General features: G+C 38.9%; 7 protein-coding genes, 2 long non-coding RNA genes, 1 other non-coding gene and 3 pseudogenes across 27 annotated transcripts in view; 4 read left to right on the top strand and 9 right to left on the bottom strand.

The window, feature by feature from the left end:
• Positions 1–19,312: 19,312 nt before the first annotated feature.
• On the bottom strand, positions 19,313–22,992 carry LOC111347599 (dCTP deaminase-like; annotated as a pseudogene).
• Positions 22,993–25,540: 2,548 nt separating this feature from the next.
• Positions 25,541–27,278, bottom strand: LOC148735187 (uncharacterized). The gene is made up of 2 exons (XM_088752885.1): positions 26,536–27,278; positions 25,541–26,204 (listed from the first exon to the last, which is right to left on the bottom strand). The coding sequence occupies exons 1-2, from the start codon at positions 27,276–27,278 to the stop codon at positions 25,541–25,543; spliced, it is 1,407 nt and encodes a 468-aa protein (XP_088609011.1).
• Positions 27,279–28,231: 953 nt separating this feature from the next.
• LOC148735186 (uncharacterized) lies at positions 28,232–29,073 on the bottom strand (annotated as a pseudogene).
• A 2,130-nt stretch (positions 29,074–31,203) lies between these two features.
• Positions 31,204–36,805, bottom strand: LOC148735185 (uncharacterized). Of its 4 annotated transcripts, none has more exons than XM_088753945.1 (3): positions 36,594–36,805; positions 35,700–35,899; positions 31,204–32,912 (listed from the first exon to the last, which is right to left on the bottom strand). In XM_088753945.1, exons 1-3 carry the CDS (start codon positions 36,732–36,734, stop codon positions 32,750–32,752), a joined length of 504 nt encoding a protein of 167 aa, XP_088610071.1. In that variant the 5' UTR covers positions 36,735–36,805; the 3' UTR covers positions 31,204–32,749. The 4 variants fall into 4 exon arrangements, 1 of the variants encoding a protein (XP_088610071.1); XR_015998911.1 differs by lacking the exons at positions 35,700–35,899; positions 36,594–36,805 and adding exons at positions 34,229–34,297; positions 35,054–35,304 and having other exon boundaries at positions 32,733–32,912; XR_015998912.1 differs by lacking the exons at positions 35,700–35,899; positions 36,594–36,805 and adding exons at positions 34,229–34,293; positions 35,054–35,304 and having other exon boundaries at positions 32,733–32,912.
• A 4,210-nt stretch (positions 36,806–41,015) lies between these two features.
• Positions 41,016–43,166, bottom strand: LOC148735184 (uncharacterized; annotated as a pseudogene). The gene is made up of 3 exons (XR_015999154.1): positions 42,632–43,166; positions 42,132–42,423; positions 41,016–41,564 (listed from the first exon to the last, which is right to left on the bottom strand). The product of XR_015999154.1 is annotated as an uncharacterized LOC148735184 (transcript).
• Positions 43,167–44,410: 1,244 nt separating this feature from the next.
• Positions 44,411–44,483, top strand: Trnat-agu (transfer RNA threonine (anticodon AGU)). Its single transcript has one exon. It is a non-coding gene; the product is annotated as a tRNA-Thr (tRNA).
• A 3,979-nt stretch (positions 44,484–48,462) lies between these two features.
• Positions 48,463–56,368, top strand: LOC148735182 (uncharacterized). 7 transcript variants are annotated; one of them, XM_088753939.1, is made up of 21 exons: positions 48,463–48,701; positions 48,789–48,919; positions 49,464–49,496; positions 49,789–49,821; positions 50,078–50,161; positions 50,664–50,744; positions 50,869–50,910; positions 51,136–51,201; positions 51,367–51,414; positions 51,500–51,603; positions 52,837–52,919; positions 53,125–53,204; positions 53,627–53,734; positions 54,009–54,090; positions 54,196–54,256; positions 54,756–54,800; positions 54,953–54,982; positions 55,267–55,320; positions 55,793–55,828; positions 55,977–56,033; positions 56,151–56,368. In XM_088753939.1, the coding sequence occupies exons 1-21, from the start codon at positions 48,478–48,480 to the stop codon at positions 56,163–56,165; spliced, it is 1,497 nt and encodes a 498-aa protein (XP_088610065.1). In that variant the 5' UTR covers positions 48,463–48,477; the 3' UTR covers positions 56,166–56,368. The 7 variants fall into 7 exon arrangements, with proteins under 7 accessions (XP_088610065.1, XP_088610064.1, XP_088610067.1 ...); XM_088753938.1 differs by having other exon boundaries at positions 50,664–50,750; XM_088753941.1 differs by lacking the exon at positions 51,136–51,201.
• A 5,694-nt stretch (positions 56,369–62,062) lies between these two features.
• Positions 62,063–88,788, bottom strand: LOC111332976 (xaa-Pro aminopeptidase 1-like). Its single transcript, XM_088753775.1, has 26 exons — positions 88,665–88,788; positions 88,484–88,545; positions 86,183–86,299; positions 86,019–86,082; positions 85,286–85,390; positions 84,706–84,746; positions 78,495–78,546; positions 78,067–78,089; positions 77,654–77,777; positions 77,432–77,527; positions 76,628–76,709; positions 76,074–76,209; positions 74,259–74,306; positions 74,026–74,115; positions 67,948–67,998; positions 67,303–67,364; positions 66,897–66,974; positions 66,163–66,234; positions 65,475–65,535; positions 64,926–64,995; positions 64,707–64,811; positions 64,541–64,615; positions 64,231–64,307; positions 63,704–63,751; positions 63,215–63,265; positions 62,063–62,558 (listed from the first exon to the last, which is right to left on the bottom strand). Exons 1-26 carry the CDS (start codon positions 88,696–88,698, stop codon positions 62,340–62,342), a joined length of 2,043 nt encoding a protein of 680 aa, XP_088609901.1. The 5' UTR covers positions 88,699–88,788; the 3' UTR covers positions 62,063–62,339.
• Positions 88,789–94,520: 5,732 nt separating this feature from the next.
• LOC111332963 (secretion-regulating guanine nucleotide exchange factor-like) lies at positions 94,521–107,870 on the bottom strand. 8 transcript variants are annotated; one of them, XM_088752896.1, is made up of 18 exons: positions 107,505–107,870; positions 107,081–107,170; positions 106,069–106,153; positions 105,173–105,255; positions 104,531–104,579; positions 103,963–104,038; positions 103,449–103,474; positions 101,784–102,831; positions 101,563–101,704; positions 101,078–101,227; positions 100,335–100,426; positions 99,208–99,271; positions 97,863–97,952; positions 97,684–97,752; positions 97,096–97,272; positions 96,441–96,565; positions 96,064–96,100; positions 94,521–95,416 (listed from the first exon to the last, which is right to left on the bottom strand). In XM_088752896.1, the coding sequence occupies exons 8-18, from the start codon at positions 101,838–101,840 to the stop codon at positions 95,250–95,252; spliced, it is 1,170 nt and encodes a 389-aa protein (XP_088609022.1). In that variant the 5' UTR covers positions 101,841–102,831; positions 103,449–103,474; positions 103,963–104,038; positions 104,531–104,579; positions 105,173–105,255; positions 106,069–106,153; positions 107,081–107,170; positions 107,505–107,870; the 3' UTR covers positions 94,521–95,249. The 8 variants fall into 8 exon arrangements, with proteins under 8 accessions (XP_088609022.1, XP_088609027.1, XP_088609028.1 ...); XM_088752901.1 differs by having other exon boundaries at positions 96,441–96,562; XM_088752902.1 differs by having other exon boundaries at positions 97,684–97,740.
• A 150-nt stretch (positions 107,871–108,020) lies between these two features.
• Positions 108,021–109,887, bottom strand: LOC111332962 (dCTP deaminase). The gene is given in 2 exon segments (XM_022938453.2): positions 108,021–109,399; positions 109,401–109,887. Coding segments are annotated over 2 exon segments (1,332 nt in total). The 5' UTR covers positions 109,797–109,887; the 3' UTR covers positions 108,021–108,463.
• Positions 109,888–112,277: 2,390 nt separating this feature from the next.
• Positions 112,278–118,634, bottom strand: LOC148735181 (uncharacterized). Its single transcript, XR_015998603.1, has 4 exons — positions 117,861–118,634; positions 117,209–117,569; positions 116,766–116,872; positions 112,278–112,442 (listed from the first exon to the last, which is right to left on the bottom strand). It is a non-coding gene; the product is annotated as an uncharacterized LOC148735181 (long non-coding RNA).
• Positions 114,386–131,306, top strand: LOC111332998 (uncharacterized). The gene is made up of 29 exons (XM_088752895.1): positions 114,386–114,696; positions 116,616–117,002; positions 117,406–117,585; positions 119,000–119,095; positions 119,461–119,555; positions 119,644–119,872; positions 120,178–120,549; positions 120,665–120,753; positions 121,345–121,530; positions 122,017–122,097; positions 122,444–122,546; positions 122,809–122,943; positions 123,235–123,319; positions 123,839–123,947; positions 124,240–124,292; positions 124,500–124,611; positions 125,121–125,224; positions 126,021–126,123; positions 126,450–126,603; positions 126,928–126,994; positions 127,113–127,179; positions 127,669–127,757; positions 128,303–128,429; positions 128,988–129,029; positions 129,141–129,221; positions 129,745–129,805; positions 130,140–130,195; positions 130,593–130,712; positions 131,018–131,306. Exons 1-29 carry the CDS (start codon positions 114,546–114,548, stop codon positions 131,063–131,065), a joined length of 3,582 nt encoding a protein of 1,193 aa, XP_088609021.1. The 5' UTR covers positions 114,386–114,545; the 3' UTR covers positions 131,066–131,306.
• A 5,851-nt stretch (positions 131,307–137,157) lies between these two features.
• Positions 137,158–138,474, top strand: part of LOC148735180 (uncharacterized) — a 3,424-nt gene continuing 2,107 nt past the window's right edge. Inside the window, exon 1 of the long non-coding RNA XR_015998770.1 lies at positions 137,158–137,570. This is a non-coding gene — a long non-coding RNA (uncharacterized LOC148735180). The remainder of the gene's footprint in view (positions 137,571–138,474) is intronic.

Raw genomic sequence — 138,474 nt, 5'->3', positions numbered from 1 at the left:
GGAAGATGACGTCACAACCATGATCGGAAAATGCTAATCATTCGGGTTTACTTCACCCTATGTTATCTAATGCCGACAAAGCAAACATGCCATTAGGGAAAGGGATGAAAAACATCTGCGCATGCGGTAGAGACTCACGGTAAGAAACGCGGGCTCACACGCGCGCTTATTCAAACTCAATAAATTTTGCGGGAAATGAACAGTTGTTACAAAAGTTTAAAAAATAAGGAAGCCGTTAAAAAGATAAGGTTTTAATTCTCATTTTTGAAAAGAAGATAAGAATTTAAAAAAATTGAGAGTGTGTACAAATTGTACAAAAATTGTTCTCGCGCCCCAAAACGGTCTTTTGTGCAAAGTTTCAATATGGTTGCGAACTGGCTCAATTTGCGGCAACGTTTACAGTGTCGTGTTGGCTTTTTCTGATCACTTTTTCGTCCGTTCATGCAAAACGTTGGTTCGTCGGTAAAACAAGGAGTAATAAGAAGCTTTTTACGGCACTTCTAAGCCCCTGCCACTTGATTTAGCGAGAGCTGTGACCTTGCCTGAAGAAACTCCAGGTTGTTTACATCATCATCGTCGAACGATCGAAATTCGAAAAGCAAGATAGTCGCTGCTCATTGCCGTTTTCCGACCGACATTCCAATTAATTAAACTTAATTCCCGTAAGCCTTTTCGAAATTTTGGACATTAAGGGAAGAAAGAAAGCGAGATATTTATCAGGGAGCACGTGGTGTAACGCCTGTGAAATAACATTGTTTTAACAAAGTGCCGAAGGAGACTGAGGTATGGCGATAACAGATGGATTTCGTTATGAACTATGTTGACTCAGAATCATGGATTTGGTTTTGTTTTGATTTACATCTAGGAAAGTGGCTCTTTAGGATTGGAAAAATTACGAAAAAAAAGCCATTTATTTTTTAAGTTAAGTTAAATATCTGTCATTGCAAAACGAATTAGTGTTAATTTTACATAAGTAAACGTCCACTATTTTAATTAAGCTAATATTGGAGAGAGGGAATTTTTCTCTCGTCAATATCTTGCAATAGTTCCATTATTTGCTGTGTTGTCAAAATAGCCTAGTTAAGTTTTCATAACATTAAATTATTTTGGAATTTACTTTTGTGTCTGTTATTACCATTCAAATTCAAGACAGACACCAGTAAACCAATTGTAAATCAAAACCAGTTGAGACCAACCCATCCTTGACTCCCACCCCTCATCATATCAATCAAAATATTCAGTTCAAATTTTTTTTTTTAACTCAAAAAAACTTTTTTTGGCTCCCTATACCTAACATCTTCTATTCCTTTTGTCGGGAATCGGTTTTCGCCGACAAAGAAACTCACAATTTCTTGATTTTAACAGTTTTAATAGCCCAGCACAGCCTAGCTGTCACAATTCTTTTTTTTTTTTACTCTCTCCCTCTCTACTCTCACACACTCCCACAACTCGTCTCATATATCAAAGGACTCAAGGTTCAAACAGGCGAATTTGACGTCTAGCTGTCATCACCGGAAAACAGAAACTTGCGTAACGCAACTCGCAGTCACGACACTTTTACCACCTACTTTTAATACTAACCAACATGTTATTCATCTCCTTCATTCCTTTACCTCTGATTATGACTATCTCATCTTATTTCATTCTAATCTTCCTTATTATTATTATAAATTTTTGTACTGCCTTGAAGTGGCTGCCTTGCAAATTGAATATAAAAATAATGAATAAACAAATTTCTCAAAGAAATCTTTAAAAAAACAAACAAACAAACAACCAACCAAAAAGGGCTTTCCAATTTTATAGAGACTTAAGATTCCTTTATGGAGTCCTTTACAATGAAAATCTTTCATTTTCCTTTTTTTCTTCTCTCGTGTATCTTTTTGTCTTTTTATGTTGTATTTCTTCATTTTCATTTTATTTCCGGTGTAATTATATTAAGTTAAGAAAAATTCGACCCACTCTCTGCAGGTCAAAGGAATACCTTGTAGATATATAAGAAAATAAAATAAAAGTGTGGAAGTGTGGACCTTCAATGCTAGTACCCAATTGAACTACTGATAGTTTTTATTTCAATGCTGCCCTATGACTGACATAACTGCCTGGCAGTTTGTAGGTCTCTCAGTGCAAATTCTCTATTGAACAACTAACATTTTATTTTCATCATTTCACACTTTCAACAGTTGCCACCCTCGCACTTCCTTTCCCCTTATTAACCCACTATTTTTGTGGAGATTTGGGAACCCTTTCATTTGGGATTCCATACTTTTACACAATCAATCAATCAGTCAAGTTTATTGTCTATACGCGAGGCATGGTTACCCAGATTGCCCAAGCCAGAGGCTCATGTATGAAACGTAAGACAGCAACCCACCCATCCCACCCCAGGGGAGGAAATCCACCACAGAGTAATCTTGTGCATGGGAAATTAACGTCTCCTACCCCTAATACTGCAGGAGATGGGGCCTATGGTTTATCCGTCGTTATCCGAGAAGACCAGAATGTCTATCCATTTCTTGATATTATAGAAAGGTGGCAACTTCTCCTCAGTTATTTTTAAGACGATGAGTTTTGGTCTGGCTGGGGCTCGAACCCTTACCTCCCGCACAACACAATCGGCGCTCTAACCATTTAATGCCACAAAGGTTGCTAGATAAATCTATTGCATTTTTTTGAAAAAAGTTCTTCTTTCTTAAAAAAGAAAAAAAAAACAGTCAATATCCAACCACATCAACATGGCAATGTCACTTTCTGGTTCTTTCTGAGCACTATTTTACAGTCAACAGTTCTTGGCAGAACAGGTAGCAACTCATGTACACTTGTTGCCCTTTTGTTTAGCAAATTGTGTTATTCATCCAATGTGGATATTTCTGTAATAAGAAGTCCACTGAGTCAGGCGTGGGTGTACCAGATAATAATTGTACAAGGAATCTTACTGGGCGACAGGATCTATGATTCAATCACACAAAACTCCTCAACCCTTTGGTGTGCTACAACCTCTGCAAGGCCCTAGAGCACTGAACAGTATCATCGACCATGTATTGGTCATGAACTCCCTGTCAGCATTAATCCTGAAGCAATTCCAGCTTCTGTTTTCATTTGAGTTCCAACACCATTGTATTTATTCCAACTTTCCCAGGAATTTTTCTTTTTGATAGCACATCCACGAGAACAATGGGTTTCATGTGGCTATTGCTGAGTGGCAGCATTCATAGGAGCTCCTCTCATACCATATGGAAATAACTAATTTCCAATACACTCTTAAGACTGTAACGAATGTTAAGTTCCAGTGAGAGCGATGTGCATGGGGTAACGCGATATTTTGCAGCGTTTTTGACTTGTTCAGGTAACACCGAGTAGGATGGGTGTGCTTTCGCTTCGCCTTGATAAAAATATAAGTTCCATTTTCTTCGAGATTCACATTTATTTACCTTCTATCAATTTGAATCTTAGCTTATTATCTAAAATGGAGGTAAGTTATACTCAAAGAAATTAAGCTTGCAATGTGTTTCCTTACCGAGTACTGAAAGTTGGCTCTTGAGCAAGCAAATAAACATTTCCCAAAAATAATACGTTCAACATGTCGACGAGTTCAGTTTACAGAAGTTATTTCCAAATAGTGTCCTTACAGTCCAATCTGGTGGGCCATAGGGGACATGACACTTTTTTTTATCGCGCGATAAATGATAGATTATCGCGCGATAAATGAAAATTATCGCGCGATAAATGGAAATTATCGCGCGATAAATGAAAGATTATCGCGCGATAAATGAAGATTATCGCGCGGTAAATTTTATTATTATCCCGCGATAATTTTATTATCGCGCGATAATATTTATTATTAGTATATACTAAAACAGTGGATAGCGTTGAAGGCGCGCTCTGATTGGCTAGTCAAACTCCAAATATCCTTTGCTATTTACCTCCGAGCAACTCGGGAAAAAATGGCGTGCCAGTTTGCACTGATCCATGACAAGCGAATAAATCACTCAAATAAAGACGAAGCAGTCCCTGAAAACACAGAGAAAGCGACTAAATTTAGTTTGGCCGTGTTTAAAGGTAATGGTAACCGGGAGTTTATCAATAAAAATCAATGAAAAAGATTTTGTTTACAAATGCAAATTAATCTTGCGTAACCTCACTTGTTCACTTGAAAATCAAAGTTGAATGGTATTTTTTACAGAATGGTTTCAAATACAGAAAGAGTTTGCAACACCATTTGAAGAAATGTCCCCACCAGAGCTAAACAAATGTCTTCGGAAATTTTATCTGTCAGCGAAAAAACGTGACGGCAGTTTTTACAACAAAAAATCACTTACCGCGATCCGAGCCGCGTTGGATCGTTACTTGCGGGAAAATGTTGGAATCGTTGCTAGAATGTATGAATTGAAATAAATTTTTGGTGGTGTATATTATCTCAATGTTTTAGTATATACTAAAACAACTTTTCACCTCAGTGTCGGTGGTTAGCGGTGGATATTTACCTCGCCGCTTCGCGGCTCGGTAAATATCCACCACTAACCACCTCCACTTCGGTGAATAGTTGTTAATTATCGCGCGATAATTTATCATTTATCGCGCGATAAATGGAAATTCTCGCGCGATTATTTTTATTATCGCGCGATAATATTTATTATTATCGCGCGATAATTTATCATTTATCACGTGATAAATGGAAACTTGTCACGTAATCGGATATCATGATAAATGGAAACTTGTCACGTAATCGGCTGTCATGCATGCTGTTTCCGTGGACGACAAAAATTTTTCTTTAACGAGCTAAAGATTCGACGACGGCAAACATCTGGGACGGTAAGCGGAAGTGAAGTTACCGCCAGAATTACTTCCGTTTGCCGTCGTTGTGAGGTTTCCCGCCGTAGCGGCCTTGTCTGTGACGTGAAGAAAGCCATTTTGCCGTCGCGGCTAAAACGTGAGTAAACCTTAGCAAAATAACGCCATTTTAATTTACTTTGGGCGAAAATTGTTGGCAATTTTAACAGTTTATTGTTATAAGAGGATGTCTGTGAAATGGCTGAGCAAAAATAAACGATTTGTTCATGGAAATTTTAAATAATTCGTTTGCCTTTCCCATAAATAGTTCGTCACTAAAACTAGCTCGATGTCAATCAAGCAACCCAGTAAGTTTTACAATCTCACCATTTCTCTTTATTTTGATGGAAAATTCGTAGACTAGTTCGGACATAAATTGATGGTCATGATATTATTCCATGAGTCTTTTCTGGAGTCTAACCGACCACCGTGAACTATGGTTCATCTGAGAAAATTTTCAAAGTCAACAGTTTCGGTAATGTTTTTCAGCCATAAAAAACGTCCTTGATTAAGCGTGAAAAGTTTGATTCAGGAAATTGGTTTAACATTTATCATCATGATAAGATTATACCTGTATTATGCTGCTTTGCATACATGTCTATGCTGTGATTCAGACTTTTCCTGTGTTTAAAAAGGTCACTTACGAGTACCAACGAGGGTACGCTAATCTTCTCAACAAAAGAGAAGGGCATTCAATTCCATCGCACAGAGCCCCTTGTTCACATGTATACGACTCAAGCAGCCCCATTACGTCTGCGAGAATAGGTATGTCCCTTTTTCGGTAACGAATTTCTGCCAAGCACTCACTTCCGTCGAGTCCTTCTTAGTCAAAATGTTTGAATTCTGGTAGGGATAATCGAGATTAATTGAAATGCTGGCATCATTCAACAGTAAAAATTCATCTTCTGAATGTCACCATCAGGGAAAATTTCGATCAACATTCCACGAACCTTTCTATAGGTAGCCATTGCTTTTCCTAACCTTCGAAGAGGAAAGCGAGTCAAGCCACCGTCGCGCGCTTTATCTTAAGGCTATTTTTCGTGCCATTGCAACGGCGATCTCTCTCCAAGCCCCCTCGACCAAGTCTGCCGTCCCAGATGTCTGCCGTCGTCGAATCTTCAGCTCATTAATGACTGCCACAGTTGAGGAGCTATGTTTTGAGGTCGATAGTTCGTTTTATTCATGTAAAAAGATCATTTAGCAGTACGTTGCAATACTACGACACATAGCTCTTTGAATCAGTATAGTAAACCTTGATTTTGCGAAGTCCGAGCCCGTGGAAATTTTGTATTATTTATATTTTGTGATAACTTTTTGATGATTGCATGACTTACACTGTCACGGTTGTGTTACACTAAAACCTTGAAATAAACTTTCATCAGTTTTCTCATCTTTCAGTCTATACTATATGCCCTCTAAATTTCTTTGTCATTGCTCAAATATTTTGGAAGTTACGGAGGTGAAGGGGGCGGAATTCGTTTCACTCCGCGGTCTGAAAAGCTCTGCACACGAGTAGTTACACAATGCTCATAGGCTTTTAAGGTATCCTCTATTTCGCACAGAACTGTAAACACAGTAACTTTGACACATATGTCACCAGAACTGTCGGTCCTCTTTTGCCAGAAAGGCCTCGCACACAAAGAGAGGGTGGCATTGGGACACATGAGGCTAGGTTTTCGGGTGTAATTCATTCCCCTTCAATAAAACATCATACAAGAACTGAGCCAACTGTTGTCGATGAGATAAACGAGATCCACGAAAAGGTTACGGGCTTCTAGAGCAGTTGAAGGCACTTGCAACTGTTGCTCTTACATAATTATATCAATCAGTTCTCTGCATTCCTCCAAACAATTTGTGGGACTTGTTCAGTCGTAGCATTCACCATCAATCACATCAATGTCATCAAGGTCAACTTCTGTCCGGTAAAAGGCGTTGCATTTGTCCATGCAGGAACAGTATTGGTTATCGCCAAATGCACCAGCGATTAAGAATTGACTACAGTCTTGTTGTCCAGAAGGAGACCGTACGAGTCATAATTAAAGAATTGGATCCTGTTGGCGTACAGTCACGATCATAATGTGTTTTTTGTTCGGAGGAATGCAGAGAATTGATTCATATAATATTTGATGGAATATTTGAGCAATGACAATGAAATGTAGAGGGCATATAGTATAGACTGAAAGATGAGAAAACTGATGAAAGTTTATTTCAAGATTTTAGTGTAACACAACCGTGACAGTGTAAGTCATGTAACCATCAAAAAGTTATCACAAAATATAAATAAATAATACAAAATTTCCACGGGCTCGGACTTCGCAAAATCAAGGTTTACTATACTGATTCAAAGAGCTATGTGTCGTAGTATTGCAACGTACTGCTAAATGATCTTTTTACATGAATAAAACGAACTATCGACCTCAAAACATAGCTCCTCAACTGTGGCAGTCATTGTCGTCCACGGAAACAATATGCATTACAGCCGATTACGTGACCTGACAAGTTTCCATTTATCACGTGATAAATGATAAATTATCGCGCGATAATAAATATTATCGCCCGATAATAATAATATTATCGCGCGATAATAATAAAAATTATCGCGCGATAATTTCGCCATAATTTCCATTCATCGCGCCATAATCTCCATTTATCGCGCGATAATTTTTCATTTATCGCGCGATAAAAAAAATGTGTCATGTCCCCTATGGGCCACCGTAAATCTGAAAGGCAAAATATGTCCACGAATACACAGTTTAAATTGCGCCGACATTTCGTTGATCAGATGATCGAACAACTCGCCGACGACAACATCTTGATGCTCACGCCACGCATGCGCAGACAGTTTTCATCCCTGTCGCCATTAGGGACAGCGCGTCTCCCAACCCCAGAATGCATCAGGAACCAACGACTATTGAGATCGAAACGTATTGTGGATCAAAATATAACAAACAGCAGGAACCTGCTGGTCTCTAACATTGGTACGCCTGGTTAATTTTAGCCTTGGAAATGAGATGGCGACCATTAGCGCACATTTTCGAACATTTTCCCGAAATATTCCTGAAAGGAAAAATGAACTAGCTATCTCGAACATCTCAGTCACAGTAAGTTTTGCTCATGGGATCAGTTGTACACCATGGTATTTATTATATTGCAAATTCATTGACCTATTTGTTACTAGTAAACGAACCTTACACTGTAGCTAGTGAATTGTCTTTATGTAGAAATTATTTTCTTTAATTTGTTTAACAATAATCGTAATGGCTTATAGTATACAGTATTTAATGCAGTAATACAAAATTTGTGAAGGTGTAGTCTTATCGTCCAGGTGAGTGTAGTTCTGAGAAGGACTGTTGTCGGTGGTAGTGACTGACGTTTCGACAACCTGTACGGAAGCCCACAAACCCATCACACTACAACAACAAACATATGAAACATATGTGTGAACTGCGGTTATGAGACGTATATGAGAACGATCCTTCGCAGTAAAGCACTATTTGAGCAATAGTGAAAATCAGACCTGAAAAAAAATTTCAGGCCTGTACGGGACTCGAACCACTGACCTCTGCGATACTAGTGCAGCGCTCTACCAATTGAGCTAACAAGCCAACTGGGAGCAGGCCATCAAATTAATTCGATATAAACCCGTAGATGATAAATCAAACAACAACAAACATATGAAACATATGTGTGAACTGCGGTTATGAGACGTATATGAGAACGATCCTTCGCAGTAAAGCACTATTTGAGCAATAGTGAAAATCAGACCTGAAAAAAATTTCAGGCCTGTACGGGACTCGAACCACTGACCTCTGCGATACAAGTGCAGCGCTCTACCAATTGAGCTAACAAGCTATATAAATAGTGCTTTACTGCGAAGGATCGTTCTCATATACGTCTCATAACCGCAGTTCACACATATGTTTCATATGTTTGTTGTTGTTTGATTTATCATCTACGGGTTTATATCGAATTAATTTGATGGCCTGCTCCCAGTTGGCTTGTTAGCTCAATTGGTAGAGCGCTGCACTAGTATCGCAGAGGTCAGTGGTTCGAGTCCCGTACAGGCCTCAAATTTTTTTCAGGTCTGATTTTCACTATTGCTCAAATAGTGCTTTACTGCGAAGGATCGTTCTCATATACGTCTCATAACCGCAGTTCACACATATGTTTGTTGTTGTTTGATTTATCATCTACGGGTTTATATCGAATTAATTTGATGGCCTGCTCCCAGTTGGCTTGTTAGCTCAATTGGTGGAGCGCTGCACTAGTATCGCAGAGGTCAGTGGTTCAAGTCCCGTACAGGCCTCAAATTTTTTTCAGGTCTGATTTTCACTATTGCTCAAATAGTGCTTTACTGCGAAGGATCGTTCTCATATACGTCTCATAACCGCAGTTCACACATATGTTTGTTGTTGTTTGATTTATCATCTACGGGTTTATATCGAATTAATTTGATGGCCTGCTCCCAGTTGGCTTGTTAGCTCAATTGGTGGAGCGCTGCACTAGTATCGCAGAGGTCAGTGGTTCAAGTCCCGTACAGGCCTCAAATTTTTTTCAGGTCTGATTTTCACTATTGCTCAAATAGTGCTTTACTGCGAAGGATCGTTCTCATATACGCCATCACACTACGTCAGTTTCTAACCAACGTTAAAGACACAGACGAACCGAGGAACAGACAGGGAACGATTTATGAGATCAATTGTTCCGACTGCCAAGCCTCCTACATCGGTGAGACTGGCAGAAACCTCACAACAAGACTGACTGAACACAGACAAGCGACGAGGAAAGGTGATGTCAGCAATCACATTACTGAACACCATCGACTTACCAACCACAACATTGACTGGGACTCTGCTCAATGTCTAACCTACAGCACTGACTATTTTCAACGACTGACTCTAGAAAGCTGGTTTACTAACTTAGAACAGACTCCCCTAAACAGATGTCAACAACTACCCGCTCCATACAAACGACTCATTCACGACATAAACATCACAAACGACCAAAAAAGAACGACCTAACTTTAGCGACAGATTGAAACAGACCAATCACGACCGACTTACGTCACTTGAGTCTTACAGCCAATAACATCGCGGCAAAACCAACCGATCATTTCACACGAACTGGAATAAGAACATTCTACTGACAACAATCATTCACTTGACTCTGATGATGACTTCCGCACAGGTTGTCGAACGTCAGTCACTACCACCGACAACAGTCCTTCTCAGGACTACACTCACCCGGACAATCAGACTACACCTTCACATGTCATCCCCGGGTTCAAGCCATTCACTGCAATACAAAATTTAGAACCGTAATCCTGTTATAATGCCACACACATAACAACATTGAGAGTTTGAAAATTTATATAATATATAAATGTGAGGGTAGAGTCTACCTTGGCAAAAAGTGCTCAATGCTGTGGTAGCAGAGCTAAGCACACAAAAGTTAAAGAATCAAAGAGGACACATCGATTCTCTGTTACTCTGAGTTCTGTTCAGTGAAGAACATACCTCCTTATGTACAGTAGTTAATTAATTTGCGGGTGTGATGATCAAATGTACATGTGTTAATATTCTATAGGGCTATTGCTGGCAGCTTGTGAAATTTGTGAAGTTTGATAAGTAAAATTTATTCTCGTATCAGCATTTGGAAATGAGTTCTGATCTTTTGTTTTAATAGAGACGGCTTCTTAGCTCTGATTAGATAAAGTTTTTCTGTAAGGCACAAGTGGCACTGCTTGCTTTTGCTGCTGTAGGCCAGGGCAGTTGCTAAAATACTCCAGTTAATTGTAAAATTGGTGTTGTCTTTGAGTTTCCAGAGATACTTTGATAGTTCCATGCTGTTTGAATAGTTTCTGTTCTTAAAAGAAAGTTTTTGTTGCATGTAGCATCGTTTAAAAGTTCGTTCTGTAAGTCCAATGTAATTCTTTCCGGTTGTGTCTTTCTGTTGTTCCATAATGTCTTTTTGTTGTTATGTTGGCGTTGTAGACGATGTTTGAAGTGAGGCAGTTGTTTTTCAGGGGGCAGTCATTTTTTCCCTGCATTTGCAGTTGTTTTCTGTGGAGGGTGTCTTGCTTGTCTCGAGGATATTTTGGTTGTGTTTCTTAATTGTGGTTTTCAGGTTGTCAGTGCAGCTATAGCTAACTTTTATGCTGACAACCTGCAAACCATAATTAAGAAACACAACACAAAAATCCTTGAGACAAGCAAGACATATTAAAAATTAAGGTAGTTCGCACTTTGCCCTTCAGTACATTCAGTCAAGCTGATAAAATCCTTTAGAAATGAGCTCTAATGAATCAAATATTTATGCAAAGCATGATGCCCAGTATTGTGATGGCTCAGAGAAGTTAAAGGTGTTAAAGAAAACACTATTTTCACCCCATTCCAATAATAATTTCATATCCTTATCCTTGCTCTGTTTTACACAGCATCAAAAAACATGAATAAAGGCTGATAGCTTCGAAAGAAACTGTTTGGGGCTGCGTCGGTGGGAGTAACGGAATAACTTGGATATATCAACAAAGTTGAAATGGTAAATTGGCCACCGTAATGATTACAAAAGCTGACGTTTCGAGCGTTAGCCCTTCGTCGGAGCGAATAGAGGAATTGTGGGTTGTGTGTGCTTTTAAAGGCAGAAAATGGAGCTACGTTATTGGTGGGAGCATGGCAACGAGAAAAACATGAATAAATTAGTGGAATGAAAAGCGTTCGTTGATCCCTGTGGGATTTAGACTGCCGGTTTGAAAGATGAGCTTTTGTTCAAGATTTTTACGGCTTTCCGTGCCACCTAAGTGCAAGGAAAGACCGCAGATTGCCATATGTTGCTTAGAATGATTAGGTAAATTAAAATGTCTAGCGACTGGTTTCGATGTGTCCTAGTCATTCCTGTCCACGTCTCGAAGCAATTCAGCGCTATTATATTGAAGATAAAGCTCTTCTGTCGAAGGTAATCTTAACTTTGCGTCGAAGTACAGAAAAAATCTCGAGTTTTATTGACTTCGCTTTGCCATTTGTGAGCTTATTGTGTTTATACGAATCGGCATTGACGTACTTTCATCTTCAATTACATTTCAGTTCAGACAATGGATCCCAAGTGTTCATTTTGCCTCGTGATTTTTCAGCGTGTTTAGGCAGATAGACTACTCTCAATGCGAGAAGCTTTTCCTGGGACTGTTGTCTGTTGGGAACTTGACAACTGACTTGCCATGACACAAAAACCCACGAATTGCTCTGAGACGCCTGTATAGACGGTCTAGACGGACATTAAAATCAAACGAATAGATCTGAATTAACCATTAAAAGGAGGGAATTATCTTTTAAATTTGATAGTGTTTATATTGAGAAGTAATGCACGAGTCAACCCGAAGGTTAAACATCTCTCCCGGTCATTTGACCTTTGAATATCCCCCCTGGCCTCCCGAGGTAAAAAATCCGTTCAAATGTCTCATCATAGGTCCGCTGAAAATACAACACATTTTTATTGTTTTTAAGGGAAATGCACCATAAAATATTAAAATGATAGATTTTGTCTCGTAAAAGTGCTACGACTCATACGTATCAAATTTCTCTAGGGACAAGAAAGTCGTCTAATGACCGGGGTATGTCTGAAAGGGGTATAAAACTTGGCTGGTTACCAAACACCATCGTTTGTTTATGGGAGGCATGGTGGGTCGGAATTTAGGTAGTTTGGTCGCTGGGCGAGGTTCATTAGCTGTCGTCGGGAGCTCATTACCTCATGGGTTCCTGCATCGGTTTTATTATTGCTTATTTCACTGATTTACAACTAAGATTTTGAATCATCAAAATAGATAACATGAGTCTACCATATATTTTCCAATGCACTCCCATACCATGGGTCGAGCTGGCACACTCACCAGAGTGACCTTCAGCCCAATATAACATAAGATGAGACAGCTCGGGGAAATCCTGTGTTTTTAATTGCTGCGGAAGCCACCAAGCTTCGTAGCGCACGTATTTCGCAAAGTAATCCCCCCACCTAAAGAAAGAGAAGAAAAGTAAAGAAATTAAAAGAAAGCTTGCAGTGGGGAAATCCAGTCTTGCGCGGAGAGCCGCGTTTTAGGAAGACGAAGAACGAAGCAAATTATGGTAAATCCTCATGAAACTGAAGTGATGCTGTGTGTATTTAACTTTAAAGGACATTGTTAGAAGTGGACATTTCGAAAGCACGTCTAAGTTCGAAGCTGCTTCCATAGAATACCCCCACGTCATTCAGGCAAGCAGAACGACGTACTTATCAAAGCCGCCAAAGACATCAGCAGATATTTTATCCTTGACAAGAATGTTTTCAGAATCCACCTGCAAGGAGATGAAGAAACTTTGCCAAATAGGAAACTACGCTGCTGTGGATTGCGAATTAGGATCATTCTCCTTAGAATCGATCAAGGTCCTTTTAAAAATACATTGCTTCCGCGACGCAAAGAATGTCGTTCTGAAAGCGCAACAGTGGCTACAGAAAGAAATGAAACTCCCGGACCCGACTTGCTCATATTCAAAGGAAAATCTCGCTTCTTATGCCGATAAGATTTTCAATATCCTGACCACAATAGCACCCTCTCTAGGAACCAATTCATCCTTGCTTCTGATCTGGCCACGATAGCAGGAACTGGCTGGCTCAGCCTCTGTGTATTGACTGGTATCACAGAAATCCTTAATCGCGATAGCGAAGACACAGCAGCACTAATATTAAATAACGTGGTTTTGGTCGAAGAGGATGACCTTTCTGAGTACGTGAATAGTACCATCAGATGTGGAGTGAAGTATGTCATTCTGTTCGCAAATGTCGGGAAGACAAAGAAAGACGAGGTTTTTATTGGTAAGCCAGGACAACAAGGCAGTCACTGGACATTACTTTACATTAACTTAACGGTTAACGAATGGTATTATATAGATACCTTTTGTTGGGGGATGCCTACAAATTTAAAAACCACTGTTTCCTCGTTTGTTACAGCCATCTATCAACAAGGGGATATGGCACCCAAGCCCGTCAGCGGCATCGTGCAAGCTCACATTCAAAGTCTGGGCTTAAGTTATTCATGCTCAAAAGCGAGTCTAAAAAACATCCCACCTCAAACCTGTGCTAATGTCTGTGGAGTTGCTGTAGCCGTACTAGGAGGAATTGCTTCCGCTGCTCCTGAACTGTGGAGAAACGTATTCCTCACCCGGAATACCGATTGTCCCACCAGCTTGAAGTGGTTGCTGAGGCCCCCTGTTTACTCCGACTTCCTAAGATGCTCTATCATTTGTTGGCTTTTAACCGACTCCATTGACGTTTCTACTCTTGGAATAAGGAATGAGCAGGCGAAACCCCTACAGCAAGGTCGCCATTGCTCTTTCCGTCCTAGATTCCTGGGTGAGGTAATCATTCCCGACGATGAGCGTGAAAAGGAAAACAAGGATGATACAGATCTAAAACTAAACTCAAAGCCATATCCCCATGATGACCACAGCGGAATAGAGAAGCATGTTGACGGCTGGATTATTGTCCAGTATAGATGTGGCAGAAGAAAAAAGGAAGATAGGTAATCAGAGGAGACAAGAAGACTGCAAAAAAACCCCGTCCTTGACGAAAATAACGGAGTGCCACTGTCAGAGAAAAGCAAACATCTTGAAGATAAGCCCAGCACTATGAAAAGCTGTGACTATGACGGGAAAAACGTCCAACACTGTAGGAAAGTGAAGGGAGATATCCATAGAAAGCAAGGATGTCGAAACAATAATACAAAAAAAAAAAAAACGATGAAGACATCAGTGGCAGTTGCAACAATCATGGCTTCCTCAGAAGAAAGATTGGTAGAACATCGGATGAAGATGTATGTGGTTCAAAGCAAGGAAGCGTTCGAGATGAAATAGCAGGTGATGAAGATAAGAATCAGAATCATTGTGGAGATAGGAAGCTGAAACAAGAAGATAAGAGTACCGCCTTTAAAGAGACTGATAGAGTGTCCAAGCATTTGCACAACGTGCCGATGCAGGGAGTGAGAAATTCAACCGCGGATAATAAGAGAGAAACAGATGAAGCGGGTATGGAAGGAGGAAAGATTGACCAGAAATTTTTGTAAAACGGTGAGGAAAGTGGAACTAAAGAGGATGCAGTGAGTAACTCGGCAGATAGAGGAGTCGTCTATTCACTAAATCTGGAAAACCAAAGCCAGTTACAAGAAACCGATGATGAGATGGCGGAGACTGAAAGCACCGTCGGCGATGGAATATTCCAAAATGACAAGGAAGACTGCTCTTCTTTATCTGGGAATCATGGTAGTCTGGGAGATGTTCCCATTCAAGTAAGAGGAGAGGAGGATGAGACAAGTGTTAATCACATTTCTCTCAATGATAATCATGCTGGTCTTATTGACGGTTCGGAGAGCCCTCGTTTTGGTGTTATGCAAGAGGAAGCGAAAAAGGGAAAAGATGTTGGAAACGATGGTAAGAGAAACGTTGAGATGGAAAGTGATGTGTTCTTTGTTGGACAAAAGTTCCATACCCTTGAAGAACTTGAAACGGCCACAAAAATGTATGAAGATAGTCACTTCTGTGAGTTGTGGAAGAGAGACGTGAGGACACTGGCCGCTGCTGCAAGTCGTGTTCCAAAGAGGGTTTCCAATGCAAATCCCGATCTCACGTATTATTTATTACACTTAAGCTGCAAATTCGGATGAAGGAGTGTGGAAGCAAAAGTGAAAAGGAAGCGAAAGACAAAGTCATTTCGCTAAGGCTGCCCTTTTAAAATACACATTAGCCTGTCCGGAAATGGAAAATATCTGCAGGTGAATCGCATTTCGACAACACACAACCATGCTCTCCAAAAAAATTATGAGCGTCTTCCACGCCAACGAGCTGCACGTAATAAGGAGGTTACAAAGGAAATGGAGGATGCAATCAAGCTTCGAGCTAATTCTAAACTTCTTAAACAAAAGATGGAGACTGCTACTGGAAAAAAGGTGACATTGAAGGACATCTCAAATGTAAAGCAAAATTCAAAGAAAACTGTTCAGACAAATGATATCGAAGATGTCTAAGGTTATTTGAAAAAGCAACCCGGTTGTTGCACAGATGTTGTGGTTGACGAGGATAATAATTTCAAAGGTCTATTCTATCAAGACGCTCACATGCGAAACATTTATTCCCATTTCCCAGAAATTCTTCTAGTAGCTACAACGTACAAGCTGTTAGATCTTCGAATGCCTGTTTATTTGCTTATATGCATTGACGGTAACGGACTTAGTGAGGTTGTAGCAATGTTCATTGTATCGGAAGAGACAAGGGAGGTGATAAAGGCAACTGTCGAATTATTCAAAAAGCATAATCCTTCTTGGGATAAAACAAAAGTTGTCATGTCAGACAAAGATTTCACAGAACGAGACGTGTTTAAAGCCTGCTTTCGCGCTGCAAGTTTAAATATTTGCCTTAACCACACTATGAGATCTTTCAGGCGAGAAATGACATGTGAGAAGATGGGCATTACATCCGCAGAGAGGCTGAGGGTACTGGAACTTTTGTCCTCATTGGCATATTTTAAGAGTGTAGGTGAATACGAAAAACATCTTGATATACTTAACACACGAATATCAGAAGTGTCATTGATTATGTCATGGAGAATTGGCATCCTGTAAGAGAACAATGGGTAGCTTGCCTAAAGGACAAGCATATGAATTTAGGTGAAACCACCAAAAACAGACTAGAATCCACCTTCAGCAAGTTCAAGAGCGTTTGTTCGAGATACGCAAGTTTGCTGCAGTTTTGCACAGAATTCATGTCAGTGCTGCACTACTTAAGAGAAGAGAGAAACCACCATTACGTGATGACAATCTCAAGAAGGCAAACTGACTTTGAACATCTCTGCAAAGATCTTCAGGAATATTAAAAAACACACACGCCTTATGCATTCAAGTTCGTTCGCAGCCAGTATGAGTCTGTACCTAAAGTCGGCGTTTTGTCACAAAAGAGTAGCGGTGAGTTCGTTCAGTGTGGGTCAAAAAAGAGGAATAAGGAAACAGTTGTTGTTTCGTCCATTCACTGCGACTGTCCCTTCTTTACTCGTATGTCCTTTCCCTGCAAACACATTTTTAAAGTTCGTGAGCTTGTCATTCTTCCAGCTTTCGATGAATCCTTAGTGCATAAGCGTTGGAAAATGGATTTCTATTTTACCACAAACCGTCTGAGCCCGGCACTTCCTATTCTCCTTGACCATAAACCAGAACATCATGTTGAGTATGTCCCAGTCCACGAGGAAGAAAGATGCACTCTTACACAATCACAAAAATTCAAGAAAGGTTTAAAAATAGCACAAGTTCTCGCCTCACTTGTCAGCGAGGGTGGTATGTCTACATTTAAAAGACGGTATGAAGTCTTGGACTCTTTGGTAAAGAACTGGAAACATGACCATGAAGTCAATGTCCAGAAGGTGGGTAGAGAGACAGCCACGAGGAAAGATACGACAGCAGAGGAGCCTCTAGAACTGGTAAAGGAGAACAAGCAGACTGGAAACGCCAATGAAGGAGAACTCTAACCAGAAGATAAAACGCCGAGTGAAGTAATCGAAAACAAGGAGCAGACATGTGAACTTCAAAATGAGATTAAGAAGCAGGTATTAAAGGAGAACTCCGTAAAAGCAAATGATGATGAGAGGAACGACATAAAGTCGCCTGATTTGTCCAAAATAAGAATGCCACGTAAGATTCTCAAAAGAGGCCGACCGAAGGGAGCGGAAGTGACAGTAATTGGCCTCCCGTGGAAACAAAAGAAAGCAGAAAGTCAAAATAAACTTCTTCCATTCAAGAAGCTAAGTCCAATCGAAAAAGACCGAATGATCCGGTACTCTCTTTCAGAGTCACATGCTGTGGTGAAGCCATTGCGGGTCAACGACTGCTGAACAAAGAAGACATTTTGCCGGTTGGCAACATATCGGATACTATCAGGGATGAGGAAATGGTGGACATCCACCGCGTTGAAAAATGTTTTGAAAAAGAAGCATGGTTGTTAGTTCTCGAAACAAGTAAAGAGAAGAACTGCAGAGACTTTGTTTGTTCTGTGTGCTCAAAGATGATAAAAGACGAATATGAAGGCAGCATTGCTTGTGACAGGTGTCTTATTTGGTCGCATTTCAAATGCACCTCACTAAAAAAGCGCCCAAAGAACAGAAACTGGTTCTGCACATCGTGCAGAATGAAATATGCATGATTATTTACAAATAAGTAATGAAGCAGGAGAGTCGACCACTAGAAATAGGCCTGATTTAATTATATGTATGCATGGTTTCAACCTTATCTTAGCGCAAGGTCATGACCGAGGCATATAATCTGTATGGTTTGGAGTTCACAGTTCCGCAAGGTACATTGCAAGAAAGGGAAGTAGTTTGGAGAAAAATACTATTTGAGATAGCGATACATTTTCTCGTCCCATTTCCTCTTTACGTCAAAAGTTTCATCGTTTATACCACTGCTGTAATAGTGTAATGTTCCTTCAAAACAACTTTCACTTTCCTAATTCGTAATGAAATGGTTTAAATTTTACCCTTACTTCGATTGGTCAGCACAGATCATTATAATCACATTTTATTCTGTTGGAGTTAGAAACACGAATATAGAGTTTCCCTACATATCTTAAGGAATGAATCGAATTTATATTATAGCTTGAACAATACTTTCTAAACTCAGAATATCACTGGAAACCTAGCCTCCAAATACAGCCGTCTCAGTAATTCACTCCGGCTTTCGCAAAATCATTGTTCAACATTCCATTCCGATGTTCACTACTGTTCAATGTTTATTGTCGTTTAATGTTGTTAACTTGACGAAAATTCAGCAAAGACTTAGATAGGGGGCTGTAATCGTTGGTGCACTCATCCAGCAGCCATCCCAGAGGGGACGGGTGACTCCGAGGAACCATTGGACATTTGTACAACGACATTTACAAATCCACTCCCACGAACATCATTGCTTCACACAAAAAAAAAAGAAAAAAAATATCGGACTGCCGGCCATTTAGTGTTTTTAAAAAATTGACCGGCAGTCGACCTGAAAAAAATTTTAAGTGTCACAAAATATGTTTTCGTACTCTGTGCTCGGCATAAACCAAGCGCTGGACTTGAGATCTCTAAATTATTTCAGGATCCCTTGACATTTCCTAATCGACCTACGATGGTTTGGATTAGCTTGGATTCTTTGATTTGATGATTTTTTAAAAAATATCGGACTGCAGGCCATTTAGTGTTTTAAACATCTTGACCGGCAGTCGACCTGGAAAATATTCTAAGTGTCACAAAGCATGGTTTCGTAATTCTGAGCCAGCATAAACCAAGCGCTGGACTTGAGAGCTCTAAATCATTTCAGGATCGCTTGACATTTCCTAATCGACATTGGTTTGGATTAGCTTGGATTTTTTGATTTGATGATTTTTTAAAACAAATATCGGACTGCCGGTCATTTAGTGTTATTAACACCTTGACCGGTTACCGGCCATATAGCCACAGCGTTAAAAAAAAACCATCAAATCAAGTTAAATCGGTAAAATGACGACACCAGGAGCAATCAACACACGTATGGAATAAGGTAAGCCATTTTTATTTAATATTTTCACTTTTAAGTATCTCCATGGATATCTTGTAGAAAATCCCATACAAATCCTTATAAATCGATATGCAAATTGTGTTCCTTGTGTGGTTCTTAAAGTGAGCTTGGGCCGCCTGTGTTCACATTTATCATCTTCAAAAGCAAACACTACACTTGTTTTGAACTCAACACATTATCTTAATCAATATCGTAAAGAGATAGCAGTTATTCAAAGTGAAGCTAATTAAATTACAGGTACACAATTTACATTTATCATCTTCAAAAGCAAACACTACACTTGTTTTGAACTCAACACATTATCTTATTCAACATCGTAAAGAGATCGTAGTTATTCAAAGTGAAGCTAATTGAATTACAGGTACAGTTCGCGTGTCTCAATTGTCTTATCGAAACTTGAGTTAGAGATTTTCGGTTATGGAATCCTAATGGACCAGCGTTAGTTCATTTCCTAGATTTCTCCTCCGTAACCTGAAGATTATCGGCAATCCAAGCTAGAAGCTTACTCATTGCAGTTATAATCAGGTGTAAATTGCGAAACAAAACTAGGGTCTGTAGAAGTGAAAAATAGGGCCTCTGCGGGAGTTGAAATCGCAATTTTAATAACTATCGGCAACGGCAGAGCTGCCTTCATTTAACCATGTGCATCAAACAGACGATGGGTGGCCGCAGTGGGGTATGAGTTGAAATCAAACCTGTCATGCCAAGTCAAATTTCCAGACTGAAATGGGCTTGAAGATTCAAGGTAAGACATACGATTTATTTTTGGAGGCATGCTTACTCAAGGCTATACGACTCTGATCCTTTAAACTTTTGAAATCGTGGGACGGGATACTGGGTAAAGGCCAAGGAATTTCCACTATAAAATTTGATGGGAAGACTACAAACATTCTAATTCGACGCATCTCAATCACAAAACAATTTTTCTCGGCAGGGTGAAGAGCCACAAAGTTCCAATGGGGAAGTTCATCAGATGCTTTAAATATTAACGGAAGCTTTATTGAATGAAAGCTTCTATGTTTTCTAAAAATGCCTCCTCTATTCGGTAAATATGTTGCAAATCTATTGCAGTAGTAAGCAGTGGTGTTCACAAATTATAAAATACCTCAAAACCAAAATAACAAATTAAACGACAAATGCATACAGCATCTAAATAAAAGCTTCCTCATTTATTCTGAGGCGCAGATCTACGACATTTTTTGAAAACTACGAACCTAGTATGAAAATTTCATATCGATTGCATAGGAGATGTTAGAAAAGGAGAGAGGAAAAAAAGGTAAAGAACAGATTGCACTACTATGAAAACATTCTGAAATGTTTTCGCGCAAAAATTATGTAAAACCTCGTGTTTTACTTTCATGCTATACCAAATGAAATATAGATATTCATTTGATTTACAAAGTTTGACATATTCAAAGAAGAAAACTTCAAACCCTCGCGTGTAGTTAATAAGAAATATTTCTGTCGCAGCTTATCCTTTGAATGGATACGACGCGTAAAAGCATAATTTAAGCTGCATTTCTTCTGCGAGGCAAATATCAAAAACTTTCCTGTAAGGGAAGTCGATCTTGCCTGAGTACGAGCCAAAAAAATAATGCTTAGTTGAATCTTTCTTATATTAGACAAAAAAAAAACATTTTTTATATCATTACTGAGTAAGACGGAAGATAATAATCTTACGTACGTCAATCTCAACAGATCTGTTACAAAGGTTCACAAAACCGTATCAACTTAACTCGATTTCATTTTCTTCCTTAGTTCTGGATAAGGCCCCAAACGCTTTCATTCTGTGGCTTTGAGTTCCATTTGGTAGCATTTTACTTCCTTTTTTTTAATGTATTCTTTAATTAGATTGTAGGAAAGATATCCTCCCTGACTCTTCTCTATCATTTCACCTACTACAATGGTCTTAACTCCCGTGAGCTTGATCATTGGTGCACATTCATCGCATGGAGGCTTGGTCACAAACAGGGTTCCGTTTGTCAAATCTTTGGCGTTCCTTACAAGCAGAGCGTTCTGCTCGGCGTGGATCACATAAGGGAACTTTTTTTGGTGCGCACTGTCGTCATCGGAAGCTCTTGGAAACTCACCATACAATGCCTTGGATGGAAAGCCATTCCATCCAAGAGACACTATCTCTGGAACTAGGCCTTTTACGATGACAGCTCCAACGCCTTTCTTGGGGTCATCTGTCTGTGTAGCAAGCATTTTGGCAAAAATTATCAAGTGGCGAGCTGTATCGAAGTCATTGTAAAAAACAGCGTCAGCAGTGTCACCACGAGCCACTCGAGAATTGGCGTCAAGCGTAACCTTCCGGAAAGAAACACCTTTGTCCACAGGGGCTTTGACAACGGCGATCCATTCCGTTAAGGATTTAAAATCCTTCTTAACCTGAATTTCCATCTCACCCTGGAAGCAAGGCCAATGAAGAACTTTTTGGGCTCTTACCGACCATTCGTCACTCCACCATTTTTTGAAGAGCTCATCTCGATCCTTGCTGATTTCATCTGACGTGATCTCTTTTGGTAGTTCCCTCTTCACTCTATCTAGGACCCTTTGGTCGACATAAGGGACGAAGACAGATTGACCAACGGAACTGGTTTTGAAGAGGTTGTCCACTGTTTCTAATTCTTCTTCGTTGTCCGATTCTGGCTGTGTCGGTAGATAGAACAAGCGCGAAACTCTAGACTGTACAAGAAGTTTAGCGCAAAGGGAACAAGGTTTTCGAGACACAAACACTTTACAGCCCTCAAGCTTCCCACAGTGGTTGATCATGACACGGGCGACACCATGAACACCATCGCGACTACAGTCGGCAGTCAGGACACGATCGGTTGGTAATACGAACACTACACCGACTTTGTTAACGTGTTTGGCATTGTCTCGCTGTTCCATGACCGGAAAACTTTCCATCCAAAGCGCTAATACCATGTACAAATTCTCTTTCTTCATTCGGGTCTCGCGCTGATTACTCTCTGTTCCTTTGGTCTCATCCTGAGGTAATGAATGCTGTCCACTCGCTGCGGGTGAACCAGTTGATGGTGTAGGTTCATTTCCTTGTCCTGATTTCTCCTCCATGGTCTGAAGATCGTCGACGATCAAATTTAGAATTTACCCACTTTTGCAGTTATAGCTAAATGTGAAGTGCTGCTAAACAATGCCGATATATATAGAGATTGCAAGTGTTTTCATATCATTAAAATTACATGAGTTTAAGATGGGATTGTCTCTACCAGCATTCTATAACATTTCGACTGCGATAGCTCAAAATAACTCATTTGTTCTCGTGGAAAACCTGCAATCGATTTTCTAGTTTGTTTACTGGGTATACGTCTACAATTGAGCTTTACTGTCATTCAAATTTCTGCTCTTACTATGCAAATAATACTTGTTTTCCGTTTGAAGTAAAATTGTTTACTTTCCTCGATAAGCCACAAACCGAGACAAGTTTCTTGGAAATATAAAGAAATTTCTCCCTCATAAATAATCCGCTAATTTGGTCACGTACACCGTTCCTCAGTACCAATTCGGTGAGGAATCCTTTTCTTTTCAGCGAAGTTAAGTCACTATACATAGTGATTTGACCGCTTTTGCAGTTATAGTCAAGTGTGAAGTCTACAATTGAGCTTTACGGTCATTCAAATTTCTGCTCTGAATATGCAAATAAGACTTGTTTTCAGTTTGAAGTAAAACTGTTTACTTTCCTTGATAAGCTACAAACCGTGACAAGTTTCTAGGAAATATAAAGAAAATTGTCCCTCATTAATAATCCGCTGATTAGGGCCACGTACACCGTTCCTCAACACCGATTTGTTGGGGAAAATCCCTTTTTTTCAACGCAGTAAAGTTACTATATATAGTGATTTCACCACAAATAATCCAGACTTAGGGTAAACGCTCGAAAATGCGCGAGCGTTCTCTAAATGGTGAAATAGCCACTGAAAGTGATGAGAATTGGCGATTGTATCGTAAATGATGTGGTTCAGTGAAAGTGCTGACAGCTGGTTAGATTGTGTATTACCGCAGGTGGCCCAAGCGTATCTGCGTTTCAGATACATCACTCAATTGGTTGGTCACAGATTTCGCAAATTTCTAATTTTCGAGCTACTAGAGGTATGAACAAGCCTTGGCTTCACTTTTCTTTTTCTCTCTTTACCACTGTCATAACCGCGAACTTTTATTATTCCGTTTTTAATGGAAAACAAGACAAACTTTGCAATCCTTTCTTAACAAAAGTGAGTTTGCATTTTTCTAGAAATGCAAACTCACTTTTTCTAAAAATGCAAACTCACTTTTTCTAAAATTATGTTTATTTTTATGGCAACATTTATACTTCTCCATTTTCTTCATAATAAAACTGTTAATGTTTACAATCCTGGATCCAACAATGATTTCATTATCCTTTTCATATTTCATCATTTTCAGGAAAATTCTCGGTCATTTCATTTATTAGGAATCAAACTCAATGAGAAACAAATCGCGGCACTCAGAGTTACCCATTTAAATATTCCGCGGAAAAAAGTAAGACCTACCGAGCGGACTCGTGGTCGACTTTGCTGATGCGGTGTCAACTTCAACATCTTCCCTTAGGTCTTTAAGCCCTTTTGCCAGTAAATTAATCTGGTCGTTTGTAAGTTCTTTATTTGAAGGGTTTTTTATGTGCGTTTTGTTCGCCTCTATTTTGATAGTTGAACGTGTTTGGCGTCTGACTTTTCTGCGCCCCCTGCGTTTGTTAGTTGCTAGCCGCTTGGCGTTTGAAATTCGTTTCTTGCCCCTTTGTTTGTATTTGGAGTCAGAAAATACACGTGTGTACTTTTCAAATTCTTTTTTCTCCATTGTCAGAAAATACACGTGTGTACTTTTCAAATTCTTTTTTCTCCATTGTTCCTAAACTTTTCATCATACAGCCGAACTGAGCGATTTGTTCCTGGAGATTAACAGCTATTGTTTTGACTGTCTCGATCGTTACATTGTCTTCATTGCTTTCATCATCATCATCATAGTTTATTTAAAAAAGGAAGCTGAGGGATAGGCAAGTTATTACGTCCTGATGTGGACCTGCACCAATTAAACTATCAATTAATAAAAACCTAGTTAGTGAATAAACCGAAAATGGGTATGTAAATAATGACAATTAGAAGAAATAAATATTAATAGCAATACGGAGTAAATGTTAAAAGCATTTAAAGTCAACAGATTCGTTGGAAACGCTGCGGGAAACTTTAGCAAAACTGACAGATTTCAGAATTCTCTTATTTTCCCTGAGTTTTCTCTTGAAAGAAGTTAAGTTTGAACAGTTCTTGATGTCTTCAGGAAGGAGATTCCAGGATAGTGCAGCTCTGTGCTTAAACGAAGATCTTCCCATTTTTGTTCTTGGTCTATGAACCTTAACTTTTAAGGATTTTCTTAAGTCATAAGGAGTCTCGGATTTCACTATTAAGTCATTTAGAGGCTCGATGCTATTTCCATGATAGATATTGTACGTAATAACTAAAAGTCTCCTGATGTAAAATAAAACAATAGAGTTCCAGAGTGGAGCGTTCATGATGTCATCACTGTAGATGCTATGGGGTAGGTTATAAATAATTCTAGTAGCTCTTAAATGAATTCGACCAATATCATCCGTCAAGGCTGAAGAACAAGACCCCCAGAATACAATGCCATACAAAACGCTGGGGATAATAGTTTTATACTAAATGTTTTCTAAGGTTGGCATCGGTAAAAACTTTATCCGATTCAGTACTGCGACTTTGTTGCTAAATGACTTACAAACGTTCTTTATGTGCTCCTGCCATGATAGCTTGCTGTCAGTTGTCACCCCAAGACATTTAGATGATGATTTGTACTCAATAAAAATATTACCAAAGGCCAAACGTGGCAGGGGGCCAATAAAGTTCTGGCTAGAGATTATCAGGGGTTCACATTTCGATTCGTTGGCGATTAATCTGTTAGATTGCCACCAGGTGTACAGCTGGTCTAGTACAGACTGGAGTGTTAAGATGATATCGTCGATGTTGTTCCCAATTGTAAAAATAGTGGTATCATCGGCAAACATAAATAATTCACCACTAGTTATTGATGCTGGAAAATCGTTTACAAATATTGAAAATAATTCGGGCCCTAGTATTGAGCCTTGAGGAACTCCATGTGTGATGGTTTTGGGCTCGGACTGATATCCTGATATTTGGACAAATTGCTTACGTGCACACATGTAGTCGGTAGCCACGAAAGTAAATCGCCAAATATCCCAATGGCCTTTAGCTTCTCTAGAAGGATGGTATGGTTCACTGTGTCGAATGCTTTTCGAAAGTCAATAGAAAGCACGCCCACTTTCAGGCCCTTGTCTAGCGCATTTTTCCAGGTTTCTGTTAGGTGAAGTAAGAGGCTTTCAGTTGAATAATTTTTCCGAAAACCCCACTGTCTATGAGATAACAAGCCTTGTGTGTTCAAATGGTTGTTCAAGGTATAACTGACAACATCTTCTAAGATTTTCCCAGGGATACTGAGGAGGGAGATAGGTCTGTAGTTGTTCACTTCTGTTGGTAAGCCTTTCCTAAATATGGGTTTAACACGTGATAATTTCCAGCTTGAAGGGAAAGATGCATCACATATACTCTTCCTGAAGATTGGTAAAAGAGTGTGGATAACGGGGTCACCAATCATGGAGAGGACCCTGGGGGATACTTGGTCTGGACCAGTAGCCTTCTTGGGGCTAGCAGCTTTAATCAGTTTGTTTTTTACCAGTTCCCAGCTCATGTCAGTTTTGTCCCTGGTAGGAGTGACTCTAGTGATAAAGGTGTTTATAGACGACAAGATCAAAGGGTCAAGTTGCTTAGTGAGGTCTTTGCCGACATTCGCAAAAAAGTCATTTAATACTCTGTCTTCTCTAAGTCATGGGTTATTATCTCCTCGTTGTAATCACAGATTGGACCGATGTTTTTAACTTCATGTTTCCTCAAGACTTGGTCGGTCAATTTCCAAAATTCATTAGAATCAGTAGCTTCATTGAATAATTTTTGCCAATAATCAGCTTCAGCACTTCTTAGTAGCTTCTTAACCTCATATCGCTTCTGTTTGTAGAGACTCCATATTTTGGGGTCGCCTGATGACTTTACCTTTTAAGGAGCTTGTATCTTTTGTTCATTTCTTTCCTGATGGAGGTGTTGATCCAAGGAAGAGCCTTATCTCTTATTTTAGCATCTCGTGGGGGTGGGTGGTGATTTAGGATTTCATTGTATAGACAGTGCCAAGCGTCTACACTGTCATCGATGTCGTCGAATAAACTAGTTGTATGCCAAGGAGCCTGGTCGAAGTCACTTCTAAGTTGTCTTGTGTCTAGCGAGTTATAATTCCTGGTTGGGATAACTTTGGGTTTTGCATTACCTCTTGCAACTTTAAAGACTGCGAATATTAGATGGTGGTCAGAGATACCCAGGTCGATGGAGCCAGAGGTTTGGATTTTTGAGGGCTGACTAGTGAACACGAGGTCAATAAGTGACTTGGAGTTGGCACTAATACGGGTTGGGCTGTTGATAATGTTTTTTAGTCCACAGCTACATAGAATCCATCGTAGGCGTTTTCCATATTCGGATTCCCTATTGTTAGGTTTGTGCAACATATAAGAGTTGAAGTCGCCAACAAGGATTACATTTTTTCTTTTCAGCCAGATATTAGTAATCAGGTCTCTGAAAGAGTGGAAAAAGGAGGAGTCATCAGGTGGTCTGTAGACACAGCCAACAAGGAATGATTGGGATCTCATGGTGATGTTCAGCCATGATGCTTCTAAATTTGGTCTTTCCCAAGAAACAGAAGGGACTCCTTTTAAGCTTTTCTGCCAGTCTTTCAGCTTTTTAGGCATGCAAGCGATGGAATATCAGTTTTCCTCCCTCCGCAAAAACCAACATTCCAAATTCCTATTCGATCTGGAAACAGTGGACAAGAAGAGCCACCCAGTGGAATGTCCATTGCCAAATTATTTATTTATTAGTATTTACTTTTCGTAGTGACTGCGTCATGTTTACTCTTGACTGAGCCGGAAGTTGATATATTCAAGACATTGCAAACGACATTTATGAGTGTTTTTTTTTCCAATTGACGTTTCAAAATCAATTGTTAAAGCTCTACAGAGCTCTTTTAGTTTTGGTTTTGTTGAACCGGAGACTTCTTTGTAGGTTTTTGGATATTTCTGGCAAGGCTTACTTTTCGAAGCACAAGACGCCATTTCTTTTTATCCCGGTTATACCCAAGGCGCGAGGCATTATCGGTATGCGCAAGAAGAGAATTGACCAGTTTCGGCAAGAGTTCTGCCATCAAAACATTTTCTTACCTGCTTTCAAGAAGTAAACTTTTCATTTTTGTTTCTTAAACAACCAACCACTTCCAGTGGAAACAGTAGAGATACACGGCAACTTTGAAACGCTAGTGGCGGCCATGTTTAGTTACAACTCGCCCCCGGATCTGATCGCGCGCGCCATCGCTTATTTCTCTAGCGCGTACGAGTAATTTGCTTCCGTGTATCTTGGAATCCATTCTCCTCGCGGTCAAAAAAACCCTTTCGAGCTATGTTAGGTATTCCCTTTAGACCCCCAAATCAACGATACTCAGGAAAATTACTGAGTACCGTTAATTTCTAAATTAAGTAAACAATTCACTAAAGACATAAAACTGTAAAAACGAACGATAAGATCCGACGTTTCGGAGTAGCCATGACTCCATTATCAAGGAAAATATAAAAGATCATACACATTACAACATATAAAGCGTTTTTGGTGCGAAAAAATAACACAAGAGGGTGCGAAGATCATAATAATATTATAGAAATACTTTCGCACGAATGGAGTCTGATTGCACGTTGAGATTTGGCTTTGACGCTCTTATATAAAAAGCATTTCGTACACTAAAAAGTCCAATTTGTTTCTGCATTTCTTAAGCGCTTCGAAACGCTTTAGCAGGCCCTGGAGCATTTTCCTGTGCATGTTCTGATAGTGTTTGGCAATGGCGGAGGATTGCTGTTTATGTCCTTTTACACGATTATGTAAATGTCCCCCTGTGTAACCTACATAACCCGCATCACGCAGGTCACATTGAGAACCGCACTGCTCATTTACAATTGGTGGCTTTGGTTCCTTCACATTTAATTCTTGTTCGATTTGTCGGCTCACAAACACAGGCTGGATGGTGTGTGTACTTTTAGGCTTAGATCCTTATAAGTCGTTTCCTCACAATATCTGTTGAGATTTGGTCTTTAAATGGTAAACCTTCTCGGACCGTGTCGTTTGTCTCTTGAGATGGTGATAAAGGCTGCTGTTGGTCGCAAATTTTGGAGTCAACGAAGCTTTTGATGCGGGTCACATTCGTCGGAAAAATGTGTCCAAGATGAAGGTAAACGATGTGCTCGATCAAGCATAGTTCTTAGTAAACCCTTTTTGTAGCGATTGTCGACATGACGTTTGAAATCAGTATTCTCACGGTTGAAGTATCCCAAACATCTTGTTAATTCTACCATCAAACGTAACAATGATTTGCGAGTCAACAGTGAAGAGTTCCAAAATTCCAAGTTTGCGAACAGTACAGGTGTAAGCATAAACTATAAGGGTAAAACAGTCTTCAAACATTAAATAAAAGTTTGGGACCCTCAAAGCAAGAGATATTGACCATGGCAAAGTGGGAAAACATTCAAGGTTCAGAAAACCCACCGTTTTTATATAGGAAATATATTTACATATTTCTGAAAAGCGTGGGAACGGTCAAATTTCCCGGTCAGAGTTTGCAAATAGTTCAGCTCTACAGTTTAATTTCCAGGCACCAGTCACTTGATTGTAAGAACCCCTGATTGTAAGAACCCCTTACTGTAAGACCCCTGATTGTAAGAACCCCTGTTTGTAAGAACCCCTGATTGTAAGAACCCCTGATTGTAAGAACCCCTTACTGTAAGACCCCTGATTGTAAGACCCCTGATTGTAAGAACCCCTGATTGTAAGAACCCCTGATTGTAAGAACCCCTGACTGTAAGACCCCTGATTGTAAGAACCCCTGACTGTAAGACCCCTGTTTCTAAGAACCCCTGATTGTAAGAACCCCTGATTTTAAGAACCCCTGATTGTAAGAACCCCTGATTGTAAGACCCCTGATTGTAAGAACCCCTGATTGTAAGAACCCCTTACTGTAAGACCCCTGATTGTAAGAACCCCTGTTTGTAAGAACCCCTGATTGTAAGAACCCCTGATTGTAAGACCCCTGATTGTAAGAACCCCCGATTGTAAGAACCCCTGATTGTAAGAACCCCTGATTGTAAGAACCCCTGATTGTAAGAACCCCTGACTGTAAGACCCCTGATTGTAAGAACCCCTGACTGTAAGACCCCTGATTGTAAGAACCCCCGATTGTAAGAACCCCTGATTGTAAGACCCCTGATTGTAAGAATCCCTGATTGTAAGATTTCCCGACTGTAAGAACCCCTGATTGTAAGACCCCTGTTTGTAAGAACCCCTGATTGTAAGAACCCCTGACTGTAAAAACCCCTGACTGTAAGAACCCCTGATTGTAAGAACCCCTGATTGTAAGACCCCTCATTGTAAGAACCCCTGACTGTAAGAACCCCTGATTGTAAGAACCCCTGACTGTAAGAACCCCTGACTGTAAGACCCCTGTTTGTAAGAACCCCTGATTGTAAGAACCCCTGATTTTAAGAACCCCTGATTGTAAGAACCCCTGATTGTAAGAACCCCTGATTGTAAGAACCCCTTACTGTAAGACCCCTGATTGTAAGAACCCCTGTTTGTAAGAACCCCTGATTGTAAGAACCCCTGATTGTGAGAACCCCTTACTGTAAGACCCCTGATTGTAAGACCCCTGATTGTAAGAACCCCTGATTGTAAGAACCCCTGATTGTAAGAACCCCTGACTGTAAGACCCCTGATTGTAAGAACCCCTGACTGTAAGACCCCTGTTTGTAAGAACCCCTGATTGTAAGAACCCCTGATTTTAAGAACCCCTGATTGTAAGAACCCCTGATTGTAAGAACCCCTGATTGTAAGACCCCTGATTGTAAGAACCCCTGATTGTAAGAACCCCTTGCTGTAAGACCCCTGATTGTAAGAACCCCTATTTGTAAGAACCCCTGATTGTAAGAGCCCCTGATTGTAAGAACCCCTTACTGTAAGACCCCTGATTGTAAGAGCCCGATTGTAAGAACCCCTGATTGTAAGAACCCCTGACTGTAAGACCCCTGATTGTAAGAACCCCTGATTGTAAGAACCCCTGATTGTAAGAACCCCTGATTGTAAGACCCCTGACTGTAAGACCTCTGATTGTAAGAACCCCTGACTGTAAGACCCCTGATTGTAAGAACCCCTGATTATAAGACCCGTAAATGTAAGGCAATCCCTGAGTGGAAGGTTTTGATCTGGTTGTAAAGTATGAATTTGAAGCTCCAACATAAATCAGAAATTTACAACTCTTATATGATCTGTATTAAGACCCTTGAAGATGTGAATCAAACATAAAACCCTGAAAGTATGGTACACATTTTAGGACCAATGGGTTGAATACAATCACTTTTCATGTATTTGTTGAGAGGTCAAGGTTTAGGGTTAACAATAGTTTAAAATTTATCTGAAAATGTTGCATATTCGAATCCATTGTTTGTAATATTGAAAAGCACAGAAACCCATTTGGGATCATAACTATTGTCAGTAGCAAACCTGCTCATTCCCACAGTCTATCAGGCAAAAGGCAAAGAGATTGGAATAAACCTAGTAAGTAATTAAAAGGGTCATTGCAAATAAGTTTCCAAAGTTTATTTGAAATTTATTAAAAAATTACAGATATTGAATACACTTTGCCTGGTGCTAAACCTGGACCTTATTCACTTTGATTATATTTGTATTGACAGCATTAAAATACATGCAAATAGACAAACTATTAATAATATATCTCATCACGTTTTTTGAAGAAAGGAAGGGAAATGAAGTTTAACTTGGATAAAACCCTCATCCACCACTTGCATTACAACTAAGTTTGTTTGAAAAATTTATCCATGCAATATAAACAAAAAGAGTTTGATGTTTTCTACAGATTAATATTGAGATGATGACACTCAATATAGGCACTGAGTGCCTACTTCCTAACAACCTATGAGCCACTCATTCTTTAAGACACTCAACAAAATCCTTACATCTGAAATTCCTGTCATTAAAAATAAGCAAGAGGTAAATAGTTAATGCTTTAAAAAAAATGTGTGAATTACAATATGGGTATTGAATAAATATTTCATTAAAAAGAAGTACAAGGGATAATCAAAATCAAAAATTGACAACTTCTTTAGCATATTTTCCACTATAATAAAATTTCCACTCTTTGAAATTATAGGGGTACCATGAGAGACCTTTATGATGGATTAAAAATTTGCTTCTATTCTTCGTAGTATATATGTATTTATTGATTCTGGAGAATTAAGTTCCTAGTTTTTACATCAATTATGGATAAAAAGCTCTCTCTGTCTATGTGATGTATAGACTTTATCAACAAGTATTTCTGAGTTTAGCACATTTGCAGTTATTTACAATACACATAACTTCCACTCCTCTCCAACCAGATTTAATTACATGTATTTGGATGATTTAAAATTTGGTAAAATCAAATAAGGCTGAGGAGTTAACCAAACACTAAATTTGGCCTGTGCTATACTATGGATGTAACATTAACGAGTATAAATTAAAATGAAACAAAGGTAGCTTTAAATTCAATCATGTCAGGGAGGTATGAATTAGCTTAGTGTATTGCCAATTAATCCAGCCAAATTATCATGCTCATGTTCTGGAGACAAATCTTAGTTATTAAATTTGATGCAAAAATTTTGTTAGACTTTTGACATCATCTCAAATTTTGTTTTCAATTTTTTTAAGATTTCATAGAGGGATGCAGTCTCATTATAGAATTGCATAATTCAATAAAAACTTGCATTTTGATGGTTCATAAAGCGAGGGATTTAGCGTGGAATTGTGAGTGGAAAATGAGGCTCAGTGATACTGTTTTGCATCTTTTGTTTTGCACTCAGGACAAAAAAAGTATATCATTGCTGTTTTCTTTACTTCTTATTAACTTTTATTCATCCATATGATTCAAGGAAAAGCCATACTTGACTCACCAATTCCACATCAAATTGCATGCCAAAAACTAATATTGCACAAATTGCAAATTCCCTCATCAGGTAATTAATTTTCCTATAGTAGCACTTTCTAAAGTTGAGGAGTGAAGAAATTCAATTCAATTAAAATAGTATTACAAGCTTCAATTGAAATAGTGTTACAACTTTAGGATGAAATTTCTTTAATCCTCAACAATTTCGGGTACTAGCATCTCTAATTTCATTGTTGCATGTGTTGTGTTTTGAGGCATTTTATTGGCAAGCCTCACCATCTTGCCTTCTGACAGTTTCACCACAGGCACTATGTAAATTCTTGCCTTGTCACCAGCTTTCCTCAAGGTACAACTGTTGATAAACGAGATAAATGCCGTTACATGACAATGAAATAAGTGTATGAAATGTTCCTAATGACATAGTCTGTCAATTAACTGCCTTGAATACAGGGTATTTAAGTGATTACATTCATTCCTAACAAGCCACCTTTTGAATAAACCAGGGCACAAATCCACACCCATCCCTTAGCACAAAAGTGCTCTTTACTTATTTCTCCCAATAGTCCATTTTACAGTTGTGTGCTTGGTTGCCAAGCCTTTGAACAGGAGTGAGGCTAAGGGTGACCTTGTTATGATACAAACCTTGCTGCCTTTCAAATGTAAATCACTTTGTTATCATGCTAAGTAGATACAGGTCTCTATCATGACAAGGTCACCTTCAGCCTCACTCCAAATCAAAGGCTTGGCAACCAAGTACACAACTGTAAAATGGCCTATTCTGAGGATATTTTCGGGCAAATCAGTGCTCCTCGCCTCAATTTATGTCTACAGTTTTATTTCTTGCACATACCTTAACCACTATCTAATACTGTGAAGTTTAATTCATGGTGGGGCTCCCACGTGCACGAAGCGCGTATGGGGCAGACCCCCATACCCATGGAATAATTATGGTTAACCTCTTTTCGTTTGTTTTTCACGTGCCTGACCGAGCATACGTACGTACATGCGTACGTGCCTTCAACTTCCACAGGTAGGGTAGGGGAGACTATCAAAATGAAGGGAGGGGTGTCTCAGGCAAGTTCTGGCATTTGCACTTCTTTTATGTTATCATTAATATTATGAACTTGGGAGCTCCGCTTTTAGGCTTGGCTAAAGCTATATATTACGAATAAATGGATCGGGAGTAAGAGAATGTGTATTCTCAAGTCTAATTTTTCTCTGCTTACCAGGCAATTATCTAACAACATGTTACCCTTTTTGAGAGACAAAAATGAAATGTATGTGTAAATATGGCACTAAGGTCAGTCAGGGGCCCTCTCCCTCCCCTAAGTCTCCTAATGTATCTGATGTTCTTCAACTATATCAAGGTTCTCAAGTCATTGATAATAAACTCATAAAGGCTGAAAGTTTCTAAAGAAACTGTTTGGGGCTGCGTCGGTGGGGGTAACGAAGTAATTTGAATATATCAACAAAGTTGAAATGGTAAATTGGCCACCATTACTATTATAAAAGCCGACGTTTTGAGCATTAGCCCTTTGTCGAAGTGAATAGAGGAATTGTGGGTTGTGTGTGCTTTTGAAGGCAGAAAAAGGAGCTACATGATTGGTGGGAACATGGCAACGAGAAAAACACGAATAAATCAGTGGAATGAAAAGCGTTCGTTGATACCTGTGGGATTTAGACTGCCGGTTTGAAAGATGAGCTTTTGTTCAAGAGTTTTCTGGCTTTCCGGGCTACCTAGGTGTAAGGAAAGACCGCAGATTGCCATGTGTTGCTTAGAATGATTAGGTAAAAGCAACGTAATCGTAACGGTGGCCAATTTATCATTTCAACTTTGTTGATATATTCAGATAATAAACTCAACCTGTTTTAATTAAATAACTGCAGTTCCTGAAGTTTAAATTTTGGATGTGTCAATTTTTTTCATTCGATTAATCACATTTGATGCTGGTTATACCAGAATTAACGTAAAATCTTCTAGGGATAAGAGCAAGACATTAAAGTCCCTTTTTTGCTGCTTGCAAACAAACAAGGTTTGGAGCCCATTTCTCTTGGTGTACGAAGATCGTTCTGAGAAAGTGTGTGGACAAAACGTGGCCTACCCTGTGGCCTACCCTACGGCCTACCGGTGGTCAGATCTTTAAAAGGATAGCATTGCTGGAAACCTTTCAACGTTTTCCTGAGTACTGTCTTACCAACGAATTTCTTCTGTTGTTTTGGGGGGCCACATTCCTATCAAAATTTCTTAACCTTCTGATAGAATAACGAAATCGAGGAACAGAAGCCGGTTAAACGCAACTTTTGGGCAAACATCATCATATCAGCTCTCCTTTCAAATTAGTGCAATACTGGCCCTTTCTTTGGAAAAAGCAAGTAAAGTTTGCGAAATGTTTACGACGGCGATGCGTGCGTGTCCCGGGGTGCTCGTTGCAAATTCAATACTCTACAGCACTTAAAAAATTGGCCTGGCACGTTATGTTAGCTTTTTCTTACCCGGATATGCTCTCCGATATAACGCCGTTCCTGATTACATTTTTACACTAGCACTCCACTATATGTCACCAACTGACCGCCATTTTCCATATCCTCTGCGACGCAATTTTCCCTTTCGTAAACGACCGTTGCCATTTTGAAACGGTCGTTTCCATTCATTATAAAATGGCAACGACTGTTTCGGCAAATGACAACGACCGTTTCAAAATGGCAAAATTGACCTTTTCAAATGGCAACAGCCGTTTAGGAAAGGAAATACGTCTGTGCGACCACGCAATATATTAGCCCCACCTCTCCCCTCCCCCTCAACCTACCGGTATAGTTGAGTGCTGTGATATTTACAGTGTTTCGTTCCCTCGGACGTTGAAAATCGTGTTAGCGACCTCTTAATATACCCTTTTGTACGCCAGCGTATTCGTTCGACTCTTACTGATTTTATTTTTATGTTCTTAAAAATCTGCCTACCGGTAGGCCATACGTTAGGCCATAGGGTGGTCCACAGGGTAGGCCATGGCCTAGGCCACGTTTTATCCACACCCTCTGACTGAAGTTTATTTGCTTTCAGTAATGAAACTAGGATACATAGGGTCTACTCTGCAGCAGCAACTGACTCTGATATGTTCATTGTCAAGATTTAGAAACTTACCTCACAGATACGCACGCTGAATCAGCACCTTGGGAGTACTGAAGATAAGTGCAGTCATTGGTGTCGACCAGGATACACCACTGTCTCTCCCACTTTTCAAATATTGGAGAGCGCATTACTGCATTCTGCTTTGCTGCGGGTAATGTCCAGGTGAATATAGTAACCATTCCATTTGGTGTTGGTTTTATGTTTTGTGGTACCTGAAAAAAGAAAATAATATACATACTTTTGAGATAAAACATATGGAAAACATGTCATGTAAAGTAATGTGCCTAGCGAGTTTCGTAAGGATTTTCGTATGTTCCCAGGCGCTCCCTATTTTTAGGAGCTCCGTAGACTTAAAGGCGAGGAAAATCTAGAGCGATGAGCAAAATGTACCACATGTTACACCAGGGAATTATTCTATCATTATTTCAAACCAGTACTTTGGCTATTAGTTGTCGTAATAAAACCCTAAGCCTTTTTGCAGTATTGCATCGATCGCCTAGGGCGTGGGCGAAAGACGAAAACGACGCGCACAAAACCACGATATTATGGTCAACAAAATGGCCAACGAAATGGCTCGTTGCTTACAAAAGCGAATTTTAAAGAAACGGGGGCAAAAATTGATCCTTAAGAATAGCTATTTTATTTCTTAGCTCGTGGGGGAGGAAGATTGCGTGACGAGCCCAAAGAACGTCTGCGTAGAAGGCTATTGCAACGCGAGCTTTGTTAAAAGTGACTGAAACTGTTTAATTATATATGATACATTTAAAGGAAACAAATTTCTATTGCATTAAAAAACTCCAACCCAAATTATGGCTTTTTTGAGTTAAGAGCAAAAAGAAAAAAGAAAAAAACGCTAACAGCCGATACCCACCCCTCCTTTATTTGCACATTTTATCATCCACTTACCTTAGCGAGGACGTTCCAGAGAAGTTTCTGGCGTTCCTTGGTCATTAAGGACAAATGTTTTCTTTGGTTTCCCTCCATGTGTTCCTCCTTGTTTTTCCTTCGTATTGCCTTTTCGCAACCTTTCATAGCGCAGATACACATTCTTTCTCCACAATCAATCGAATGAGATGGTATTAAACTCCTTTTGAAATAAAAAGAAACCTTGTCAAAAATGACATGCAGTATTAATCATCTCACATCCTTATGCCGTGTTTTGCTTCTTACTGGTACAGCTTGTAACACCAGGCTGTTTGAGAGCTGAATGATTAATACGTTACATAACCTCTAAGCAATCAGGCTACTCGGAAACATCGGATGATATGATTCCATCGTAAGCGCATTTAAGGATAATTTTTAACAGGATAGGTTACTCTTTGGATCATCATAATTGAAAGTATACTTAAAGTGCACCTAAACCCAAAATTTTTTTTTCGCCTAACGAAATAAGCTTATTTTTTGGAGTATTTCTGTGCAAAAATTTTTTAATTTGCTCAAATCTTTAATTTTCTATGCCCAGTCAAAATACGGAAAATCGGCCGCCATCTTGCCCCACGACCGAGTTTAAAGAAGAATGGCTCTAGCGGGTAATGTGACGTCAAATCGAGAACACGAAAGTCTGCATCTCACACATTTTCACTTGTTTGGGAAGATTGTCGTCGATATTGTCCGAAATATGCCGACTAGGTATGTTGTATGAAGAATGTATGAAGCGAGATACCCTCTTGCAAATTTCGCACGTTGCTGCATCCTTCTACAACACACTTAGTGGGCATATTTTCGGACAATTATCGACTACAACCTTCCCAAACAAGTGAAAATGTGTGAAATGCAGACTTTCGTGTTCTCGATTTGACGTCACATTACCCACTAGAGCCATTCCTCTTTAAACTCGGTCGTGGGGCAAGATGGCGGCCGATTTTCCGTATTTTGACTGGGCATAGAAAATTAAAGATTTGAGCAAATAAAAAAATTTTTGCGCAGAAATACTCAAAAAAATAAGCTTACTTCGTTAAGCGAAAAAAATTTTTTGGGTGTAGGTGCACTTTAAGCATGGTGAAGGGAATTATATGAAATTAGGCAAAACAATAACGATATCATGATTACATAAAGAAATCAGCTAAGATACTCTCTTTATATGTTTGCTCTTGAGGTACGTAAAGGAATCATAGAAATCAAAAGATACCCATAATTAGAATCTGCCCTTCTGATGCCACAAGGTGATAAAAAAAAAGTTGGTATCACGTTGCAAGTTTTGCGAAAAGACAAGGCTTAACTCACGTATCTTCCAAAAGTCCTATCTGAAATTACCTCGTGATATTTTGTCCACATTTAAGTGGGTAAGGCACCTCTGTAACACTACAAGTTAGATCTCCGTGTTTCTTTTTATCTTTTCTTTTGAAGCTGATGCCACATTTGCAGAGGACTTCCACCATTGGACACGTCGCTTTGTGAGCGTCTATTTGTTTCCTTTTCATGCTTTCTTGGCATTCTTGACAATTTAATTCTAACTCCGGACACCGTTCTAGGTGATCTTTGGCCCGGTTTAGCGCAATATTCTCTCCGCAGCACTTGCACTGCCTATCGACCATCCCAAGCATGGTATTCGCGAGGCGGTTTGAGCAGAACGCCGTCACAGGCTGACGGCACATCTCGCATGTGCTGGATTGCCCTTGACTTGTTTTCTTAAACATATCCACGCAGAAACCACAAAAGGAATGGCCACACGGTGTTGCTAGTTCTGCGTCTAGAATGGGATTCTTGCTGTAAAAGAGAAGGCGAAGTAAGGTCAGGAAAATAGCTCCAGGCTGGCATGTTATTCCGAAAATGGCGTGAAGTGTATTATCCATTCAAGTCACAAGTTAAATATTTATAGCAAATGGTAATAACTTCAACTTACCAAACATTACACAGGTATTCAGCTGGGACAGAATCGCTGAATGCGATGTAGTCAAAAACCGAACGAGAGTGACTCATGTTTGGTCAGTTTAAAATGGCTTGTCGTTTCTCTTCGCTCGGAGGCTCTCTCTCTTTCTCTCTCTCTAACTTTTGTTAGGAGTGTGAAGGAATAAACCGCCTACGTGGTGGAATATCAAAATTCACAGGAAACAACTTCCCTTCAACAACCAATAGGAAAGTAAACCACAGTGACTCTTGACAAGCACTCGCGCACTTTGCTAACAGGTATATTAAAGTTGTATTTCCACACCTTATTCAGTGACAAAAAGTGTTCATGGGACAAAGATTATTTTAAGAGATACTTCCTGGTACTGCACTTATAAATGGGAAGATTGCATTTTGTTTAGATAAACGTTTTCCACAGGCTGAGATCTCCAATGTCTGCATATTTTCACCATTTAAGTTGTTTTAAAAAATCATGTCCAAAAAGTGATTCAAGAATACGTAGAGCACGTCTGCAGATTTCGAATTATACCTTGCTTAGTTTTGGAATGACATTAATTCTTGAGTTATTGTCGATTTCATTACGGCAATACTACTTTTCAAGTTTGACAAGTGCTTCGCTTCGTTGTATAAAGTTCTGTTTCTACTGAAATCAAAATTGCTTATCTAAAGTTGTGATAACCGCCGACAGTATTTGCGGTTATGTGTGGCTGGATTAACAGGAAGGGGGGTATTGTTTAAATAAGTTGTGACAACCAATATTATTGTCAGAAAATAATGAAAGGATAAAATTAACTATTAACTAAGGAAGTGCGAACCTTTATTGTTTGGATGAGCAAACCTATCGAAATCAGTTTCGCTTTGAATAAACGATTCCTTTCTCTAGAACCTTTACAGTGTATAAAAGTAGAAATTATTATGGCCACCATTACCTATCGACGAAAAGGACTTTTCATTTTATTTGATGGGCATAGTTGTTCGCATCTTGTTGATACTGAAATCAAAATTATGTAAAAACCGCCAACAGTATTTCCTTTGTGTAGGTGGAGTCACAGAAAATAGGCTATTGTTTAAATAAGTTGTGAAAACCTATCTATTATCACAAAAGAAATGAATGGATGAAATAAACCATTAATTAAGCAAGTGCGAGCCTTTCAGAGTTTCATTGAGCTAACCCATCCGTTTTGCTTTCAACGAATGATTCCTTACTTTGTGTCACATTGGCAATAATCATCACCTTCTGCCTATGTCAGTTTATTAAGTCGCGAGACTCACTTTATTTCAACTATTTATTTAGAGGCGATGTGCGAGAAAAAAAAAAGCGAAAAATTAAGCCGAAAGTGTCGGTACGGAAATTGTTCACAATTCCAAGATTGCTTAGGGACCGGTCATTATTTATCGCCTGGGGGGGGTCGGAGTATTTAAGGGGGGATCACATGGTTTTTTGAAGACCTTTAGGGGGGATCAGCCGTAATTGACAAGCATAATGGGGGGGATCAGACCAAAAAAAAAGGAATTTTAGGTCGCGCCAGGACCCCGGGTGATTGCATTTGTAAATACTTTGGTAGGATTTGCCGCTGGGACTCCCCCAACCATATATTCAAGACCACGTTCAGTTGTATTTTGTATTATATAAACTCTATTCTAGCCCAGACACAAAACCCAAACCCTTTTACAGACCCTCCATTTTGTAAAAAAGAATCACTATCGTAGTCTAACATACACGTTTTTATTCAGGCACGATCTAAATTAGAAAGGTAATCAAGATTTTGACATCAGAACAAGAGCAGCTCAGGAGCGAAGAAGGCAAGAGGCCGAACGAACGTACAAGGACTTTCAATGGGATAACCTCATCGAGGGTGGCAAAGTTCAAAAGTTGCGGGTAAGAGAACTAGACCTGTATCTCAACAAGGATGGTTTGACGACTGTGGGTCGGAAACTTGACAAAGTGAAGGCCATTCGATGTCACTATTACCGACAGAATAAAGAGACTGTGATAACAGAAGAACTGTCGAGTGATGAAGATGACGTGGAATTCGAGGATGAAGAATCCGAAAGTGGAGAGGCAGAGAGCGACGATGACTATGTTTTCGTGGATTTGGATGAACAGCCTGAGATTGGCACTTCCTCGACAATTCAGTTCGTATCTGACGAGCAAATATTTACCGTTGTGGTTCAAGGTCCATGAGACGTAAGTACCACTATTAAAATATCACTTGCATATTCAAAAAGTTATTTGGCGGTGGCTGGGAGAAAAGGGGGGGGGGGATCATGAAACTTTCCACTACCGATAAGGGGGGATCTCTAAAAAACCAGATACTCTACGGGGGGATCAGGTAAATGCTTCGATGTGACAACAAAAATACTCCGACCCCCCCCAGGCGATAAATAATGACCGGTCCCTTAGCCTCGCTGAGTAAAAGGTATAAAGGAAATTGCCCCTTGCTGTGTTGCAAGTTTAGGAAAAGCGATGCTGTTTCCGCCTTGTTTTGGCCTTATCAAAGCCCGAACACTTCGTTTTGGGGTGAATAAAACAAACACTTTTCAAGAGGCATACTGGAGTTTTCATGGAGTTGCTAATATTTATAAGGGATAGTACGTTGGTACTATTGCCAGAACATTTTCGTAAACGGCTTCCAGCCCGCGCCAATTTCGTCACATGTGTTCGTCAAGGAAATCCTGGATGTCCCCTTGGCGGATTCCTTTCTCCCTCTTTACGTGGTACTTGACGCGCGCCCACGCCGACTCTGCCTCTTGCGTATGTACGCCAGTAACGGGATCAACGAAGTTGTTCTGATGGACAACTATTCTGTGCATGGTCACGTTAGGAACGTACTGATGAAGGTTCCTGTACGCAGCCCAGTCGTCAGTGTGCACATCTGACCCAGGCAGGAGGACCCTTTGAAGAATATTGGACAATGTTCGGCGGTCTCCTCTCCTTACAACTTGAAAGTAGCCGCGACAAGGACTGTGTTCCGTAGAGATCACGCCAAACACCCACACTTCATCGCTGGCCCTGCGACCTCTTTGATACTATAACGATTAAATTTTTAAAACGGAGATTTACATTGGCATTCATGCTTGTCTAAAGAACGATTAACTTTGACTTGATGCGTGCGAAATCAAGCACCCTCCTGGCATATAAACCCTCCTTCTTACCAGATTTAATGGCGGGTGTTAGGCGTTCTTGTATCATGGGCACGGTAGCCAGAAAAACGGACAATTCTTCAACCTGGCTGTGCTCGCGAGCACATGTATGACTTGCAGCAAGAAAAAATGCTTGCGGATCAAACCCTATTAATATTTCGTGGTAAAATAATTTTTCCGTACGGAGAGTTGGATGTGTCTGATACTTGGCGGAAAATCTATAGACTACTCTGATTTTGGGATGTTGTAAGCTAGTAAAGGCGGGCGTATTACAAGGGGGCAATCTTAAAAGGGGGCGTAACCTCTGTCAAACCATAAGCAAATAAATAAATGAGACTTGGCGAGCCCGGAAATTGATAGATTTCCTTTAAAAGTTGTCAAGAAGTTGCTACAAAACTAAGTTTTCAAACAGAAGCCTCCGTTTGAAATGAAAATTACAGTGCACTTACTCACCTTCGATTTGTGCTTGAATTGACTTTCGTCACACTTGACCCCGTACACACGCCCGCCAAATGGGGTGACTGGTCTATCTTCTATATCTCTCTTACAAATGAAGCGGAGCGTGGCAAACACACGTCCAACGGTGTTTTTTGTCAATCCAACCATGGAAGAAACTCTAGAGCGCAACTCGCGCTGACTCCACAGATAGATCACAATTAGGAGTTTTTTCAGAGGAATCCGGGGAAACTCGGCGAAAAAACTGCCTTCTCTCAGAGACTTTTTGCCTCTACAGCCTTTGCATCTCCTTATAAAGAACAATATTTAATAATTATAGACAAGGATCGATTGTTAGTCATTTTGCTTAAATTTGGAAAAGGGAAAGCAGTGGTCTAACTCGTTAGGAATTCCGATTTATGGTGATCACTTATTTCAATGTTAAACTACCTAGTAGTATGTCGGTGATAGAAAGTAGATATTTAAAAAAGTTTAGTATTGGTACTGTCTATTCTTACCACACATATCCATCTACGTGGTCTGGATTTCTCTCTACTAATTCCATTCCTCTATTGCATGGCACGCATCTCAGAGGACTCGCTATCAAGTTGTGCCGCTGTAGCCAGGTTATTACATTGAGGACTGGACCATCAGTAAGCCTGTTAATGTCCATGAGATTCATCTTGATGCTGTTCGGATGCTTGATTTGCTGTATTTTACTACTTATTTTGTGACTGCTAAGAAACCGCTACTGCTGCGAAAACGAGAGGCGGAGCTGCGGCCCTTTGTTCTGTCTTTCTTTGAAATAAAATTTTCGCACTTTGTTTGTGGCCTTTTCACAATAACCATAGAAATTCTCATGCCCTCATTGGTCGAGAGTCATTTTCAATCTTTGCCACGAAGACTAAACCATTTCTCTCGTGAAACAAATGCACATTTCTGAAATATGGACAATGACGAGTGTCCGAGTTCCAAGATTGGCATACTCGGAGAAATTTTTTAAGAGGAACTTGTCGAAGTGAAAGAAGTACGTGGCGAAAGAAAATCTTCAGAAAAAAAGTGCTGGTTCTTGGTTCGCAAGGAGGAAAGAAGGCGACCTTGTGAAAATACTTAGAGATGCCGAAGTGAAGGGCACAAAAATAAAAATGAAGTGGGTGATAACAAAATTCAGGGTAAAAGATTCTATCAATTCACTACTTAACACGAGGTAGTGAGTCTCATCGCCTCTTTGGTTACACTGTCAACAACACACACGTGAAAAAAGCAACGATCGAACATGTCACGTGCGGGTGATTTTCGGAAAACCTTGGCGCATGAACTGTACCTAAGAGATAATAATCTATTTCTACATAGATTGTGCTCAAAATATAGGTTTAGAGCACATATCAAGCGCGAAAACGTCAAAGTTCACGGAAAACTTAAATTTATGCGAATTTCTTGAATATTTATCAACTACTAATAATAATAACAACAATGGTGATAATAATAAACTTTATCTATATAGCGTCTATATCACTAATTGCTCTAGGCGCGTAAAAGTATCACAAAATGTATTTAAAAACACTGAAAAATCTAACAGCTACATTATATAAACATGGAAATTAAACAGAAATATATTTACAAATCAAAAAAGCTTGGCGAATTAAATATGTCTTTTTTGGAAGAATTCAAGGAATCGGCATTTCTTAAAGATGCGGGTATGCTGTTCCACAATTTAGGTCCTTGAGTAACTTATTCGAACAAGAACGCAAAGAGTAGGAGCTGGTAAAAAAGCTGAGAAAATTGGATATATTTCTTGGTGAATCTCCAAGCGCCTCTAAGGATATCAGTTTTTGTAACTTTAGGAGTTACCAGATAGAATGAAATATATGAAGTTCATATATTTTGAACTGCGGTATTAGTTACGTATGATGCACGATCTTCGCAGTAGATAGCGCTATTTAAGCAATAGCGAAAATCAGACCTGAAAAAAGTCAGGCCTGTATGGGACTCAAACCACTGACCTCTGCGATAATAGTGCATCGCTCTACCAATTGAGCCAACTGGGAGCAGGCCGTTAAGTTGATTCGTAATAAACCCGTGAAAGTGATAAATCAGATAGAATGAAATATATGAAGTTCATATATTTTGAACTGCGGTATTAGACACGTGTGATGCACGATCCTCGCAGTAGATAGCGCTATTTAAGCGATAGCGAAAATCAGACCTGAAAAAATCAGGCCTGTACGGGACTCGAACCACTGACCTCTGCGATACTAGTGCTTATTACGAATCAACTTAACGGCCTGCTCCCAGTTGGCTTGTTAGCTCAATTGGTAGAGCGCTGCACTAGTATCGCAGAGGTCACTGGTTCGAGTCCCGTACAGGCCGGATTTTTTTCAGGTCTGATTTTCGCTATTGCTTAAATAGCGCTATCTACTGCGAGGATCGTGCATCATACGTATTTAGGAGTTACCCTAGCTAAATAAAAGTATTTACTACCACTAGATTACTACAGTTAAGAAAATCCTCCCCTCCCAAAGCAAAGAACCATCTCCACAACTCAAAGTCGACGGTCAAGTTATAACTGAAAAGAGCTCAATCGCAAATTATTTCAACAATACATTCGTAAATACAGCTGTCAACCTTTGCAAATCGTTTGTAAATGCTGCATCGAAACTCTCGTGAAGTATATCTTTAACAGAAGCTACGAACGCTACTTTTCTGTTTACTGACAGTTCTGAAACTGCTGTTCAGTCGGAAGGCCGACGACTTCAATCAGGCAAAGCAGTGGGCTTAGATAACATTCCACAAAGACTTCTAAAGGACGCTTCTGCAATAGTCACAAAACCTATTAACAGTAATAATTAATAAAGGCTGATAGTTTCGAAAGAAACTGTTTGGGGCTGCGTCGGTGGGAGTAACGAAATAATTTGGATATATCAACAAAGTTGAAATGGTAAATTGGCCACCGTAACGATTACAAAAGCTGACGTTTCAAGCAATAATTAATGCTTCACTGTCTCAGAGCAAAGTTCCTGACGACTAGCTTTTGTGGACTTGCGTAAGGCATTCAACACAATAGATCATTCCTTTTTTTCAGGAAACTGCGCTATTTTGGAATCAAAAGCAAAGAACTGAACCGATTTGAAAACTATGACTGGCCACACCCAAGTTTTAGCAATGCCGGACTTCTGGATAATTTTCAAAGAAGGGCATCCAAAATTGTTTCAAAATCTAACGATAGTGGTCAAGCTTTAATGGATCTTAAATGGCCTTTCAGTAAATGTTATTACAGTCGAGAAGAGACGAACATACTTTTAAAGTGGTTAATAAATGTATTTTTGATAATTGTCCTCTAAACCCAACCCTAACCCTAATAATACCAGAACAAGACAGGGAAATTTGCTTCATTTGCCTCGCGCTAGAGCTAAAACAGCCGAGAAATCTTTTTTTTATCATGGATATGTTGTTTATAATAGTCACGTTAATTAGAATTTTCTGTAATATTATATTGAATAAGACTTTTTTATTATTTTATATTTATTTTTGGATCCTATTCACCAGGGCTCCTATTGATAGCAGAGCTTTAAGTTCTGATGGGACTACCCTGATGTTGGGATTTCTATTTATTTTTATTTTTATCCAGCAAAATGGGAGTTATATGTTCATCCTTCTTTGTAAATGTTACAATGCGCGCTGCCCTATTCTGCACTAGCTGTAGGCGGTTTAAGAGAACTTTAGGTAATCCATATAAAATAGCAGTACAGACTGTAGTCCAAGTTAGTGGTCACAAAAGGATGAATAATTGCTTAAGCAGATTCACGATCCAAATATGTACTGATCTTACTGATATCAGTGAGATGGAAATGACATTTTTCGAAAATCTTTTTAATGTGGTCTTCCATATCAGCACTGAGATCGAGTATCACTCCAAGATTACGAACAGAAGAGGAGAATTGAATAGTTTCACCCCCAACATACAAGAACAAATTCCAATTTCGCCCATGTCAGTGCGAACCGAGCTCTGTCTAAGTTCCAAGCTATTCTTGACTGTTGTTAAAAGTTATTGTGATTAACGAAAACTAAAGTTTTATTTTAACGTTGATATAAAAGTATCAAACATTTATGTGGCGAATTTTGATATTTAGGTAGCCGGACAATTTTTTAGAAAGTTTTCGGCATTTCAATGAGGGACTTTCCAGCAACTTTACTAACCCAATCGAGACAGGCTTAGTTTGTCCTCCTACCATTTACCAAGTGTAATTACAAGATGCTACATCTTTTCGTTTATTACAAAGTGCGATGGTCTGTTCTTTCCACCTAATTGCACACTCCCCCTGTTGGGGCATGGCATTGATAGGTATATCAACAGTAGCTGTATATTTCATGAATAAAAATTGTGCTGCAAGATAAAAATTTACAGCAATGATGAACATGGCTGAAAACTGCAAACCATATCCGTTATCAGCAAATGAAACAATTTTATGATTGTCATAGTGCCAGAAATGTTTTTTTTGACATTATCAATTTTGTTAATTGAGAAACTAAACGTTTTCACATCTACCTGTGGTGCATCACTTTATTTGACGTAATATAAAACGATTGTAAAGAATTACTTTCCGAAAACATAGCTATATTAGAACTATTGCTGCAATGACCACAGTGTAAATGTAAATACATTTTGTAAATACATTTTGTATATGTAAACACATTACCCTTTTCTTTGAGGAAAAAAAAAATCCTGCAGAGAAATCAGGAGGGAAAAAATATCCCGCAGAGCATTTAGAATGGAAAAATATCCTGCCGAGCAGATTGCTAGAAAAATTTTTTTCATGACCAGAAATCACCCCCCCCCCCCCCCCCTTCCCCTCTCCTCAAAAGTTAAATGGTCGGCCGCTTACTTCAATTCAAAAGCCTGGAACGAAAGCCATTTGTAGCACACGAAAGTCGTTTCTGTTTGCATTATTTTGATTATCACCTAGCAGTTTTTGCGTTTCCATCGCCGAAATTGCCCAAGAATTACGAAAATAGTTCTAATTATTTTTTTATTTCATGCGCGAGATCAATGCAGGCAATCCCAACCGGGCAAGATCGGCCCATCTTGCCTGCTCCGGTAGCCAATCAGAACACAAGGTTCACTGCATCTTGCCCACTGGCGCTGCAAGCGATGTAGTAAAGTCTGTTACTACAAAGTGCAACAGCTTTTTCATTACAGAGTGTGACAAGTGTAATTATAAAGTGCGACAAGTGTTATTACAAAGTGCGACAGACATAGCAAAGTGTGACAATTGTTGCAAAATTGCGACAAAACAGCCCTTCAAACACCTTTTTCACGATCCTATGAAGCTGAATAATTTGACATTTGGCCATACCATCCAAGAATCAATTGTGTTCTAAAATGTTGAAAACTGAACAGACACGAATTAAAGAGCCAGGTGAACAAGGAATGCACCAAAATAGAGGGAGGACCGTATATTCCATCCGATGATGGAAAAAAAAAATGTCGATACGTGAAGGATCGGGCCTGGTTAGCTCAATTGGGAGAGCGCCGGACTGCTGTGCGGGAGGTCGAGAGTTCAATACCGGCCGGACCAACACTAAGGGTCTTAAAATTAACTGAGAAGAATATGCTTCCTTTCTCAACATCAGAAATGGTTAGATATTCTAGTCTTCTCGGATAGGGACGAATAAATGGAGGTCCCGTCTCCTGCAGGGTTAGGGGTAGGAGACGTTAATTTCCCACGCACGAGATTACTGTGTGATGGATGTCCTCCCCTGGGGTGGGATGGGTGGGAAAAGGTGAGGTCGTTACATGGACTAAAGCGGCTGCCAGAGGCGCCTGATAATGCTGCCGTCCGATCTCAACCTTAGTAAAAAAATTATTGTAAGCGCATTGAGATTCTTAAATGCGTATTAAGAACGTTCATTATTATTATTATTATTATTATTATAAAAATTCTCATCGGAAACAACTGACGGTGTATCATAATTCATTAAAATATGAAGACTATCAATCGTATGTTCTCGTTTGAAAGTGGCAACTTTTATATGATGTGCATCCTTAAAAGGAGCTTGTTTCTTGACCCCTCCTTGATCAAATTAGCATTCAATAATGTGGATCACAATAATTATTATGAAAACTGATTACAGTTTAATTTTATTAAACGGCCCATTTAAAGGTGATTGTTCACAATGGAACGTCTACATGTGATCCCAATGGATCCAGATAGCCGTCAAAGTGAGAAAAATATTCATTAGCAATTATGAGATGTAAGTTTTCAAATGTCATGTCATTTACCGGCGAGTACATTTAAAGCGCTTCGACTCTCTTACATCTTTAATTTATTTCGACCGTTTTTGTTGAAAAAGTACTCAAGCAGCAATGTCGACGGACAGGACAAGACGATCAAGAAGTATGAAACGTTCTTTCATATTGCTACGCTACTGCGATCAGCTGAAGGTACCGCGTCCCAACATCCAGCGGGTGTTGGAAAGTAGTGGAAGAGTCACCCAGCTGGAATTTCCGAACAACTCCAGTACAGCTAATCTGCAAGAGATCGTATTGAATGGTTTCAGGCAGCATCTAAATAGTAGGGAGGCGTCGAGGTAAAGCTGACAAATAGTTAATAGGAAGTAACAGATTTCTGGCCTATAAATATGTATTATGTAGCGGTTAACCGTTTTTTTTTTTAGATTGCTCTTTTATCGAACTGTCAGTGGTTCTAACCTGTTGACCCTGGCTGGCACATGGGATTATGTGTGCGGGGATACAATGAAGGCAATGTTCAAAAGCCGCTGTAGAGTGTTCATGCGATTAGATCGAGGTAAGATAACTCTTAACGAAAAGGGCAAGTCAACTTCGTAGTTAGAAAAGGCCCTAGGGAAAGAAAACATTTGCATAACGACAAGACATGTCCAAGTCGCAACAGCAGTCCCGATAAACTTTTAACGGGGATTACTGGAAAATTCGAACCAAGTCTTCCGACATAACTTTTAAAAGTATGCTGAAGTTTGGAGATAGAGCACGTTGCGGTACTTCATGCTTCACGCGAGCGACGATGCGCAAGTGGCGGGGTCTGGCCCGAGTTGAATCGAGTCTTGACTCGCTAGTGCACGGTACAAGTGCTGAAGAGATCTTCTGCTTACAACGTAGGAGATGCATTTTTACAGTGTATTCGGAAAAGTTCGTTTGTTCACGGGACTGAAGAACAACAATGTCTAGTAGAATTATGGTTACGAATATCTGTCTCATTCAAGGAGTACTCGTGTTAATCTGCACCATATTTAACTATGTCTGCACTCGGCTCAACTACATCAGATCGTTTCTTTGAAATGTAATGAATAACGTCGTCTTTCTCTCTTTTTCAGATAGCACGAATCAAGATCAGGATGGCGAAGCAGGTGATTATTAATTAATGAAAAGATCAATATCATATTTAAGCATTAAAGGTTTTTCGAAGAAGATCGAGCACCCGCCATATACCGGTAATTGTAGAACTTTCCTTGCCTCCTTGCCAAGGACGTGATTGAAATTCATTCCTAGCTTAATTGATTGTGATGTTCTGATAGTAATTGCAGTTTCCATGAAAAGATGATCTTAAGTGATTCATGATGTGCTGAACCTGCACTCGGCTAAACTACATGATTCAGTTTCTTTTAAATTAACTTAATAACGTCGTTCTCTCTTTTTCAGATAACACGAATCAAGATCGAGATGGTGCAGCAGGTGATTATTAACGAAAAGTTCATATCATATTTATGCATTAAAGGTTTTTCTTAGACGATCGAGCACCCGCCAATTATCGGTAATTGGAGAACATTCCTTACCGATTGAAATTCGTTCTTAGCTTAATTGACTGTGATGTTATCATTAGTAATTGCAGTTTCTGTGAAAAGATGATGTTAAGTAACCTAGAATACTTTGCAAGAGAATCACTTTATTTCAACCCGATCGTTCTTTTCTTTAATGCTTGATACAACAGGGCAATCAACATCAGGAACTGGAAATGTTGGAATTGGGGTAGCGAGAGCCCCCAACGAGGTGGTTGTGGTAGACCCTCCAGAAGGTACATGATATTATGTGTTATGATTAATAACTTCTAGGATAGTCAGAAATGAAACTTGATTTGGTACCAATAAATGGGGCTGTAACGCGAACATGTCAACTGGTGTTTAGATGAGAGTATACAAACACGTAAAAACTTGTGTTAACATTTAATTTAGGTGGACCCTAAAATAGCCATCCATATATTATTTGATTTCAAATAATTTTTATGGCCACTGCCTCCTATGGAGGTGAGGCCATAATGTTGACTTGGTTGAGTGAGTGAGCGAGCGAGTGAGTGTGACTGTAGAATTCGAAAGGATAGATGGATAGAGGGATGGTGAGGTTCTTGAGGTAGTCACTATAATTTTCCATTTCTCTTTGATATTATTATCATTATTTTAATCATTAATTTATTATTATGAATATGACTATTTGTTACCATCTATTGGGTACTCAAAAAGATGTGGGATGTAATAGTAGTAGCCATATCCAGTCTTAACTGCCTATTTTTTTTACTTCAGATGAAAACACAAGTGATGAGGAACTTGGTAGACCTATCTTTACTTCATCACCAATAGTACATCAAGTACCCATTGTAGCAGGTACATGTAGGTATACTTTCCACACTTTTTCTGTCTGGAGAACTAAAGTGTAGGGTAGCATTGCTCTTGCAGCTTTAATGAACTTGTTTTCCTTTTTTTCTCTTTTTCTTTTCCTTTCAATTAGGTGACCAGAAAAGAGCAGAGATGTTTGTTGAAAGCCTATATGGTAAAGATGAAGGAAGTTCAATATGTAATTATTTCTGGAGTTGAGTTACAAACGGGATGGGCATAATTATATTGCACAAAGAGATATTAAGAATGAAATACCCACTTGAAAAGACTATGAGAGTTGTAATAACTTGAAAGACAAAACTTATAGCTGAAACTAGTCAATTCATGCTGTTTATAGTCTTTGTAATCATTCATCCTAAAGTTGTTCTAAATTTCCTAGAGTCAGTAGTCACATGCTGTCCTATGGCAATGGATGGCCACATTTTGGCTGCACAGGCAGTAGAAGGTAATAGTGTAATCCAATAATTATATACAAATTTTAAAGGTCAAATATTGGCTTGTCAATCCTAGTTCAAATTATATTTTGATAGGTTTTGAACATGAATATTGTAAAATAATGTAATAAAAGAAAGGGAGAATAAGTTAAAAAAAGACATGTAATGTTTTTCAGTGGGAACAGTGGAAGAGGAGGTGGATCAACTGGTTGGTGCAGAAGCGAGTAAGTAAAGACTTGGAATGAATCATCTTAATCTGGTCCTGCAAAGAAGTTATGTGCTCAATTGATTCTACATTCTTACTGTTAGACCCAAGATGTGGACCAGCCTATGATTTACAGCTTCTAAGAAAACTAATGGTAGCACATGATGTGCCCCCAGTGCTACCATTCCTGTGCATAAATGCACAAGAAGTAAGTGTGTGAAGGTTTGTAGGGATGATTTTAGATAAGAGTTGCATACAAAGTCTCTTCAGGTTATGATGGACAAGTCACAGTTGGCCTAGTCATAAGCATGTGAAACTTCAGATTGTGTTGCAGTCAGGTTCATGACCTTGCTATATGTCAGGGGGTTTTGTGTTTGAATGAAATACATTCTTTCTCAAAGTGCCTATTTCCAGCCTGCACCATTAATGACAACCAGAAAACTTGCAGGGAAACCTAATCAAATGCTGGGGATTAACCTCTTAGGAGCCAACAGCTATACATGACCTTGTTTCTTGAGCTAACCGCCTCCCAGTTAGCTCAATTGGTTAGAGCGCTGGACTGTTGTGCGGGAGGTCGAGGTCGATGGTTCGAGCCCCGGCCGGACCAACACTCAAGGTCTTAAAATAACTGAGGAGAATGCGCTACCTTTCTTTAATAAGAAATGGATAGACATTCTAGTATTCTCGGATAAGGACGAATAAACTGTAGGTCCCGTCTCCTGCATCTATTAATTAGATAATTTGGTTAGGCAGGGGACGTTAAAGAACCCACTCACGAGATTACTGTGATGTGGTCTGGCCTGTTTACTGGGAATTGGAGGGAGGGGGCATCTTCAAATAAGTTTCCTTCGATTGTTTGTAAAACTGCTGATGCAGTCTGGCCAAAGTCCCCCGAACATTGTTGTGATGCACATTTGATCATATCGACATGCTAATTTGCGCAATATAAATATTAAATTATTAAATAAATAAATATTAAACTATTATTTCTTCATGGGACTCACATTTCATTAATTCTAAGTTCTAATGTTGCAATTTAGAATCAAGTGTAGTATTACAACTGACTGAGGTCTATCTTGGGTTCATAGTGTTTTCACATAATTGTATAAAATGTACATGTAACTTTGTGTTCATGTTTAGTTTTTTTAGCGCTTTGCGTCCAATTGTAGTGTTAGAATTGTGACATAAAACACGTCACTTAATGTTTTGACATTTCTAATCAATTCTTCCCATTCCCTAAATTATACAGTTGAGTCATCACTAGTTGAAGGTTACATACATCAAAATACACTGAAATGAAATGCATGTCTTATGAAATTAGAGGTTCTGCACGATATTGTTTGGAAGGGAAAGACAAAATTAATGTTGTGCATTTATACAATTAAAAGCAATTATTATTATAACATTCAAAAAAATCTTATTATCTAAAAATTGAACTCAGATGAGAAAGCAGTGCCACCAGGACTGTATTCCTTTGGTGCTCATCCGCTACAAAGCTTCGCAAAAGGCCATGGATACCTTAAGGTACACCTCCTATAAATCTCTGCAATATAACTTCATAACAATCAGAGCAAAGAATTATACAGTGGTCATGCTTTGCATTTCATTTCATTAGGGATAAGTGATTCTAGTTAAACATATTTCAATAATAGCTGAGATGTGCAAGTCATATTGTAGTATTGTATCCATCACTTCATTGAATATAGTACACACTACTGGTTCATTTCAGAGCTTTGCTGGATATATCAGATGTGTTGGGAACCTGCTATCTGTGTGCCTGCCTTCAAGGCAGCAATTTTGATAATAGTGGTAAGTGTTTAGGCTTGATTACCAACCTCTGTTATTATTATTGTTATTATTATTATTATTATTATTATTATTATTATAATTATTAGTTGTTGAGACACTGGTGGTTCTCCTGGTGACTCACATGATTATCAAGCTGTATCCCAAGGAAATCATTTTCAAATTTTTTTCCCACTTTTACCATGAAACAGCAGTTTATTGGACAACAAAAGTCAGCTCTCAAAAGGCATGTAACCTCAAACAGATTTTTCCATAGTTCATTGTCAATCACAACATTGTCTTGGAAAATAAAATTTAGGAAACAAACACAAATTAGTTGTTTAACAAAAATGCATGCAAAAGTAATATGTTTTGAACAGAACCATCCAAAAGAGACATTGTCATGTCCTCAGTAATGTAATGAATTGAATGTCTTATTTGCATAGCTTGTGGGAAACATCAACAATCTCAACAATCGAGTGAAGATGTGGAGATCAGGGTGATGCACCCCACATTAACTTCCAACAGGATGATAGTTGGAAGTTTGATAGCAGGTCAGTGCAGGCATCTGAGCTTCCAATTTGTTGCTCAAATTGTAACCTATCAAAGGTATCCCATACATGGTAATCCTGTAGCTGATAATCATAATTTACAAAAATCTCAAATCTCCTGATTTTCTTCTGATTTGGGAGTTTTAAAAAACATTTACAAACAAACAAACCAAGAAATGAAAAAAACTCAAGTGTATGATGTTCTGTTAAATTATGCAATTTAACACTGATAATTATCTCGTTGTGTATTAATGGTATGGATGACTATGTCTTCAAGGAAATGAAAGTAGCCTTACAAGAGAGTTGGTAGAAGCAATACACCAAGGCAAGGAGGCTTCAAATGCTCTAAAGGCTCACAGGTTAATGTTGCAGTGTACTATAACTAACTATTGTTCAGGTTGATCTCATTATAACCATAATGGTTTAAGTTTTCTAACTCAAACTGCATTAATTTGAATTTACAGGGACCTCTTGGAAAGGGACAGAGCTATAAGATTACAGCAAGAAATTGAAATGCAAGCTTCTGTAAGTTTGGTAGATCACAGATAAATTGGCAACCATTAAATACACTGTAGATTCAAAATTGTGTAGCAAAGACAGTTAAATCTGCGTATACCACACATACAGCACAAAAATGCCAATGCATGTACAGTAGAAAAAGAAGTGTAAACTGCTTATAGAAAGAACTCATGGTGTATATCTTTTTGGTAGAAGAGAAAAATTAAAAAATACAAACAATAAGGAGGAAATTAACTGAAAATACCATTGTTGGCTTTCTGGATAAACCAATCAGACACCACAAAGATAGCACTATATGAACTAGGAAACAAATGTAGCTTTATTGATGTAAACAGCTGATAGAAAGAAATCGTGATGTAATTTTTTTCTTTTTGTAGAAAAGAAAAATTAATATAAAAACAAGAATGAAGAAACTGCAAATACAATCGTTGGCTTTATTTGAAATGTATTTTATAAAGTGGTGCTTTGAATTACATATACTTTATTATGAATTCCACTTTTTCAGGAGGCTTTAGGCAGGGCCAAAAGCAAACCACAAACAGAGGAAAGAGTAAGTTTAAGTTACTTTGTTGTATATTTTTAAAGATTTTTTAACCTTACATGAGCGGAATATCAACATGGTTCATTAACAGATATATTACTTCCAAATGAATTTCTAAATCTTGGCATGTCCATTTCCATGTATTCTAAATTCAATCACAGGCCCAAAGACCTCAGGACTTAGAAAATGAGGTAAATAATGCAAAAGTTCTGGCAATTGTATTTATTAACAATAAATAAACCAGATAATATCTGAAAAGTAGTATTCCAAAAATCCACATTAACAGAAATGCGTATACCAGTAGTATGTATATATTAGTGTATAAGTGAAGGCATCTGTTTTTGCACAGAGTGAGATGTGGCTGTATATAGTGCCATTAAAAGCAAAACAGGAAATTGGGAAATTATCACTTTTATGCCCCATGTTAATTGTCTACTAAATTAAAATAACTCATTGTATATTACTTATATGGCAGGCTGATCTTGGTGAAGGTGAAAATTTGGATGAAACTGTGGTGGATTCTGCGGAGGTAATGTCTGTACTTCCTTGAAACTGCCAAAACTAATATGGCTTAACTGGCTAAAGTGCAAAATTGGACTTTGATTGATTTACTGGATATTCCCAGTTATGGCTTTTAAGAATCCTAGATATATCTTTGTCTGCAATTGACGTGCTCGTCACTTGATGTTCCTAAAAAACTCTAATATGAGGAAAAATCCAGCAAACTCACTGGCGTGCAGTGAATTTGTTCTTCCATGAGTTTCTAAGTGTTGGTCAAATGCCAATTTCCTCGTTGTACTTTGAATTTCAACTGCACGTGCAGCACTGCATGGTAATAATTATCAGCAAAGCAAGGTGAAATTTTTTGGGTTTAAATGATGATTATGATGGTTTCTTTGCAACTCTTTGAACACTGGAGAAATTATTCCCTTAATAAGTCTTAATAAGTCTTGGGAAATACTTTAATATGAGTAAAACTCCAATTAATCATTTTTGTTTAGGTCCGCAAGAGAAGGCTCGCAAGGTTTAGTGAAGGGGTAATTACTTTTTATGATGTATTTCAAAAATTATCTATTGCAAGTCTTTTTTAAGTGAATAGTAAACCTTTCATTTTGAAAACAACTTTGAAGACATAGGTGGTCAAACACAAACAAGTAAAACTTGATTGTTTTATATATTTTGTAGGAATCTTGTAAATATCCCCATAATAATGAGAGTGACTGTGATGAAGATAGTAGAATTGTAAGTATCATAAGTGGCTTGAAATGAAGTATAGTTACTATTTCAAAACTTGAAGGAAAAAGTGCAGATCTTTTGAAGAATTTATTTGATTAAAATGTATTTTCTTTTTTTTTGCAGACTTTCAAGAATTAATAATTTGTAATTTTGTAGTAAAATCTCAATTGTTGAACTTAATCCATAAATTTTCATTTCTATTTAATTTTTAGTGATTTGTTCTTAATAAGTTATTATGTATTACCCATATTGTAATTCATATTTTTATAAGCAATACAACTATTTAAGTTGTGATACAAGTTGTGGATGGGTTTTATTCAAATTAAACTTCATTTCCCTTCCTTGATGTTGTTTTTTCTTCAAAAAAGGTATGAGATATATTATCAATAGTTTGTCTATTTGCATGTCTTTTGATGCTGTCAATACAAATAATAATAAAAGTGAATGAGGTCCAGTTTCAGCACTAGGCAAATATAAGTGTATTCAACATCTCTCATTGTATATTAATAAACTATAAGTGAATCTCGCAACTTGATTAACTGAATTAAAGGGGAGGTGATGATTATTGCCAATGTGACACAAAGTAAGAAATCATTCGTTGAAAGCAAAACGGATGGGTTAGCTCAATGATGGTACAAATAAAGACTTGCACTCTCTAAATTAACTGTTTATTGTATCCATTAATTTCTTTTCTGGCAATAGATAGGTTTCACATCATTTTGATTTCAGTATCAACAAGATTACAAACAACTATGCGCATGAAATGAAATGAAAGAAAAGTTCTTTTCGTCGATATGTAATGGTGGCCTTAATAATTTCTTCTTTCATACACTGTTGAGGGTCTTTAAAGCAAAACTGATTTTAAAAGGTTTGCTCAGTGATCATCTAAACAATAGAGGCTCAAACTCCCTCAGTTAATAGTTGATATTATCCATTCATTCATTTCTGATCATTAATATTGGTTCTCACAACTACAATACCCCCCTTCCTGTTAATCCAGCCAAACAACTGAAATACATTTGAATTTATTCGATTTAGAGTTTATTTGCATTTGCACACGACCCCACAAGCTGTTCAGCTTTAAACATTATCGTGTCTAAATAAAGGTGTTATTATACTGTTGGCAGTTATGAAAAGTTTATATAAGTAATTTTGATTTCAGTAATTTTGATTTTCAATTTACAATAAAGCGAAGCACTTGTCAAACTTGAAAAGTAGTATTTCCGTAATGAAATCGACAGTAACACGAGAATTAACATCATTCCAAAGTTAAGCAAAGTTGAATTCGAAATCTGTCGAAGTTCTCTACGAATTCTCGGATGACTTATTTGCTCCACGTGATTTTTTAAATGCAAGCGTAAGAAAGGCAAATGTTGTCTTTCCATAAATTTTTTTATGCAGAGATGTATCTGTTGATAAGAGAAAAAAAAGAATAAATGCTGTGTACTGTTGGAATTCAGCTCACAACCTCTCGCTTTATGGGCTACCAGCTAGTTTTACAGTCAGGGGTCTTAAAATCAGGGGTTCTTACAGTCAGGGGTTCTTACAATCACGGGTTCTTACGATCAGGGGTTCTTAAAATCAGGGGTCTTACAATCAGGGGTCTTACAGTCAGGGGTTCTTACAATCAGGGGTTCTTACAATCAGGAGTCTCAGTAAAGTCAGGAGTTCTTACAATCAGGGGTCTTACAGTCAGGGGTTCTTACAATCGGGGGTTCTTACAATCGGGTTCTTACAAGCAGGGGTTCTTACAATCAGGGGTTCTTACAATCAGGAGTTCTTACAATCAGGGGTTCTTAAAATCAGGAGTTCTTACAATCAGGGGTTCTTACAATCGGGGGTTCTTACAATCAGGGGTTCTTAAAATGAGGGGTCTTAAAATCAGGGGTTCTTAAAATCAGGGGTCTTACAGTCAGGGGTTCTTACAATGAGGGGTCTTAAAATCAGGGGTTCTTAATCAGGGGTTCTTATATTCAGGGGTTCTTACAATCAGGGGTTCTTACATTCAGGGGTTCCTACTATCAGGGGTTCTTACAAACAGGGGTTCTTACAATCAGGGGTTCTTACAATCAGGGGTGCTTACAATCAGGGGTTCTTACAATCAGGGGTTCTTACAATCAGGGGTTCTTAGAATCAGGGGTCTTACAGTCAGGGGTTCTTAGAATCAGGGGTCTTACAATCAGGGGTTCTTAAAATCAGGGGTCTTACAATCAGGGGTCTTACAATCAGGGATTCTTACAATCAGGAGTTCTTACAATCAGGGGTTCTTACAATCAGGGGTTCTTACAATCAGGGGTTCTTACAGTCAGGGGTTCTTAAAATCAGGGGTTCATACAATCAGGGGTCTTACAATCAGGGGTTCTTACAATCAGGGGTTCTTACAATCAGGGGTTCTTACAGTCAGGGGTTCTTAAAATCAGGGGTTCATACAATCAGGGGTCTTACAATCAGGGGTTCTTACAATCAGGGGTTCTTACAATCAGGGGTCTTACAATCAGGGGTTCTTACAATCAGGGGTTCTTACAGTCAGGGGTTCTTAAAATCAGGGGTTCATACAATCAGGGGTCTTACAATCAGGGGTTCTTACAATCAGGGGTTCTTACAATCAGGGGTCTTACAATCAGGGGTTCTTACAATCAGGGGTTCTTAAAATCAGGTGTTCTTACAATGAGGGGTCTTACAGTCAGGGGTTCTTACAATCAGGGGTTCTTACAATCAGGGGTTCTTAAAATCAGGTGTTCTTACAATCAGGGGTCTTGCAGTCAGGGGTTCTTACAATCAGGGGTTCTTACAATCAGGGGTCTTACAGTCAGGGGTTCTTACAATCAGGGGTTCTTAAAATCAGGGGTTCTTAAAAGCAGGGGTCTTACAGTCAGGGGTTCTTACAATCAGGGGTTCTTACAATCAGGGGTTCTTACAATCGGGGGTTCTCACAATCAGGGGTTCTTACAATCAGGGGTTCTTACAATCAGGAGTTCTTACAATCAGGGGTTCTTAAAATCAGGGGTTCTTACTATCAGGGGTTCTTACAATCAGGGGTTCTTACAATCAGGGGTTCTTACAATCAGGGGTCTTACAGTCAGGGGTTCTTACAATCAGGGGTCTTAGAATCAGGGGTTCTTATAATCAGGGGTTCTTACAATCAGGGGTTCTTACAATCAGGGGTCTTACAATCAGGGGTTCATATCAGTGTGTTTTATATGGAGTGATGTGCCCAGATGTTGATATTGATCGTTGCTCCTTACGTTCAGGGGTTTATATCAATGTGTCTTACACGAATGGGCTGTGTCTAGATGTTGATATTGATCGTTGGTCCTTACGTTCAGGGGTTTATATCAGTGTGTCTTACACGTGTGGACTGTGCCCAGATGTTGATAATGATCGTTGCTCCTTACGTTCAGGGGTTTATATCAGTGTGTCTTACGCGTGTGGGCTGTGCCCGGATGTTGATATTGTTCGTTGTTTCTTACATCCATGGGTTTTAATCAATGTGTCTTACATGATGGGCTGTAGGCAGATGTTGCTACTTATCTTAGTATTTTACGGTTAGGGGTCTGTGTTGATCGTAACTCTTTACATACAGTGCGTATTCTTTGCCCAGATGTTGATATTGATTAATTGAACTTAAAATGTCACATCCATGTTAAACGTGTGTCCAGTTGTTTATTGCGATGGTAAAATGTTACATCTAGGGGTCTGCGCGCAGATGTTGATATCGATCGTCGATCGTGAAGGTCAGAACCGTACTTGACATCCAGGGGTTTTATATTTGTACCTCTATATAGTCGCTATGTAACGATGATGATTTACATAAGGGGGTTTTGAATAAAATGTCATGGTGGTTTTATATAAGGGTCTGTTCCCAGCTATTGATAATGATCCTTTCATTGTATCTGATTTATCACTTTCACGGGTTTATTACGAATCAACTTAACGGCCCTCTCCCAGTTGGCTCGTTAGCTCAATTGGTAGAGTGCTGCACTAGTATCGCAGAGGTCAGTGGTTCGAATCCCGTACAGGCCTGATTTTTTTCAGGTCTGATTTTCGCTATTGCTTAAATAGCGCTATCTACTGCGAGGATCGTGCATCATACGTACTCAGGTATTGTTATCAATAATCGTTTAACTTGGCAAGATCATGTTGATCAAATGTTTTTATAAGATAAATAAGAAGTTGGGTTTGCTTAAACGTATTCCGCGTTATTGCCTACCTTTATATGCTAGACTGCTGTTTTTTAACAGCTATATTCTGCCATTGTTTGACTATGCAGATATCGTATGGGGGATAGGGACAATTCCACTTTAATGTTGCAACTTCAATCTTTACACAATAAGGTTGCAAAAATAAGTTTAGATCTGCCTATTGGGTCATCTGCTAGTGATGCCCTGAATAAACTTAAATGGAAAACTCTTGCAAGACGTAGGGCCGAGCATAAGGCAACTTTTATTTATAAATGTCTAAATAATTTATTTTTACATCGTTTTAATATAGAATTTAATAAAGATAAACATGATTATAATACTAGATGTAAAAATAATATCCGTAAGAGGGCATGTAGTAGGAAATGGGACCTTGGCAAGAGGGCATGTAGTAGGAAATGGGACCTTGACAAATTTTGCCTCAAACGATTGGAATAAATTAGATGTTTCAATCAGACAAAGGCCATCATTAGCTAGTTTTGAAAGAGCGTTAAGAAATGTAAATGGTTTGTTGTCTAACTATTATGTATTTTTATATTAGTCTATGCTTTTCCTTTTTCTTTTATTTTAATTTTTGAGGACTCTTTTGTAAATCACTTATCAGTGAAATTGATATCCTCAATAAAGATTATTATCATCATCAACGGCAATGAACGGGTAATTTGAATCCTCGTGGACAATCGGGGCGATCTTTTATGTTTTCAACTGGATTCTACCACTTGTGTCCCTCGCGGCTCTTACAGGAATTGCTATCGATCGCTTCTTAGCATTACATTTCCGCTAATATCGTGTATTAGTCACGAAGAAACGAGTTGTTACCTTACTTATATTGTTATGGCTATTCACCAATGCAGGAACGTCGCTAATGGTGTGGAATCACAACTATTACAACGCCTTTGCTGATGCTGTACTAGCACTGTTCTTGGTTTTGACAACTGCTTCTGACTTGAAGATTTACTTGCGTCTTATACAACAAAATGGCCGTTTATGTCTATTAACCCCTTCAGAGACGTCCACTCGACATCACCGACAACGGACAAAATTCAGGTTCAGTGTAAATAGCTATAAACAAACCGTATACAACATGTTCTACGTGTACGCTGCTTTTATTCTCTGTTATCTCCAATTCTTTTGCGTGTTGATCACCATTCATATCAGAAGAGTGGCGGGACAAAACCCTCGAGATGTCTCGATTTGTCAGTATCACTGTAGTTTTCGTCAACTCTTCTCTTAACCCAGTTTTTACTATTGGACAAGTCGGTTTATCGGCGTTCACCAAAGTTTTCTGCTGTTCCAATGAATATAGAAGCTCTGAAACAAGGGCTATTAATATTTTTTTTCTAGTTATCCTTCTTCCTTTTTTTTTTTCGGATTGTAATTCGGCAGGATTGTAAAGCCGTGGAGTAAAAATGAGAGTGTTACTCTCCTATTGTAAAAGAGAGGTAAGGAAATTACATACAATACATACATACAAATACATACAACAACAATATTTGAAGTTACAGCCTCTGATTCCAGCTACACTCCGTTCCCACTATCAAGGTCAGGCCAACTCGGTTGTTGGAAAATAATAAAAAAATGTTAGGCTAAAGAATACATCTTTATTGAATGTAGCGGATACCACAAGTACGTTAAGATGCACGAGCTTTCGCGTTCTCCTCTCCTCTTGGTACACGTACAAAACAAAATGATTAAAACTGAATAAAAAGGCATTACTGTTTTTAAAACACTTTGAACTAGTCCATGCAGAACCGCTGATAAAGGATACCTTGTTCACCCTACACAAACGTTGACAAAATCTACGAAACTGTGGTAAAAATGAGTTCAGTTACTATGTTATATTATGTAGTTCAAAATTTTGTTTAGTCTCGTTTTCCTCTTGGCTCGGATTATGGAAATAGATCCGAGTTACACGAACATCCAAAACAAATTGGTTAAGAAGTTTTCAAGCCAAAACAAATTGAGCTACATCATTTGTATCATTGAAACTGACAACTTGGCTGAAATGATAAAATAAGACTTCCTATTACATGAAATGGCTATTCTAACGCTACCTGACTTTCGAAAATCTTCACTGCCTTGGAACAAGTATTCCGTCAGTTAACATGCCGTTTCACAGAAGGGAAAACAAGGAAATGAAAGGAAACGAGATCTTTATAACAGAGACGGCGAGCACCTGTGCACCATTTACTGCGCCACCACCACTTCCTTCCGTGGAGATTGGTTCAGTTTCTTGTAGCAACCATTTATAAACGTCCTCCTTTCCTTGGTCTTTTAACATTTTGCCAACCTTCTCCCGGCACTGTTTGTGGTAATTATTCAGCCAATTAATCTGCAATAAGAAGCAAATGAGTTAGTCACCGATGCCTTTGAGAAAGCTTCATTTCAATTCAATATTTCGATTCCGATTTTGACTGTTCGTAGTCTATTGTTCTCTCAAGAATCGGTACGGATGGGAGGAGATTTGGTCCATCGAGAGAGTAAGAGAGAGAAGAGAAGGGGGGGGGGGGGAGAGAGGGAGGGAGGGAGAGAGAAGAGGAGGATACTAAGCAAGTAGTGTAATCCAAAGCAGAAGAATAATCCCCTTGGGGTGAAAGGGTTTGACTTCTTTTTCAAGAATTTCATAATCATTTTCTCTTTCTCTCTCCTACGCGCTTCTGTTATAGTCAATTTTTTTCCTTTTTCCATGATTTTGAACGGTTGTCTATGTGAAGTAATCGAATGAGAAGTGTTGGAGGCAAACTAAGCCAAAAAAAAATGTCTCAAGTCCTTCAAAAGGAAATAATTCGTAAAGTTGGACGAGAAACCAAGTAGCGGGACCATTAATTCACGAACCAAATCTCTATAGGATAGGTGTCTCCCCCATATCGTGTTTCGCGACCTTTGTTTCTCAAAGTTTACTGCGTGACAACCCTAATCCAAGACTGAGAAGAAACTATTAACCGTGATTGATCGCTCATTGTACGTTGATCGACAAATATTAATTACCTCCTCGGGAGTCATAATGCTCAAGTCGATTAGTTTCTTCCAATACGGCACCTGTCGATCAAACATGTCATGTCAGCGCATTCATGTGCTCGGCCCTCTTTTTGTCTTGCGCCAAATTTAGGATCTATCAGGTGTGATCTGACATCGGTGTCCTAGCCGTTTGGTGCGTATGTCAACGACTGAAAAATACTTCATTTCAACATAACTTCCGTATTACATCAGCGTTATGCTTGCTCACCGCTGCCATTAAATTATATGTTAATCCCATCCCGCCGAACTGTTTCACTCATCCTCTATCATACTTTTCCCTCTCATTATGAATAAAAAAAACGTTGCAAGAGCCAAGAGAAGAAAGACACAAATGTCCTCAGCACTTTACGAAAAAACTCCAAGCTCGACAAAACCAAACCGTAGGGGAAAAAAATAAGAATTAAAAGTAGTATTTCATTACCCGTCTTGCAATTACAAAGTCGACATTATTGTACTCACAAAGGACACAGGTTCAAATTTCACGTATTTAACATCGTTGAAGGTGTTCTAAGAAAGATAGACAATGAATACCATCGATCAACACAGTGTCGTTACCTCACAAAAGGTATAGACATCTTCTACTTCCGAAGAATAGAACGGTGTGTCAACGAGCTATAGCGATTGCAAGAATCTTAGAAAGGTATTATCTGACCTAAGTATTTTGGAAATGGGTAAACCTATTTAATGGCTAAATAAAGAATGCAATAGTTATGTGACTCCACGCAAGGTAAGACCTTAAAAAAAGGTAAGAATTTCTTTTTGGTGTTAAAAAAACTCTCGCAGCCGTTGCCACACTGACAACCAAGGTAAAAAAAAAAAAAATTTTGTCAAAATTCGCATTTTTTTCGCAACCGTCGTTTGAGCTAATCATGCAAAACGTTCCCATTCTACATCAAGAGGTGTGTTTGGTATCGAGCTGAGATAATTGCTGTGAAGGATTCGTACGACAATTTTACTCTAGCTTTTTGCGTGACCAATCGCCTTACCTTGGTTTCAGCGTCTACAGCCATGATAACTGTTTCCAGTCGGATACCAAACTTTCCATCTTCATAATATCCTGGTTCTGAATAAAAAGGAGTCATCCAATATTTTCGTGTGGGAATATAAAATAACACAAGACTTTATTGCCAAGTAACTTATGTAAATCCCATGACCTATATGACTGCGATTCTCGCACGCACCCTTGAAATATATTCCCTCTGCTACGTTCTTTCTTTCTATCGCATACAGATAGGAGAACGATGCCGATGAAATTTTAACAAGTTCTGACTGCCGAGAAGATCACAATAAGCTTACCATCTGACTGGAACATTCCAGGAACGATAGGTTTTTCCCAAGGCTTTGGACAACCAACGGATATCTTCTGGGGTCCTACATTGTAGATCAGTAAATCAAAATAACGCTATTTTTCCTTTTTTTTTTTAATCAGATTAAGATACTCTCGCCATTTTTCCAGCCTCACCTTCATGTACGCTTAAAAACATTCCTATTCCGTGTCCGGTGCCGTGCCTGTAGTCCAGGCCATTTCTCCACAATTCTTTTCGGGCGACAACATCTAGAAATCGGCCTGTTGAGAACGTGGGATGATATTAATTGGCGTTCACAACCAAACAAGTAGCTTTCTACCTCCCAAACATTCTCTTGCACCTCCCTTATCAATTACGGGTGCTACAATACCAACCTTGAGTGGTTTCCGGAAAAATAGTCAACGCGAGGTCAATTTGACCCTTCAAGACACGTGTATAGGCATCCTGTGAATCGAGATCGTGTGGCACATTAAATTCACAGTCACCTAGTACCTTTTCCATGTAAAAAGAAAGATTTGGGCTCTACACCTTGTGGATCAATGACACCCTCGTTTAAATTTGTGTTCCTTAGTGTTTAAAATTAATAGAGTGCGATAATGAGTTTTAAACAAAAGTAATTGTTTTGGAGCACAAATTCCATTCAAACCTTTAACAATTTCTTTGATATAACTCTGTATCGATCATTTCAAATCGATAAGTTACCTGGATAGGAGGTTTTGTTGCTCAACAATCTTTCAACTCCAACAGACGGTTAAGTCGCCAGTTATATAGAGAAGTTTTCAAAGACAAGCTTGTAATTTTTTATCTACACTTCTAAAGGAACACTTGTCATAAAAATCTTGCATCTGTGAATGGATATTGTTCAACCCTTGCTCTTACAACGGCTATAGGTGAATACGCAGCTTAATCTAGCAAAACTATACCTTTTGATGAGCTGTAGGTGTTCCAAAGTGCACCGTACGAGTTGTATCCGTAGTTCCGTCTCTGCACGATTGTAATTAAAGTAGTAAAGTGTATATCGTTACAAATCAACAAAGGGGGGTAAGTTTCTATAGAAAAAATTGGTGCGCGTAAAAAGGTAATTTCGTTTTATCAACTGAGTTGATAATGTTAATTGGCCACCGTAAAAAGTTTAAAAATCGACGTTTCGAGTGATAGCCCTTTGAAAGACGGGGGCTAACGGTTGAAACGTCAGCTTCTAAACACTTTATGGTGGCCAATTTACATTATCAATTCACTTGATTAAACCAAATTACTATGTATCGTTACGCCTGTTGCATTATTATGGTAGCTCTCTACTGAAAGCCAGAAATAATTTGATCTCCAAGAGAGTGTAGACGACTGTTACCAAACTGAAGTAAGCATTCAAGAGAGTCAATAAACGTTGTCCGACTGTTGCTATTTCAGTTTTCATTATTTAAGCGGGCTTCGAACCGAGTGTTTTAAGATTCCATCTGCCTTTCGAGACAGTGAAAATAGATATAGGTCGTTATGATAGGAGATAACGTCTAGGAATGTTGAGAAAGGAATTGTTCCAACAGAAGTTGATCGTGCAAGAGGGGGGGGGGGGGGGGGTGCGAAGGACGCCTTAGAGGCACAGTTAACACTTACAAGAATTGTGATCCAGTGTCAACAAGGAAGGTGTTCTTATCTGTGATTTTCAAGTTTGTGCTCTCCTCCGGTCTATACAAAGCACATCAAACAAAGATTAACCAGAAGAAAATATTGAACAACCTTATTTACTTGATCATCCAAGACAATCCATTCCTACGGTGTAAAACGTTTTCAAGCCCTTGTTAATTCATGTAATAAACTTTGATCACGATATAATTACAATTGTCAGTCAAGAATTTGTTAACTCTGGTTTGTAACCTCAAGACTAAAAATAAAAGCAACGGCATAAAAAGTTCCTGTGGTGAGAAGAGTGAAAAAGACTTCAACGGAAAGCCCGACGAAAGTTCGTTACAGTTTTTTTTAAATGGAAGTATACCAGCTAATAAAGCCTCTGACCCTGTTTACGAAAAGAGAAAATCGCACGTGCAACAAAAAAAAAGCGTCCATTTTCTTTGTTAAAATGTTAGTTTTTTCCACTTTGCCCTTTGTATCTGGGCACAAAGTCCCATTAGAAAGCATGAAAAAGCGAATTACTAACGACTCGTCAGTGAAACTTACCAATCTCATGAAACGGGTAGGAAGGTTTTAGTTTCAGAAGAAAAAGTTTCCACAGCTGTTGTGTTGATCTTTTTTGTTTTTAGTAGTATTTTTGCAGTAATTTCTCAGGTCCTCGTATAAATCACAGATGCAGAAGGTCATATAAACCTCGCAGAACCCGTGCACCAACCTACCTGTAATGAATAATAGCTCCATTTGGACCAAACCCAGCGATGGTGTCAAAACTGTAGCCCTTATAGCCCTCCTGTGCGCTAATAACATCAATGATATAAAGATGTTAATTTGGAAAAATGAAAAAAAGTTATCGCAAATTAAATAGCAGACCAGTTGGTGCCGTATCTACCTCTATATTCATGTCTGTAACACGGACAGTGTCGAGATTATCCAAAATAGAAAAAAAAAAAAAGACAATGACAGCAGAACTTGGGAAGGATAAAAAATCTCTAACGTGTACTACCGATAGTTGTTTTAGTGAGCCGGCCATCTTGAGGCCATGCTCTTGTTATGTTAAGTTCTTCGGTGTTGTTACCGTGACTGATCGACAGTACCACAATAGTTACAAAACCACGGAGTAATCACCTTTTAAATTCTTCCAGTTTAGCCACCGATGACAATTCTGTAATATCGTTACCTTTAGCCACCTACCGAAAAAGACACGGAAGCAGTTTTCCACATCATAACTGTTCGATTAAGGCAATTTATAACAGCCCTGATTAGGGTGGTTTACGTTTCTATATTTCTGTAAGGGAGGTTTGAACCCGCTCCCCCACTGAAATTTTATTTTCCATTTTTATTCTAACAAGATTACCTCTGTTCAGTGCTTGACTTGGGTCTAATAGATAAAATACTTTTTAAAAATAAAGGAAAATACAAATTTGATCACGATAATGGATGATGATAGAACAGAAAAGGAAGGCAATGATAGATAGAACAGAAAAGGAAGGCAAACGCAACAATATCCCATGCCATGTGACACGCACAACAAAAGGAAGATTATATGATCAGGAGTCTGCAAGTGGAACGATACGTAGTAGATTAACAAAATATTACTAACCATCATCTACCATGATAACCAGAGATCCAGCAACTCTCTTAAAACAAACTTTTTCCTGGAGATTCATTAAATCGTTCCTAACCTCACCAGGTCCATACCCTTCCTCAAAGCTGTTAACTTGATGTTTATTGGTATTCACAAGTGAGTATGCTTACTTCACACTTACTTACCTCATTCTTTAACCAATAGAAAAACTCTACAATAGCAACGCTGTCCTTAAGCTGTAGAAGAGGAAAGGTATATGTCTCTGTTAACTTCGCCACAAATAACCAGTATTTTCATTCAAGCCAAGAACAAAAACAGAACAATAAATAGCGCGATTTGCTAAACGGTAGTTGCGTGAGGGATTAGACAGAAGGATAGGGAATACTTGAAGAAGACTGAGCTGGGAGAAGTAAGAGAATTAAGTGCCACTCCTGCTACGAGCGGTCCTCTCGACTTCTCCTACTAAAAAAAAAAAAAATTTCCTTAATTTTTTTCCTATGAAAAGGGTTTGGGACACATGGTTAAAAAATAGTTTGTTTCTTTTCCAATTCTCTTTTTTTGCCTCGCCACGAGCGAAAATTGACTTTTGGCTAGACCATCTGTGTAGCCATCGAAAGTGTAAATTTCACAGCTTTTGTCGAGTGCGCTGCGACTGTAATAGTGTACTTCACGGAATTCTCTCTTGCTTCAAGTTACAAGCTATAATCAGTCAGTTCACAGACAAAATATAGAGACTTCACTTAAAATCCTATTCATATCAGCGTGATCAGAAGAGACCCTTCCCTTCGACCTTAATTTGTATATCAAAAATTAACAGATTTAAAAGAAAGAATTCTCAAAATGCAGGCGTAAATCGGGCTAAAAAAAACATATCGGAGGATCGTTTATACACCAATGCGGTCACCGATTGCCTCAAACCTGCGGGTATCTCTCTAGCTTTAATCCACCATCATCTTGAAAACAACGCAAATCAATATCTTTACTTAATCACGCATGTGTCGAACCTCATTTGCATAATTCTAAAAAATTACCAAGATATGTCTTTGACCGTTCAAACTTCGTTTGTTTATCTTCTACGTAAAGTATTTTAGGTTTTCATAACAGTTGGATAGAAAATAAACCGCGAGTTATCCTAAAACGTTGCATAAACATAATCAGTCGTAACGCTTGCATGACTTATAGTAAACAAAGGCGATCGGAAGGCGCTTCCTCGATAATTTTCCTTGAACCAGGTCATGAGCCACGTACAGAGAGGAGAAGATCAATATTAAAGAATCCAATTTGGCTTTCTGGTCATTGCAAACATACTGTGTAGCTTAAAAGGACACACAAACAAGTTAAAATACATATACGCTGCGTTGTTATTTACGAAACATTCTTCTGTAAGAATTTTTGCAGTTTCTACCGAGGTTTAGCACACGGAATGCAATCAACAGGCCCTCCTTTCTGAACATTTGCTGCCATCACAAGAAATTTTATGTTGTTACAGTCCTCAACGTTCTTGTGCGGCAAACTTAACCTTTTCCTGCGACTATCAAAACCAGCCAGGCAAATATTGCGTTGCGTGATTGTGCTAATTAATTCGCGTGTCCTGTGATTCAAATGTGAATAAATAAGTATAAAGTCGAGGTATATGAGTATAAGTGACAGGTCCCTTAGCTTCTGTTTCCACTAACTATCCCCACTACGAATGTAACTTATCTCCGTATATAAAATACATGAAAACTAGATAATGTAACGATCGAAAGTCATGACATGGAATCAAGTACAGAGTTAGAGATAACCTTCCTAAATTTCTTGGAAACATGTGCATTCACGGTTACCATGTCACTCAGTTTCTTGAGTAATGTGGCCTTCAAATCTCTGCCTTCGAAAGAAATGTCAAAAATAGCACTCATTTTCCTCAGCGTGGTGACTTTAAACCTCCCTAACGTGTCATTTGTAATATGTTCGCAAATATTGTGTCCATCATATAGTGCTGGATGAGCAAGTCCGATTTCGGAAATAACATCCACTACATCCTTTTTCCTTGCTTCGTGTTCGAGGTAACCGCTTTCTTCTTCGATGAAACTTCCGTCGTCGTCGTCGTCGTCGTCGTCGTCGTGGTCATCATTGTCGTTTGCATCCTGCTCTGGATCTTTCGGGACTGTGGCTTTTCTTCGTTTCAAAGCAGAAAACCTCGAGAAAAAGCTTCGAACCTGGCTCTTCGTTAGCCATTCATTTCTGGTGAATTTTCAAGTATCATCTGCCTCTCTCGCCCTTCTCATTTTTGCTGCAACGTGCGTGGGATCGGCTTTTCTACCTGTTCTTCCACCGGTTTGAAAACTACTTGATATATACCCTTTCACTTTCTCGGTAAATCGTGTTCCACTGCCTTTCGGTTTCTGAAGGGCCCAGCCCATCTCACACACTTTAGTCACTTCAACTTCGCCCGTCACTTCGGGTTTTGTTATCTTTGATTCAAGAGTTAGGGAGAAAAATTTCATTGTCCAGTCACGTCTAAGGCCATCGAAAAGGTTCTCTGATGCTTCTCTCTTGCTGTGCTCCCCAAGGTGTACATGATCTTGGAGTTTTTCTGAAGAAGTGAACTCATATTTAGCAGTATCTTTGTCCTTTTCCTCTTAATTATCGCTAAAACTATGATTGCGATTCTGTTTTATGACCCGCGGAGCTGTGGTGAAGAAACCATAATTCTCAACTTCTCTGAATACAACGGGGCCTTGCTTCTCAAGAATGAACTCCGGCTGAGCATGGTATTAATTTGCCCTTGCCAACTTCATAGGCTTTTGAGACACGAAGATCATCCCTTTCATTGGCAAAATTGTGGAAAAAGCTGAAATTATTGATGTACTTAATTTTGACTTTCTTTCTATCACTATCCGGCAATTTCGCAAAGAGCAGCTGACAATCCCTCCTCTTGTCTCACTTTTAATACCTCGTGCATGTCAGCTACCGTCAAAATGTTATGGCCTTCACTGCAAATAACTATGAATTGCCTCTTTCATTGGATTGATGATGCAATCCCAAACAACCTTGCGAGATCGTCGAAACCTTGAGAATAAGAACCTTGAGAATAAGAACCTTGAGAATAAGAACCTTGAGAATAAGAAAAGGAAGTATCTCGGTTAGAATAACTGATCCATCAATACCTGTCATACTAATACAGAAGTTGCTAGGTAGGCTTTGTGCATGCTGCTGCGTCTATTACCATACCACATTCTGCTCACCATGAAAATGTTAGTATGAAAATTATACTGTAAAAGATTCTAAAGAAAAGGAAACAAAAGGAAAACTCCGCAGTAAATGAATACCTACTCAGTTGAATTCTCCCAGGATGTCCTTTGAGAAAGCAAGCATACATTCCCTACACGTACTGTACTTCTAGCAATAGCATGTGAACTATAGCGGTTTCAATTAAAATGTGTCTTAATCCGCCTTAAAGCAGAGGGGTCGGCGGTATGCGACGTTTTAAGGGTGGAGAGGATAATTACGTTCCTGCGGTGTATCATCAAAAGATTTTGATCAACAGTGTTTGAATTGGCTTTGAAATATCAGTTACTATAATGGACAGAAACAGCAACAAAGTTTTAACTTAAAAGTTCTAAAGTTGATTAAACTAAGAATTCGCATGTTTTGGCGTTGTAATAAAAAAAGCATTCTCACCTTACCTCATCACCTTGATTCCAGTGCGTGAACCAACGTTAGAGGCAGCTGCAATTAGATTGTTGCTGTGGTAACAGTCTGCGCCATCTGATCGCAAAAATAGCCTGTTTACGGTAGACTTGATCTGTTTGATGTTACCGAGGTTTTCCAGAATTGCGTAAACCGCTTACCAGTCTTGGGCACAGCTTTCAAAAAGATAAACATATGACATAATCTTAAGGCCGTTTTCCTCTGCATTCCTCATAATAACTGAACTGACATGCCAGTTTATTCCTCTCTTTCCGAACCATTCAGACTGCTTTTCACTGTATTTCAGATGGTTGAATTTCATGGCCCGGTCCACGACGATGAGGGAGGTATTTGTTTGGGGGGACGTGAGCAAATTCTGTTTTGCTCTCTCTTGATTCTTTGTCCTGACTATATGCGCCATCCACCGAAGAATCGCCTCTCTGGTTTCGCCATAGTCGTGTTTCACGTCTTCTTTCTTCTTTATGCCGTCAAAAGTTATCATGGGAGATTGAATTTCAATTTGGATTGCCTTAATCACGGATTTCAAACTTTCGCAACCATCACAGCTAGCTTAATGTTCATGGGATCAACTTCCTTGAAACTCGGAGTTTTAGGGATCACTTATAGAAAATGAATACGATAGTCAGGGCAAGGACTGCCATCTTGACAGTGCATCCCATACTTTTTCTTCAGGTATCGCCTGGCATCCTTCAGATTCTTCCGAACGTCTTCGGAGACGATTCTATCTCTGTCCGCTGGTGCGGCTAGGCCCTCACGAATCATGTTTTGGTAAAATAATAACCTTCACACCATAGAAATTGAAAATATATCACTCACGTGATCCCACTGGAACTATCATTCCAAAAACTTCGAAAACATCTCTAACCAATCTGGCTTTGCATACTCGGCCTCCTTTCACTACCTCACATTTTCCTTTGTGCTCTGTATGTTGACAAGTACTTTTACCACATTTCCAGTGTTTTCCCATAGCGTTCCAATGTTTAGAGCACACAAAGGTCCGTTTTATTTTTTCCATTTCGAGGCCAAAATGACTGGAAAGAAGCAAAATTAACTTGTACTCGAGGACTTCGCTGGATAGAGGGTAGTACTCCAAATGACTTGATACGTCATCCTGGCATTTCAGGAGAGATATCGGGACTGAAACTCTTAAACACCCACAGCCACTACAACCTTTGCTTTACACGAAACACGTAGACATATTTGTGCGACAAATTTCTCAAAACATATAAATAACTGAAGAATCTATCCTCTCCGCTTAACGAACACGTGGGTAGCAGACTTAGCTAAAGAGAAGGGGCTGGATCGAAGCATGCCGAAACCTTCACCCCCTCAAAAAAATTACTTTACTTCAGTCCATTTATAACTTTCGGTTCTAATTCGTTACATCAACTACTTTTAGTTACAAGTTAAGATAAGACATTGATTTACATTAATTTCAAGACAATGGTGGATGAAAGGTAGAGAGATACCCCCAGGTTTGAGGCAATCGGTGACCTCATTGGTGTATAAACTATCCTCCGATATGTTTTTTTAGCCCGATTTACGCCTGCATTTTGAAAATTCTTTCTTTTAAATCTGTTAATTTTTGACATACAAATAAAGGTCGAAGGGAAGGGTCTCTTCTGATCACGCTGGTATGAATAGGATTTCAAATGAAGTTTCTATATTTTGTCTGTGAACTGATTGAATATAGCTTGTAACTTGAAGCAAGAGAGAATTCTGTTAAGTACACTATTACAGTCGCAGCGCGCTCGACCAAAGCTGTGAAATTTACACTTTCGATCGTTGTCTGCACGAGTGGTCTAGCCAAAGGTCAATTTTCGCTCGTGGCGAGCCAAAAAAAGAAAATTGGAAAACAACCAAACTGTTTTTCAAATAGGTGTCTTAAACCCTTTGCATAGGAAAAAATTAAAGAAAATATTTTTGGGGCGGGAAGTCGAGAGGACCGCTCTTAGCGAGAGTGGCACTTAGGTCATCAAAGTAGGAAAAGTGAAAAATAAGCCAATCAAAGGCTGATAGGTTCGATCTTCGTCGGTCCACGACTTTGGTTTTCGTTTCGCAAGGGAGAGGCGAGGGCTCATTTCCCGAGCAGCAGTTGATTATTGAGCCTGGAGCCCAGGGCTCACTGGAAAAATGGAGATAGCGTGGAAAATTGTAAAAGTAGGAACAAATGGGAGATGCAACAGAAGCTCCCTTAAATGTATAATAAGACGTTCTTTTTTATCTCTCATAAATTTTTTCTAAAGGTGATATCTTTCATAGTTCTACCGTTGGAACCCTGTTATGTTTCAACCATAAAACATGGACGTCAAAAAGTGAATTGTGGTTGGAAGTATCTCCAGAGACAGTTTGCGTTAGACTTGTAGACTTGCAGTGACAGTTCTCTCTCTCTCAATGTAGCTCTAACTCAGGGAAGTCATTTCTGGGACTTGTAATCGTACTCAAGCCGGAAAATAGCCACCACTGCGAGGTGGTGGGTTGTTTCTTCTGAACGCTGCCTCCGGAGTTAGAATTGAAGGATAGAAATTATCGTTAAAAATGTTATAAACGGAAAACAACGTCAGACTTACGTAAGCGTTCTTCATTCCTTTGATTTCTACGGAGTTTTTGATCGACTTTGGCAATGCTATGGGTGAGTCCTTCAACAGTACCTTGTCTTCCTATCATTTGAAGTAAAAAATAAAGAACTTCTAAGAATATTGTTGAATTGATGTCCACAAAGACAGTTGAGTGGTAGTATACCGATAAACTGTTTACGTCCAAAATCCCTACATCCTTTTAAGCCGCAAAGTTTATTACCTACCTGACCTATTGCGTGCATGGCAGAGTAAGGGCTAGCATACTTGCTCAACTGGTGACGAAAAAAGACAAAAAAAAAATGTAATAGCATCGTTAAAACACCACACGTTAAGCTATGGTTGATAGTCCTTATCTGAGAGCTCAGAAACTGGGTGACACTCGGGCAACCGCTTTCTGGTGTACCCGCCATTAGAACTCAAAGCGAAAACTTACAACCAGTTCCTCGTAACCTTCTTGAAGGCAGTGCAACGCTAGCCACTACACTGGATAAGTTTCCATTCAGTAAAGAAGTATTGGCAGACAGAATTACGATCGCCAGGATAGCGACTATCGTGATAGATAGTGCATTTAGAAAGTGCATGTGTACCGGTCAGTAACTATGTGGAACTCATTGCCGACTGCTATCACTGATTGTAATAACCTAGCAATGTTTAGGAGGAAATTGACGATTATCTTTTCCGATTATATTTTTCAAATAGTTAATTAAGACTGAGCGCCCTTTTATCGCAGATAATATGTAATATTCATTTGTAAATTAGGATTGATAGCTAGTTTTCCTATTGTAGACAGTAACCTATGCATTTGTGTAAATTAGGACTGAAAAGCCTTGTCGGAGCCCTAATAAAGATCATTTCATTTATATTTCGCACAGGGGTAAAAAAATCAAGAAAAGAAATGGTCAAAATCAATCACAACTCGATTAAAACCTTCACCGTCCAGTGCTATACAATCTGGGTATCAAGCAATTCGGCGTAGTATCCAGGGCTCGAAATTGCGACCGATACGGTCGCCAATGCGACTAAAACTTTTAACTTGGCGACTAAAAGTTCGAGTTTAGTCGCCACTTTGGCGAGCAAACTAACTTCCTCTGATAAATAAAAGATTGTAGATGAGAAAAATTTCTTAAGTCTCGTTTCTGCTTTTCTGCCGAAGGAAATGCAAATTAAGTCTGTTTACCTTTAAGCTAAAACTTGAAATGGCTTTCAAATTGCGTCTTCCGAGACGACATTCAAGATCGAGTATTTCGGTCTACCCCACAATCGCAGCCACAATCCACGAGAAGCCGAACAACAACGCCAATTGAATAAGGCTTTAATCTGATTTCTGTTCTTCTACTATCTGGCGACTGCATTTTTGCACTTGGCGACCATTTTTTCTCTGATAGTCGCCAAAAGGCGACTTGGAATTTTTTTAAATTTCGAGCCCTGGTATCGGCGTTTTGCTCGGGACTTGGAGGGAAGAACAGCGAACAGCTAAAGTATTTTTTTTAACCGAAATCCAGTGTCGGAGCATCGGGACTGCGTGTGTGACACGTGACAATGCATCCTTTTGTTTTCTGCCTCGTTCTTCAAAGCATGCCGACAAGGTGGACCTCAATGGCTCTGTATTCTGTAGTTGCTCCCATTTTTACCACAAAATCGAGAGATTAAAATAGTAAAAGGCTACGCCACATTGGTGATATAAACAGCTGTCTTAGGTCAATGAAATGTTACTCTGAAATCAGAGTACATGAACTGCTCGTCAATAACACAGAACTCATCGCTGATACGTCTCATTGCAGCGTCAGTGACGTGTGCATCATTTTAAAAGACATTGGGAAAGCGGTTATGATCTATTGAACAAAAAAAATTATGAGCTTAGGGTTTCTGCCGTCGTCGAGGGTTTTGCCCCCATCAACTAACTTACGTAGAAATCTAGAGTGAATAAGCTAATTGTTTAATCAGTCTCTAGTTAAAAAAATAGAACAATGCTTTTCCATAACACAACCAAGTACTGTGAAGAGTAAAACCCAGAAGAAATAACGACCGCCTTAACTTACCCATATTTTTGCGTTGGCTTTAGTTGCTTCTGCTTTAATGTCAGCAATCAGAACGGATGTGTTATAAGGACGTAACTCAACTTTGTCTAAATGTTCTCTAACGTCCTTGGTTAACTTGGAGTCTTCAACATAAACTCTGTACAAGAAAAAACACTCGTTTCACTTGGCAACGTTTTGTAACACTTCGCTAAGATACTGTTGACAAGAATAAACCAGAGAAATCCTGATAAGAAAGCTAAAATGGGTTCCAGTGTATTTTGATACGAAGAATTTCATCGATCAACGACGCTTTTTGCGGAGAAGACGATAAGGAGAAGCCAAATTCTCCAGGACTTATAGGTACTTTTATCTTAAGTAACCAACAATCTCTCCATAACCTTTCAGGGAATCAATTTCCTTCCCCACGTTTCACTAATTCTAGGACATATTTGTTTAAATTGCTTGTGGGTAAAGCTCTATGAAGAACCTACATGTAAACTTCAGAAATTGCACAATACTTTACGACAACAGTTGCAGTCGAATGTTCAATTGATATTTTCCAGCCTCGGACTTACTTGACTTTGTCCTTGGTGACGATGACGAACGCGAAGAAGAAAGGGTTAGATGGAACATCTTTTCCTCTTAGGTTCAACAACCCTAATAACATCAAATTACCTCATATCAAAACCCGGCATTTCGTGTACAAATTTCTCTGAGACCCTTCGCTGCCATCTTACATATTCGTAGACTTTCAAATACACATATCAAATTTCAGCTGATGTTCGAGACTAAGGTTCTGCTTCAAGTTTGTGCTATAAACACGAAGGCGGTTGCAAACCGATTTGGATATAAATTCCGAATCCTATTACCCACAACAACGAGCACGTGAATGGTCTCAAAACAATTTCAGTGAGACACGAAAGTAATATTCTTGTTGCACCTAAATAACAGGGGCCCATCAAATTGCGCTCAAAACTGCAATCCTGAGTTTGAAATGTACTAAAGGACAAAATAGATGAAAAGGCCTAGAACGCCTTAAACAAGAGAGGGTCCCCAAACACACACTTTCAAATACGTGTAGTTGGATACACGTGATGTACACCAAAAACGCGTTTTCTTGGTATACAGTGACAGATTGTCTGTTGCCACTCCACCGATATCGGATACAAAATTCAAATTTATTTATACAGGCGGACTAAAACAAGCCTCAGTTGGCTTCATCCCCAGACTTTTAAGGTCTGTCTACCAGTTAGGGACTAAAAAATCACTAGAGCACATAAGCGCTGTATCTTACGAATTCCTCACAAGGAGCCTTTGATTTCTGTTAACTTCACTACAGCTACGTCTTGAAAATCCAATACCAAAGGCAAGTCACTTACAAGCCACTTCATCAAGTTTGTACACAATGAACGCCGTCGCATCATTTGAGGTCAGTTCATTTTGAAGATCTGTTATTTTGTCATCCCACGACTTCCCTGGAACAAATTACACAGAAATATTACAAAGATAAGAGAGGAAAGGTGGAGGAAAAGACCGAAGGAAACGAAGAAAGTCGACATCGCACTATGCTCGCTATTTATGAAATATAAAGTATTCTCAACCTGTGTACTCCATTTCCAAGACGAATATTGTAGCGTTGCTCAGAGGTGGTCTACCCTCTGTCCATATTTCGTCAACCAGATTCTTGGAAACAGCCGTCAATGTTATAGTGGACTTTTCAAGCTCCTATAAGATTGAACGGCGAAAGCTATATGAGACCATGACAGGTCATTTTCATTGCGAATCCGATATCAAAAGTTCCGAATCCAAACATTTGATGCGTGCTAAACTCTCAAAGGTTTCGGTCTTACTGATAAATGTCATCAAATGCACTAAAAAAGACTGTGCAAGGGAGGTGATCCTGACTGTATGTTGCCGGGACATATCATTTACGTGAACGATGCGTAAACTATTCGTAATCTTCGACAAAAGTGTATGGGTTATTTCCCTAAAGGTATCTCTTATTTCTACCTACCTTTTTCATGGTCTCGAACTTATCTGTACAAACCAGAATGTTTAAAACAATATTAGCAATATCATTCGTATCAGCTGTATCTACTGTGTAACTTACTCCAGTTATCCTGAATTCTTAACCGGTGGGATACCCCCATGACCAGCCACGTCCCAATTCCAAGCTTACGGAGAGCTCAGTTCGATTACGTGGCCTTGAAAATAGACCGAAGTAATGTCACCAACCGATTGCAAAACGAGGATATGGCTGGGAGCCAATAAGAACCCGAACGAGGCGCCTGGAGCGTGCATAGGAGCGAGTGACTATAAGGAAATAAGTTTGCTCTTTCTATGTTATTGGTTGAGGGAAAAACAATATAATGGAATTCCGTATTACTTTGAATACCTCCATTTAAAAATGCTCTTAATGTTCCATTACTTTTCACAACTCACCGATGGAGAAAAGATTGGCGTCTACTCCAACTTTATCATCGGCTTTAAGTTCCTAAAAATTAATACCAGACAACAGGAACGTTTGGAGATATCTATTCTGGATATAATTAAGTTTCAAGAAAGTCATGGATTCTCAAGACATGTATCTCGTTATGATACCTCCCTTAAAAGCTCAAAGATACGCTTGTAAATTCCAAAAAGCAACGTATTGGACCGGACCGTGGGTGAACCCTTCTTAATAGTATTGTTAACATTTGGTTCTATTGGCATAAGAGGGTAATAAAATCTAGAGGTAGCCTTTCTCTTAATTGTTTTTTTCTTTTTCTGCAGTTCAACGAAAAGATAATTTTAAGAAATGTGGCATCTGAGAAAGCAAATTTTGGGGGCTGGTAAATTTCTCACCAAACCCTTCCTTTAACAGAGAAGAGAATGAGTGCATATGTTAATTGAAGGCATGATTGTAAACAAAGGTACACACTGGATTCGTATACACTAGAGTGAATAATGAAAATCCACGTTCACTTCATTGGTGAAAAGATGGCTCGGATATAACAAATGCCATAGACCATCCCTTCTTATTTTGATTCTTGATAGAGCGATAGCCTTCTGTGAGAACTTTGGTAAAAGACGTTAGTTGTAGAGATAAATCTCACCATCCAATTTTCTAATAGCGATCAGTCACAAACAACAGGGCACTGAGAATATTGAAAAACATGTAATCGAGTGATAATGGCGCCATCCCCAAAATTTTCGACATACAAGAATGGTAGAGTCTCAGGCATCTAGTAAAATATGGACTGGACTGGATTAGTAAAACATGGATTAGTAAAACATGGATTAGTAAAACATGGATTAGTAAAACATGGATTAGTAAAACATGGATTAGTGAAACATGGATTGGTAAAATGAAGGCTAAATAGGGCGAGTTACATTTTGTCTTACTTTTAGTAGTATTTTATCTCACTTTTTTACTCTTACTTTTCAACCAAATTATTTCGCACAAAATAGACAGTTTCATTTCAGTACTGATGTTGCCTTTGCCCACCCGCAGGTGGTTTCAGTCGAAAACAACATTCCTTTGCCATTGTTTTATTTGCGGGGAAAGTGACAGTTGTGAAATAAACTGTGCTGACAAAAAAACCGCACGCGACTAAAACGTGACGCTTGAGAAAACTGTACACGACTAAAACGTGACCCTGGACGGCCCAGAGTAACCGTTTCCTTCTTTGATTTCCTTCGCTAAGATTATGCAGTGCAAGGAGTATTCTAAAATTTGACTAAACCTTACCTTTGCTGCTCTGAATCTTACATTTCTTAGAGGTCAGAAAGCTTTCTCACGCGTTTGCGGCCAATGGTCCCCTGAGAAACCACAATGGACTCGTGTATAATTTCTTGGTACTTCACCATTTTTTCGGCTTGTGAATACGCAGCGTTTTACTATCTTCCGGCGTGTTCCATGCGTTTTCGGAATGCCTCGGCATATCCCAGCTACTAGTTAGCTATAGTTCCTGCATATTACCCCTTATTCATGCGGATTGCTATGGGTTTGAGGGTAAATGGCGAAATACAAGATCTTTTGAGATTCCGGGACATATGAATCGTCTTGCAAAAACCTGATTAAAAACTGATCTCTTTTTTTATTCCCGGCTTACTGAATTGTAAGTTATTGCATGACGTTAATCAAATCTGCCTTTCTTACAAGTTAAACTACAATGGATATAAGTCTATAGAAGTGAAAGCCATAATAAAAAAAACAATAACGACGATGCCGTCCGGCCACCTTAATGAAGCTGTTTGTCTTCAACTACAAAGATTTTGTAGTTGATTTTCCAGTTTGGCGTTAAGTCAAAAACTGCATAACCGTAACTTCCACACTTCTTAAAGGGACACAGTCACGAGTTGACATGCGCAGTAGCATACACTCTCTCCGAGACTTGTCGCGCTCGACCGCCATTATGGAAATATCGGTGAGTTGAAGAATTCTGCATATATTTTGCATTTAAATCAAGTTTATCCAAAGTAAATGCTCACGAAAGCGAATTTCTTTACTGAGGAACCTTCGGTGATCTTTTGTAAATGTAAAAGTGCTTGTACGACGAAGCGCAAAGAAAATAGTTCTCGTGGGTGCCCGTGCAAAGGGAGAAACGTGCTGTGGTGTAAATGAATGTAAATGTGGAACAAGCAATAAACCTTGCTGAAACAGGATATGCATATAAAGTTGAATACATGCATATAAAGATCTATACATTCACTTCTTTTGTGGCTTGAATGTCCAAAATGCGTACGAAATAATTTGTGTATTCCCTTTCTTCAGCCGGATTCGAACGAGCAGTCGTCATCTGCCTATATTTACGAAGGCCGTAGAGTTCGCCCGAGGCTAACCTGTATTCCAATTATAATGTGTAGTAGAATAAACATCTGCCTTGCAAATGCTACAAATGTCTGTGGCAGGTCTGAGGCATTCGATATAAACAGCGGCGTAAAACAAGGATGTGTGCTAGCCCCAACTCTCTTCAACATCTTCCTTTCAGTTCTACTGAATCATGCTTTCAAATCCTCTGAAGAAGGCATCCTGATACGATCTCGTCCTGATGGTAAACTCTTCAACCCTGCACGCCTTAGAGCCAAGACCAAAGTGCACAAGGTAGCCATCCGTGACCTTCTCTTTGCCGATGATGTTACCCTCGTTGCTCACAGCGCTGAAAAACTCCAACTCCTCCTCAATCAGTTTTCTGACGCATGTGAGGCCTTCAGACTTACAATCAGCCTAAAGAAGACGAAAGTCATGTGCCAGGACAATGCAGCCACGCCTGCCGTATCGATCAAAGATTACACCTTGGAAGTCGTCACACAGTTTACCTATCTCGGCTCCACCACCTCAAACAACAACTGCCTTGAAGTGGAGATTGGAAAGAGAATTGGCAAGGCTGCAACCAACATGGCTAAGCTGTCTGCCCGTGTCTGGGAGAACAAGAAGCTAATTACCCAAACTAAAGTTGCTGTTTATCGTGCCTGCATCGTGAGCACCTTATTGTTTGGTAGCGAGTCTTGGACTACCTACGCTAGTCAGGAGAAGCGCTTGAACATCTTCCATATGAGATGTCTTCGTCGCATCCTCTCCGTCTCATGGACAGATAATGTCTCTAACAATGAGGTACTTGCAAGAGCCAATATACCCTCGATGTTCACCCTGCTAAGACAGCGCAGATTGAGGTGGCTCGGTCATGTGTACCGAATGGAGGATGGGCGAATCCCTAAAGATCTGCTGTATGGCGAGTTGGAATCCGGTCCGAGGCCTATTGGCAGACCTAAGCTGCGTTTCAAGGACGTATGCAAGAGCGATATGCTCGCCACTGGCCTGCCAACAGATAACTGGGAGCTACATGCTGCCGATCGGAGTGATTAGAGGTCTGTGTGCAGTCTGGCACTCCAGGCGAGAGAGGAAAGGCTGAAAGCTGAAGCCGATGATAGAACAGCTAAGAGAAGAGCAGCAATGAACAAAGCAACGTGTGTTCCAGTGGCATGTGTCTTCGTGTGCAGTGGATGCGGCCGTGTCTGCCGTTCTAGAAGTGGGCTTTTCAGCCCCGAGAGAAAGTGTTTGTCGCAATTGCGCTAGTCATGGACATAGTCCGACGACTGCCTACCTACCTAGAATAAACATTTGCCTTGCAAATGCTACAAATTTCTGTGATATCTGGCATTATTTTATTTCCCTATCAGTAAAATCGCTGTAACTGAAAGACTCATAACCTGCATCAAATTTTTCCTGCAGCCACAACTTAAATGTCTTTTCTTCCACTTAAATACGCTTATGGTTTCTCAGTCACGCTTTCTTGTATTCCCCTCTGTCTTCAACCTTTTTCCACCTTGAGTTAATGCGTTTACCGCCATGTCCGGATCCTCCGCTAGACGCCATTTTGAAGTTTTGAGTGCAACTTGAAAAAGTCAGGATGACTTTTTCAAGTTTCGATCAGTTACGCGAGCATGCGCAGACCGTGAGCGTGTCCCCTTAAAGTTCGGACCACCTCAATGAATCTTTTCAAAACATAACCAGTAATATTTTAGTCTTCTACAATCGTTTCATATGGTCGACCAAATCAGTCGAATGCAAAATATTTAGATGAGGCCGTTCGGCCACCTCACTAACGCAACTAAAGCCTGGTTCTTAAAGGTTGCCATCTCGACCGAGAATACAAACGCCACAAACGCCCGCTCCACCGAAATTAACATTCCTTTCCCAATCCTAGCCAATCACATTGTACTTTCCAAATTATGGAAAGTGGACCTTGACCGCAAGGTAAACTGATATTTTCTCAGTCTGCATGAAAAAGTGTGAAAGCTTTCTGACCTCTAATAAATGTAAGATTCAGAGCAGCAAAAGTAAGCTTTTGTCAAATTTTAGAATACTCCGTGCACTGCATAATCTTAGCGAAGGAAATCAAAGAAGGAAACGGTTACTCTGGGCCGTCTAGGGTCACGTTTTAGTCGTGTACGGTTACTCAAGCGTCACGTTTTAGTCGCGTGTGGTTTTTTGTCAGCACAGTTTATTTCTAGCCTGAGTTCAGCCGCTGTTTATCCTAAACTCTATCTGAGCAACAGTGCACGATTTCTTGTGTGAGAGTGTACGCCGATTTGAGTACGCGCTGTGATTGGCCCATTCTTACGTGCCATCTGATTGGTCATATATCTCGGATCCAGGTCTACTCGAGTATCATGATGTTTGTTTTAAGTCATTTCACGTGTTTCTCACCTCTCACCTCTCAACTAGCTAGACCTCGAGTAGAGATAGTTTTTTATTGATGACTGTTCTCTTATATATGGAAATAATTTGTGTTTTGTGTTCTCGGAAGGACTTTCACCACACTGAAAGATATCTTATCGACGGAAAAGCTAAATTCGATGTAAAATGTGAGTTGGAAAGCCTCTCGATTGCTTACGGACAGAGAAAGTTTATTTGCAAGTCTTGTCGTCAACTATTGATAAAACGAAGATCAGTCATAGATCAACAAGCAAAAGCAGAATCAGAAATACACGCTCTATGTGGCAAACCAGATAATGAAGCTCTTCAAGGTACACGTAAGAGGGCTGCATGTAGCGATGCCAACGAGTTAACGCCGAAGAAGAGCCGCATCGAAGTTAACAATGTTTTAGCGACTTAACGCCGAACCAAGCTCGTCGGTCAATTACAACGCCTGATTTTAACAGCTACTCATCGATTCAGAGTGCAAAAGATTCTCAAAATAGGCCCAATCTAACAAAGCTCTCCGTAAACACTAATTAATGTAACAATTCACGTAACATTCCAGAGCAAATCTAAATTAGATTTTTGCAAAATCTTGACATTCCTTCGTGCACTAGCCTTAGTTCAGCCACCGTTTATTCCAAACTCTCTTATCAAAGACTTCCCGTATCCTGTACGAAGGTTAACGAACATATTAATTTGCACTAAAAAACCTTATTGCCTCCTTTTGCTCCGGCAAAAGACTCTCGATTTCAAAGTACCATTTGACTTCAGAAAACGCTTTTTGCCATAGCTCTTGCTTGAATTCAGCACCCGACGAGTTGGACGTTATGTTGAATTTGACATGAAACATTAAACTAGAACCTTTGGCCAATTAGGAGTAGCGTTAGAACTACCAATCACCAACGGTCACAAAATCCTATGCAGGGGGTCTTTACACAAGCTTTTGTGCACAGATGCGCAGATGGTTATTACAGGTAATATAATTGGATGTACGCAGGCTATTTCACAAATGTCACTTTCCACGCAAATAAAACAATGGTAAAGGAATGTTGTTTTCGATTGAAACTGTCTATTTTGCGCGAAATAATTTGGTTGAAAAGTAAGAGTAAAAAGGTAAGATAAAATACTACTAAAAGTAAGATAAAATGTAACTCGCCCTATTTAGCGTTCATTTTACCAATCCATGTTTTACTAATCCATGTTTTCTACTCCATGTTTTACTAATCCATGCTTTACTAATCCATGTTTTACTAATCCATGTTTTACTACTCCATGTTTTACTAATCCATGTTTTACTAATCCATGTTTTACTAATCCATGTCTTACTAATACATGTTTTACTAATCCATGTTCTACTAATCCATGTTTTACTAATCCATGTTTTACTAATCCATGTTTTACTAATCCAGTCCATGTTTCACTAATCCAGTCCAGTCCATATTTTACTAGGTGCCAGAATCACATTACCTTAGCTAGCCATTCTTCTTGTGACGGCGTGCCTGGCATACCTGGAATAAACATCGATATTCCTTTCATAAATCAAATGCATATCATATGAAAAAATAAGCTTGTTCCCGCACAGTTCTAAACTAAGGACTAGTACTTTCGGGTAACGAGTTCGTACAAAATGTCTTTATTTATACACTTTCACCAGAGTGTGGTGAGGGTCGCACAGCAGAGCGAGGCTCCAAATTAAGTGCGCCCAATATCCCCCCCATCCCACCCCAGGGGAGGACATCCATCACACAGTAATCTCGTGTGTGGGAAATTAACGTCTCCTACCCCAACCCTGCAGGAGACGGGACCTCCATTTATTCGTCGCTATCCGAGAAGACTAGAATATCTAACCATTTCTTGATGTTATAGAAAGGTAGCAAATTCTTTAAGATTTTAAGACCCTGAGTGTTGATCCGGCCGGGGCTCGAACCCTCGACCTCCCGCACAACAGTCCAGCGCTCTATCCATTGAGCTAACCGGGAGGCTATATATATTTGTTCGGCTATATATATTTGTTATGTCTATGCATTAAGGACTAAAGACAGCCTACCGTCTTTCATTAAGGTCCAATTGTCGTCCATCTGCATACCAGCTTGATTGAAATACCGACCATCAGTCCACATTCCAGCTTTGTTCATTGTTACCACTGCATCACCTACGAGTGACATATGATAGAATTAAGAGACAGAGACTATCATTTGCCTCGCTCTCAACATGAGGCAACGTAACTCAGTCAGTGGTATTACCCAACAAGCCAAGGATGCCCGGGACCGAATACCGTCGATGAGTGAATTTTTTCCACGTTCTTTTCTGCAACTTATTGTAGGCAGCTCAGCTGCAAGCATCATGTCTTTACTTGTATACCATCCGCTGGCCAAAAGAATTATTTATTACTTTTAAGTGTGATCAAAGATAGACTTTTAAAAACACTCCGATTTATTTGCGGTTCGTAATTACTTCTTAGATGGAAAAGTAATATATTTCTAGACATAGCCTGTACGTTTTGGAGCCGAAAATTAATATATTTTAGTAACAACCAAAGACAAATTATATCACTATTTTCTGAAGCACCTCAGCGGGCAGAAATCTTTAATCCTCTGATCGGCTAAAGGCGCACTCGAAACTGGTCCAACTTTTCTTTTAATACGGTCCACGGTCCGGATTTTTTTTTCGCGCCACTAGTGCCAAAGCAGGGATAGGAAACACGATATTTACTAGAGATTATAAACTGAGCCAGTTTATTATCTCTTGATCCTATATAATGGTGCGTTACTAGTACTTGCCGGCAGAGCCTGTGAACCCGGATATGTATGGACGTCGTTCAAAGTGACCAGCAACATATTCACTCTGAAATAAATAAAGGAGAGAACATGTGTTGCACTACCTGTGTCTGCAAAAGGTGACGTAGTCACAACACAGGCGTAAAGTTACAAGTTAAATCACTCACCATGTGTTGGTCAACAGAGGGGATAATGTACGCCTGTATGCCCTCAGCCCTCATCTTCTCTCGCAGCTGCTTCAGACGCTCAGTTGTATTCACTTTGGGCAGAGCTGGGGACGAAGCCTGAAATTGAAAGATAGTCGCAAGGTAAAGCTGCGTTAGTGGATAAATACAGTCGTGTTTTGTATTTTCAGTTAAGCGTTGAAAGAAAGAAACTCAGAAACAACCTTGTATTTATCTCGTGTTTACCAAACACGCTTTTCATTCTTGTCAGAGTTAGATAAAGAATAACCAAGATTTTCTCTCGAAGTCTTCCCCTTGGGCGTTAAGCAATGCTCCCATTCAAACTTGAAAAAAACGGGGCGGGGGGGGGGGGACACAGGGAGAGCGTTGCATGAGGGAACGGCAGCTAAGGTAACAAGAGATCATTCCACACTACTGACAATAAATAAAAAAATGTCGGGCTGCGCTCTAACCCCCGATGAAGAAGGGGTGGTAATATGAAGTATTCCCGTCATCCACTATGTATTCGAATGATTCTCTTCGCTTATCATCAGGAAGAAAGAGCCCTTTTCCTTATAAGGATAAATTATTGAAGATCAAAAGTTAATGAAGGCATGTTACACTTAGCTTATTAATTAAGACTGATAAGCGAAGTTACGGAAACTGTCGTTTGAACACCGCCAACGCTAGAAAGAGTTCACAGTTTTTTTTACATATTTTGCGAGGAACAAATTGCCAAGGTGACCTTCGCAGTTTCCAAATTTTGGCTGTGCATAAAACTAATACATTCCAATCAAAACTTTGCTGAAGGGCCGATACGTTAATCACAAACCTATCTTGCTCTTTGGAGCTAATTAGTAGGCAAGAAAGAATCGTACTTTCGCTGCCTTCGGGCTTTTTCTTTTTAATTTTGTTCTTCAGTCCCAGAAAAATACCATAACAAATGGTGCGCTAGCTTTACTAGCGAAAGTGTCAGCTTATAGATCACATATTTCCCGTTTGTAATTTTACTCAGACACTAAATGCGTCCTCCACAATGTGACAGTCACATTAAAAAGAAAAAAAAAGAAAAACAGAAAGGAACACGCAAAATGTTGGCAATTTTTAAACTGGGGTCGCACTTATCTTCCGCTACCTGTTGACAGATTTAAAAATTGCCAACCGGCCTTAGCAGTCACCGTATATTACAAAACAGATGTATGTTGCAAGTGATTGAAGATCAAATGACCTGTCTATCTGTGTTGTTTTTGTTTGCCCCTCTTTGCATTCTTTACAGTTCTATTTACATCGTGAAACAATTTCTTAGTTGTTATGTTTGTTTTTTTGCTAAAGGCCTCACAATGGTCGCGACCAGCAACTGCTCTGCTGCTGTCAAAATGTGACTCGACGAACAAAAGAGAGGCATGAGTTCATTTTAATATATTGCATGAATTTACAAAGGACAGAAACACGAACCTCATAAATAACCTTTGGGCTCCCTATTTCTATTCAAGCGATACTAATGCTAACCAAAGCCTCAAGGCGCACGCATGAAAGAAAGTAACAAATATCTTATCAACTAGTTTTAGTTCTTTCTGAAACCTCCCCTTCACTAAAAAGATTGTGACACCTTAACCATACCTTCATTGCCACAGTATTGTTTCGATGTAGAACCCAGCACGGCCGGCGTGCAAAGGAAAGAGATGAGTAGGGAATAATCAGTACGATCGCGACGCACAAACGTTAGGATCTCAACGTTTGCGCGTAGAGCTCGCATTTGAATATCTCTACTTTCTTTATCCCCTTTCCGGCCTTGAAAGTCCGCGTAGGTTACACAGGAATCGCAAATATTCACTCGAATCACATCATGATTCAATCCGTTAAAATGCCTCAAGGCTCGAAAATATTACAACATATGACTCTAAAGATCTAAGTGAAGTTCGATTGCATTTTGATCAGACTTTTAACGTCTGGAAAAAAAAAACACCCGAGCGGAAATTATTGCCACTATAATTGTTCTAACACTGAATGGCTGAGAAGTGAGGGGAGCGGAGTTATAAGCGAAGAAAAAAGATCCGCCTAAAATACTTTTAGTTATTGACGAGCGAAGGTTTCTTCTGTCCATGTGAAACTCATATATCAAAAACTGAAAATATACGATCAAACACTCAACGCGCCATACATGCTTGGCTATTTTCGCAGCGAGTAGCCACCCATAAGTTAATTTTTTTCAGGCTTGAAAGACTCACCTTGTCTTTCTCAGAGACAGTCGCTAATTGCTGCATTCTTATTGCAAATTAAATACAGTTAAGTAGTGTCACTCACCCTTCGGTTCCTGACATGTTCTGATACTCTGCAACGTCCAAGGAAGGCGAAGGACAGAATCACTGTAAACAACAAAATACATTATTCTCTTTTCACTATTTGTGCTAATATGCAACGAGACTTGTAAGAGTTATTTCTGCCTTGAAATGTCATTAGATGTCGAAATTTTTAGTTCACTCACCAAAAGCCAAGCAAAAGAGCCTCGGAGAATCCATTGCAGCTTTAGTGCGGGTTGGATCTGGAAAGAAAAAGAGACGACGCGTATGCTAATCCATATGAAATTTAAGTCCCCGAGAAATTAGATACTTTGTGTATTTTTCAAAGTCACACTTCACTTCACTTCACATGATTTTCAAAGTCACACTTCACTCAACCTCTTTCCCAGGTTCCGTCTTCGATCGACTTCAGACTCAGCAAGTACGCGATTTTGCGAATGAATGAGTCCAAGTGGAATGAGTCATAATTAATTTCGTCAAATAAGGAACACGAGCTACGTGTTACATGTGCTCAATGTTGACTTTATTATGTAGCTTATATCGCTTAATTGGAATGGGTTAAACGTTCGCACTGTGTTTGGTATGATCAAAATCAATTTTGATGGTAAAATTAAAATTAATGCAGTCTTTGCGGAGAGGGCATTGTAGCATTTGCAGCCACCAAAATCTAAATTCTCAAGTTCAAGGGGGCGTCGCTCCAAAATGCGGTTAACGAGGTGTTTGGGACCATTTTACAGATCGAAGTGACAAACCAAAGTTGACTGTTTGCACAAATCTTTATTCTTGAAAGGCAATCGACCACGAACCACAATCAACGATAAAAATAACGATTATTCTCACAATCAATCAATCTATTGATCGTAAACTGAAACAACAATACAACGAAGTTCTATCCATCTAATGAAATGTCGCGGAATACATAATCAAAGAATCGCGCGTAAAAAACTAGGCCCCAACGTCAATAACGAGATTAACAATACAAATAAAACAGAATTTTGCAATAAGTGCAGAAAAGATTTACATCGGCGAAACAGGCAGAAGATTAGGTGACCGATTCCGAGAAAATCGTCGCGACGTGGTTAGCTCAATTGGTTAAGCGCCGGACTGTTGTGCGGGAGGTCGAGGGTTCGAGCCCCGGCCGGACCAACACTCAGGGTCTTAAAATAATTGAGAAGAATATGCTACCTTTCTATAACATCGATCAAGAAATGGTTAGATATCCTAGTCTTCTCGGATAGGGACGAATAATGGAGGTCCAGTCTCCTGCATCTATTAATTAATCAATTTGGTTAGGAAGGGGACGTTAAAGAACCCACTTCACGAGATTACTGTGATGTGGTCTGGCCTGGTTACTGGGAATTAGGGGGGAGGGGGCATCTGTTATATTCGCTTTCATTTGATTGTAAACTGCTTAGCAGTCTGGTAAAATCCCCCGCACAGTGTTGTAAAGTGCCATGAGTTTAAGATATGAGCGCTATATAAATACAAGCTATTATTATTATTGAACAACAACAAACATATGAAACATATGAGTGAACTGCGGTTATGAGACGTATATAAGAACGATCCTTCGCAGTAAAGCACTATTTGAGCAATATTTAATATTTGAATTATTAATGACAAGGACACATCGAATCCAGTCGCTAGACATTTTAATTTACCTAATCATTCTAAGCAACATATGGCAATCTGCGGTCTTTCCTTACACTTAGGTAGCACGGAAAGCTGTAAAACTCTTGAACAAAAGCTCATCTTTCAAACCGGCAGTCTAAATCCCACAGGTATCAAGGAACGCTTTTCATTCCACTAATTTATTCGTGTTTTTCTCGTTGCCATGTTCCCACCAATAACGTAGCTCCATTTTCTGCCTTTAAAAGCACACACAACCCACAATTCCTCTATTCGCTCCGACGAAGGGCTAACGCTCGAAACGTCACGGTGGCCAATTTACCATTTCAACTTTGTTGATATATTCAAATTAATATCTGTTTGTATATTGTCGCCCGACACTGAAAAGACTAGACTAGAAAAAACAAAGTTACAAAGGTAATCACATATCGGTCCCGCTTGCGCCAGAGGTTGAGAAAACGAAAGGGCGAAAGACTATTCGAAACTTACGAAGAACTGATCAAAGGGACGCTAAACTTGCCTTTTAAGTGCGCGTGGTGACGCTGAAAGGTCCAGTTACAAAACCAGTGGAATACAGAAAAACAGATAAACATTGTAACTGTGTACGTATCTAAGATCATCCTGAAATTAGGGAACTAATCAATAATCAATCAAAGGTTCTTTTTGACTGATGAGGCTCGAAGAGCGAAATATATTTTCAAGATTCTTAAAGTATTGTTTTTTTATTTTTACAGTTTCTATACTGCGTCGAATGTGATACTCGAGACGTGATGTCTTACTCTGCAAGTAGTTCAAGTTAATAAAAAAATGAGCCTTTTGACTAGTGTCCTTAACAGACATAACAGACCTTCATTTCTAGAAATGATAGAAAGTGCGTGGCTCTGAGGAGAAACGGAAGGGATTTCAGCTGGGGGGAGTCCTACAAGGCTTGCAGGGTCTTCTTCGTTTCCTTTATAACATTACGACTTTGTTACGGATTCAAGATTTCACCGCATGTGTGTGAAAACTGAAACATTTCTGATGGAGGGCAATCAATCCATAAATTTCAAGTTTATCGCGATTACTCCCGAGAAAAAGGAAAAGAGCTGATTTTGAAAAATCAAGTTGTACCCCTAAGCCACAAATTACATTTTTAGGGCGGTGTAGAATATTCAAATTTTAACAATCTGTTGTTGTTCTCGTAGTTCGCGGTTCGCTCAATCATTCGAGACAGAATAAAGGCTCGTTTCTAAAAAAGCAACATTTAATAACAACAACATTACCACTCCATCTTGAAGGCGTGCTCATTCCATTCTTCTTCTAACCACAATACATTGCAAACATAATCGTGACGCGACGTCACGACATGTGTAACGACATCCGCGTCAGGGCGGCGAAGAAGTCAAAGGCATCATCTTTCTCATGCATCACGCTACTCTCCCGGTTTCAACATTGATGGCGTGACCGGCACACACGAGTTACAGGTTTGTGTGTGTGTGTGTGTGTGTGTGTGGGGGGGGCGGGGGGGGGGGACAGGGGAGTCGGAGTCTCCCGCTTCCTGTGCCACGTTCTCCCGCCTCCCGTACATGTGTGCCCCCTTGCCTCCGACTCCCGCCTTCCATTGTGTTGCTCCCGTCTTCAGGTTAATTAAGAGAATCAGAAACCCGGGTTTAACTTTCAAACAGAGCTAAAAGTTAATATTCTTGTTCATTTCGGCTGGCCTTTGTTTTGGCTGGGGATTATTAGTTCCCGATGAAAGCTACTACTGGTCAGTTTACTAAACTAAGTTTCGCTAACCGGGGTATCACAGTTTGATCGTCGCTTCTGACATCTCGTCATAGAGACGAAAGTCTCAGCTCACTATGTAATGTAATAGCTATTGCCAATTCAAAATCAAATAAAAATTTCAAGAGGTAGACGTAACGTTTAGAGTTTGCTTCTTCTGTATTCGCGCTTGCTTTCCCTTTTTGACGTAAGTAGGACTAAGTATTCGTAGTTAGCACATCAATTGTTGAACCGTTTGCATTTTGAGCGTTCAGTTTAATTGCTAGTGAAGCATGATGGAACAGTCTTGTTCGACCGATTATCAGATTTGTTCGATGGGTTGAAATCGTCTTTTAACCTTTGCGGTTAGAAAAAGTCTTCCAATTTTGGTTAGAGCCTCTTCTTCCTCCGAGTCAAGATAACATTCTTGATTTTCTTCAGTTTCATTTGTTTCTAAATCACATTCCCCTCGGCAGTCTGAAAGGATCTGGCAAAATCTTTCTTCAGTTAGCTCTAAACGACCGTTGAATAATCGTATCGAATCTTCACCAATTTCTCAAATAACGTCACTTTTCTTGCATTTCGCTTCTTCGCTAGATGTTTCGAAGAGAAAACAGCTCTCATCTATTATGACATATGTAGAACCAAAGAAATCTTTTGCGTCTATCGCACGTGAAATGAAGATAGAGAAAAACTTGGATTTGCATTTGATTGCGTAAATTCTAGTATGTGATGACTGATACGTCTTGTGATCATACCCAAGCAAGGGTACGGGCTCTACATCGCTTCTATAGTTAGTACCTGATGGATGCACTGGTGTATCTGCCTCCTTTTCAGAACTCACAGCCTTAAAAAGCTCCTGTATTGATGTAAGAGCTTGTTCCTCGGTGCTGTCGTGTGCAGCCACTGAAGTGTACATATAGAAGAGGAGAGTGCCAGCTTTGTCTTTCGTGAAAGAATTTCGCACGGACTGTTGCCTGACTCCTCGTTCAAATTCATTCCTCCAATCGTTAAGGCGTTTGATGTTCTCTTTATTCAGGAACGTAGTTGGCTCTCGTGGCACCGGAAGTAAGTCTTCGTACTTGAATGAAAACTGTGATGGTAGCTCATAGTGTTGTTTCTCCCGAGCGAAGCAAATATAACCAGGCCAAGCAATTCTCTTTAAGGTCTCATCTGCTGCCTCAACGAAATACATCGCACAATCCAGCACAGTAGGTGTGTCTGTCACCTGTCGCATTTCACTATTAAAATACTCGTTAACGAGTGTAAGAAATGTTCTTACATCAACAACTTCGAGCAGATGAGGACATTCTTTACTTATTCGCGTTCGGAGGCGATGGAGGAAGTTCTCGATGAAAGTTACTGAGGCGACTGTCTTCTCAGCTGGGGTTCCCTGCGTCGAAAAGTGGACCACTCCGCACTCTCCTGCGCGCTCACTGAAACGGCATGCCTTTGAAACAAGTTTGCACCACGAAGCAAAATCTTTAGTAATTTGAGAGGTGCAGTGATAAGGAGCGAGCTCCCAAGGAGGTCTTCCATGAACGGATTTTTCGTGGCCACAACGGAAAATACTGAGACCGATTACTATGGTCTTTGACGACATTGTCACAATTGGCCTGAATGACCCTGAACCACTTTCTTTGTTGGAGATTTTCGACAGCTACAACTTACCAGACACTGTACATGTCATGCTATCTCATGACCAATGACGTAATCAATTTGAAGGGATTCACAAATTTACCGGAAGTAATGCTGTTTTTCCAGCCCGGGTACAAATTTACGTTTTCTTGCCTCCAAAAATGTTTTTAAGCATTGGTAGATGTTAACTGGAAATTTCAAAACTTTGCTAGGTAAGTGTTTATGACTGAGTAATACCCAGTAGTAAACAACAAACTATCGCCTTATTTATTTCTGCTCCCGGTTCCCGCCCTCATGTAGATACCGCTTCCCACCCCTTGTTCTCCCGCTTCCCTCCCTCTCCCATCCCTTATTCTCCCGGGCTCCCGCCCCTCCACAGGTTTGTATACAAAAAGAGGATAAAGCCTTTCAAAGCCAAATTCTGAAAACGTCATGTCTAGGTGTCAGTTTGAGAAACAACCTTTAAAATTTTCACCTTCTTTCAAGAAGAGTATAAATTATGAAGCTTGCTGAAGATTTTAGAGAATTTGAGGGGTGTCGTGTGGAGCCCGAGTGAACTTGAATTCACGTGATTTTCCGTCGATGCTTTCAAACCTGACCTGGTTTCAGAACACAGTTGTTCATTTCGTACCGCATTGTAGACAAAAATTGTGTAAATTGGACTTATATCAACCGGCTCTGAGATCAACGTCTAACTTATTACGATACGAGGTTTAAATTAGATTTAAGAGCAAGTCTACGTATCTCACGCTACGATACCAGACACCGTCAAGCTTAAACCCTGTTCAAGGCCTCCAGTTCAGAAGAACGCCTTTTTTTATACACTGAACGTTAAAACTATGTACCCTGTTAATGTACTCAATACCTTGAAAACCACACTCTGCCAAGAGGCACATTACCTTTTAGGCCAAATAACGTAATGACTCCATGCAGGTATGGAACAAGTTTAGTCTCTTTTCACGTTGTCCAGTTGAGACAGGACATTTTCAGTTTCATTTTAGGGCTGGATATAAACGAATACTCTCACAGTGTTTTGGTGTGCTTTTTTAATTTTATAAACTTACTTATCATTCGTCTTACAACTGTCATCGTTTAACGTGATAAAAGAAATTTCCGACACGCATCCCCGACCATTTCATATGTAATTCCTCTTGAATATGCCACAAGCATCGAATCATTCAGTTTTCTGTTAAAATAACCAAACAAGTTATCAACCACATAAGCGTAAGAACAAACGTATTTTGTTGGCTCTTTCGATGCAGTTTTGCTTTCTTTTAATGTCTATATGAATTAACCTCTGCATAAAAATTCAACCAAAAAAAAACATGAAAATTATGTTTTACATACAGAGGAACACCACTCACGGGCACCTCACTCTAACAGTCAAATGTTTTCCTAGTCTGGACAGAAGATCCACACATTCTATCTCGTTTGACCCTCTCTCAACATGCTGGCAATGGCCACGACAGCATGTTTCAGATAATAAAATGACCTTTTGTCCAGGGGCATCTTTTAAGTGAAAGATAAAACGTGCCACAAGTAGAGTGTCTCGCTTAACTTGACAGCTTTACCCTGCTCGCAAGAAAAAGACTGACTGACAGACAGAATCGGTCCTATACTTTGTGCTTCCAACCAGCAGGAATCCAATCCACCAAATCAACCTCTAGCCATTGCTATACCAGGTACTGGACACCATATCTTCCAGACTATGCTCAACAACTTGAATGACCACACATTTCTTCTCAGCTGTGGGTAAATTGCTATCCCTTAACAACAGCAAAACTGTGTCCTCCTCCACATCCGATCAAAGAGCTGATATAATCATGCAGCTTATAAACCACACTCGGTTGATGAATATTTCTAGTTTCATTCTCTCTTCCACAAATTCCATGTTCATTCCAACCCCAAGTCCTGATTGAACCAGAATCTGACAACAGAAGAATTAAATGTTTGTACCCAAATTGAGACAATTCAATTTTTGGTCTGTGAATCATATCATTGACACTAATACAGTACCAAAGATTACATACTATGCCTCCCCACAAAATCAGTCATAATAATCGAGTCCATTAATAATCAAGTCCCCTCTAAAAATACTAGGTACGCTAAATTTAATTTAGTTTGTCCTAAGTTAATACGCGAGACAGATGGTGGAAAGTCTTTCTTAATCAGAGCTTGCAGACTATGGAATAAATTATCTTTAGAATTAAGACGTAAAGATTCTCTTCCTGCATTTAAGAAGTCTTTTTAATGTAATTTTTAAAGAACTGTGTCTAAATCATTTTACTATTTAGCTTAACAATTACTCTTATTTTCAATTGAGGGCCCCAAGTTCATTAGCTTTTAGCTATTTAGTGATACCCTCTATAAATAAAGTGTTTCCTTACTTACTTACTTACTTACTAGTGGATCACACAACAATGATTTGAAAGTCAGGTAATACCACTCTCTCTAAAGAAAGAATTTATCCTTAGTATCCAGGTAGTATAACTTTTTTTATAAATAGAGCCAGACTTTGACAACTTTGTCTCAGTCAGAAAAAATGTAGAGATACTATATTAGTTTGTTACTGACCTAACAGAGCCATGTTGTGTTCAGCACCACACAAAACCTAAAAGTAACATATTAACCATATAGGGCAATCAGGACACTCACAGTTGTTACAGTAGAGCTTTGTATTCTTCTGACTTAGAAACCATAAATGCATGATTCACACTTTTTAAAGGTTAGTAAACCTATTTTCTATTTTTCTGTTTATCTGTCTGTCTTTGTCCAAATGTAAAAACACTTAACTTTTGCTCTCAAAGAGAGAATAAGGCCATTTTGTCACCCTTTAAATTGTGAGCCTTTGTTGGATACAGCAATTTAAGTACTTCATTTTGCTATATACTGGTTGAGAATCTATGAAAAACTATAATTTTGAAGGTTTGTCAACCAGCAAAAATGCATACCTGATTAGCTCCTCTGACAAGCACAACCTCTGCTGGTTCACTACAAAAGCTGAGTTGTACAACCTCATCACCCAAACCTAACTGACCATAGTCAGCACGGCCCCATGAAAACACTCTGACATCTTCTGTTGGAAGACACATCAAATTAGTGGAGCTTGTATGCATTAACTACACAAATGGAGCATCAAAAGTTAGGAAAGTATGGTACAACCATGAAGCTGAGAAATTTGAAGGAATGATAATGAATGGCTTACCATTCCCATACAGCTGTCTAGACTAACATGTGAGATTGTCACACTATGTAGATGCTCCCATCGACAACTAACTAGCTTTCAATCAATGCTGTTTGAAAAATGGTGCATCTGTCCTGCACTTAGTTTTCCATTCTGATGTTCAAAAATTGGATCAAAATCAGATGGTGTTGCTTTGAAAAATTCTGATTGAAATTTTTGTTATCAGGCTTTCCCAACAATATACTAAGTACAATATTAATACAATAATCAAATTTTATTAATGGTCTTAGGATACAAAATTTCTTATCACCAACACCACTCTACTTGTACATTTCCTGTTAGATATTTATCATCTCATATCTGATGTTCCCTTTTAAAATAATACTTGCCAAATATCTTTCTTCAAAGGATGGCAATATTACCTGTGACAGCCAGCAGGTGGCTCCAACCTGTGTGGACTTGGGTTACAGTAACACTTGATAATAATCCACCAATCAGCTGTGGTGTCATAAACATTTGATGCTCAGTTGATTGGGCATCTGGGGGTCTGCCACACTGTCCATGTTGATTTGAGCCCCAACAGAAAACTTGACCTGAAGCTAAGCAAATTCAAGTTGACTTGAATTTGGAGTCAGATTTACTATCATCACTCACATCATCACTCTCTCACAAACCATCCTAACTCATAACATGTCAACTCATGGTAGTTAAGCTGAAACAATACCTTTGGGAAAAGAGGGAAGCTACAGGTATGGTAAGACCCAATATTATTTTAGCTCCACCAATAAAGAAATCTCTCTCTAATAACACCTTCCCAGAGAGCATCAGTTTGCCACTCTCTGTTATATTATTTTGTACATATTGACATGCATGTCAATAAGAAGAAAAGAACTAACTAAAAAAATGGTCAAAACACTGTAATGAACATTGGTTTGGATGAGATTTTAACAAAGAGACCACCAGGATAATTTGATTGAAAAAGAGTATTTATAAAATTGATAGATTCTTACTTGTTAATGCTGCTGAATGGTATGCTCCTGCCACAACCTCAGTTATCTGCTGACCATCTGAGAACAGAACTATAGGCAATTGTGGAAAATCCATCAATACTACGGTGCTGAGATATGGAGATTTCATAATGATGCAGCACCAGCAAAATTACCATGACAGGCAAAACAAATACACTAACCCTGTTGAGGAGTTGAACAATTGCCACCAGTTTTTCCCATGCCAAGCTGTCCCTTCTTATTTGCTCCCCAAGACCACACAGATCCATCAGCTTAAATGAAAGATAAACATTACAAATTAGAAGACGTCAACAGTGCATGAAATTGTATGGACTCTGCACTGAACCCTTTGTTATGAACATCTAAGTTACCAACTATGCCACTTTTTTATCCAAACTTTTTTTTTTCTCAAACCCCTGCTGCCTCAAACAATTTTTCATTGTCCCAAGTATTCAAGATAATGAGGTCTACACTGTAAATGTCACAATTATATTTCGGGCTCTGTTAGCTGCTAAGTACATTTCAATGTAAATGAAGTGACACATCTACAAAACTATGTTTATGCAAATTAAAGTCTTAAAACAAGTATCACTTGTTATTATATACATACTGAGATTTAGACACGGAAAAGCCGCAGATTAAATTTTCGTTCGCAAACCGATGTAAACCAATCAAATGTCGCGTATTGCTTTTCCCACATGTGAGAAAAGCAATAGTCCAATCAGGAGCTGCGTATCATGTTTTTTCACATGTGAGCCGTACGGCAAGTTGAAGTTTTCACTCAAGGCTGGTTGGCACGGTTTTGTACACCGCACAAGCCATCGCTTTGCAAATAGTTTTTACCCGCATTTCTTCCATTGTTAATATTGAAAGTTCCTGTCTCAGCGAAAGCCATGAGTGAAAAGCGTTTCATTATCCAAGATTCATAACTTTTGGATTTTACACACTGCACAAGCCCTCGCTTTGCAAATAGTTTATATTTGCATTTCTTCCATCGTTAATATTGAAAGTTCCTGTCTCGGCGAAAGCCATGAGCGAAAAGCGTTTCGTTATCCATGATTCATAACTTTTGGATTCATAGCTTTTGGATTTTATTTGAGCTCTTTCCCTTTTTACGAAGCTGCTTTCTTTCAGTGATTGTTGTTTGACCACTTTGTTTAAATAAAGCTTGTCATAATTTAAGGAGGGTGTTCAATTTCAGTATGTATATAACAAACATAATACCACCTGGAAAGTGCTTTGCACAGCGTTTACACACTCGTTGTTTTGTATCGGAAATCTCACTCGTTCGCTTCGCTCACTTGTTCGATTTCTGATACGCCACAACTCGTGTGTAAACACCGTGCACTTTCCATGAAGTATTCTATATTTACAACCCTATACTCCCCTTCCAGCTACTTTACCCTTCCTTGCACATTGTCCAGGGAATTCTGTTATATCAGAATGATATCCCCAAAGCTAATAATTTTGTCTCTCCTTACATATTTACTGGAGCATAGTTTTCTTTTGAAGTTTTATCTGACTCACCCAAAGCAATTAAAGAATGCCTTAGTCCTGCTGTTATGCTGATAACTTGTTCATTTGTGAAATACTACTAGAGAGTAGATAAAGAAGCCAAATAAATAAAAATTCCTAATATACACTTAAATAAGTGATGGTGTGGCTGACTGAAAACAAAAAATTAGAAAAGGAAACTTCATTTTTTAAAACAACAAGGCTAGATGAAGAGGCCAGATGGGTGGGACTCAAAATCAACATAGAAAAGACAAAAGCAATGAAGATCAATACAAAGAACCAAGAAAAGATCATAATCAATGGACAGGATATTGAAGATGATGATGAGTTCGTGTACTTAGGGGCCAAAGTTTGCAGAGAGGGTGGTGGTATCACTGAGGACTTGAAGAACAGGTTATCAAAAGCCAGAGGTGCCTTTAACAAACTAAAAGAAGATCTGGATCTCTAATAACATCTTGAGGAAAACAAAACTGAGGCTGTATAAAACTCTAGTAGTGCCAGTGTTACTCTATGGATCTGATACATGGAAGACAAACAAAGGAGATGATAAAGCAGTGAATGTATTCCATAATAGGTGCCAACGAAGGATCCTCCGAATCCGATGGCAAGACCATGTCAGCAGCAAAGAGCTACTGGAAAGGGCAGGCACGAAGCCACTGAGTGTGGAAGTGATGTCTCGTAGATGGAAAATGATTGGTCATATTCTTAGGAAAGATCGTAATAATGATTGCCATGTTGCTATGAGCTGGGTGCCAGAAGGTAAAAGGAGAAGGGGAAGACCAAAAACCACTTGGAGACATAGAGAAGAGAAAGAAAGGCAAGAGGCAGGTTGGAAGTCATGGGAGAAGGTGCGGACAGCAGCAACCAATCAAGAGGAGTGGAAAAGCTCTGTGAAGGCCCCATGTGCCACGAGGCATGAAAAGGATTGATAATGAATATACGTGGATTATATTAAATAAGTGATGGTGTGGCTGACTGAAAACAAAAAATTAGAAAAAGAAACTTCATTTTTTGCTGTGCTCATGGATGTTAAAAGCAATTTGTGAAAAGCATAGAGACAATAGATACAACTCATATGGCACACTTCCCAAAGAGTGAAGGTAAATATTAAAAATAAAAAGGAACACAATTATGGATACCTGAGATTTGGCAGGAGTGGTCAAATGACCACCAAATCTTCCTGTCCCTAGCTGTCCAAATGCATTTGAGCCCCAAACAAACAAACCAGCATCTGAAAAAATGATTTGAGTGACAATAAAAGTAGAATTTAAACTGAATGAAAGGATGAGTGTGTAGCTGTGAGAAAAGTGGTCCTGTTTTCTACACATTGATGCTTTCAGTAACCTTTGGCGGTCATCTTTGGCGGTCATCTTTGGAAGTATTAAGGAAAGTTCAGAAGTCCTCATTATACAACCAGTAATTTTTGGAAGTACAGAATATTCCACAAATTTAGGTAATACAGATGTGGATATCACAAGCACTTGACTTGAGAAAGGTGAATGTAGAGCATCTCAAGATATACATTGTACTTGAGTAACAAGAAATTAAGCACAAAAAATATTTCAAATTCTATAAATACTTCTGTAACATGTAATTACTAAGGAATAACAGATGTGGATATCAAAAGGATTTGACTTGAGAAAGGTGACAATAGTGTTTCAAGAAATACATTCTACTTGAGTGACAAGAATAAATAATACAAAATTATTTCAAATACTAGAAACATTTCTGATCAACATGTGACTAAATTTGTGATGCACAAACAATAATTGTTCATCAGATAGAAAAAGAGTAGCTTTTGTTGTTTCTGATTCATCAAGCTCAATAAGTTACTTGTGATTAAAGCTGTACAACTTAAAGCAAATTTAAAACTGAGTGTTACCAGTGACAGCTAAGGTGTGATTCCATCCACATGAAACTGTTTTGACACAACCGAGACCTTGAACATGACACAAAACTTGTCTATTCTCTGTATCACCAAGTCCCAGCTGACCTTTGTTATTCCAACCACACATAAACAGCTCACGGTTGTCTGGATATTATTTCAAAAAAAAATTATTGGATGAGATTACGGTAGGAAAAATGTTAATTTTGCAATGTTCTAGGGCTGACAAAGTTGACTTGTTGATTTAACATCCAAACTTATTTTAGCGCATCAGATCCTCACAACTTAGGGGATCGATATGATATGGAGAACAGTGGACACAAATGTGCATGAGCAAAGAGCAGTTAAAACATATAATTTATGGTACAAGAGTAGTGGACCTTTACTTTTAGGCAGTCATTTGCTGGAAACACGATGGGCTTTCCCCCAACGAGAGAGAAAATTGCATCTGAAAAATTGATGAAAAATTGCACGTATGTAACCTGTGATAATTGCTGTATGTCCTCCGCCTCCATCTATCGCCGCTACAACAAAGTTTTCTGGGTAGCAACTTGCATCAACGTTTTCAGGAAGCGAGACATCCTTCTTGTGGCCACAACAGAGTTGTCCGTAGCTGTTTGCCCCCTAAAAATCACGATGCAAAAAATCCTGCTTTTGAGTCACTGTTTGTAATTACATCTGAGCTCAAGTATGCCTTTCTTACCCACGAAAACAGTTCACTTTTTATTGCTTTCTCTAAAGAAGTCCCGTACTCCGCCATCTCTGTTTTGGCAAATAGGTGGTGTAACGGCTCTTAATTGTCTAAACCCGGCGTAAGAAACTAAAAAAAGGGGCGAGGGATAGGAAGGAATGGAAGGGGAATGTTCACCCATCCACATCAATTTCAAGCCTTCAATAGAAACAACTCGTTCAATTTTACAAATACTTGAAAAGATGATTCTCTTTACACAGATACCTCCCAAATGAATTGCAAATCAGGTCAAGAATTTCCAAAGCCATCATGCACATGTGACTGATGTGCCTTCGGGCAAGATGAGACAACCAAGACAGAAAAAAATTGATTGAGAAAATGTTCAGAGGGAATACTAAGGGATAAATTCTTTAACCTAAGGGGCTACAAGCAATCTTCCCTTCAATCTGCTTTCTTTGGAGTGGAGACTGATGAAGACAAGTCACCAGTCACTACTTTGCATTCCACCTTCATAAGACATAACATAAAAGATGGCATTAAGACTTTGTCTCAAGCAAAAGGAAGCTTATGTTGCTTCAAACCAGATAATTTTCCACGTACTGAAGTTAGAATATATATATGGGGCCCAGAAGGCCGAAACAGTACTGTCTGCAGTTAGTTAGTTATATATATATATCAATTTAGAAATACACAGGGCCATTAATACTGAGAATGCTCTTCTATCCAATTACACTACAGTATCTGGCTATTCATAACTCTTGAGTACTTGCAAAACAGGCAAAGAAATTGTTACTCAGGTGGTTCAAGGTTGTTAATTGCCTGCTGTCAAGATATAAGACCAAACAACCACTTATTTAGGATTAATAAATTTTATTACAGGTAGTAACTCTTACAAAATGATTTTTAACCTTACATCATTTTATTTTAAATTCAGACTGAACATGAGGAGTAAATAATATGTAAGTTCAAGTGAGGATTGCAAAAGAAAATATCCGAAGACTGAGACTGGATTTCCTTCTGCCTCCATAGTAGTGTGTTTGGCATGTCCTTCATGTTCCCACTGTAAGATAAAAAAGGAATAAATACATGAAAAAAGGTAGCCCCAAATATTTGTTACATTCTTTTAACACATTTGAATCAGAAAAAGCAGCAAAACAAAAAAAACCTAGAGCAGTTATTTTTCCACTAAACCAAAGAATTGTCAACAATAACAACTTAATCAGTAAAGGAATCTTACACAATTAATTTGGTAAGATACAAAACAACAAAGCAGCAACAATAAAAGCAAAAAGAGAATAGCACAAATCCTTGTTCAAATCACAAGTCAATTTCTGATTTGAACTATGATCAGTGCCTTTTCATAATGAATACAGCTATTGTAACGTGTTCGCTAAGACAGACAGTGAAACACCAGAGACTCTAACCACAACATTTAATCTTGTAAGCTGAGTGCAAATCAAGCGAAGCGGATGAATACATCCGGGAACTCAGATGTAAGGTAAACTGTATAAATTAAATCAACATACATAAATGAACATCCTTACAGCTACCTAGTTCAATATTCAAATAATACATCCATTATTGCAGTCTTGAAATTACTAGTGGGTTCAATATTCAAATAATCAATTCATTATGTAATCTTAACTATTGTGTACATGACATAAGACATATTCAAACCTGATAAAATCTTTTGTTCATTGTCACTGAGAAAGAAAAAACATACCCTGCTTAATTTTTCCATTTCCAGACTCTACAATTTGACAAAAAAAGCTAATTTTGTGAGAGCTCTGCGAGGTTACTTTTAATCAGATGTTCATACGAACGAGACATCATCTCTTCACTGCCCATCACAACTTTATTACTGTAAAGTACATGTACATTAATAGAAACAAGATTCACTACAGAGAAGTTCAATGATTGTCAATCTATAAGGCTAGCACAAGCTTGAAATGTCCTTAAAATATTTCTCCACTTGAAAAGAAAATTGGATTAATGTTACAACATTCTGTGTTATTTTGAGCCTTTTATCAACAATGAAGAAATCCTCAATAAATAGCTGGTGAATGGCAAATGTTGGCAAATCAAGATACAGATTAAATCTACTTTAGGTAAAATGGGTTGCATAATCCATTTTATACCATGGGTTAAATGAAATATTTTACTTTTGTCAGCATTAACTTATTCAACATACCTTTCAAAACAACCTTATTTTCTGACTTTCCTCTCGAACTGCAATGTTTTCTCAGTCACCCTCACCATTTTCAGATCTGCAGTACCATAGAGGGAAGTGGATGAGTAATAAAATAAATTTGACGGAGAAAGCTGAGACAATGCAAAGACTCTCTTCATTTCTCATAAATGAGACCTGAGAATGTCATGTACATGCTTAATTAGAGCAATTCCTAAATAAATGTCAAGAGTAATCTGAGATCACACTAGTTTTGCTTTTCCTTGGACTCTAAGGTTGGTGTAGAAAACTACATGTGATCACCTTCTCTGGCAGTCAGATGCAAACTGAGAATTGACAGTAGATTTGTTACTTCGATTTCCCTCCTTTTCAAACCATTTAATTGAAATAAAGTTAAAATTGGAAAGTTACATGATACAGGAAGTTTATCATCAGCAGACATTCACACTCCTCACAAGCAATCAGAACAGGTCTGTGAAATATCTCATCACATGACAAACACTAACATACTTGGATTACTACAACGACACCAAATAAAGACAACTTAACTTGCTCCGAGAAAACCACTTACAAGCATAGTGTAAACCACTCTGTACTGCATCACAAGGCTTGGCCAAAACCTTGGACAAACAGAACAAAATCTCATTACGAAACCTTTTTCAAGTATAACCAAAGTGGTGTAATTTCACTGTTTCCTGAAACAGTCAAAACAAAAGTTTTACATATGCAAGTCAAATGTAGATCCAGCAAAACCAAGCTGGATTCACATCATAACTAATTCACTTTTAACCAAGAAGAAAATTTGCGCAGATAAGCATCTTGTTTACACCGTAATGCAGAGATCTCCATTAGCCCCAGTGACCAGCAAAATTCGCCGGCTAGTCATCTTGGGCATGCCAGCTACTCAGATCCAAATAATAAAAAAATAAATACTTTGTTTTGCAACCAATGGCAACTTTTCCATTTGCGATGCCTACTTCCCCTTGGGTAAATATATTCCAAAATAAATTAAGTTTTCCTTAAAGAGCCAAGTGTCCACAAATGCTTTTGGCTGAATAAACTTGAAAGTTTCATCAAGAATTTCGCCACACCATCGCTTGAATCTACTTGCCGACGTCACTTGAACATTCAAACGTCTAGCAAACGAAACAGGCTCAGATTGCGAGGCAGCAGTTACCAACGAAAAGGAATCTACATTTATAAGACAACATACTCTGTATACACGTGCAAAATGGCGGAAAAGCGGCAGCGTGGGCTGGCTGAGATGTGGCAGTTGGCAGCTGGCAGCGTCAAAAACTAAAAAGAAAAAGGATGTTCCAGGTAATTATGTAATGCTGATGCAGACTTCAAGTTTGACTTTGAAGACGAGACACCTTAAGCTCTGCTTAACGTGCACTATTTTCAAACTAGCTGTTTTTGCAGTATTACTCAAAAATGTATATGTGGTTTATTAATAAAAGTTCTATAATCAGTGGCACGATCATCTCTCGAAATGCGCCAAAAATGCGCTTCTCCTAGCTTTTCCCTCCTCCCATATCTTCCCCTCTCCCCCCCCCCCACGCCAGAGGCGCATGGAAGGCACTTGCACACCGTTATAAATTCCTCTACCAGCTACTCCATTTTATTCTCCTACTCCAAAATTTAGGGAGAACCTTGCACAATGCCTACACTATACAGGCATGTTTCCAGCTAACAATCAGTTCTGCGTATTTTTGTATCTGCAACAGGAAAAGCCCTAGTTCCAGTTGTCTTTGGAGAAACTGGAACTCTTGAGAAAAGTTGAACTGTTTCACTTTTGAAAAAAGAAGCCACTTAGCCAAAGTACCTTGAATAGTTCTTATAACTTTTCAGATGAAAATTAAGAAACACATAGCCTAGGATTCTGCCATGAGGCATTACACAAATGGATACTATATGAACCTTCAACAATCTTTGTATTCACAACAAACAAAGAGCACAGACACTTGATACAATCATTTTTATCATCTACGTGATGCTGTCTCTGATTATTAATTTTCAACAGAAGCATTCAGACATATGCTTGTCATGTTGTTCTTCATTGACAGCACAAAATACTTGTTCTTGTACTGTAAAAGGAACTGGGTTTACCAGAATGTGAAGGTTGTCTTATTCCAAGTGAAGTGAGAATCTGATATGAGGTCAGTGACTCCTCCAAGGTAAAATTGATTTAAAGCTGGAACACAAAGAGAGACTAGTTGACAAAAGTTGTGAATAAAGGGGTTAAGCTTCTAAAGAAACTTTGGTGCTATGACGGTGGGGGTATTACAAGATATCAGACTTTATCAACTGAATTGATAATGTAACTTGGCCACTGTTAAGAGTTTCTAGAGTTGATTTTTCAAACTCTAGCATTTCATCAGAGTCCTTCCTTGTTAAATTGACAGATTTACTTTTCCTTACAGGCTTCAAAAAATAGTAATTTAAACAAACTGTACCAAAATCAAATTCAGGTACAATTGTGAAGGAGAAAAACCACTCAGACAGTGATACAGAGAATATTTTTCTCTTCAACGCTTCTGATGTGAAACTCAAAGCGAGCTGGGATTATTCAAGTCATCACAGTGGTTTTCTCTGAACACTGAACTACTTCAAACAAAGAAAAAACACTGGAATAATGATCAGCAGTGAAACTAAATAAGAAAAATGAACCCTATGCACAGTGAGAAAACAGCCTCTAAAAGACAAATTAATAGCTACATGTAAATAGACAAAGAAACAACAGAGGTTGCTGATCTAGTAACTGAAGTCCACACACTTCCAGGTAAGCCATTACAATGAAAAGATTTCCGTATAACCCCATACCAATCAAAAACAAAGCCGTAGTCCCAAAGGAAATCTGTTTTGCCTCTGCTTTCCATTATCCAAGAATTGAATGCATAATCAAGTATGGGGTTATACAGAATTCTTGCCCATTACAATTCCAAATTGCGATCTACCACAGGTTTACAGGAGAGAGAGAATCGCTGTCAGTATGTCAGGGGCAACCCATCTATACGAGATGCCACAGTACCACTCGCATGTACTGCAGCAACGGGTGTCAAGCACGTGTAATTCCTGATGCTCATGAAATAATTTGACTTAACCTCTATGCATATTATACCTTAGTTTTATTGGACAGCAAAAGAGGTCCAGATTCTGCAGTATTTTCTGAACCCTTGGATAACCGCCATCGCTACCAAACGCTTGGAATCTATTCAAAAATGGAACGACATACTCAAAACACTTGAATGTACGTGGAATTAACACTGCAGTTCAGTGCTTAAAGATACATGAACACATTCGACCCTCTGAAAAACAATAACTCCACTCAGACGGGAAAAAATTGAGAATGCTTTTTTCTTCAACGTTACGTAAAGAAACTCAAAGCGAGCTGGGATTATCCTAGTCATCACGGTGGAATTTTCAAGACACGATCTCAGAACAAAAACCTCATGACTTCCATGGTCCAATGAAGTTTCAAGCGACGACTAAGCAAAACCTCTGAAGTCACCTCCACGAATGCAATCTTAAGGAAATAATTATACCTGAATATTGAGAAGTTCAATTCAGCTACACAAGCAAAGCTGAGGTCCTCGAGGAAAACGAACTTCGTAAGAAATATCGATTGAAACCATCCTCCTGTAGTCCATGTGCTTTCAACAGAATAATGCTGACCGCAAAATCTTATGGGAGTTAAAACAACCCTATTCGCATGGCAAGCTGGGTAATATTAAAAGCCTGGAATGGACTCGGGAATTCCAGGTCACACATGCCATTTATTTTTTTGGGACAAGCTCCGTTGAGGGGAAAGTTTTTTCGCTGTCAGAAATACAATCGGGATCTGAGAAGCAGTACCAGTTGACATCTGAAACCAGAAATAGAGATAAACAAATGTTATGCGGGGGAAACGTTTTGGAATTATATCAGTTTGCTTTCATTTCAAGAGCGATACTACAATTGATATTACTTCAATGAAACTGATTTTAGACAAACAGTCTTCGTGAAAAAGATGGAGAGCCATGAAATCTCGTTAGAGAGAAGTCCCTCTGATTCATTCAGTGTACAGTTAAACAAAAGCTTTATTAAACTGAATGCTAGTTTTGTTCATAAAACTTATCCTTTCAAGTTGATATAAAAAAGATCCTTTTATTATACAATTGTCTTCTCTATTCAGCAAATATTTGAAGAAACAGCAGACATGGAAAACAGAAATTGATAAAATGAGGAAAATTTTTTCACCAGAAATACTTTCACCATAGCACACAAAAGTCTAGTTACTCAACATTACTTGTGGTCCTTCTGTCAATCTCCCAGGTGGATCTGAGTAGATTTTACAAAATTGGAATCATTCCAATTGTTGGGGATATAAAGAACTATTATCCTTCATTGGAACTGGTTAATATTTCCTGAGTACGAGTCAGTAAAAAAACTGATGAGATGAATTTCCTCAACCAGAGAGAAGTCTGTATCATTTAATGTTAACAGAACTGTCGATTGAAATCGATCAGCTCGATTTTAGTCTCTTCCTTGTTTCTGGATCAGAAGCCAGTCGCTTTGCTGGTGTCTTTGTGGTCTCCATCTGATAGCAGGTTATGATCCCGTTTCCAATGTACTCTTTAATTAGTTTGTATGACAGTTCTCCGCCTTGACTCTCCTTTATCTTTTCGCCGATTACAATAGTGTTTACGCCACTGAGCTTGATCATCGGAGCACACTCATCACATGGAGGCTTGGTCAAAAACAGTATTCCGTCTGTCAAATCCTTGACGTTCCTTACCAGCAGAGCGTTTTGCTCGGCGTGGATCACATAAGGGAACTTTTTTTGAAGTGCATTGTCGTCATCGGAAGCTCTTGGAAACTCACCATACAATGCCTTGGATGGAAATCCATTCCAACCCAGAGAAACTATCTCCGGAACTCGACCTTTCACAATGACAGCTCCCACGCCAGTCTTGGGGTCATCTGTCTGTCTAGCTAGCATTTTGGCAAAAACCATCATGTGGTAAGCTGTTTTAAATTCTGGGAAGTCGTCAGCAACGTCAACAGGAACAACACGAGAATCAGATGCAAGTTTAACCTTACGGAAAGCAACACCTTTGTCCATAGGCGCCTTGACAACGGCGATCCATTTCATCAAGGATATGAAATCATTTTCAACTTGAGATTTCATCTTACCCTCAAAGCATGGCCAAGGAAGACTTTCCTGAGCGCGAGCAGACCACTTGGAGCTCCACCATGTTTTCAAGAGCTTTTCACGACACTCACTGATGTCATCTGGTGTTATCTCTTCCGGTAACCTGTTCTCGAATTTAGCCAAAACCCTTTGTTCAACGTAAGGAATGAACACGGATTGACCGACGGAACTATTTTTGAAGAGGTTATCCACTCTCGCTACTTCTCCTTCGTTTTCCGATTCTGGTTCAATTGGTAGGTAGAACACACCGGGAAACTCTTGACTGTACGAGGAGTTTAGCACAAAGGGAACAAGGCTTCCGGGATACAAACACTTTACAACCTTCAAGCTTACCACAGTGGTTGACCATGACTCGGGTGACTCCGTGAACGCCATCTCGACTACAGTCAGCGGCAAGGACACGATCGGTTGGCAATACGAAAACTACACCGACTTTCTTGGCGTTGTTTTCCGTCAAACTTGGCTGTTCGTCCGCTTTGACCGGAAAAGTTTCCATCCAAAGCGCTAATACCATGTATAAATTTTCTTTGGTTATTCGGGTCTCTCGCTGTTCACACTCGTTTCCTCTCGATCCACTCTGTACACTCGGTTGTAGAACAGAGGATTGAATGGATTCATTTCCTAGTTGTGACTTCTCCCCCATAAAATCAAGATTTCCAACAATCAAAGTTAGTGATATGCACTTTTCAGTGATAGTTAAGTGTTAACTGCTGAGGAAGAATGCCGGTTTATATACAGACCTTAAGTGTTTAAGATGGGACTTTTCCCTCGCGGCATATTATTAAATTTCGATTTCGCCATCCCTCAAAATGAATCCATTATTCTCGTGAAAAACCCAACAGGAACCTAAATTTTGAGATCTCCCTGCCATAAATATGTAGAGGACATTTGTTTTTGTTGGATTCGAAAACATTAACTTTCCTTCATAAACCAGAAATTGTGACGAGTTTTCTAAGAAACGCAAAGGGACTTCCCCATTAGTAAGAATTCAATAACTACGTCACTACGTCATACACTCCGCTCTTGAATATTAATTTCAAACTTCCGATTCGTTCAAGAGAATACCACAGAAAATGCTATCTGATATTTTCTAGGATATGAAAGCCATGATTTGTCAGGAATCGCGCGTGATCATGAGCAACGGAGAAACTTTGATATAGATGATACTAGCGTGAACATTTTCTGATAGCTCCTGACGTTTTCATGAAAATTTTTCAAGATTGAATGACCCATGTTTTTCAATCGGTCAACTTTCCATCGAAACAGAAATATGTAGGAAGTCCTTTCCAGTAACTGAAGCGAAAGTCTGGCAGTGTGGTTTTTTAATAATCGTTTATTAATGTCGTTGTGAAATTATACTGACCGTAGCTAAGAAAGTATTACTTAACGCCATATAAACCACGTAAGTGAAAAAAACACTCCAACTAACTTCTACTTTCAACACACTACTGCGAAAACTTCAAAACTAGTTTCGTCTACGACCTCGTCAGTTGATGACAAACAAAAACTAAAAATTTGTTTTGAAAGATTTTTGAAAAAACGCGCGCGTCGTGTAGTAACACACGAAAAGTAGCCTCTCTGAACCAGGTCTCTAGAACTGTCACATTGCCATAACTGCCCTAGGCACGTTGACATAATTCCACCCGCTTTTGGAATTCATTAACTTGCCCTCTTCAACCTTATTTATCAGTACAGACTCCGTTATCTGCCTCAACATTGCATCGTCACGAAAAACCCGCGTTACATTCATTACAAAGCCCACTTCATTTCCACCATGCCTTTCACAACAATGTCTCCACAGAACAGAGCTCCCTTCTCGCCGTTCCAAAGCATGGAAGTGTTCTCTACCACGAGTATACGCACTTCTGGACGTCTCTCCTACATATTTCGATTTACAAACACGGCAAACCAACTCATATGTAACACCCGTACTTCGGCATGACTCCTTTCCGTCAGTCCGGCAGAGAAGGCAGTCAGCATTGGTGCATCGCCTCTGTTTGAAAGGGTCTGATTTTTGGAGCATGGCTTTAAGGGTTGTTCCAGATTGCTCAACAACTTTGATCTTAAACTCTGTGGCTTTGATCTCTCTCATGTACCTGCGTTTAATCTGGGAACCAGGCGTTATTGGGACGAAAATCACTGTTTCATAACTACCCTTTCTAAACCAGTTGTCACGTCTCTTCTTTCTCTCTCGCGCCCGTTCGTACGCCTTCCACTCTCTCGGCCTGTACAACGGCTTCTCACCATACTTACGCAGGAAGTGTTAAGGATTCTCCTCAACTGTAGCAGGAAGTTACCCTGGGAGGTTGTTGTTGCTCACGTCAACCACATGATGTTACGTCTTCAATATTCTGGTTATGATCAGAAGTTTCGAAAAGAAGTAGTACGGTCAGCGTTGGCTGCCTACAACCTTACCAGCAGAGCGTTTTGCTCGGCGTGGATCATATAGGGGAACTTTTTTTGAAGCGCACGGTCGTCATCTGAAGCTCTTGGAAATTCACCATATAATGTCTTAGATGGAAAGCTATTCCATCCAAGAGACACTATCTCTGGAACTTGGCCTTTTACGATGACAGCTCTAACGCCTTTCTTGGGGTCATCTGTCTGTGTAGCAAGCATTTAGGCAAAAATTATCAAGTGGCGAGCTGTATCGAAGTCAGGGTAAAAAACAGCAGCTGCAGCGTTACCACGAGCCACTCGAGAATTGGCTTCAAGCGTAACCTTCCGGAAAGAAACACCTTTGTCCACAGGGGCTTCGACAACGGTGATCTACTCCATGAAGGATTTAAAATCCTTCTTAACCTTAATTTCCATCTCACCCTGGAAGCAAGGCCAATAAAGAGGCTTTTGGGCTCTTGCCGACCATTCGTCACTCCACCATTTTTCGAAGAGCTCATCTCGACCCTTGCTGGCCAAATGTAAATCTAAATGATCAGGTGCGTTTTTATTGAGAGTTGGTTCATAAAAGGTCAAGGATTTCTCGCCGAACAAAGAATTGCAGCGAGGAACCTTCAGTCGATCCCTCAATGATGTCGATGACGGAGTTGGCATACTGTCCATTTACTCGTAAGATTGCAGTAATAGGGTCTTGAAAACAACGTACTGACTAACAGGAGCCAACGAGGCTTGATCTTCGAATAAGTTGATCGTACTTCTGTTTACGTAGTTCATAGGCGCTTGAAATTTTTCAGCGAGATATTTGCAAGTCAGACAGTACAATAATGCATTCCCGTTAAGCAACTTACACGTGATGAACGCGTGAACGTAAGTCATGGTACTCGCAGTATACCTTAAGAGAAGAAGAAAAAGAAGATGCTTCTCTCACGCTAGATTCTTGATACTCAAAATTATTGAAAAAAATCTAAAAAGTCTGTCCACACATCTTGACGTGGAATAAGCTTTACTCTGGTCAGAAAAAAAAAATAACAAACGGCCAAAACCGTAGCCCACGAAGAAAGTTTGTAGCATCAGTTTTAATTTCAGTAAATACCCAGTATTTTACATCTAGCTTCTAACTTAAAAATATTAATGAGCTCAGGAGTAGTGAAGTAAAACGAAAAAATGGATTTCTGAGTTATCAATGAAGAGTTTCAAAATTCCAAGTTTGCGAACAGTACAGGTATGAGCATAAACTATGAAGATAGAGCAGTCTTCGAATATTCAATAAAACTTTGGCACCCTTAAAGCAAGACATATTGACAATGGCAAAGTGGAAAAACTTTCAAGGTTCAAAAAACCACCGTTTTTATGGAAGAAATGTACATATTTCTGAAAAGCGTGGGAACGGTCGAATTTCCCGGTTAGAGTTTGCAAATGGTTCAACTGTACAGTTAATTTCTGGGCTCCAGTCACTTGATTCACTTTTATTATTTTGTGATTGGAAAATAAGCGTGGTTGAAAAGGCAAACCTTCTTGAAATGAATAAAGAAATCTTCACATTGTATTTTTTTTCGAGCAATAAAGTAAGGGGGACAGGTAAGGTCTTGTTTCAATTTTATATAGGATTTCACAGGGCTTGTTTATGGAACTCAAGGTACTTCACGCATTTTTTAGTGAATAATGGCCATCTGATAGGTTGAAAAGAAAGTGAAGTGGTGACAAAATATGAAATTACTCTTATAAAGCAATATCCGCGAATGCAATTCCTCGAAATGGTCTTTCTGAGGGTTGCAAACCATAGAGTCCTAAATGATTTAAAGGATTTGCAGCAAGCTTATTCACTAATTTTATTGCGAGAATTCGAAGCAGAAAGTCTGGAATTTTAATGAACAACCAACTCTTAGACTAGTATCCTTATATAATAAACCTTTCAGAAAACACAACTTACAATCGATCCACGAAATATTTCATTTAAACAACTTGCAGATTAGAACGAGTAAGTTGAATTGTTTCGTATACCCGTCTGACGTTTTACCCTCAGGTGGGCCCCAGCATTCTTTGACCTGCTCGTCTAATGGCAAGTAACCAAGATTGTGAAGAGAACTATATCAGCGTTCGCTCAAATAAATAATGAATTTACACAGCGGCCTCAGACCAAGTGCTAATCTGCAAACGTTAACCAACCCGCAGGTCTCATTAAACTGGTTCTTTTTTTAATCAAAGTTGTAACTGTAAACATCGTTCATTTTTCTATGTCTTTGCTTTTTTGGACAGAAAATGTGGCTTCCTCAATACAGGTCCTACATAAGTCATGGAAATTAAAGCAGGGATAATAAAATAAAGCTCTGTTTCGTCTTCAAATTAGCATTTTTTCTGCCAGCAGTTTGACAATAACTCATTCAACTTATACTGACTTCGATAAGGTCTGAATGTCAACAACAAGATAACTATGGATGAGAATAGTCCATTCCATTAAAAAAGGAAGTGTTTCGTAAAAAGCTTTCTTTTCTTTTGTCCAGTTTAATTAAATGTACGCGTAAGCTATAACGCCGATGGAAAATGTCGTATGGAACACCTCTGGCAAGAATCAATATTGAAACTGACGAAGTGATATCCACTCAACTTTCCCTCCTGCATCGTTTTGTCAAATTAAATATCTGGTTATGCGTTTGAGATGAAGCTCAGTGAAAACCAAGCGTGCGAAATGAAAAATTCTGAACGTTTTGTTAAGGATTTTTAAGGAAAAAGGTGAAACAGAGACGTCGTGGCCATTTTGACTTCAAATTTTTTCGGAATGAACTTGTCCAATTTTTTTTTTTTTCATGGTGTATATCCAGGGTCAAAGAAGAGAATTATGTTGGCTCACCTGCACCATGTTTGTTTTGAAGTCAAGGAAAAACTCACTTAATGTGATGAAAGTGCAAACGTATGGCCAGTATTCCTTCATATCCGGTTCGAAATACAATCTCTTAGGAGTCACCAGTAACATCAAGGAGTGGTGGACCCGCTCTCGATGGCCATGATGTGGAAAATTTTCATTCTCCTTTCGAACATGAGTAGGGATTTGTGTCACCGTAAAGAATGCCTGATTTTGTCCTTGACTTTTTTGTTTCTTGTGTGTAACTTACAGGTTGTTCGACCTTCCTCGCAGCAATTGGTAAACAGTAAGTAAAGTGGTTTTCTTCCAATATCCTAGACACTATTTTTTAACGTACGAATTCAAGAAAATTCTTCAGTCAAGTTTCTAGCGCAGAAAGTATAGCGTTAGATAGTTTTGAAAATAGCCGAAACAGTCGAGAAAATTCAAGTTGAAGGGAAGGGATTCTTTTCTTAAATCTCTTCCCGCTATCATGAGTTAAAGTTTTCAAATAAACATCTCTGTTTGATACAAATCATTCACGATGTTGGTAGTTCTTCGCTGCAAAAGCTGGTTTTACTATGTCTATCAAAAGTTCTTGCACAAGGTTTATGAAGAATGAAGAAATTTTGCTTTTAATCTTCCTTACTTTAATAGGAGACCGTAATTTTTCCAATTTTTTTCGCGAATACGATGTTTTTTAATAAAAATTGTCAAAACTGACATGATCATTTACAAATGGGTTTCATTGTTTACCTTAGTTGATAAAAAAGTGGATAATTGATGGCGGAAAAAGAAAAATTAAAGAATAGACAAATGCGACGGTCAGGATCCTTAGGATTGAGTTTGTGAAAAGCCTTCTCGCTTTCGATTAAGATCTCGAGAAAAAATATCCATTCAAAGAGAAATCTAATTTTTTAGTAACAGACTCTTTTTCCTCATGTTACTTCAAAATACATCTTAAACATGCACGTTTAGATCTTTCCGATACTATAGCGTTATCAACATCTTACTTTCAACATATATTTCTTTGCAAAAGGGCTCTTTTTCTTTGGAAGTAACTATCAAACCTTCGGGGAGTTGAAAAAGTTTTGCACCCAGGATATCGAAACGCTAGGCTATTAGTGGTCCTTCATAGCTGACACCTAGGCGAAGACCTTTCAGGTTTGCCAAAAGGGATGACTAATCGCATCAGTGGTTACCATAATCCATTTCCTAAATAGCGGAAATCCGAATAAACTAAGCAAGAATGCAATGTTAAGAGATTAAACAGCCATGTTATTGTCTTAAATTTTTCGTTAATGGCATCTAGGAGCTAAAGTGCGTGTCGTCGGTCAGGTTTGCAACCAATATTTACACAATGGCCTCAATCTTTCATAAATTATGCTCGATCATATAGATATTTTTCTCGAGAAGCGACTGTATTGTGCAGGCACGGCTCGAAGCAACCGTTGAACCTTGTGTTTGGTTTCCTCTAAAATATACATTTTTGAAGCAAGTTTTGGAAAAAAGGTTAAGTGCGATAAGTGTCGGTTATGTGGAATGGAGTATTTTTAAATTTTTCTAAAAATGGTTTTTAATAAGTATTTTCAATTGGGTAAGAAAAACGAGATGCAGCACTCCTTTATGTTTAACTTTATACGGAGACCAGAGGACAGCCCACTGGTGGCACCCAAATTTCAGCAAGGGCGTTCACGCCAGTTGCATAACAGCAAAATATTCGATGGATTATTAATCGCCGCAGAACATTCAGTTCCTAGGCATAGATTAAAATTAATTTCTAGAGCGAGACAACACTTATGTAGGCTCATATCGACTAAAGTTACATTTATTTAACTCTTTCACAAGATGCTTATTCAGTTTAAGACGCCCAATTATTATATAGATACTGATGAAATACCAGGATTTCTCCTTTTACTAAAAAATCATATCTTCACCGCGCGCAGTGAAGATACTTTTTTTATCTTTCACATGTGAGGATATTGGTGTGGCCATGGTTACCATCATAATTACCCAAATGCTGTTTCGAAAATGAATAAAAAAAAGTTGTCTTTTATGTGGAAATTTCATCAATATCTATATAATAAACAGAACATTACATGGCCGCTTGGGGATACGAATTTTATCTTCGAGTGCTGAAAGTATCTTTTAGCACTCGAAGATAAAATTCGTATCCCCAAGCGGCCATGTAATATCCTCTATTTATATTCCATTCTTCCTTTGCAGATAATCAGCTTACCTTAGCTCCCGGAGAAACTCTTAAAATTAACACTACAGAGCCTTCCGCCATTGTTGTAGACAGCCAAGGGAAAAAAAAAATCCTTAAAATAACTACCGAAGAAAACCTCTCGTTTAAAGGGAATTTTGTCAGTTTACCTGGATGGAATTACAGCGTTGCACGAATAGTGTTTTCCAAAAACATCTGGATAGAAGCCAGCTCCATAGTTGAGGTGTTTGGGGAACATTCGCTATCTATCGAGTCTCTGGAAGGAAATATAACCGTTGAAAGTTTGATCGATTTATCTTGTGAAGAGGCTGTGCTGGGTGGGAAGTGTGTTGGAGGATATATGCCCACTGATAAACCCACGAGTTGGTCGTCAGCTCTAATACCGGGTAAGCCTGTAAAGTGTATCGACTTACACCCCTCGCAGAAAGGGAAATAACAGGTGTCTGGATCAATCACAAAGTGTAGCTCATTACCATGAGCACAGTTATTTTTGCGTTAGCTTAAATAAAATACATTTTCCTAGTTTCTTCTATAAATCCAGGGTACATATGAAGGAGTAATTATTATTAATGAAGTTATTACTCTGACTCACCATACTTTGGAAAAAAGCAAACAGTTTGATTGCCGAAGAATTAGCAGGTTAATGTGTTCATCCAGGAAAAGTTAGTCCTAAAAGGGAAGGTGACTAACGTTATGAACGCGCGTGAAAGTCATTATAAGAATTTGTGAGGCAAAATCTAAATATTATTTGACTGTAGTTGATCCATCCTGTTTGTTTCTCTGTGAAAGGAAATGGACCAGGGAGCACGAGCAAGGAATACTTAACTGATCAGTCACCACGATGCATCGGTGGAAGCGGACACGGTGGCCGTGGAGGAAATCCAGCGTATGATGATATTCAGGTTGACCTCTACAGTGGCTTAGAGTATGGACGGAATGATTATGAAGTCCTCCTAGGAGGCAGTTCAGGTAAATGTTGAATTTAGCTCGTTAATTTCTAGAGCTCTGTGAGTTTCGTACGAAAGCGTGAACTCTAAGAAAATAAGATGTTTTCCCAGTATCAAGAAAAATCAATGTAAAAGGCTGATTATCTTATTCGGCAGACGGCTTCTGTCCAATTTTAGACTCGAAGTTAGAACGTTACACTTGCTGCCGTTAGGCTTTTGGAACACAGTGACCAAACCTCAAGTCAAAGCAATAACACAAGATTCATCAAGAGTATCATAGTAAGAAGATCTATATACCTTGCTCTAGTAAGGTCTCATTTTGGTTATGCAACACAAGTATGGAACCCTCACTCGATAGAACTTATGCGGAAGATAGAGCGAGTTCAGAGGCGTGCGTCGAAGTTTATCCTGGGCTTGCCCTTTCGATGTGAAGAATCTTACAGAAGCAGGCTAATAAAACTGAACCTTCTCCCAATCTCCTACTGGCATGAACTACTAGACATGATTTTCTTTTTTAAAGCAGTATCTGGCTTAGAATATGTAAATTCTGAAGTTCTCCCCCAAATCCGTTCAGCTCGTACCACTTGATCTAATAGCAATCCTAATGTCATTCACTTTCTGCAAAGAAGATGTAAAACAACGACCTTTCAAAGATCGTTTTTCAATAGAACTGTCAGAATTTGGAACTGCCTTGCCAACGATTTGGAACTCTCCTTAAATTTAAATATTAATCGATTTAAGTCTATTCTGTACCAATACTATTTTACCGCTCTATCAAAGTGGTATGACCCTGAGGACGCCAAAACCTGGAAATTAATCTGTCCTTCTCGTAATGTAACCTGTAATTTGTCTGTAAGTGATCGTTGCTGTTTTTGATCTTGTATTTATAAATATTTTGTAATAACGTTTTTAAATTGGGACCACAGTAATTGGCCTTCGGCTGTTGTGGCACCCCTGCCTGTATTTGTTGTAATATTTTTCTTATTGTATATATATTCTTATTGATATTTTTGTATATATATTCTTATTCATATTTTTCTTATTGTATATATATTCAGGCAAAACTAATAAAACATAAAACATAAAACAATAACAGGAGAAGAAAACTGGAAATGAAAGTAAAGTTGTTTGTATTCAATAAGTACATGTGGGGCGGTTTAGATTTAATGAGATATTGTCCCCTGCAGGGTGTTATCTTGATTCTTCTGCTCTCATGATTACTAAGTAGATGTGGGGCGGTTTAGATTTCATGAGATATTGTCTCCTGCAGGCTCTTATCTTGATTCTTCTGCTCTCACGATTACTAAGTACATGTGGGGCGGTTTAGATTTCATGAGATATTGTCTCCTGCAGGGTCTTATCTTGATTCTTCTGCTCTCACGATTACTAAGTACATGTGGGGCGGTGTAGCTTTAATGAGATATTGTCTCCTGCAGGGTCTTATCTTGATTCTTCTGCTCTCACGATTACTAAACCTGGACATGGAGGGGGAGCATTACAGTTGGTAGCGAAGCAGGGTTCCATAATAATCGGTACGTAACACCTGCAAAAAAGTTAAGCTGATTCCCTTTTAGCTCTTAAAAAAAGACTCCGTTTCGTTCACCAAGATTTGGGGTCCAGAAACTCACATGTTCGGGGAGTAGGTCACAGTTTCTAAGACTATCTGTGGAGTAACATTGTACTGAATTTTCCGTAGGGAAGCCCGACTAAACTAGTCATTTCTTTTAAATCCCTTGTCTGCCACAATTTCGTCCTATTAGATTATAAACTTTTCCTTTAAATGTGGAAAAACAAAATAAGCCACGTGACTTACAAATCTTCTACTGCGTTCTAACTTGATAGACACCCCATTAGGGAAAACCTTGAGTTAAGACCTTTGACAATTCATCTCTCACAGAAGAAAAGATTAAGGCCAATGCACAGCAAACAAAAGGGCAATACGAAGTGAACAGTGGAAGTTCAGGAGGATTAATCCGCTTAGAAGCGAACGAGGTACGATTAGTATTAGCTTTGCTCAACACTCCTTCATAGCATGCTTTACGGAATAAAAACCTCTAACCATGAATATATATCAACTCAGGTCCGCATCATCAATGCTGGCTCACTGGAGGTAAATGGTGCTCATGCTGGAAAAAATGGCAACACTTCCCCAGTGTGGGAAAAGGGGTCTGCCGGGGGCGCAGGAGGCATTGTAGATATCCTTGCTAACAAGGTTTTCATAGCAACTGGTTCTATATTACTTATGCCTGGGAATTCTACGGGTTGCGTCAACCAAACAACAGCATCTCCTGGGTTCTTGACCATACGAGGTTTGTTGAAATCGATTCTCGCGGTCATCAATTGTACATAATCATTACATAGCTTAAATCTTGATTTAACCTGAATGTCTTCAAATCCTTTTTTTAAAAACCAAATTTAAGACTTTTTTTTCTCTTTTCTGTTGTAACATGACTTCAAGGACCTCAGGCTAATGACTAAGATAATCAGTCCAAGACACCTTTTTGCCAGAAAGCACTCATGATAATCAAAGCATTCTAAATCTTTAATTTGTTTTTACGGATGCCTTTATATCATACATTAATGATTTATTTATGAAGCGTTATTTTCTTGGCAGATCACTCGTGCAATCTCAGAATATCTTGGAGAAATATCCCAGTCTTTCCTGCCGATCCTGCAGGATTCACTTGGACTAATACAACACTGTTGCCTCCTTCCTCGATACCCAGTTCTATCGCTGTTGCCATACAAACCCAACCATCAGTCGAAATATCCACAAATGACTCCCCTTTTATTGTAACCTCTTCCCTTCCCGCGAAAAGAGAGTCATCGACAACTGCTTCCATCACAAACATATATGAACGACAAAGTGAAATGCACACTTCGTCTGCGGGTGTTAAGACATCTTTTTCTCGTAATGGCCTTTCCTCTACCAAACGTATTCAGTGCTCAACAGATGTCAAACCAGTGACTGCAACACTATCAACTGGTAAGGATTTGGATCATTTCAAGGTTCATGCTTGGTATTTTTTTTTAAGGTAAATGAGGGAGATTTGAATTGAACAATTTGACGACACTGCATGTCATTCATTTGTCTGTCGTAGATGCAGTCTTTGCATCTTCTCCTCCTCGAGCTGATATAAGAGTGACAAGAAAATGGGAAGACCTGCTCACAAGTGTGGAATACCTAACGGTAATGTACATTATAATGATACAAAACCTCTAACGGTGTCCAATGTAACCACAACTCTTCTTTGGTGCTTAGGTAGGGAGTTGTTAAAAAAAAAAAAGAGTCCAGCAAAATATCATATCACCAAGATAAGGAAACTAAACATGCTAAGGAGCCATTTTTTTGCTGCGCTAGCAGTATTCTGCACACCTAGACAAAGGGAGCAATGCTCATCCCCTTCGAATTTTCATAAGGGAAGGACTGCGCTCCCTGTCGGCCCTTGCTCTTCCGCTGAGGATATAACTGTGGAAATTAAAATCCTGATAATACAGTCAAACAAAAGACGTGATCATTATCATTCAGTTTCATAGGATATTCAAAACATATTTTGATCGATACGAAGTATAAATATGACTTGCGGGGACGTGGTCGTACCTGGAATTTACGTGTCGTAAGTCAAGTTTATTCAGATTTTATCGTATCCAAGCTGTGATAATCAACTTAAGTAAGTTGTACTTACAAGGTAGCAATATCCTTACCTTTAATTGAGTTTAGAATTTGTAAAAGTTATTACAAACTTGCTCTGAAGTTTAAAAATGGGTTTCACGTTTCCAGGTATCCATAGGAAGCTCTCGAAACAACTCTTGGGCTGATGACGTTTACAATCTGCTTCAACGCCTTCGAACATTAGTGGAAGAGGAACCGTTAACGGAACGGCATCTTAACGTATTCCTGAAAATCCTTCAACAGTTTGGAATGGCTCTTTCCATGATCCCAAGCGAACATCAAGAAACTATGAAAGTAAATTTTTAGCCTTTCTTATTATAAGTTATATTCTTAACATCAAAAATATATTACTTATAAGGAGTGGATTTTTTTTTTAAATTCGTTTAAATCTTTAACAGGTTTTTTTCTTTAAAAGATCAAAATAAACTTAAAGGAAACTTCCACTCGTGGAACAAATTGTCATTAAATTATTAAGAATATTCTTAAAGTTTAAATTTGTTTTCATCTTCCTATTTGCGGATGGTAATAGTGGCAACCGTAAAACGTCGAACGAGCCAACAAGCCTTCCACGAAATTCAAGCATCAATTTTGCTTGCATTTGTTTACAGTTTATATACTTTTCGGTCCTTATTTCCTAATTTTTCCCAGAAATATTCATAATACAGCAAACATTAGCGAAAATCTATTCTACCTTTGGAGGTTGCCTTTAAGAGTTACGCTGTAAATCGTAATTCTGCGCACCTTTTAATTAAAGATAAATTGTCAATTGTTTATTTTTAGAACATTGTTACCTCCCTCATAACAACGGCAGAATCCAGCTTCGAAAAGAGAAACGAACAAGTGTGGAGCACTACAGAAAAGGTCTCTTAGGTTATACTGTTTCATCCTACTTCGTTGTGCCCGAGCAAATACCGCGACTGTAATCACGGGAGACAAACCATCCGCGATTTCCCTATGATTCACGAACATCCATTCAGATTAGCTACAGCTCGAGGCTCCAGCGATATCTATGGCGGCGATAAATTACACGAAATTCAAGATTGAGAAGTTAAAACTTTGAACTGCGCGACAGTCATCGCGCCTTATCAGTGACGATCCTTAATCAAAGTGGGATGCTTCAGTAAAATCGTGACATGGCTAATCACGAAGGATGAGTTACACCTTGTTACCATCATGTTAACCCGTTTTCTCTCCCGTTATTATGCAGCTACCAACAGTCTTGAGCGTATTGGAGAACATTACGTTAGCGCTATGGAGAATCACCTCGGTAAATGAACCCTTCAAATTTGAGCATTACTCCCAAAGGACTGGTAAGTAATCATGAAATTCAGGTGAATCGTAGGCCGGCTGTGGAAACAACTGTTCACGCTTATGTCTCAGCTTGAGATTTGCTATCTTTAGAATCAATCGAATGATGCAAAATTATGCAGTGCCACTTGATTAAATTAATAATTCTGTTCTAGAACAGAAAAAAATTCATGTTTGCTCAAAATATTCTCACTTTTTTTAACCAGCGAAACGGCACAGCCGCTGTCTAACTTATCTAACTTTATCATGTCTTTTTCCTTTCAGTTGTCCAAGTCGTTAGTTTAAAACCCACAAGAAAAAAAAGTGTAACACACTTTATGCTTCCTGACATTTCTAGAACAAACCAGTCGATTTGGAAAAACGAACACAATGCTGTTCTTATACCGTCATTTAACGATGGTAAGCCATAGCGGGATTTGCTGTTGTTGACTTACAACGCTCTATTTTAAGTCTATCCATCTCTTTTGTGTTCGCAGGATGTTGCCGTGCAACTTTGTTTGAAAAAATAAAAAACCTGATGTATGCCTTGCTTCCACTGAAGGCGTGAAATCTTCATTTAAAAAAACAAAACAAAACAAAACAAAACAACAAAAACGAAACAAAAAAAAGAACACACACACACACACACAAAAAAAGAAAAAAACCCAGAAGATCCTTGCTTGGGTTATGGAGTACTTTCTTTTTAAATAGGTGTCGTCGTCGTAGTGTCCACGATACTGTACAGAAACATTAGCAGTATCCATCCCACTACTTTTAAAGAAAACCGAAATGAAAGGTAGGTCGCTAAAGCAACCTTTTTTTTTATGCAAAGAAAAGACCATGATCGGCTGACAGTTTAAGGTTAGAGGACTAGAGACTCATTGTGCAAAAGTTCTGATATATGACCCAAACCTTTTTTTACTTCCTTGTAGTACGTTGTTCAATATGAAACATACTACAAATGCATTTCTTATTTCTGAAAGTTCTTTCAGATTCATCTTGGAAACTTTCTTGACTTTCCACTAGTTCGTAATTGATTGACTAAAACTAACAGTTGTCTGATGATGAATTTATTTATTTATCTTAATGAAATTTTGACAAGAAGAACAGATTTAGCAACGCTGCCTGAAGAGGGTTCCTTTAGAGTTAATAAGAGAAGGGTTTAATACAATAAATCCAAAACATATCTGTCCTTAAAATTTGATACGACACGAAAAATAGCTGGCAGCCTGTACACTAAACTCGCTAAGTGTATAACATTATTGTGGAGAAGCGCTAGTCTTAAACATGATCTAAAGTAATTCATCTGTTTTAGGGAAAAGAGTCATCTAGTTTCTGACATCCTCTCGTGTTCTGTACAGCACAATGGACCTTTGATTGAGAATACGCCCTTTTTTCCCGTTGAGCTGCAATTCCATCATCGGGTATGTGTGCCATCATTTCTCAACACCATGGTTTTGCTTGCAAAGACCAATTTTTGGGCTTGCATCTGTTCCACATTTCAGCATGTTTGAATACCAGGTGATTTATACCAGGGTGTGTTTAGAGCAGTAAAAGTAACAATCACTTCTCTTATCCTTTTCCCACAACTGTGTATCAACTATCTAGCTAAAAGAGCCGGAGTCCTTTCGTTTAGTTTAGGTATTTAAGTGTGTGTTTCTCTTGGAAAAACGACAGTAACATTTTTGTTTTACTTTTCCATTTGAAACAACATAGAACGGGAGAATTCCTCACTCACCAATCTGTGTATTCTGGGATCATCAAATCAGGTATGGATATGGACGCGTGTTTTAGAGGCATGCAAGGAAGGAGGTAGCAAAGGGATGCAAAGCTTTCATCTCTTGGCGGTGCGGAAAACGGATATAATCAAGGGGTTGTGCTTTTTGTTTTTAAAACAAAATACGAACTTCTACACAACAACAACGAATTTTACAAGTAAACAAAGGACTGACAATAATCCCTTTATCTTTTTGCAGTGCTTGGTCCACAGAAGGCATCAAGACCGCTCAAGTAGATGGCACCCAGGCAAGATGTCATACAACTCATCTCACAAGCTTTGCAATTCTTACCCAGTACACAGAAGTGCAGGTAACTTTGGTAAATATGATGCGATAGCACTCGACCATTACTATTGGGTCGGGCTGGTAACTGCTAGAAGATCTGCAGATAAATAATTTATAATTACCATACTATCAAAATTATCAGTCAATCAATCAATCAATCAATCGAAATATTTAAATTTTGAGAGTAAAATGACTCATGCTGACATAAAAGCTACTCCAAATATAACGAGACAGGTAACAAAGTTGATGACGGACGCCCAACTACCAGCAAAATCAAAAATAATTCCCTGATACGATGTAATGGCTGGTGAATGGCTATAAAAATATCGCCTTCTTAAGTAAACGGAACATTTTAAAAAGGATGTGTAGCATGTTTACCATGTTTATTGAAAGCTACGTCGCTTACTACAATGCCTTTTATGACTACAATCGAAAAAGGGAACAAGTTGAGATTTATTCCAACTGCTCAAGTATTTTATTTTTGGTGGATGCACTCGTAGTATCACCTGGTCGATTCAATCCTTTTTCATGCAGATTTCAGCTGAGGATGAATTCGCGCTCGGAATCATAACATATGTCGGATGTGGAGTCTCCATCGCCTGTCTCTTTGCGACATTACTGGTATATCTTGCATTTGAGTGAGTACGTCATTGATTCTCGCTTATTCCATAGTCCTAGAGGGGGGGGGGGATGAGTGAGAAATATCGAGCCTTTTACAATGAAAAGGAATTGCAACATATTTCTGCATTTACGTCTAGACATTATTTTTGTTACCAAAGACCAAGTTAATATATTAAGAAGGATTGTAAATCGGTAGTTCGGTCTCTTAATAAGGATTCTGAAGGGTGGAGTAAACAACAACGTGGGAACTTAACGTCTGAATCCTGATAACCGGTAACAGAATTAGTCAGATTCAACCAAGTTAAAACAAGCCAAGTGGAACTTGTCAGAAATAAAGTGATAATAATGTATATATCTAATGTATTCTAAAATTCAATTCTGTAACCCTTTCTATTACCCTTCGTGGGGGACTGGCCACACTGTATTGAGCGGTTTAAAATCTTTTGAAGGCAACATAACAGCTGCCCCCACAATGCTAGGAGCTACGTTCCCTACTCCTCTCAAAAAGTGCGCGGGTTCTTTCACATCGATCCCTTGCTAACCAGTAAAGAGAATATGCAGGAGACGGGGCCTATCTTTCTCATCCGAGAATACTAGTGTTTTTTTCCATTTGTAGATGTCATAGCAAAGACAGCACATTCTCCTCAGTTATTATAAGAACCCGAGTGTCGCTCAGGCTCTCAAACCGTTGACCTCCCGCATGACAGTCTGATGCTCTACAACACGGGCTAACTAGTACCTGCTAGCCAGATTTATTACTCAGGCAGATAACAGTGCTTGTTTTAGACTCGAAGTTTTGTCTTTCTCTCTCAGGTCGCTCTCCACTGAAAGGCATAAGATTCACATGAACTTGGCTCTGGCTCTTCTGCTGGCTCAGTCGCTGTTCTTAACTGGTGTAAACGCTATAGGACACAAGGTATTGCAGATGTGACTGAATTCTCCTAAACCTAGTTCATTTTCTTGGCGGATTTATCAGAGGAGTCAGTTACCTTACAAAGTTTGTACTTTATTTTGGTCCTTTAAGTGGCTTTTGACAAGAGTACTTGTCGAGGACAAATCGTCAATCCTCCCTCGGTCATGGTAGGCTTTTAAGAAAAACGATCGGGTGTAGATTCAGGGAGTTTTAATGGTCGTGATTTTGGATCAACAGCACAACTGACGATTACCTCTGAAATTTTATGATCTTGCTGAAGGAGTTTTGTCACAAGAAAAACCCTAAATTTTGATTATATATTTTCCCAGACTCTTTGCCGCGTTCTTGCCGTCTGCCTGCATTACCTGTTTTCAGCAGTATTCACTTGGATGTGTGTAGAAGGTTTTCATCTGTATGTGATGATTCTCTCCGTGTTTCGTGCTGACAGCGTCAAAATGAAATACTACTATTTGACTGGCTGGGGTAAGGAAAAATTTTGGATTGTTACATTTTTCCAAATCTATTTATATTTAATCAAGCACCGTTTTTCATCTTCGCTGTTGTAGCTTTGCTCCATCCCAACTAACATGTAGAAAGGAATTAACTAAAATGGCAAAGTGAACTTGATGTGTTTCAATTAAACCGGTTACATGAATATTTTAAATACAATGTTCATTTACGCTTTAAAATTTTTTTAACAATTTATATGCGAAATCAAAATCTACAAATGAAGCTGTTTCTACCTCGTCATGTTTAGGAGTCTGGATAAAAAGAAAAGTCCCAAACTAAAAGCTTGTTATTTCGCAGGTATTCCAGTTATTATTGTCGGTTTAGCTGCGTCAATTCACCCTGAAGGATACGGAACAATAAAATCGTAAGTGTATAAAGAGCCAGAAAAAGAAAGAAATGGAAACAAAGTTCCAATGATTCAGGCCCTTAGTATGTGAAAATTTGTACCATAGTATTCACTTTTTTTTATTCTATTTTTTCAGATGCTGGTTGTCTATTGATGATCAATTCATTTGGGTTTTTCTGGCGCCTGTTGTTTTAGTGATTGTGGTGAGCTGGGTTTCGTTTTTCTTACCATTAAAAATGGATCTTAAGTTTCCTGAAAACCCATCGTTGTCCCAACAGACTGTTAAAAAATAACACAAAGGAATTTGCAGATTATTTAAAATCTTAAATCTTTTACCGCGCACAGCTGCAAACACAATTTCACCTCGACGGAACATTTTAACCAAACGAAATACGTGATTCAAATGAAGTACTAACTACTCTTGAACGACTTTGCCAGAAAATATATAATTTCTACTTAACCAATTGATCATCTCTATTTTAAAGATTTCAAGCACTTAAAACTAAAAAGGCTGCGGGAGCAAGTTTCAATCAGGGGGAGAAAACATGCAATAATGTTAGGATATTCAGAGGGGATGTTGGGGAATGTTTCGCGAGTTCTTGAGTAAAGTATCACAACTCCCTGTCCTACTCTTCTTAGCCAGTGACTGAGTTGTTAATACCGTGACTGCACAGAAATATGTTTGTGTTCAGGTTAATTTCATGGTTCTTGTTGCCGTGATAAAAGTCGTCGCTAATTCCGCGTTACCGTCAAGAGCAAATACAGACTTTGGAAATGTCAAGTGAGTGTCATTATAATTAAAACGAGATATTTTACACTCTTACATTGTGCTGAAGGATTTTACCGTGTATGAACGAAGTTATCTATCTTATCCATGATAGCCTCGACGATTTTATATCACCGGAGACAGGGAGAGTAAGGAGAATTTTACGTCTTTAATGTAATCTATTCCTTCTGGTTCTTGTCTCTCTCTTTTCAACCGCTTTGTTCACACATAAAGCCCAAAAGTCGTAATCAGTCGATAAAATGGTGCAATCGTCCAAGTGGAGTCAATCATTAGGAGGACTGGTTCGGTAATAGTGAGTGACGTTTCAATAACCCTAACTGACATCATTGTTAGAGTCAAGTGAGAAGTCGAAAGTCGGACTCGTCAAAACTGATTGTTCAATTTCTCTATAATACTAGCATTGTATACTTTCCTTGAAATTCGCCTTCAGTAGGATTACGAAAAGAAAAAATAATTTCCATCTTTATCCAATTCTTCTCTTGCTGGAGACAACTTTTAATATTCAGGAAGTTTTTGACATTAAGGGTTTTTCTCCTCAGGGCTGGAGTCAAAAGCGCAGTTGTTCTACTACCTCTGCTTGGAGTCTCCTGGGTGTTCGGGCTTCTTACTTTAAATGAAAAGATGATAGCTTTTCAGTACATATTTGCCTTTTCCACCGGTTTCCAGGTAATGTTCATTTCATAGAGGTAGTTCATGGTTTTTATCCTCAGCTGGTCACAAAGGAAAAGCAACTGAAGCGTGGAATTGAATTTTTCCCTACACCCTCGGCCCGGCTGGAAATCAACAGTAAATCAGTCGTTGCGAAAGATGTCATCCACCAAGCCAGTCTGCTAAAACTGAAAGACAGGCAGCTCATTCTTTTGCACCGGGACACGAACTTGTCGCATGACATTGTATCCAATGAGAAAGCTTACATAAATATTTCAAATGCGTCCAATCGCTTTTCACAAAAATACTGAAGCAATGCAAGTGGCTCGAGTAACAGCTGTAATTTTATTCCGTGACACCAAATACCTTGGGTGTAAAAAAGACATTGAGAAGGATGACCTTTAAAATTAGTCTCATGTAAGGCATCCATTCTTTTCGCTTAGACCTCTTTTGGTCAGATAGTAACAGCATTTCTCACTCCATCTTTATGCGCATCATATTCAAGCTGATTAAGTAAACTTTCTTTCAGCAGGAAGAACCGTTACAGGAAATTTAACCTCGCCTTTGCTTTTTCAGGGCATGTTTATCTTCTTGGCTCACTGTGTAGGAAGCAGCGACGTAAGGGTGTTATCTTTTCATTTCTCTTTGCGTTTTTATCAAGCGTAATGAAAATTTTAACAATACCAGAACAATAAAGGTAACAACGTAATGAAACCTCTTGCCTGTTAGGTTCGCTCTGCGTTTAAACGGATGAGGCAAAGACATATGTGGGCCCGTGGGTCAGAGAATGCTCCGTCGCATATTCCTTCGGTGAGTCAACATGTAATGGAAATCAATACGCACCATGGGTAATAAGCTATCCTGGATTTGAAATGGCGGAGAAACGTAAACATGAGCAAGATCTCCTAGTGCAATCTTTAAGTGATTGCAATACCTAAAAAAAAAAAAAAAGAGCCAAAATATCCCCCGGAAAATTTCGCAATCATATAAGAACCTAGAAGAAAAGTACAATATCAGGAAAAAGCTTCATAACGAAACAAAGGTGTCGTCGTTAATTAACGTAAAAGAACAGTTTATTAGTTTGAATCCATATCACTAGGGGTAACAACACCACCTTACAGCGACTGTCGCCGTCAGCAACCCCTTCACCGTGCCTTTTGGTCCTTCACCCCCTGACCCCGCTCTCCCTCCAGATTATTCCTAGTTTTGTAATCCTCAGTATAATTGCATTGAGAAAACCGTCGTAAAATCCAATGTGAACTAATTGCATTTCCCACATGTATTTGAAATAAAGTTGATGTTATCATCACTATCGGCAATTCTTTGGTTTCAGAAAGTAAATGTTCCTGTTTCAAAAGGAATCATCTCAAAAGGAAATATTTTAGAACAAAAGGGTACGTTGTTTTATCACGGTAGTGGCCTCATATATTCATCTAACGACAAGGAAAACAAACGGACTTTTTCAAAGAGACTCACTCGTGAAACCATTTCTGAACAACACAGGTCTTTTCAAAGAAAGAAATCAATTCAAAGTTTCGTGGAAACGAACGGCTTCAATGAAACAAAGATAAATTGTAAGCTGTCTTTCTAATGGGTAATTTCAAATTTTAACAGAGAATTAACTCAAAGCCATTCATTAAGATAGCATCTACGTAAAGAAACTGTCTTCGAGAGTGCCGAACGTTCAGAGTGACTCCCGTAATGCCTTTTCGTGCCCTTTTCTCTTAGAAAAGATACGAGCGTCTGTATTCAGCCAGACTAACAGCAAAGTGGTTAAAGTAAAGGTATGTCTTGATTTGCCTCCGTGGTAAGCTGCCTAAAATTGTGTTGGTCTTCATGACCTTGTTAGGGAGAGAGTATTTAAAAAAAGTGGACTTCTTTGATTGAATTACCATTGCGATAGACAATTTACCAGATACAATGTATATATGAAGTTGATATATATTTACAATTTACCCCCGAAACGTTCACAGTGTAACGGGTTTAGTTTGGGAGAGTGAACACAAATTCATTGTACGTATACTCAACTAATGCAATGGTTTCGCAAGTAGTGCATAACCAATCTTTCACCTATAGCAGATTTCACTTTAAAAGATTTACCTGGAGTAAAATTTAAAAAAGTGCGATCACTTGTGTGGCTGATACAATTGAATCGTTTCTTTTCTTCCCTTTTTTTCCCAGCCACCGAAAGACAACTTTGAAGGAGCTTGTTTACAAATAAATAGAACTTATCAGATGTCACGGAGAGAAAGCACTGAATCTAAAGATTGTTCGAAAATGACATCACTAAACTGCCCGCAGGTAGAGTAAATACAAAATAGAAAAAAATAGGGGTAAGCGGCAATCAACCAAACTGACCACGAGTCTTGTTCATGACTGTTACCTGTTTTATTTTAACATCGCTAGCAACAAACTGAAAGTGAATGAAACAGTACTGATGGACTAATTTGATCTCATCTTCTAATTCTATACTTTTCAGTTTTAAAGCTGTTGGGAAGAGGAAAACCGATTCGCGAACGTTGCAGCAACCTTCATCTAAGTTCAGTATTATTAACTTTCTTAACTTTCCTTCTTCTTGATGGCTTTTCTATTGTCTCCGTTTATAGGGTGCAGTTTCACCAAAAGAATCTCCAAAACGATTAGATATTAGATAGAAATCTTACCAAGAAAAGGGGACCTGATATTTGGTGCCAGCTGTCACACAAAACTGACTTGGACAAATTCCAGTTAAAGAAGTGGTTATCTGCAAGACCCCGCTAGCTCCTTCAACGACAAGAATGCGCTTGAGATGCAACAATGGATTTAGTTATTGATTAACTTTGTTAAATTAATCAACAACAATTGGATTTCCTCCACCTTTCTTGCTTGCTGTAAATAAACACTTATTCTTTGTAACCTTTCTTTTTTGTCTTTGTTGCAAGTAATTCACTGAGATGATTAACAAAAGTAACATTCTCACTTGCTCTGTGTCTTGTAAGGTAAGGGGCAAGAACAACAAAAAGCTAAATATAATGATAATAATCACAATACAAAATTTTTACAACGCCCTCTTTTAGAGCTCCAAGGCGCTTGCTTTACAATAAAATGCTTAAACTTAGTAAATAATAAATTCGAAAGATTCTAAAGCAAAACTACAAATTAAAATCGCGCTTAAAAAGATGTTTTAAGATTTCTCTTAAAAGGTGTAAGATTTAAACTACATTTTATATACTGTGGAAGATTATTCCAAAGGTCAGCTGCGCAAACCGAAAAAGCACGATCACCATAAAATGTTAACCTCGATCTAGGTGTCACTAGCAAGTTCATGGTTGATGGTCGTAAACTCCTAGATTGCTTGTAAGTTTGCTACAAATCGTGAATACAGCTGGGACTTAAATCATTTAAAGATTTAAAAGTCAACAGTAGGATTTTAAGATAAATTCGCTGCTCCACGGTTAGCCAGTGTAGTTCTCTCAGTAAAGGAGTAATACGGTCATATCAACGACCACATAAGATCAGACGCGCTGCACAGTTCTGAACTAACTATGGTCTGTGAATTAAGTATTTCGCAAGTCCATATGTGAGAGAGTTACAGTTACGAAGGTGGAAAAAGGTGGATTTACAAATGGCATCAACTTGACGTTCTATGTTCGGCTTATAGTAAAAAATAACACCTTGAGCTGTCAACCACTGTGAAAGAGAGGAGCTGAGAGACTGGCTGATGCTGCGACCCAATGACCAAAGCTCAGTTGTGTCACTACTAAGTTTAAGTTTATCCAAAGACATCCATGTCGCAATATCCTGTACACATGCTTTTAAAAATTCTCGGCACAATCACAGACGAATCAGAGTCGAATGATGAGTAAACCTGAGAGTCATCCGCGTAGAGGTGAAAGTTCATAAATTATTATGTCTTCTTATAACTTCACCAAGAGAAAACTTATACAAAAGATATAAAATAGTGCCACGAACAGAACTTTGGAGAACACCTTACATTAGATCAGACCTGGTGTAACTAGTTCCATTCACGCAGACAAATTGACTCCGTAAGCCAGGTAGGTTTTGAACCACGCGAGGACCCTTCCCTTGATACCAAACCGCATCTTCATTCTGTGGAGTAGAAAACTGTGGTCAACAGCGTCAAAAGCTGCTGGTAAATCGAGCAATAACAAAACTACAGTGTTACCATTGTCCACAGCTCGTAAAATGTCGTCCTTTACTTTCAAAAGGGCGGTCACAGTACTATGCATTCTCTTCTAAGCAGATTGTAGTTTCTCATTGAGATTGTTCTCATTAATATCCTGCACAGGTTGGGAGGCAACCTGTTTAGACACTGGACGAAAGTTTTTAAATTCTTCAGGATCTAAGTTAGACTTATTTAAAGGTGGATTAATCATAGCGCACTTAATTGCATTAGGCATAAAAGCCGCAATATTTAGTAAATAAACCACTTCAGGCGGCTGGTATGTCGGCTGATAATGTCTACGCCGGGCTGAGAGATTGTCCGAAACATGAATATTTGGCCGAGAAGCGACGCATCGAGGGCAAATATGAGATTTTGAGGACAATCTCTCAGCCCGGCGCGGACATTATCAGCCGACATACCAGAAAGCCAGAACGGGGTCGTTTATTTTATAACCCTTCCATTAATTTTCACATCGCAATTAAACTGCGCGTAAACACCGTAAAAAAGCCAGTGGTGATTTGATGGCAAATGCGCGTGATTGACGCAAGCAAGCAAAAAAAAAACGAGTTTAGTTTTCTTCCATGTAAACAGGAGAACGGAAAAGTTGAAACTCTTGTGTTAACTATGTTTCTTTTTCACGGAAAAAATCGGAGGACAAATATCGACGCGGACGGGGGTTATTGCGTGATAACTGTCCTGTGATTTTGCACCACGTGACGTAAAGTAACCAATAACATCGCGCCAAAATTAATGGATGGGTTATAACGGTAATTACTGGCAACAAAGTAGGCAAACATTTCGTTAAGACAGAAGCTGGCAGAGAATCAAGAGCACAAGTTTTAACTTTGATTAATTTAATCAGATGAGCCATGTATTCAGTAGAAATACGTAGGAAGGTCACAAGTTTTCAGGGACACAGGGTAACGATAAAGGGGTATCTTGTCGGAAAAGAAAGACTTGAAATGTTCAACTAAAGCAGAGTCAGAACTCGCAGAAGGATAACGCGCGAGAGGTTTTTTGTAGGACAAAGTATTAACCACTTGAAATAACATTTGCTGGTTTCTATGATTGGCCTCAGTTATTGATGAGTGGTAGGTCTCTTTCGCATTTTGAGGTAAGTCATTTACATCCGGTACGTTATTCTCTTTCCTGCCTTCTCTTCTATCTCTTAGCAGCCTTATTTTCATTCATAAACTACCGAGCACGGTGGCGAAGGGTAACGGATCGGCGAAAAACGGTGCATGATGATCAATTCTAGATTGAAGAGTGGAATTGAATAGATCAATAACTTTTGATAAATCTTGATCAAGTGGCGAATTAAATTACCAGATTCCTAACAAAATCTTCACCATCTCTAGTAATAACAAGATCGAGTGTCTGACCATTCTTGTGTGTGGCACCATGAACATGCTGAGCGAGATCAAATAATTGAAGGACATTCTTGGAGCGTCCTCTCGACAGCCGTTTGTAAAGTTAAGTCCGCTACCGCGAGTAACTTGCGTTGAATCGTTCGCTCCTTTAAACCACATACGAATCGATCCCGAATCGCCTCTTCGCGATAACCGCCAAACTCACAAGTCTCAGCCAACTTTTTCAATCTAGCAACGAAATCTCTTATTGCTTCCAACTCTTGCTGTTCCGCCTTGTGGAACTTGAAACGCTCGGCTATGACTATCGGCTTCGGATCCAGGTGCTTGGCCAAATTATCCACAATTTCCGCAAAAGACAAATCTTTCGGCCTTCTTGAAGATACAATGCCTCTAAGTAACGCATACATCTTATTACCCATTAAGGTAAGTATTGTTGGTACCTTTTTTGCTTCCAACACATTGTTGACCTCGAAGAACATTTCCATTCGCTCGACATAATGCTTCCAGTCTGAGCCCGGTACAAACTCCTCAACTCAACCGATGAGCGAATTCACTACCACCATATGTTGTGCCGTCGGATTCGTCATCCTCTTCGCCAGTTGTTGTGTCTTATTGAAGAAAAGTGACGCCAATCCTTGGTTAAAACGGCCGACCGAACTTTAATAATCACTACCTAAACTACAGTTACACAATATATCACAACCTCAATATGCATGCAACTTAGCTATATATCTTTACTCTCTGGGACCTCTCATGTCATGTATCTTACACCTAGTGATGGTTCCTATTATTTAAATCCTAATTCATTATACTCAAGTATGCTGGAAAGGAGGAGCACGACGATTTGGATTGGGACAAAGAACAACAACCGATGAACAGGCGACCAACGAACCGCCATATTGGAGTAGGGGAGGTTCCTGGAGAAGGAAATATAGTCATGCAAGAGACACACAGGGGACCGACAATCGCGTCATCGGAACCCCGGAGATCAGTACGAGCCAGAACGTCCACGTGGGAAACAATTTACAGAGACTTCAAGCCTCACTAAAGAAAAGGGAGGAGGTGTAGTGTCCAGGCCTCCAAGTCCACGCCCAAGGCCACAGGAGACGTTTACTCGAGTATTTATTATGCACGGTAAAGTGAGAACGGGGTGTGATACAATCTAGGATAACGAACAACTAAAGGAGCTGTAAGCGAACTGTAAGCGAACTGTATAAGCGAACTCCAGAACGTTACAGATACTGACGGCTTAAGTCAAATTCTCCGTTAAGAAATGTTTGTCGAACAGAACCGCACATCTAATGATTGCTATGTATCGCAGTCTCCGAGCTCGGCTAGCTTCAAAGCAGCTGTAGTAAAGGAATATTACAGATCAAATCCAGGAGGCCCGGTGAATTAAAACCGTTTGGTTCGATCTTGCACAATATCATGAATAATTTTCGAAAATTAATCAACAGCTTGTCAGTCTGCTAAATGGAACGTGATTTGAACATGAGATGTATATTCTAACCAGCGTTTATCACGTGCTCGCAAAAACAAGTAAAAAAGGAAAACCTAGCGAAACCAACAGGTGCAATCGGAATCTTCAGAAATGAAAAAAAATAAAAAAAGGAAACACGAGTTGGATGGGTATGGCGAGGTTGTTTTATCATTCTTTTCTTGAGTCCTTGAGAAACGAATATTGGAATTAGATTTGACATCTTTTATAAGCTTCAAAACTTTGAAAAGAATTCCTGCGGAGCAGCCAGTGATTAATTGTTTTGTTTTTTGTTCTGCGTAAATATGGGAAGGTGACATGAGCGATCTATTTAAAGGAGCAGATCTGAAAAGTAACGAACACTAAATTAGCTACATTGTTGAGATTAAGTTTAAGCCATATTGATTTGTTTGTTTATGCTTAAACGTAAGATTAGTCAGGCATCCCTAGCTAGGATATAATTTGGATATATCAACAAAGTTGAAATGGTAAATTGGCCACCGTAATGATTACAAAAGCTGACGTTTCGAGCGTTAGCCCTTCGTCGGAGCGAATGGATAGCCGCGGAGGCTGGGAACGAAAGAAAAAACATTATGGGATAAAAGAAAAAAGCACATAGAGAGAGAGAGTTGGAAAACTTAGAGAAGTCGGAATAAAATTGTTCAGTTTATTCAATTGAAAGTGAGTCGTGAGTATATTGTCAGAAAAAACATTTCCGACAACATGTTTCATACGAAGATTGCGAAATGTTTTCCGCATTCTACGCTAAAAAAAATGCTCTTGGAAAAAATATATAACATATACCTCTTTAATTTACAATGAGACCCGAGTTCAGCCCTAATTTTTTTACCGTTCTCTACATGTCTGTATTATAATTTTTTTGTAGGGAAAGTATCGCTTCAATGTAATGATTTTCCTTCGGTTTCACCAGTCATAGCATCAAAACACTAAATGCGGCGCGCACATGTCTCCGAAAATGTAACATGTACCTTAATTCAAGTTGGTTCCGCATAATTAATGAAAGCTTTTTTTTTTTCATTTTCCAGTAGTAATGGTTGGATCGGTTTGCGAGAAAAATAGTTTTGGTGGTAAGAAAAAGCTCCTCAAGAGTTTGAGGTTACGTACGATTTCTCATCCAGATATCATGAAAATATTTTGTGCCCTAGAACCTTCTAAATTTACGCTTTAAGATATGTCAAGATAGGAGAAAACGAAATTTTGCAATCTCTCTTTTAAAACTGCTCATTTATAGGTCCACGTAGCCTGATGCAAATAGAGATAATTTTGTCATTGTAGTATAAACTTTGTGTGATCATGTACCAATGGTACTGAGAAGGAATTACGTCGACGATAAAATGCTTCAGATAATAAAAATAAACTCTTTAAGTCTTTAACTCCCAAGATCTTATTTTTAATTCTCCCCTCCAGCTGTAGTAAAGGAAAATCTAGCAAAACCAACAGGTGCCACCGGAATCTTCAAGAAATTAAAAATTAAAAAAGGAAATACAAGTTGGAGGAGTATGGCGTGGTTTTTTTTATCATTTCATTCGCGCCCTTGAGAAACAATTGTTAGAATTAGATTTGATATCTTTTATAAGCTTCAAAACTTCGTAAAAAAATTTCTGTGCTATTGCGGAAAAGGCAGTGATTAATTGTTTACTTTTTTATTCAGCGTAAAAATGGGACAGTGACGTGAGCTGCCAATTCAATAAGGTGCAAATCTGAAGAGTAACGAACACTAAATTAGCCGCAGGTGTCATACGAAGATAGGGAAATGTTTTCCGCATTCTGCGCCAAAAAAAAAAATTACTTTTGGAAAAAATGTATAACATAAACCTCTTTATGTTACAATGAGACCCGAATTCAGCCTTAATTATTTTTACAGAACTCTACATGTCTATATTATAATTTCTTTGTAGGGAAAGTATCGTTCTAATTTAATGATTTTCTTTCGGTTTCACCAGTCATAACATCAAAATACTAAATACGGTGCACACATTATGTCCAAAAATGTAACACGTACCTTAATTCAAGTTGGTTCTGCAGAATTAATGCTAACTTATTTTTTCATTTTCCAGTGGTGACAACTGGATTGGTTTGCGAGAAAAACAGTTTTGATGGTGAGAAAAAATCTACAGAAGTTTGAGGTAACGTTCGATTTCTCAATCAGATATCATTGCAAATGTTTCGTCCACTAAAACCTTCTAACTTTACGATTGCAAGATAGGTTAAGATAGGAGAAAACCAAATTTTGTAATCTCTTTTTTAAAATTGCCCATTTATAGGTCCACGTAGCCTGAAGCAAATATAGATAATTTCGTTATTTTAGGATAAACTCTGTGCGATCATCTACTAATGGCACTGCAAAGAAATTACGTTGACGATAAAATACTTCTCAGTATCCAAAATAACTCTTTAAACCCCAAAGTGATAAAAATTAATATTACCCACACAAAATGAACGGAAAATCTAGTATAAGAGTTATGAGAATAGATCAACCTGCTGGCTTGATGGTGTGACTTTTTTTCCGCCTTTTAATATCCTCGTTGGCCGGTTGAAACTCTCTTGAGAAGTGATTCCCAAAATCGAATTGGAAATTTCTTACCAGGTGGTAATAGTTCTGCGTTACAGACAAAGCAACATTAACTTGACAAATAAAGCAGAAATTTTACAAACGATTGTAGAAACCAAAAAATAAATAAATAAAAAAGAAGAGGTATCTGAAACGCAAAAGTGATGAACATAAACTTAGCTGTTTGTATCATACCGGGAGCTAGAAAATAAAAGTTTCCCTTTTGCTTAAAACGTTACATATAGAAACGATATGAAAATAAACTCTTTTAAACCTGTAATGAGTCTCCGAATTTTATCCAACCTAGTCATTTATTTGATCGGTCAGGTTTATCTTTTTTCCGATCTCTTGCTGTTTGTAATGTTATTTTGAAGGGAAGATACCATTTCAGTTTTTTCATTCGGTTTCTCGGTCGCTTTAAAACAGCATGTTTATGTCTCCAACGCTATAAAGTACTCCGTGGCTGATAGTTCTGTTTA

The sequence above is a fragment of the Stylophora pistillata genome, chromosome 3 (assembly GCF_964205215.1).
Source record: "Stylophora pistillata chromosome 3, jaStyPist1.2, whole genome shotgun sequence".
Taxonomy (NCBI): domain Eukaryota; kingdom Metazoa; phylum Cnidaria; class Anthozoa; order Scleractinia; family Pocilloporidae; genus Stylophora; species Stylophora pistillata.
This window is presented reverse-complemented; position numbering and strand designations above follow the sequence as displayed.

What these genes read in the sequence shown, in the direction of transcription:
- LOC111332998 (XM_088752895.1), top strand. Translation starts at nt 114,546, where the DNA reads ATGGCCATGATGTGGAAAATTTTCATTCTCCTTTCGAACATGAGTAGG. An exon ending in TAAACGCTATAGGACACAAG is followed by an intron (nt 126,124 to 126,449) that starts GTATTGCAGATG and finishes ATATTTTCCCAG; the next exon opens with ACTCTTTGCCGCGTTCTTGC. An exon ending in CTGTTGTTTTAGTGATTGTG is followed by an intron (nt 127,180 to 127,668) that starts GTGAGCTGGGTT and finishes GTTTGTGTTCAG; the next exon opens with GTTAATTTCATGGTTCTTGT.
- LOC111332963 (XM_088752896.1), bottom strand. Translation starts at nt 101,840, where the DNA reads ATGGCGGAGTACGGGACTTCTTTAGAGAAAGCAATAAAAAGTGAACTG. An exon ending in GCATTCTTTAATTGCTTTGG is followed by an intron (nt 97,953 to 99,207) that starts GTGAGTCAGATA and finishes CTTTCATTTAAG; the next exon opens with CTGATGGATCTGTGTGGTCT. An exon ending in TTGTCAGAGGAGCTAATCAG is followed by an intron (nt 96,101 to 96,440) that starts GTATGCATTTTT and finishes TGTTACTTTTAG; the next exon opens with GTTTTGTGTGGTGCTGAACA.
- LOC111332976 (XM_088753775.1), bottom strand. Translation starts at nt 88,698, where the DNA reads ATGGATTCTCCGAGGCTCTTTTGCTTGGCTTTTG. An exon ending in CCTCTGTTGACCAACACATG is followed by an intron (nt 86,083 to 86,182) that starts GTGAGTGATTTA and finishes TATTTATTTCAG; the next exon opens with AGTGAATATGTTGCTGGTCA. An exon ending in GACACTGGATCACAATTCTT is followed by an intron (nt 65,536 to 66,162) that starts GTAAGTGTTAAC and finishes ACAATCGTGCAG; the next exon opens with AGACGGAACTACGGATACAA.
- LOC148735182 (XM_088753938.1), top strand. Translation starts at nt 48,478, where the DNA reads ATGTCGACGGACAGGACAAGACGATCAAGAAGTATGAAACGTTCTTTC. An exon ending in AGATCGAGATGGTGCAGCAG is followed by an intron (nt 49,822 to 50,077) that starts GTGATTATTAAC and finishes TTGATACAACAG; the next exon opens with GGCAATCAACATCAGGAACT. An exon ending in CTGTGGTGGATTCTGCGGAG is followed by an intron (nt 55,321 to 55,792) that starts GTAATGTCTGTA and finishes ATTTTTGTTTAG; the next exon opens with GTCCGCAAGAGAAGGCTCGC.
- LOC148735187 (XM_088752885.1), bottom strand. Translation starts at nt 27,278, where the DNA reads ATGCCTAAAAAGCTGAAAGACTGGCAGAAAAGCTTAAAAGGAGTCCCT. An exon ending in AGATACAAGCTCCTTAAAAG is followed by an intron (nt 26,205 to 26,535) that starts GTAAAGTCATCA and finishes CTTTATCACTAG; the next exon opens with AGTCACTCCTACCAGGGACA.
- LOC148735185 (XM_088753945.1), bottom strand. Translation starts at nt 36,734, where the DNA reads ATGTGTATCTGCGCTATGAAAGGTTGCGAAAAGGCAATACGAAGGAAA. An exon ending in TCTGGAACGTCCTCGCTAAG is followed by an intron (nt 35,900 to 36,593) that starts GTAAGTGGATGA and finishes TTCTTTTTTCAG; the next exon opens with GTACCACAAAACATAAAACC. An exon ending in TCAGCGTGCGTATCTGTGAG is followed by an intron (nt 32,913 to 35,699) that starts GTAAGTTTCTAA and finishes GTTTATCAACAG; the next exon opens with TTGTACCTTGAGGAAAGCTG.